This window comes from Xiphophorus maculatus, chromosome 8 (assembly GCF_002775205.1).
Source record: "Xiphophorus maculatus strain JP 163 A chromosome 8, X_maculatus-5.0-male, whole genome shotgun sequence".
Classification (NCBI taxonomy): Eukaryota; Metazoa; Chordata; class Actinopteri; order Cyprinodontiformes; family Poeciliidae; genus Xiphophorus; species Xiphophorus maculatus.
In genome coordinates, this window is record NC_036450.1 from 23,398,498 (window position 1) to 23,532,464 (window position 133,967).

Here is a 133,967-nt window from a genome sequence, read left to right on the forward strand (position 1 = left end):
CTCCCACACCAACAAGATGATTATAGTGACCCAGGAAGCAACGAGACGTCCACAACTCAAACTTTCTGATCTCCAGGAAAGATGAAACTCTGGAAGTTTCTCCCCCCCCCCCGTCACGTGACATCCAGAGGAAGAGGATAGCAATCATAAGACTGAGAATATAAATATCCACATCTGAAAATCATGAATCAACACTCACAGCATTGATTACAACCTTTTTATAAATGCAAAAAACCAAAAAAAGACTTTAAAAACAAAAACATAATTACTTCATGGCATCTGCCCACGGATGATTATCCTCCGTTTGATTGCTGCCAATCACAGACAAATTGCATTGTAATGAAGAGGAGGGGTTTTTTTTTGCAGGCGCCATCTGCTTGGATAAAAGCGCCACACTCACGCTTTAATTTCAATAGTTTTCTCCCACGTCACCGCGGAGAATGTCAGAGCAAATTAGCCGTCTGCTTTCGGTATTTTGGGAAGTGGACCTACAGAGGAAAACCCTTACAGCCCGAGTCACTTTTGTCCTCGCCGAGCCGGGAACATTAGGAGCTCTGCTCGAGGGGGGAAGACGTGTCAGCTCGTTTGGCTGACGAAGCAGGACCCAGGTGGTCCGTGAGGACTGCGACTGCCACGCTTCACTGGGCCACAAGCTGCCAAGTTATTTCCCGAAAAACACGAGGCGGCTTCTCGCCCCGAGAGACGTCCACGGAAGGACGGCGGGATAAAGCCTGAATAGTTAGCTCTGGTTAGAGATTTACGTTCACTACTCGTTAGCATGAATGTAGCATGAATGTTGAGCTAATGTTATTTTTTTTTTTTTTGATTTCATTTCAACAATACGGTTGTAGATTAAGAACAAAGTCCTCAATTTTTTTTTTTTTTTTGAGATATCAGAAATTTCTAGAAAAAAAAAACGTGGAAATTTCGGAGCTTGAAATTATAGAAATTTAGCTTAGAAACCCCTCCCCCCCCCTCAATTTTGAAACATTTTGTAGGGAAAAAGTTTCAAACGTCAAAAAAAATTTCAACTTGGAAATTTGCTGTTTAAAAAGTCTAAAATGTGAAACTTTTAGTTGCATTTTTTTTTTTGAAGAAATTTACTCTTTGTTGAAGCCACTAGAAATCCCTCGTAAAATTCTGTTTCTTAATAGGAGTGGAAAACGTTTTTGACGTTATTTAAGCAAGTTTAAATCAGTGTTTAGGATCGTGGTCCTTCTGAAATACATACAGTACAGACCAAAAGTTTGGACACACCTTTCTAATTCAATGGGTTTTCTTTATTTTCATGACTATTTATAAGGTAAGAAATCCCACTTATTAACCTGACAGGGCAGGTTGACCTATAAAGTGAAAACCATTTCAGGTGACGACCTCTTGAAGCTCATCAAGAAAATGCAGAGTGTGTGCAAAGCAGTAATCACAGCAAAAGGTTGCTACTTTGAAGAAACTAGAATATAAGGGCTATTTTCAGTTGTTTTACACTTTTTTGTTTAGTGCATATTTCCACATGTGTTATTCATAGTTTTGATGCCTTCAGTGTGAATCTACAATGTCAATAGTCATGAAAATAAAGGAAACTCATTGAATTAAAAGGTGTGTCCAAACCTTTGGTCTGTACTGTATGTGTTAAAGATTTAAATATTTAGCTTCAAGTGTCAACCAAAGTTGATAGGGATCAAACTGCTTGGGTTGCTCAGGAAATCTTGGATTAAAATTGTTACCTGTAGGCATACGTACCTGGATAAGCATGATGGCAGATTAGGGCCCTTATAGATGAAAAGTAAAAATTCTGCCGAAAAACTCAGACATTTTTTGAATTAATATAAAAAAAAAAAAATCATGTTTTGGTTTGAAAATTTCTGAGTTTCAAAAGTAAAAAATTTCCAGAAAGGATTGGAAATTTTAAAAATTTCCAAAAGTCATACATTGTTTTACTTTTTAAAGTTTGGCATTACTTTTTCCATGTCTTTTACCTTCAGGTCCTCAACAGACAGAACCAAACTTTGGTACCAGACACATAAAACTAAAATATAAAACAGAGTTTTTGTTTTGTTTTCAAAGCTCCAAATCATGCTCCATTCATAGTACATCATTCTTTGATCTGATCATTTCAGAATGAGACAAGATGGCCACCTTGACCAAAGTTTCATTAGATCAAGACTAAGAAATTTTTTTAAGCTTGCCTGTTCACTATTAACATTTTGTATGTCTTAAATTTTGCATAAAAAATGCTATTAATTCTTCATGTGGCTTCTTTTTAAATTCTTGTTTACTGCTTTATGACTAAATATGGCTAGCTTGACCTCTCATTTTCAACTTCATCTTATTAACCAATTTCTGTCTTTTATTCAGTTATTGTTTTTATAAACCTTCAGTGTATTAATGAATACTTATCATAGAAGAGGTTCTACACTGAAAAAAGAAAACAGCTGATCCAACTGTAAAAAAAAAGAGAGTTGATTTGTTACATGTAATCAATTTAAGTTTATCCAAGTAAATATATTGCATTTTTTATGTCGTCATGTTAAGCAAACGTAAATAAAATCAGTTTGACAAACTTAATTTGATCACATGTAACAACTTACAATTTTTTTGGGTGGGAGTTTCATTCTGTTTTTTCAGCGAATGGTAGAGATGATGCAGTAACTTTACTGACTAGACTTAACGGGAACACAGCAGGTTTCAAGAATAAATTGGAACTGAAGTCAAATCCATAGAGTTTTATTAGAAAAAAACCAAACAAATAGCATCTGGAAAGAAACGAGCATCTAAACAAGAGCCGGAACATACAGCAGAAGGGAGCATTGCTAAACACGTGCACTTTTTCCATGACTCTAGCTTCGCCGCACAGAGGGGTTGGAGAACATTTCTCCTGGGAGCTGAGAGCTAAACTGACAGGGGAGAAAAATGTTTCCTGCCTAATGAACCATCAGGGAAAATATCAGATATTATACATTTGACATTTAAAGTTGAGGAAGAAGGAGAGCGTGTCGACTGGGGCATCTGTTGGGACACAATCAGGGTATACAGACAGGGTTTCAGATGACGACAATGTTTTCCAAGGGAAATGTCACAGAGCTAATTAGCAATAGCAACTACTCTTATTTCAAGCAGATAAAGGAGTCTTCAAAGAGTGCAGGCTTAATCGTACATGCATCACATGAGACGCGAGTGATTAAACTGCAGATTTGAGGTTTACATTTGTTTCCAGATGTCTATTTGGCATTCTTGTTCTGCTCTTGGAAGAAGTCGTTACAGGCCACGGTCAGGGCCGCCACCAGCACGACGAACTCGTTGAAATCCACCTCGTTGTCTTTGTTGGTGTCCAGATCGTTCATGATTTTCTCCACCAGCATGGGATCTTTCTGAGACTGAACAAACACAAATAAGGACAAAAAAGTAAGGCAAAAAAAAAAAAAACCTGATTAAATTTGCTCATGCTACATAACGATTGGTACCGGAGAAAGAAAGCCATTAATATTGATCAGTCAGATTCCTTCTTTACCAATTAAAAAACCTTTAAGACCTTCAACGAGTTAGTCTTCATAAATTCAAGCCGAAATCATGTCAACACCACTAAAGTTTAGTATTTAATCTCAACAAGAGTTCATCTTTTTAACGGCTTGAGGCAGAAAGCTGTTTAGCAGTCTAGTGTAGGGATTCACCGATACCGATTCCAGCATCAAGTACCAGTCCAACGCCTGATACTAGGTGACTCATTTATCAGGGTATTGTCCCCATAATAGATAACATCAGTCCATGGACACATACTCTAACCCAGAAAGTAGCAGTAGCACAACATAACAATTTGGCAAAATGGGTAAAAAGAAGACCCTAAGTACTTTGAGCTCTTCTAGGCGTTCCCAAAGTACAGCGGGCACAGACATTATTCCAGCACCTCTAACACGGACAATTCCATCAAACGTTTAGGCTAGGTTTACGTAAGACGGCTGCCTGTGCTAATGCATCCACCTGTGCATCTGGACACACCAGAGATGTTCCTGGAATCATTGGGTGTTTTGGGTTTTTCAACATCATGATGTGTTTTTAAATATCATACATCATGTACCCCTGTCTGGGTGATCCATCCCCAGCTTGTGTCTAGATGACTGACTACTGTAGCTACATTGACTCTATGGTTCTCCTCGCTTAAGCCACAACCATCTTGAGCCCCTCTGTGCTACTTCAGTGGGGCTACGGATGTCTCTCCTCCTGCGTTCTCCCTCAATGCCAAGACTACTCAAGGCTCTGGCCAAAGACAGAGCCGCTAAACCTCCTCATCCAGAATCAACTGGGAAGCACTTCTCTGTAGTTGTCATGCCAGGCTATTATATGGCACTGTAATTTTAGCATGTCATCGTAATAATGAATGAATCAATGGTTGAATCATTATCAAAGATTGTATTAAATTGAGCAGTCTAAGCAGCACATCACAGCAAAGCTCTATCCGCCATTGTTTTTGTTATCTGCCAATGCGTGCTCAGAATAAACCCTACAGCCCTGCATCCTGCTCATGTATGTTTCACACCAGTGGAGTACTTCACACAGAGGCGGTGTTATGGAAAAGTTTCACTCCGAGATCTAGCTTCAAAAGATGCTGGGATGAGAGACTTTGGTCACTGGTGTCATGTAAACAAGCAGCTACCTGATCGCAACAAATAGGTTACTGAAGAGCAGCTTCACCTGAACGGAGACGTCAAGGAGTTTGGAGGAAACAGCAGCAGCTAGCTCTGTGGCCAACTCTGAAGCAGACAAAGAGGTCAATGGACAACCTGCGCACTGCGGAAATAATAAATGTGTTTACCCTGTACAATGCCGTCCATAAGAGTGAGTTTGATATCTTCTGAGTGTACTGAAGCTACAGTACAATAACATTAACCCATAAGGTATTGGCTACGCTACACGATGTCACTACGCCATAGTGGAATAAGCAGTGTTAGCCCGGTGTCCCTCGTCGATTTGACCTCAAGGTGGATAGTCGACAATTGTACTATGAAGAGTTTCCGGTATAAAAGGCAAGTCCAAGTGAATTTGAGAGCTGTGTTTCAGTGACGTGTGTTGCATGGTTGTTTAAGTAGGAATGTAGCAAATGTCATTATGGAACAATCATTGGTTGCATTGAAAACGCAATTCTTTATATGTAAAGTGTAGTTCCACTAAAATTTGATCGAAAATAAAACTGTTTCAAATTAAGTGGACGAAATGTAATGGGTTTAAATAGGAATAATATTGATATGTAGTATCAGTATGTAGTCAAACGCAGGTACTTTGTTTATTAAAAAAAAGTGGCATCAGTGCCTCGATGGTACGGCTGTTGCCGTTGCCATTTTTGGTTGCCTGATGGTTTGAAGAGTCTCACTATCTTCTGCAGGGTTCTCTTGTCTTGCCATCTTGCCGCTTTGGTTTAATTACTGGAATTAAGGACTTGGTACAAATTTGTAATTTATGTCCACCAGGGAGCAGAGTGAAAATGCTGCCGAATGACCCCAGACACACACATTTCCTTTTTTAGCCTCCTGACCTCGGAGGCAGTCTCAACATTTCACCAAAGGTCCAAACTGACACTAAAGGCAATTCTTTAACGTCGGGGAAATGTCAAATTGTGCCTTACTCTCCTTTTTTTTCATACAAAGTGTGTTAAAAAAAACACCAACCACGAGGGAAGAATGCCGCTGATGTAATAGCTTGTGGTAGAAGCGTGGAATGTGACTTTGCTGTAAGTCGCGTTTGATCGAGACAGTTTGAATTGTTAAAGTTAGTCGGCTCTAAACTAATTCATTTTGTAGTATGTCAGTTTGTAAATGTAATTTTAATTAGAAAGACAAATTCAAAGGACAGTAACTGTATTTTTATGAGCAGACATCAGCAATGATTTTCTCTAGAATTTAACTGGAGATGCCAGTTTACTGTGTTGGTAAGCAAAGAGCAGTAAGGCTAACACCAGAGGTGTAGCATATCACTAATTAATACGGTTTGGTCAAAGTTGTGAACTATACTGTCTTCCAAACTCAAAGACTCTCTGAGCTCGATCGGTAAAAATGCAAGAGGTTGATCGTCGACAGATTTTCTCGTCCGATTATAGAGAAAACTATGAATCATTTTGACATTCGTGTCTGTCTCATTTTCTACCAGATATCTTTAACATTTCTTAACTGTTGAAAATTATTTCTAAATATGTTAAGAGGTATGAAAATTTTTGACCAAGAAATTTTGTTGGCTCTTTTACTGGAGCCGGAAAACTAAGCCACCGCTTCGGACCCCAAAACCACCAGGGTCCTCTTATCATTGCTGGAATAAATCTATCATTTATAAATTTGTTTATTGGGAATGAGTGTACTACTACATTTGATTTCAAGGTTTCAGCAAGATTTTAAATAGTTTAATATTTCAATTAAACAATTCAAGTAAATTGGCAAGTTTGTTTTGAAAAACTGCTGTAAAGAATCGTCATTTTCTAATGGTTGTGCTAATATAGCTCCTGTCAGACGTTTCTAATTTAATTGTTCCTTTCTCAGTTTGTTCATAAACTGCATCTTAGCAAATAACAACCAATCATTTGTGATTGCTCTTAAGCTCAACCAATCAAATTTGGCCACGTCTCCCGGACTTCAACAAGTCTGTACCGAGCTCTGTCAGTGGTGGGGAAGTTGTAGGATAACCTAACACCAAACATAAAACTAAAAACCCTAGAAGCATTTTAATCAGCAGCTGTACTGAACACATGGTAATCTATCAAGTCCTGCGTCTCACGGGGGGGTCAAACGTCTCTCTCGGCATAAGCTGACGGTGGACGTCCTGTCCCGGTTGCGTCTTTTTTCTCAAGGGTGAGTGTGGCTCACAGGGCCGTGGTGACATCACGTCTATATTTGGAGTCGATATGGGGGCCACTCATGATGACGGTGACGCTGATTGTGATTTGTATGCACCTGAGGCTTCCCGTCCGCGTGGACGGAAGGAGAATGAGCGGCGGAGAGAAAGACGTCTGAAGGTGTCTGAGGTTTGAGGCGCTCGGTCGTTTCTGGCTTCAATCATTGGGAATTGCAGGCTTTCCGCGCCGCTATCGCACAAACCCAGAGTCTGGACTTATCTTAAATGACCCTATTTGTCTCCCCCTCCCTGCCCTTTCACTCTGTCAACATGCGATGATGTAAGAGCGGCGGGTCCACTCTGACTGCAGGATAGCAATCGGTGAAAATCAATTTCCTCTCGCAAGGTCAAAATGATAAATTATCTGAAAAACAGCGTTGCTTAATTTAACGTCGCTTTCTCTGAAGTGGCAAATATCCTTAAGCAAGTCACTGCACTTATCATACAGCTGGGTATGTCTGCAACCTGAAGCAAGAGATTTGACCATAAAAATCGGGGGGAAACCACACTTATGTCCGCAGCGTGGGTCTACTTTACCGTGAGGAAGTCTGAGAGCTCGCTGTGCAGCAGCTCCTTCAGCTCGCCCTTGTTGAGCTTGTGTTTATCGCCATCGTTCCCAGAGTAGTTGTAGAAAACCGTTATCAGCGCACCCATGGCACCCTCAAGCTGGCTCGGCATTCTGCTGGAAAATAACTCCTGTCGGCCCCTGGAAACAGAACAAACAGCAACAACAAAAAGGGACAAGCGATCAAAATAAGAAAGATAACTCGATCGCTCGCGAGTGAGAAAACGTTCCACCAACCTCGTCAGAATCCTGCTCAGATGTCGTGCTGCAGGTGGCTTGCTCGGAAATGAGAAGGAGCCTGGCGGGCGATCCCCTGTCTTTGCGTAGATAATTAATTCCACAGGTGAGGAGCGTATGGTAACTGTCTATCTTTCCAGATTTAATCAGTGCGCTTAAGTGAAAAACAAAACATGCACCAGGGCAACCCAGGAGACCCCGTGGGAGTTGATCAGGGCCTGAGCCACACAGGGGCCTTCATACACACACACACACACACACACACACACACACACACACACACACACACACACACACACACACACACACACACGTCTGCATCACTTGCTACATCCCAGACGTGACTCCTACACTTCTTCAATGGGAGGATAGGTTGAGACCTGTTTCTGCTGTCAATGATGAGGTTCATTATGAATTTTCCACTCTCCTCGATTCATGTTTCTTGTCTTTTTCTATTCTAACAGTCTGATTATGTTGCTAGTTGAATTTCTGTAGTATTTGTTATAGCCGCGCACAACTCCGTTTAAACCTGGACTTTGACTATGCCCCTGAGAAAAGATTGTGACGCTATATTTGTTATGTTTTTTCTACGGTGGCCCGACAGGTTCCAAACTTGCAACGAATGGCGAAACGTGTTGCCAACATGTGAATGATGCAAACACCAAATGACGCAAGCAAAAAAACAAAACATAAAGCAGAACTTGTCTGGTAACATAATGTACAGTGAGGAAAATAAGTATTTGAACACCCTGCGACTTTGCAGGTTCTCCCACATAGAACTCATGGAGGGGTCTGAAATTTCCATCTTAGGCGCCTGTAAACTGAGAGAGACATCATCTAAAAAATATATAGAAATCCAGAAACCACAATGTATGATTTTCTTTGTCAATTTTGTCTCTGGTGTCTTTGGGCAGCCATGTTTGTAGTTACTGATTGTGTGTCTTTTATGCAGCTAACAACATCAAACAGCTGCTTCTAATTTTGAATAATAAGTGAAGGTGGACATGTTGGAGGCGGACCAGAACTATTGCTGATTGGCTGGTGTTCAAATACTTGTTTGCAGCAGTAACACACAAATAAATTGTTTTTAAAAAATCATACATTGTGATTTCCGGATTTTTTTTTGTTTCGTTAGATTTTGTCTTTCACAGTGGACATGCACCTAAGATTAACATTTCACTGCAGACCAGAAGGAACACACACACACACACACACACACACACACACACACACACACACACACACCTGCACACCCACCCCTACCAACAGGGGACGCGTGTCCTATCCTGCCAAGACGGGACTTCTGTTTTTAATTTGTTGAAAAAGCAAAAATAAAATGTATATAGAAATAGGTCCCATATGAATATAAAAACCTTGTACACACACACACACACACACACACACACACACACACACACACCAACACATTTACTAAGGCAAATAAAAACACATCTTGACGATCCCCAAGACTAAAGGGAAAGTTTTCTACATAGACAATTAAGACAAAAGTGGAAGATGTGTTTTGTTACATTATAAAACAGTATTTCAGAAAAAGATCTTATAAATAAATATTTTGGTGACCCATGTGAGAGTAGGATTCATCTCCTGCTAATAGTTTCATGGATTGTAACTTTAGTACCTTTTCAAACTTCTCTACCCATTTGACCTGAGTCCATATTTATTATAGTTATCCCACTCAGTACACATAATTTGCTTATATGTTTTGATTTGTTTCTTAACTTCAGTTGACCCCAACATCTTCATCACAACATGTTCAATACTTATTTCTCCTCATTCATATCCAGTGCTTTTATGAATCCTGCCCAGCCTTTCCTCATGTATCCCATAAAAACCAGAAGGACGCGTCATCAGGACTACGGAAACCTGCCCTGCTGTAGTCCTCGTCGCCACTTTCTCAGTTTCACCTTGTGTTTCCGAGTTGTCATGCTCTCATTGTCGGGTTTATTTTTAGCGTTTCCAGCTCGCTTCCTTTTGTCATTTCATGTCCGACGGTCCTTCTCCGACACTCTGGCTCCTCCTCTGTCACAGTGTCACGGCTGACAGCGGAGAGTAACACCCTCTTCCGCCTTCAACCACCTCCGTCTGCACCGTAGGGATGGAAGTTGTCAGGTGCACCTTCAACTGTTTTTCTTTTATGTTTTTTTTTTTTGTATTTGTTGTTGTTGTTGTTGTCTTTTCCACTGCCATGAAGGCAATCATTTTCCATTTGTTAAAGGTGATGAAACTGTTTCCCCTTCAGAGCTGCAGACGGTAGATGAGCAGGAAAGCAACCTGTTAAACCTCAAATGCTGGCACTGAGATGCTTTCAAATGGATACAGCAAAGATTCAGTCAACTCGGAGCGAGTTCAGATTTCGGCATGCGATCGGCTATTTTTTTTTTGCATGCGTTGATGGGAATGTTAAACATGAATCAAATTCAGCAAAGAAGATATTGGTCAGTTTCTTCCTGCATGAAAAATAACAGCAACTAGTTTATCCCTGTTGAACCGAGAATAACTAGTAGACTTAGTAAAATACTTACCACTATATTCATTAAACTTTGAACTATTTGCTTGATGTTTAGAATGCACTGCAGTGTTGAGTGCATGATTCTTGCATGTGCAAGTATTAAATATAAGTGCATTTGAAGGATTAGACTTTAAAGCTTGTTAAGAAAATAAAACATACGCCACTCCAAATACTTTTCAACACCGCTGTCAATTTAAAATAAAGTTGAGTTTTGAATATACAGTCATATATATATACAGTTAAGTATTTCTTATTTTATTGTTTCAGTATCAACACCACCCACCAAGGCATGCAGGCTGCTCCACCCAGTCTCGGCCTCTTCTTCTTGCTAGCAGCTACCATAGATAGTTAGCTTGGTCACTATCTATGGTGGCATTTAAATGGTTTTTCCTGTAATTTTAAGTCGTTTTTTCCCGCCATTAACACATTGAGCAGGTGTAAATGAGCCCTAAGACCCTCCTCCAGGCTCTGATAGGCTGTTTTTGGTTGGGAGTGGTGCATTTACGGCAATAGTAGCTCAGGGATGAAGTGGAGGAGGTCGATATTTTCTCAGATTATCAATAACATACAGTTACGACATGGTGACAATTTTAACAAACATGTAAAAAAAAAAAAAAAGAAAAAAGGATACCTTTTAAATAAAAGTTACATACTTCACCTTTAGATCCATTAATAATAAACCACTGAACTACAGTATGATGAACTCTTCTGTATTTAATTTATTTCACAAATGGAAACTTTTCAGTGCCTATATTTGTTCAGGAGTGGATTTTTGCTGCCCTCTGCTGGTCGACATGAAAAATAAAATGCTGCTCAGAGTGTCAAATTACAATGTCACTGTTTGATGAAGAATTTATAAAATTCCTTACAAAAAGAAATAAGGATGTTAAACAGTTGTTGTTTATGGTGGGCTTTGACAACAACTTTAATCAACAACCATCATAAAATGCGAGTACATTTTTCAAAACTCCCGTGCAGAAAGAGTGGAGAATTAATCCGCAGACAAACATAACACATAGTCTACAGATCAGGCATCATTTTTGGTACAACAGAATACACACAGTCTTTCATTGTGTAAAAATGTGCTATGTCAACTTTTGTCTGAATAAGAAATAGTCCAAAGTGACAAGTATTGATTTTAACATGAACAGTGAAGCGCATTGGATCACATGATATTCACCAAAACGTCAAAATTCTGCAGGATTATTTTGTGACACCATAGAGACGAGAGCTGCAGTCGCTGCTCCCCTTCTGTCCGCTTCTTTTCAGTACATGACAACTTCCTCCATGATTAATGACTCTTTGGAGTTCATGATGTCTGTGAATGATTGGGTGTGTAGGCGTGTGTGCATGTATGTGTGTGTGTGGATTCTGTATTTCATCTGAGTCTATGGGTGATAGATCCATTGACAGGCTTAATATCTGAAGGGCTAGGGAAGTAAATACAATCTGATGAGTCGTGTTTAATCGTTAGTCATTGTTCATGTAAGCAGAAATCAAATTCCTGGCATCCATTGGTTTTGTTTGCGACAAAGTCAGATTCACGAGAAAAGCGGAAGCTCTCACTCCATGATTTGGGTCAAAAATGAGAGCTGTTGTGGCCCGGCTCCTGAGTCCTGGCTGCGGTCCTGGCGCCCATGAAAAAGGGCCTTCACAGACAGCCTTCTCTTAGAATGCAGAGGGTGGTGGTGATGGAGGGAGGTGGGGCTTGAACATACATAAGAGGCGAAGACAGTCCGCCAGTCCAATTTGGCACGGCATCACCAGACAATTTGCTATTGCTGAACCTTTTCAATTGGATCTTTTCAGTCGTTCAGGACCTCTTTTTACCCTCTTTCGGGGCTTCTAAGAAAATTAAAAACACCCCTTGGCTTGATCATTTCTGGATGAGAAACGGCACGTCAGTGATGAGCCCGAGCAGGTTGCTGAGAACTGAGGCTTTGTCTTGGCTGACGGCTGTAGGAAACTTGTCCGGGGGCGAGTCCCACGCCTTGGTCCTGCAGCCTCTCTGGGACTACCTCCACCAGAACCACCACGACCTGCTCAGGAGCCCGCTCTTCCCAGTGGTCCTCTCTGTCACCACCTACTTCGTCCTGGTTGGTATTTACACCGCGTTGGACCTGCTGGCTCCCACCTGGCCCTCCATCAACCGCTACCGGCTGCATCCGGACAAACCCATCACCTGGCCTAACATCTGGACCACCCTGGGTGTCACCGTCTACAACCACCTGTTCTTCATCTTCCCCGCGGCAGTTGCGCAGTGGCTGTGGAGGCCGCCGACCCCGTTGCCTCCGGAGGCCCCCTCTCTCTGGGGCTTCTTTCTCGGCATCCTGGGCTGCATGGTCGTCTTTGATTTCCAGTACTACCTGTGGCACCTACTGCACCACCGGGTTCCCTGGCTTTACCGCACCTTCCACGCCATCCACCACCAGTACAACCAGCCCTTCAGCCTGGTCACCCAGTACCTTTCTGGCTGGGAGCTGTTCAGCGTGGGATTCTGGGCGACAGTGGACCCCATCCTGCTGAGGTGCCACTGCCTCACAACTTGGGGCTTCATGGTCTTTAACGTTTACGTCTCCACCGAGGACCACTGTGGCTACGACTTCCCCTGGGCCATGCACAACCTGGTGCCCTTTGGCCTTTGGGGCGGGGCCCCCAAGCATGACGCTCATCACCAGCGACCGGGGACCAACTTTGCCCCATTTTTCTCCCATTGGGACTGGCTCGGGGGAACCAACACGGTGCCAACCGCCTCCGGCCAATCTGCCTCAGAAGAACCAGAAGACATGGAAGAGAAAAAGGACTAAAGGACGCTCATTGACTCAAACTCTTTTGTACCTTCTCACATTCCAACACTCTTGTTTTTTTCTATCTACACTCTTGCACCTTTTCCCAGTTTTTCTCATCTTTCTTTGATCTTCCATATTTTTTTACTAACTGAATTTGTTGGAAATCTCTCTGTTGTACCTGAACTGTTTGCTAAAAAAAATGTAAGAGATTGCTTCTTTCTGCATTAATGGAAAGTGATGACTTATATTATCCCTGCTCGTCTTATTGATTAGTAGTAAGTGGAACATTGATCAACATATTAGACGTGCATTAATGACTTTGACGATTTATTTGACAAAATGTAATGTCCGTTTCCTGTTTCACAGTTGGTGACTGTATGATGTTTCTATGACGGGAAGCACTTTGAACTGCCTTGTGTCTGAAATGTGCTTAAAGAAATAAACTTGACTCATTTTCAAGACTTCTCGCTCATCCGAATATCTTGTTGTATTACCGCTTCTCTTTGTCTCCTTCTCAGGCTGTTTTTTGTGCATCTGCAAAAAGAATGAAAGGAAAGATAAAGGCATTCGAATCAGATCTGTGTTGTCAAACCTTCCTCAGTGCCTCATCTTGAGCATTCGGTGGCACGGACGCTCGTCCTCTCTCTGCTCTAGCTTGCACACATGAATGGCCGTCTTTTAGCCGCGTCCCAGCATCAAGCGTGGCCGCAATGTTAATCCATCAATCTGCCCTCCAGACAAAATGCTCTAGCTGGAAGAGCATTAATGAGGCTCCTCAAAGGGAGGCGTCTTAGGAATGTGAAGTCTGCAAGTGGAAATAAAAATAGTTTGGAATGTTTTGGAAACTTAAAACTGCAGAAATCTCTAGGATGCATTGGAGTCACTTTTTTTTTTCATCATACAATTAAACCACTTGGCTGCATTTATTGGAATGTTCATTTCTCACTCAAAGACAGAGTTACAGAGTACATTTAGTTCTGTAACTATGGGAAAAAATCTTTAAGAGGATTTTTTTACAACATTGTACATCTTAGTTTTACTTGGGTAGTTTTACTATGAAGTATTGTTACTCTTACTTTAGCAATATTCCTGGATTAACCAAAAATTCACCAGACACAGGTGCAGTTTTTGTTAAAGTTTCGTATCAAAAACTGATATATATATATATATAAATGATTGGTTTGTTTTAATCAGTTACTCGAGAATCCTTTTTACCATTTGTTTTTTTTTTTTACTCTTCAATAATTTCTTGGACTGTAACTTTTTGCAATAACTTGACTAACAATATGATAAAGTACTGCTACTCTTACCTGAGTAAAAGTTTGGGGTATTCTATGGTGTTAAAGCAACAAATCTCTAGGAGGCAGATATCAGAATAAAGATGCAAGTTTATTAAAACAATTGCAATTGGAGAAAGGTCATTTAACACACAGCGGTCAACAGCACACATGAGTGTCAAAGAATCTCTCTGGCTGCGTCGCCTGGGCAGCCTCCTCTTATACAGACTCAAACACGTAGCCAATGGCGGGAGCATTAACCACACAAAGAAAGAAAAAAAAAACATAACTACAGACAGTTTCTTCTTGACGATAGGGCATAGGTGACACACAGGTCATCTGGTGGAAACATCTGCAGTTTCGAAACGTTGTGACACCTTAACCACAAACACTTCTGCATATGACACTTTTACTGACCTTTCGTTGTACGCGGTTTACTTGCAGAATCAACAGGTTATTCTTAGATAGTTAAGTGAGACAAGAAACCCTATCTGTTTGTCCTTCTGTTCAACTCACAAGTCTCGCATCCGTGCAACTCAGGGGCCCCAATTAACGGTGGCTGCTGAGTGAGCTAGATTGTCTCCATAGAACAGACAATTGTCACCCTTAACCTGCAGTCAGTGTCAGAAACTGTGACCTTTAACATATTTAACATATAAGAATAAATGAGTAATAAGATTAAATGAGTAAAACAATCAATAGTAAGGTAATAATCAATAAACACAAATAATAAAAGTAATCAAGTAAGTAAAAAGTAATTACTAATAATAATAAAAGTATTCAAAAGTATTCAAACCTTTATGAAATAATAGTCATTAATAATTTACTTCAACAATGGACTTCACGTTTACACTGATTAGTTTCTACACTTTCCCATAAACCTGCATTGTTTTCTGAAACCAGCAGAAGTCACCCTCTCTGCACACACACATACACACGCCCACATAAAAAGAAAAAAATGACTCCAGTCCCTAAATCAGACTATCAAATTAACCTGAATAACAAAAACACATCTCTAATTTTAGACCATATTTGGTTGCACAAAAACTAAGTGACTCATGGAACATGAAAATGACTCACCTGCAATCGAAACGCCTCCTGTTGTTTACCACCATGCAATGGTGACTGAGGTCAGAACTGGTTGAGCAGGTTTCTGGTGTTGTGGGGAAGCTGTTAGGACATGCCAGTGTGTCTGAAAGACTTACTCACAGCCATTGTCTATGTAGCTGAGTGAAGCTACATCTGAAGACTAAGGAAAAGGCTTCATCCCTGAGTCTGTGGCAGGGGAGCGTCCACTATATGATGTAATGTTAGCGGTAGTAGGTGTAGAAATATGCCTCTCTGTCAGAAGTCACGGAGGTGAAACAATGGATTGGAAGCACATGACAAATTATCAGGGGATCTGGTGAAAACTGTGTCAAAGGTGTGCCTCCCATTACGTTGTTAGTCTAGCAGCATTTCAGAAAAAGAACAGTCACACTTCATAATAGTAGTGTGATATACGGGGCTACCCTGTATGGGGCTAAAACGATGCCAAAATTGAAAAATGACACTGAACAGAAACATTGACCTTTTAAAATTTGATCTTAACTGAAGATATTAACATTAACCGGAAGCACTGAAAAGCGCTGAAAGTGAAACAAAAATTGATCATGAGACCCCAGATATGTACAACAAAGCAAATGACTCATGACCAGTTTTCAAAGACAGTTTTTTCCTCTCTGACAGTTTGTTCAGTGTTGCAGGTTTTCACTTTGAATTATTCGCACAGTTTTTTAGCTTGTGTGGGCACGTTTGAGGGGCGGGGTAGCGCTTCACGGCCGATATCATGTGGGTGTATTATACAAGCAGACACTATGCTGACTGTGCAAACATATTTTCTGCTAAAAGGTATGCATTGGCGGCTTCGCATTAAGGTGGAACAAGAGCCCTTCTTTTTTTATTGTTTCTTTGTTTTCAAAGATGTTTTGAATCACGTGTAATTTTCTTTCTACTTCTCAAATTGCACACCACTTTGTGTTGGTCTTTCACACAAAATTCCAGTGACATGTACTCACGTTTGTGGTTTCAATGTGATGAAATATGGAACAGTTCAATTCTGTAAACATGCACATGTGGGGTCAAAATCAAATCAAAAAGACAACTGACATATTAAGTCAGTAAAAAGCTTGTTTTGGAGGGTAAAATGGAAAAGTCAATCATAGCTTTTTGATTCCATTTCGCACTCTCCTACATTTACATAATCACAATCTCCTAGTGGAGCTCGTGAAAGAGTGACACAGTTAAGTTTTTCAATCAAGGAGAGCAGATAAGGCAATGTTGCATGGCAAAACAGTGCAGCCATTGTTTTGGACAAAGACTATTTAGTCAAAGGCTTATTTGCGATCCCAGTCCTTGGTTGAACATTTTAATTTACAACAAAGTAGAACTAATCAGTCTATACATAAACACATGTTGACCAAAACTGACAGAAGGTACATGGCGACGCATAGAAATAACTTATTATCCAGTCACAGCAAAGTATCTCAGTTTACATTGGTTTGTTTCACAGAAACTCTAAAGACGTGCTATGTGTAGAAAAGTGCTACTCTTATTTTTTAAATAACGTCCAGCACTTTTGTTTCATTATGCCACAACTGTGCTTGGAAAAGGAGCTGCGTCAGCGGCATAACGTGACCAGGGTGCGGCTCCGCTCTGAAAGGAAGGCCTTCTGCCCCGGAGCGTTGACAAAGGGTAAAATGACACTCTACAGCCAATGATTTACCCACAGCTCTGCCCCGACCGGTCGTTAAAACAGGAACCTGTTTTAATCGTCCAGAGATCCTACAATGAAACTAGACGCAAGTTTCCAAACGCAGGAGAAAGTGAACACTGAAACCAGCAAGATGACGACTTCCTAAGATCGTCTGCAAAACGTGTCTCATCATGCCTTCCGACATTCCTCAACCCCGAGCTCACTGTCCCTTCTCCGAATTGATCTTTGACCAGCTCTTCGGTGTGCCGCGGTGCTCTACATTTCAACACGGCACATTCCAGAAATTCCAAGGGTTTTGAAAGATTAAGTGAGCTAAGAAGAGGACGTCCGGTCTGCCGGATGACAACGAGGCCCGTGACTCACGCAGGACAGCACAATGACGCAACGGGACAATGGAGTTTCACAGAAACCGTGTTTTTGTTCCGTTTATTTAAGGAAATACGTATCAACGTCAAAAGCTCAACAACAAAAGGTTTAAAATTAATTCAAACAACGAGAGGAACATTTTTTATGAAAAATGTGTAAAAAAAAAAAAAATATATGAATATTTTTTTTTTTACATTTTCTTGCAATCAGACTGAACAATTGTAGCCATTTAATATATACAATTTACATTTATTTCCTATATAGTATAAATAAAAATATACACTAACCGGCTATAAAATAGATAAATACCGAATTCTTGTTTTTCTATATCCATCAGATCGTTTGAAAGTAGAAATGTCCACCTTTTATAAACTCATCAGGACTTTTGAGGACGTTTTTCTTTGTCTATGCAAAAGTTAGAAATATTGGCTTCAATTGGTAAGTGGTAATAATCTCGTAATCTTTTCATTTCATGTTTGACTCAAGACTGGCAGTTAAGAAAAAGCAGATCCGACCTTAAACACTGGAAATCTGCGCTGTCCAGGAAAATCCCACTTAATGCATCTCATGCCATAAATGTCAGTCTTTAACAGTTGACCCACACGCTTACATCTATTTACACATAACATAACATAACATAACATAACATAACATAACATAACATAACATAACATAAAACATATAATGATTCACAGTTTAACACTGAGCAGCTCCTGGTAACGTCACACATCACAAGCTGCAGTCCTATCGAGGTTCAGAGTTCATCTTTGGTCGGGTTCACGGTGGACGACAACATCAGTGCAGAAGAGTGGAAGCACCCACAGCGTGGAGCAGTCTGGGCTCCGTTGCTAACAGGTGCTGTTCTCCGTGTTGGTGCTCGCCGACACGAACAACCGGCTCTTCCTGGAGTACTTCATGGAGCTGTACGAGGCCTTCTCCTGTTCCACGGTTCTGTTGCTGCGGCACAGCAGCGTGTTCTTCACGTGCTCCCTGAACTCGTCCGACACAAAGTAGTAGATGAAAGGGTCCAGGCAGCTGTTGAGGCTCGCCAGACACAGCGACGTGATGTAAAAGCCGTAGCCTTTGTCTACCATTTCGGTTTTCACCAGGACATAGTGCACCACCAGCATTACGTTGCTGGGGACGAAGCAGACGAGGAAGGTCACCAGGACAACCAAGATCAACACGACGGCTTTGCGCCGTGTCTTTGTCGCACTGCTGTCCACCGTGTTGCTCCCCAGAGTTTTGAGCAGCAACACGTACGCCACAATGAGTACGATGCAAGGGATGAAGAATGAGACTGTGGCCATGAACATGAAGTAGAAGAATGGGTACTTGATAAAAGGGTAGGGGTCTTCGGCATTTGGATCTATGACGATCACGTCATGGCAGGTTGTCATGTTCGTGCCCTTGATCTTAGTTGTGTGATTGTACAGGTACAGAGGAATGGAGGTGATCCAAATGAAAACCCAGATAGCCACACAGACGCTGATAGCGACTTTGTTGTTCTTCCTTTGCGAACTCAGCGGGTTTGCCACGACCCAGTACCTCTGCACGCTGAGGCAGGTGATGAACAGCACCGAACAGTACATGTTCCCATAGAAGAAGCTCACCAGGACTTTGCACAGGGGCTCCCCGTAGAACCAGTTGTTTCCATTTACGTGGTAGGAAATTTTCAGAGGCATCCAGGCAACGAACAGCAGGTCGGCCAAGGCAAGGTTGGCCATGTAGATGGAGGAAGGGTGCTTCTTCTTGGTTCTGAAGAGGAACACCCATATGGCCATCCCATTTGCAATTAGGCCCACCACGAACACAATGGTGTAGATGATCGGGAAGAACACGGTGGTAAGCCCGCTCTGCAGTATATCTAATGCTACATCATCAATAGCTGTTCCATCCTTAGTCAGTATTCCAATAATACTTCGCCCTGAAATAGACAAAGATAAAAGAGATGTTAGAATAAAAGGCGATTCTTGTATGGTATACTTCTCTCCTCTGGTTAGTGGTTTGCTTATGGCTACATAGCTGTTCAGTTCTAATCTCTTGACTTCAATTGATAGTCATATTTTTTCATAGGCAGGTAAGAAGGTTTGGATGTTAATCTACTGTTTTGACAATAGGAAACATGACATTAAAGTAACTTTAGGAACAGAATTATTTCGACGTTGGTAGTGGAAGGCTGAATGTCTGGCACTCTTCCTTCAAACAGGACTTGTGTGAAGTTCTCAGCCAAAATGACAAGGATACTTCTAAAAGATTACACATAAATGACTTTCCATAAATGTTTAACGCATGACTGTAGTTGCAGCTTCAGTCATGTTTAAACATAATACACTTCCTTGTGTTTATTTAGGAAATATGAAACCCATAAAGAATTTGAGAGGGAAATCAAGCTCCGTCTCAGACAATAGAGTCTATTATAGTGTTAGGTCACAGTTTAAGACAGTAATTCATAAACGCATCAAACAAGTATGACTGGCTTCTACCGCACAAACACCTTGTACCATGGAAAAAGAATGGTGGTGATAGAGGCATGATATGGGCTGGCATTCCAGACACAGGACACTACGCACATTTCAGTGACTCTAAAAACAAGGAGGCCAGGTTTTCTGCAATCAGATGTAAGGCAATCAGACTCTCAGCTGAAGCTTGGGAGAAACTGGGTCATGCAGAGAGACGTCAGACCCCAAAACACCACAAAATCAGGAATAGAATTAGGGATGCACCAATTTATCGGTGCCGATTTCCTTAATTTTGGGAGAATTGGCCAACTTTGGAATCGGCAGGTTAGGCTTTTTAAAGATCGGTAATGTGTGAGTGATCAGAAAAAAGGCAATCAGTGCATCCTAAATAGAATCCAGTGAAAGGTCGTAGGAAAGTCTTTAGAGCAAACGCTGTACATTTCAACAAACTAGCAGTGATGTTGTTTAAATAAATCACCTAAAAGTCACTTATTAGGTCACACAGAGCAGCTGATGGCGGGGAGTGTATCATTTGCTTTTCTACATACATTTTTCTTATATAGTCACACACACACACACACATATATATATGTATGTATATATATTAGTACTTAGCTGTACGTTATTTTAATTAAAACGGTAAAACTCTAAAACGACAAAAAAATTCATTAATAAATAGTAGTTACTATGGTTACTTTCTTGCTTAGGCAGATTGCAGTTTCTTTGTAATTTACCAGATCAAAAATGTGAAAAATAAAATCCTAAGTGAATCTCCATGAGGTCTAAACCACCTGACATAAAACATTAACATTATTATCGCAGCCTCTTTGCTCTGCGATAGGTAAAAGCCGTGCCTCGCGACCCCTCCATATCCATAAAACGTCGACGTAACAGAAAGAGAACAGGCTTTGACTTACCTTGTGCATTAACAGCAAAAGCAAAGCCGATAACCAGCAGAAGCGACAATATCCACCCTGAATTCATGTCTGTGCGCTCAGGACTCGAAGTTCTGCTGCTGGTCGTCTCTCACTTGATCTTTCGTCTTTAAAACATGCCTAATAAGATCTCGCTCGCTGGAGGACACACCCCGAGACTACCTGTCCATAGTCCGTGCATGCGCACTGAAAGGATGTGTAATGCGCGCGGTAGTTCCCCCCCTTTGGTTTCCATGGCACTCAACTTGTACAATAATAAACAGATAATTTAGATAAAAGCTTATGAATGCGGGAATACTTAAATACTGCAGTATGAAACATTTATTTTTAAGCGTGGGAAAAAAATTTATATCTTGGTATCGATTAACCCTAGTTAAAAAGAAGTGTATATATATTTTCATAATAATAATAATAATAATAATAATAATACATTTATTTCACAGGAAATTTATCATGTAAATAATTGATAAATGCACATAAAGTGTACACAATTGTTGGTTGATTTACATTTCCAACCTCTTTCCATCTTTAATAAGTTGTCCATCCTGCCCAATACTATCCTGAGAAACACAGCATTATGTAAAGCAATTAAAAAGATGCAATAACCAGCGGGTTGCGAACGAAACAACTTTTAGCTTAGAACACCGGTATTACATTTTCTTTGGTAGGAGTCAACCAGGATGTTGACTCGGCAATATTTACCCTGTCTGTTTCAGATAATCAAAAAATAAATAAAAATGTGTTAATACACAGAAATAATCAGAATAAATGAATAAATGTTTGTTGTTCTTTTATTTGCCTTACTCTTATGTGCTTGTTTTGTCGTCTTCATGTCATGCTTCTGTTTATTTTTATTATTTTCCTATCCATGTTGCATTGTTTCATACATCTACCAGAGATTGTATTTTTGTTAAATAAAAAAAAAAAAAGAAGCAGTGTTGCTATCAAGTCAAGCCATATAAGTTGTAGTATGCCCCACGGATGAAGGACGGCACTTTACGGATGAATTTTAACTTAACTTTGAACAACGTTTACAACGTAAATTGGTACATTTCATTTATAGGCAACATTTTGTCCACACACTATATTGCAAAATGTTCTCGTATTCATTCTTGACCTGTTGTCAAGAATAAATACAAAACAATTCTTGTTTTGTGCTGCATAAATACGCAGATGTGCAATTAAAAAAGAGGAACACGAATGAATACACGTTACATGCTGACTTCCACTGTTCATTTATAAGACTCAAGTTGTTCAACTGACCAAATGACAGGTAACTCCATGAATGCAGCGATTTCATATTGTTTTATTGTTCAGTGAAGGATTTTTAGGCTAACCTACACATTCAGTCCACTATTGTTTGGCACTGCGGCGGCAGGGTTTTCTTTCTTGAGAATAAAATTCTCCAGTTCTTCATAGGCCTCCATCAGAAGATGTTGCTCCTTTGGCGTGAGATATGGCGCACAAATGTTATTCACGGTAACGTCAAGAGTTTCTGTTATTGATGCTGTGGCCTCTTCAAGAAATCTGTGGATGCAAGTTTACCTGAGTTATTCTTGGCCTTAGTTTTAAAGTCTCAAAAGCGTGGCTGCGTAGAAAATGTTTAATTATTTACCTTTCACTTACCATGAAAACAGCTATTAGCACTCCGCTGTGTTTTATTACAGCTATGCAGCTACTGTTTATGGAAATATACCCGAGAAATGTTCTGACTCCCCCAACAGTTCCGATTAGCTCCTTCGAAAAGAAAATTGTTGTGGTTGCAAAAGTTTGCAACAACAATTCAATAGATAGTGACACCTCCAGATCACCTGATAAAGAAGGTTTTCTAAGTGATGACATTCTGGGACATTTTTTGTTTTTAGGAAATCTAGGTGTGTCCTGATGCAGTTACACATTAGTCATTAAAATGTGGAAACAGTGAAACCGACAAGTTTTATGTTTCTGAAAAAAACGTCTATTAACTAAAAGCCACAAATAAACAAAAAAGACCAGCTCCTTCTTCATGAGAACACGACAGGCTCCCTGTGACGCTAGTTTGGACCAATGAACTATTGAAAGTGTCCCGACTGTGAAAACCCACATGGACAGGCTGCACAACAGGTTTGACCATATATTTTGACCATATATGGTCAAAATATGGCATTTTGACCATATTTTAAGTTTTGTTTGTGTAAAAATTGACTTTTTTGTTAGCTTTACATCATGTTATCATGTTATTCCCTCATCAAAAACATTCCTGGAGTGCTGCTTTGATTCTTTCATGTATGTTTGAGAAGTCCTTTAATCTCCCATGGCAACCTGTGCAAAACGCCTGTTTGGACCCAGCTCCGCCTTCGAGGACGGAGCTCCTCCTCAGAGTCGCAGTTTCCAAGTTTTTAATTTTGAGGAAACTGAGAAACATTTTCAGCAGCCCTCCCCCGTGACTGTCCCACTCAGCTCCTTCAGACAAGGCAGTAACAATTAGTAAACACTTGGTGGAACTGCATCTTCTGAGCACATTATAGGACATCAGCGTCTCAGTGAAACGCTGATGAAAACGTTGTTAAAGGGTCAATAGAAGCCATTTTGCGATGACTTCCTGAAGGCGGAGTTTCAGAAAGAGCAGAAGTTTTTAAAGAGACAGAGGCCCAACTTCAAGGCGTTAAAATACAAAGTCACATTTCTTTCTGTGGGCAGGAAAGATCCGTAGAATTTGAAGAAGACTCAAACTGAAGTAGCCAACTATTTTACAATGACTGCCTGTCCATCTATGGTAGGAAGACAAAATTATACAGAGTCACAGTTGGTCAGTAAGCTAATTAGTTTGGCCATAATTGTTTTTGGTGATTTAACACTCAAAGTTCACAGTATTGAAATGGTGCATGGCCAACCCTGAAAAGAGAACAAATGGTAAACATGTGTGTTATGAAAATAAGGAACAACTATAGTTTGACCTTTCCAACAGCTGCCATACAGTACACACTCAGCTACACGCGCCTCTTTAAAAGGTCATTTTTAGTTCCACCTGCAGCAGCTTAATATTTGATTAATCTCACTGCAATCGTCTAGTAACAGTTATAAAAACTTTTAAAAGACATTCTTTGGATGTGAGAAATGTTTGAACTTTATGTTACCCACAGGTTGAATATTAACTGGGTTGTATTACAAGACGAAAACCAGAAACCCTTAAAAGGAGTAAAATGTCCATTTGAACACATAGATCATTTTTGCTTGACAAAAATTGGCCTAAAAAAAGGGCTATGTTTAAAATGATTACTATGCAGAATGTGTGTTGTACGAGTGACTAACAAAGCTGGGGTAAATAAAGGTGTTGGAGGTATCAGAAGGAGTTGTGTTCAAAGTAGGTTAAAGAAGTGTCCAGCACATATAAACTGTTTTTTTTTTTATTGTTAAACACATAATTGAGCATAAAATGATCAAATTCAAACTCTGAGAGAAGCTTCTTGATAAAATTATTAGTAATTTTGAATTCAGCAGAAAAAACACAATGTTTTCCCCATTTATCCATAATATCCCTAATCTGAGTTTTACTAAACCGATGCGTTTACAGACCAAAAACAAAATGGGAGTTTCAGCTTTTGAATGCATTTGGTTTGCAAAGATGTCTCAGTGCTCGTCTTCAGTCCGAGCCAATTAAGATAAAACTGGCTGATTTTGATCACTGACTGGCAAATCCCCAATTTAAACCAACTACATATTCAGTGTGCATCCATGTTCTTCAATCCAAATTCAAATGAGTTGATTCAGGTAAAGATTTACAATGTAAATGAAACAGGTTTGTCCATGCAGGAAGCAGGAAGAGCTGGACTAATAGTTGGGCCAACGACTCCACTTTTGCTCCTTGCAACATGAAAGTTTGCAAATTAGCTTGGGAGGTTTAGCAGAGGTGTAGCTTTAATTATTGTGTTTATGATTTTCTTTCGACTAAATTCTGCAAATTGAAAAAGATTTGCTTGAACATTGTGATTCTAAATATTTTTTTTCCCCCTTTCGGTTTGACAAAGGCTAAAATGCATGGTTATACAAAAATATATATAAAAGAAGTCAATTATTAAGGTAGTTTTACATAATTTAATAGGTAAAAGGTGCCATTAACTAATTGATTTACAGTCTTGTCGCACACAAAAAAGGCTACATTCATTTACCTAAAACCACAACATTAGTATCTTCTATCATCAAGGTAACTGGTCAAAAATAGCAATAAAATGAGGCATGTAGCAGAATACATAAAATATATATAAAAAAAAACAGATAAAAAAAACTGTACAAATTATTTTTCAAAAACAAATATTCACCATGCAAAAAAAGCTCTAGAAAATCATAGACCTGTTCCCAACTGCTCTATCTCAAGATCTATTTTCTCTCAAACCTGAGTTTAACTCGCAAACTCTTCACCCTGTGAGCGGTCTGATGGGGGTCGCACTAAACTTCCCCGCTGGACATCCTCCACGCTCCTTCAGAGCGTCGCGCTAAGACCACGGGAGGGTTAATAACGACACCGCCATCAGCAATCGCTGCTCTGCGTGTTTCGCGTGCTACTGGTGGTATACGAGCCGCTCTTCTTGGAGAACTTCAGAGCGCTGAAGGAGACCTTTTTCCTCTCAACTGTCCTCTGACTCCTGCACAGGAACGTGTTCTTCACGTGCTCCCTGAAGTCCTCGGAGATGAAGTAATAAATAAAAGGGTCCACGCAACTGTTCAGGCTCGCTAGGCACAGGGTGGTGATGTAAAACCCGTACCCGTTGCTCACAACCTCTCCTAGCAGGAGGATGTAGTGCGCCAGCAGCATGATGTTACTGGGGGTGAAGCAGACGATAAACATGAGCAGGACGGTGATGATCAAGACCACGGCCTTGCGGCGCTTCTTGGCAATGGTAGGGTCCCCCATGCTGTCCTGGAGAGCCCTGAGCATGAGGACGTACGATATGATGCACACAACTGTCGGGACGACAAATCCCAGCGTTCCCATTGTCAAGAAGTATCCAGCCGCAGTCTTCCTTTGGCTCGGCCTGGTGACGTCATGGCAGGTCCGGATGCACATGTTTGGTATGTTTACTTCTTGATCGTAGCAGTAGAGAGGAATGGTGATGAGCCACACCAGCACCCAGATCGCTACAGAAACAGAGACTGCTAAACAAGTGCTCCTTTGATGCTGGGACATTGGGTAGACTACAGCCCAGTAACGTTGGACGCTAATGCAGGCGATGAAGGCCATGGAGCAGTACATGTTGCCATAGAAGAACCCCACCAGAACTTTGCACAGCCCGTCTCCATACTTCCAGTCGTTGCCATTGAGGTGGTAGTCTATTTTTAAAGGGATCCAAATAACAAAAAGCAGGTCAGCAAGAGCCAGGTTGGCCATGTAGATGGATGATGGGTGCCTTTTTTTGGTCCTGAAGAGGAAAACCCATAGAGCCAAGGCGTTGGTGGGAAGCCCAACGACAAACACGAAGGTGTAGACGGCTGGGAGGAAGACGGTTGTGAGAGGGCTTTTCAGGACCGCTTGGGCTTCAGAACCGACAAATACGCCATAATCGGTTTCCGTCCCAGTGAAGCCTTTTGTCGTTCCTGTGAATTCAAAGCATGAGATAAGCAAAGGAACAATAAGCTTTATTTTTCATAGCTTTCCAAAAGTACTTCTAAAACATTAACTTTTTCATATTCAGTGCATAATAACCATAGACGTCAGTGTACTTCAATGAGATTTTATGAAATATACCTAACATAAAGTAGTGCATAACTATGACCTGAAAAAGAAATATAGTGCTCTAATTTGTTCTCTCTTTTTATTTATTTATTTATTTTTTACACTATATTTTTTCAGATCATGACGCAATTTTTAAGATTGGATAAAGATAGCCTGAGTAAATAATGACCTCATTCATTAAGGGGGAAATTACATCCAAAACAACCTGGACCTCTGGGGAAAAGCAACTGTCTGACAAACCATAGCACACGCTTCCCAAATATTTCCATTTTTGTCTCATCAGTCCACAGAAAATTTTCTCAAAAGGGGTCATCAAGATGTTCTGTAGCAAATTAGAGTTGGACCTTCGTGGTCTGCTTGGCCAGCCTTTGCCTCTGGTTTAGAGCTTTCCCATTACTGCCACGTCTCTCTGTTAAACACTGACATTAAGGAATCGATGTCTGCTGAGCTGTAGCTGTTGTTCTGGGTTCTTGTGACCTCCTGGTTATGGTCTATGTGATCTCTGAGACGTTTTGGTCGATCAAGGTCTCCTGGAAAGGCTCACCAGTGATGTGTGTTTCTTCTAACTATGGTTCATTGGCGTCTTATAGCAGTAGTACCGTACAACATTGTTTTTCTGATTGTTTTTAGATCATGTGATGCTTTTTGAGATCTGACTAAAAGATTTGAACTGAACATCCTGATTGGCTTCCAAAAGCATTCCGTCTCTGAATGTGTGGAATGAGACTTGAGGTTTGGACAGAGGTTCACCTTCCAGCAGGACAGCCTAAGCTGCAGCAAAAATAGTTTGACTTTAAAACACATTCATATGCTAAAATACCCCAGTCAAATATCAGACCTTTAGTCCTTTGAAAAGTACAGGGAAATAAAATTCCTTTCGTCCAATTCGACTGCAATTGAGCCATTTTGGCCAGAAGAATGGGCCAAAATGTCTGTCTCTATGTGCAAACCTGGCCAAGAGACACCATAAATGTACACAACGTAATGGCTGAATACAAAAACAAACACCTATTATTAACCTTACACTTTACAACTATCCACTACTTTTGTGTTGGTCTAACTCTAAAACTCCACATGAAATACAATACAATAAATGTAGCGGTTGTGGAGACGGTCTGTTGGGTGTAAGGACGCACTATTTAACCTAACGGTATGAGACCTGTCGTTCAAAATCCCTGTTTATGTACTGGGTTCCCACACGGACAGGTTATTGAGGTAATAACAGTAAGAAAAAGCCAAAAAGAATATAAAACGTTACCTTCTGTCGTCGCACACGTCGACATGACCGTAAGCTCAGTTGACAAACGCGCAGGTTAAAAATGAGAGAGCGGGCGCGGTCTGCGTCGACACCGTTCGTTTCCTCTCTACAGGTTGCAAAAGCGAACTTCCTGACACCTGGATGATGTCACTGTACGTCACGTGACTACGCAAAGCCGCCAGCCTTGGCACCCACCCACTCCAAGACGGTAACTGAGCTGGATAATTAGGAGAAGATTTCATATAAAAACGTGTCGCCTGCTTTCCAGGAACGCGGGGTTGTGCTGTTCCTTGAACTGGTTTACTGTGTTCACACATAGAGGTTATCGGAGGATACAAGTCAGTACAATGACTCTTCTGGTCTGATTGATCGATGCAATCTGCGACTGTTATCAGCCATAATTTCTCTTTTTAAATGATTGGCCTGTATGCGAACATCTCATGTACAAACTTAGGATTTTAGGTATGTGCCACTTAGGGGAAAAAACTAGAAGAAAGCGACTAAATGAGAATAGTATATCAGCCTAATTAATTTTTTTCTCTCTCTCCTTTCGACTATTTCAGCCAGGTTATCTTTGACTCTGTGCTTGAAGGACGTTTTAGTAAGATTTCTGACAAAGGATTTTAGGAAGTAATTAATTATTATCTTGAGATACTTAAGCAATGACTACCTGTAGCCAAGGTGTCTCTTCTTAGGCATTGCTATAGAGTGGTGAGGATGACATTTTTCTTAATAAACGGTAAAATAGCACCACCTATCGGTGCAGATGAGTAAAAACAATTTTGATTTTATTAGTGTCATAAGCAGTTTAGAGGTACGCATGCGTCACCTTTAGCGAAATTTGCATTACATTGGCTTTTATTGGTAGCCAATTCTGTTGATGTTTCCCCTAATATTCAAATTTTATGTGAATGTCTTTTTGATGACACAATTAATGTGTACAGTATCATTGTAGAAATTCAACTCTTTTTAAAAGGACATTCTTACAATTCAACAGGCCGCCTTATGTTTTTACTTTACCAGTGTCATGTCAAATTTTCTCGCACACCGAATGTCACGTTTTCATTAGTAGTAATCCATATTCAATTAAAACGTACAGAAATAAGTGAAACAAATTACTTTGTGCAAATAATTCATGATTTTCATTTCATGAGCAAAGTTACTACAATAAATTCCCTTTTCAGTATCAACCTAACTTACTGAGTTACATTTGTTAAGTATGCGACCCATTGTATTAAAAGAAATAAAAATAAAGGATGGAAAGTTCTCTGCCAACTTAGTGATTTACATATTTGGCCAGCAGGGGGCAGCATTGAACTTTTAACTGGAACCTCTGGTTAATTCACACAGTTTGCTTAATAGAAGTCAAAACATCAAAATTGAGTCTCAAATATTTATTAAGAAACTAATATATATAAAAATATTGTACATTTCGAAAAGATATAGCTGAAAGCTAACAAAAAAACAAAGTAGTAAACGTAAGAGCGAATAATATTCAGTGTGCAAATGTAAATATACAGAGCAAAAGGTGAAGCATACTGCGGTTCTACACTCAGTTTTATGCCAGATTTAACTTCACATTTGTGCGTGTAGGTTTGTCCTCCTGACAAAAAAAGAAGAAGAGATTTCTAGTGTTTCTACTACTGCAAGATGTTTGGTTACCTTCCGTTTCAGTAAATCTCAAAAGAAACATCCCAACTAAGTGCTCAGTTTATGTAGTAGCCTTAACTTTACAGCTTTGTGTTTCTGTACTTAAAAACGCTGCCCAGTGCCACAGTGATCAGACCAACAGTTTCTTGTACTGGCTGTTCAGGTTTTGTTCCAATGAGTTTGTTTTGCTCACTGATGAAGTCATTGTGGAGCATTCGGTGCGGCTGGACTTCAGAATGGGTCTGGTGCTGGATCTGTACGAGTCAGACGACGAATTGGTGAGAGCACCCTTCGTCGACGATCTGCACAGCATGTTGGACAGCTGTCTCTGACACTGGGAAGAGCCGAAGTAGTAGAGAAGGGGATCCAGGAGGCAGTTCAGGCTGCCCAAACACAAAAACATCAAGTAGAGGCCATAGGAGCTGTCGGTGGCCTTCGAGGCATTGTTGGATCCCTCAAACAGCAAGTAGTGTGCCAGCAGGAAGCAGTTGGTGGGCATGAAGCACAGCACGAAAATCACTAGGACCGTCAAGATCATCACCACCGCTCTCGTTTTTTTGCGTGATCTTCCTTGAAGCCCGCGTGCCACGCTGCTCAGCGTCCAGATCACCTTGGTGTAGGACCCCACCGTGACAAGAAAAGGCAAAACGAACAGGCAGAAACAGATGGCAACGAAATAAATCTTCAACCACAAAATCGCCTCAACGGTTTGGACGTCGTGGCAGGTGGTGATGTTCAGCCCCTCAACGTGAGCCGTCTGGTCGGAGACAACGAGAGGAACGGAGGCGGCGAAGGACAGGACCCACATGGTCACGCAGGCCTTGATGGTGTTCTCCGTCTTCCTCCAAGCCAGGGAGTCGATGGGGTACACAACCGCCAGGAACCGGTCCACGCTGATGCAGGCTATTAGAAGGACGGAGCAATACATGTTCCAGTAGAAGCTGGCGGTGACCACTCGGCACAGGAACCAGCCGAATATCCAGTTGTTGCCCATGAAGTGGTAAGAGATCTTGAAGGGGAGCATGAGGCCGAAGAGCAGGTCCGCAGAGGCCAGGTTCAGCATGTAGATTGCCGCCGGCTTCTTTGGCTGGATGCCCTTAAAGAAGGCCACGATGGCGGCGAGGTTGATGGGAACGCTGATGCAGCACACCAAGGTGTAGAACGAAGGCATGAGTACCGTGGAAATGGGGCTCGTCAGGAACTGACGTGCCTCTTCAGAGAGGGATCCATTTAATGTTTTATTCCTTACCGTTTGGATTGTTGGAGCCAAACGGCTCCAACAATCCAATTGATGATCTTCATCAACACAATCTATTGGTTCATTGTCATTGGGGATTCCTGAACCAATGACAAAGGTCCGTGGATTAGTGCCTGACAAAAGAAAAAAGACAAACCAAATCAGGACCCAAATTACTATAAAGTGAAATATTTACTATTCAAATAATTAATTCGGAAAAATACAAAGTCGTTATGAAGGGCCCAAGGCAAATTAACTGACAACACCTCAGATAGGTCTGATCATGTCATACTTTTACATTTTCGGTTGCCTCTGACAACGTTTTCGGGTATAAAAAGGCTGGATGTTTCACATGAACTGTCAATTTATGCTTTGTACCTGCTTTGGCAATTGATGATTTAGAGCAGTGGTCCCCAACCAATTGGTACCGGGCCGCACAAGAAATAACGAACTACTTCCGGATCTTTTATTTTGAAAATCCTAAACCGGATTTTACAGGTTACGTCTTGCGCGTCAAACTTGAGCCAACTTGCAGCAGAATGAGTAACAAAACAACATCGGAGTAAACAAATGTCCCAAACAGAGACAAGAAACAGAATAAAGTAGAATATATTCTATATAATCTTCTGAAAACATTGAAACCTTAAAATTAAGCATTTCAGTATGACTATTTATCTTGATTTTTTCTTTAAACATTAACCTTAAACAGTAAATAATTTTTTTAACAACAAAAAAGGTATTTATATATTGTATATGTTACAACTAACATATACAAAAATGGTTAGTTGACATGACTAATGCAGAAGTAGGGAGGGACGTAAAGAAAATCTTGGGAACGAAATTACTGGATAAATAGTGCAAACAGATTGGTCTGATTGTCAAACCATGAGCTTGTGTTCATTCTAGGACTATAGAAAATGTGAAATTTCCAAATAAACCTAAATAAACACGGCGGTCCCTCCTGGGCAATGACGTACAAAATGGCTCACGACTGAGGCACGTGGCTCTTCGGCCCTTTCACAATGGCTTTTCATAAATTTGGTTAAAAATGACGAAGAACCAACTAATTTGTCCAACATATAATAAAAATCCAGTTTCTCGTGGAATGCCCACATTCAATTTTCATGACAGAATTAACCAAAAAGTGATGCATTGTTTTACATCTATTTGTCTTGTAATTCGTTTGAAAACTTTTTTTTTTACACTAATTTTTTGACAAATAACCTAACATAGAAGATAATCTATTCATGAGAATGGACAGGACCTTGGACCGTACAAGTTGCAGATGACTTAGGGCTACATTCAACCTTGGACCGGCCCTGTGCTAACTTTCTAACACACACACACACACAAAAATAAAATAAAATAAAATAAAAATGCCGAAAAAACATAATCACTCAAAAGTAGTCTTTAATTTACCATCCATGCTTCAATTTCGGGGAAAATAACGAATACTACAAACTTTAAGACTGTAACTTTAAAAATCATCCACCCCATTATTTAATGTCAACTCATATTTTCCCCCCTCAAACATGGTGATGGGGAAAAATGTTCCTACTTTCTTTTCTAAAACCAGCTCATTTGTGTGCGAAAAGTCACACCAGTTACGTTTTTGTTGTTGTTTTTTTTTTTTTTTTTTTTTTAAAAAGCTGGTTATTTTGACGTACGATTCATTTCAGACGGATAAAAACGGAAACGTTTTCTCACCGTTTATTTCGAAAGCACCAGCAGCAGAAAATAGGCAAACCAGCACCAAAACCAAAGACCTTGGATCCCCTGGAAACATCATGTCGGTGAAATCCTGGCTCCAAATCGAGAGGAAGATGGCTCCAGACGTTCTGCGTCTCTCTCCCACGTCCCTCTGCAGTTTATCAGACTCCCTGAGACTTTTTGTTTCCGCCCACATTTAGTCCCCAACGCGTCCCCCCTCCCCCCGGTGTCCGGTACTTCACTCCAATTCCTTTCTCCTGATGTCACCTTTCCCGTCACACAGTAACAGCCCGACCACGAGGAAATCATTACAAAAACCGACCATATACATAGATAAATAGATAAATAATACCACATTTCTCTCTGCTGGAGACGTTCCACATTGCGTCGCATTACAAGCAAACTTCAACGTGCCTTATTTTCATTTCAAGCGCACGCGGTCCGTCACGTTGCTACAATTCAAAGTAGAAAAGTGCCAAAACAAGTTCAGTACTTATTTTATTATTTTTTTAAATGATATGAAATCAACTTGCAATGAATGTTCATGGCTAACTAAAAAACAAAAACAAACAAACAAACAAACAAAAAAAACAACACTGCATATCCCCATAAGTTTCAGGAAAATCGTACACATTTGTAAGAGACAGAAATGTGCCCCTTCACTTCCGGTCACTTCCGTCGTATCAGGAACGTCAAAACTCTTGTCGACGTCCTAAGTCAGTCAGACGTAACTCTTGTTAGAAGGAGAGCGTTAAAGGAAAGCTTTAGTTCAATGGCGTATGATTAGAAGGTGTTAGCAGAAAGAAAGAAAGAAAGAAAGAAAGAAAGAAAGAAAGAAAGAAAGTAAGTTATGGACTTTACTGGACATACTGTGAAAAAAAGTGTGACCCATTGTCCGGAAAATATGTTAAATGTTCTTTTTTTATCTTTATCTTTGCATGTGGTGACTAAATTGGACCAGATTAGAGATTAGTCCAACAGAAGGACTTCTATTTAATATATAATCTGAGGCTCATGTTGGCCTTGGAGCGAAAAATGCCACTGTAGTCTGTCGAACGTGTACGTTTGTTTTCCTTTTGATAAAAGTAAAACCAACTGCAGTTTTTCAGAGACTGAAGGACGGGAGACTCTGTTCCATAAACAGAACTTCATGCTCAGTGTCGTTTACAAGATAAGTCTTAGTTCGTCCCTGTAGACGTTTCAGGGCTTCCTCTGTTTGTAGCAGGCAGCTGATCATATCAGGAGGAATCGGTAAATACGCAGCAAAAAAATGACCACTTTGAGATATATATATATATATTATGAGTCATCTAGTCTAGTTTTCTGTCTGAGTTATATCTAGGAACATATTGCTAATTTATGACGAGGATCAAAAACAAAATGTTCAGGACCCTTACTGTTTAAAGAAAAGTCTTTTCAAGGCATTTTCACAGGAACTGGCTTCCTGGACTTCTTCCTTTTCTGTCCATTGTAAAGTGTTTATTTGTGGCTTATGTAAACTAATTGTTCAGACTGTAAACACTTCTAATTTTAGTTAAATCTCATGGCATGAGAGCTGACTCCACCCCCAGATGGCAGTCAGCCTCAGAGTCATTAAAAAGCAGGAGATTTGTAGCTATGTAGCACTAGATAGAACCGACAAGCTAGAGAAAGTGTTTGCGTTGGCTCACGTGAATGCTGATCGTTTTCTCTCAGTGCGAGAGGAAAAGTTAGTTTCTGATGACAGGAGGAGGTTTTGGGAGTAGTCGGCCTCATTTACACAAACAGCCTGGACTCCCTCGGGGTTCGGTATCTGAGCTCGCTGACGTTCATGCAAACCCGTTTCCTCCCAGACACTTCTCTCAAAGTTGTCTGTTTTTCATTAACTCGTCTCCCTCTTGCTTGCTTTCAAATTCATTTGTATGTAAAAAAACAACAAACAAGCAAAAAAAAAAAAACCTGGCGCTCATTATTCATAGCTCCCATTAGTTTAGAGCCTGGCCCGCTGTTTTGAGAGCCCCCTCTCTCTCTCAGGCGTCGCTAGGCGTCGCTAGCTGAGGCTCCACTAATGTTCTGCACCTGTTACTCATCACGGCAGTCCATTTTCCAGTCATCGCAAGTTCATCCATTACGCACATGGTCCTCGACGGGTCTCTGCTTTGAGACAGAATTTATTGTTCTTGAACCCTTCTTTTGATTTGTGCTTTTCCTTGGGACTTCCCGAAAAATATCCAAACATCGCCTTCCTGTTGCCCGTGCAACAGAACAATGAAGAATCTAGATCAACCCAACCGCAAACTGATTTCAACCAGTTTGCCAATAAATTTTGTTTCCTCCCTTTTGGTTCATGCTGGTGTGTTGAAAACATGTTACGTAGGTATGAAAATGAGGAGACGAAGGGGATTTTGTTGGAACTTTAATGTTTGTGGCTAACATTGAACCTCCTCTTGTTGCGAATAGTGCCTGTGCACTGGGATCAGTTGTGAAATTGAAAGCATTGTGCATTAACGGGATGGGTTATGTTTCTTTTCCGGTGACGTTGCCATCTTATCTTATTTAATTTATTAATGTTCAAGAATTTGGTTGGTAAGTGTCCCCACGGGGGAACAAGAATTTATCGGTCAGATTCTTCAAAAAGATGGCCTTCACTTTTTGTTTCAAGCATCCAGCACTCCGATGTGAGTGAGGCTCCTGCACCGTGTAAAACTTAAACAAGGTCATCTGGTCATCATGCTATGTATGATAAAACATCAAATAAGTAGTGCCTCGTTGCTGGAATTAATGAATAGGAAAAGTCAAAACATTTCTGAAAGATTAATTCCACCATACGGTGAAAGATGCAGATACTGTGAACTGGCACTGTGGAAATAAATTGAATTGAATGAAATTGAGGAACTGAAAAGTCACCCCAAAAAATTCAGAAGGAGTTGGCCCATAAAGTTCACTCTAAAGGCAAGAAATGTTATTAGAGCTCCTTAATGTGGCAAAAGGAGTCATGGTAACATACAGTGACAAACGTAAATGTTACCATACTCAACAAACAAGCTTTTGGAAAAGTATTTTGTGCTACCACCGAAGTGCGTTCATTTTGAGGAGTTCAGTCACACAAAAAATAGAAACACGCTGCACTGCTGTAAGAAGCTGTCACTTACCAGAAACATCTAGAACGATAGCATCATTTCCAACTGAGCCTTGTTTAGTCTGCTTCCTGATTACTTTCTGGCAACCAGTGCAAATTATTTATGCAATAACATATTAAGAATTTTGTTTGCTAACTTCACTTTAACAAAAAGGACTTTAGTGTGATGTGTGCTACTGCTCCAAAAAAAAAAATCCAGTCAAATTTTGGGACAGAGTTTTTAGAAAGGGAGATAATTCTAACACAGTCCCACATCAGGTAGTTGATGGTTTGCTGTTTTAGTCACAGTCCTGAAAGGCGCCTTGACAGACAGAATCTGTGGCAAATGTGGGATTTGTTTGGGCAAGTCTGTGGTTGCGTAAGCATCTGAGGGCCAGAAATGTCCGATTTTTTAAAATTCAAATGAAAATTTATTGTGATTTTTGTTCGTTTTGCTTACAGTAAACTCTATTTCATTCATTTTCATAAAATGAACAAAATAGTCTGATTGCTGAAAAATGAGTATATATAAGTTCTTTGTGTCCATAAAAGAGAAAGAGTTGTGCTCACATGCTTTTTTGACACCAAGGTATATGTTCTCCTAGAAATTTTGGGGCTTGATTTTTTTTTTGCCTGGAAAATATATGCATATGCTGCGCATAAAAAGTTAGGACTCTTCAACTTTCGGGTGAAATTTCAGGATGAACCTAAGATGCACTGTAACCTTTACAGGTCAGCTGAAGGCGACCTTCTCTAAATTTTTGAATGTTCAGCTGTTCAATCTTTAAGTAGTTTTTGCACGACTTACAACAAGCTTTTGATCCACGAACTGACAAAATTGTCCCGGTCATCTAGAAAGTCGCCATCGAGCGATTCGCATTCTGACGTCATGAAACCAAGACGACGCCTCGCGCCTGATCGAAGGTGCCTCTCCGTTGCGAGGCCTCAAACAGGAATTGCATCTTATTTGATAGAGCTATAATATAACCAGCGGCCAACTGCTGTAAATCAGCATCGACACTCATAAGCTAATGTTTCATCCAATCGGGGAATTCCTTTGTTTTCCTCTGTTCTTCCTGTTTTGTTTCTACGGTGTTGAACCGAGGCCCGATCGGGCCGAACAACAACCAGGACAGAACAAAGATTTTCAGCAGAGACAGACAGAAAAGCAACAAACCCTTTATTGGTTTCGCTTCCAACTGGAACCGGGCCTGTGACTTTATCTCTTGCCGTCTGCATCCTGCCTCCTCCCTTGAGCTAATAGTGAGTTCGGGAACACTGCGGCGTGGAAGGAGCTGACCTCTGCTCCAGTGGCGCTCTCTCGTCTTTTGAAGATTGAACATTTTTATATCAGCGGAGGGGGGGGGGGGGGGAATCAACACGCAAAGGAAAGAGGTCACACATACGTCCAGGAAATGATCTCACTCCCTGAGCTCCCTGTCAGCTCATTGTGTCGGCTTGTCTTCACGGTATTAATCGCTTTTTTGGTACATTGCCTACAGAGAAACAGCATTTCCTGACAAAGCACAGAGCAACAGGGAGGTTAAAAATAAGCTGGTTTATACAGGACCCTACAAAAGAAAACTCTAAACCTTTACGCACTGACTTTCAGTTTACCGTGCACGTCCAATAGACTGGTTTAAAAAATAACCAGGTATTTCAAAGAGAGCATTATGTCATGCATTCTAAGATTATTGGAAGCGGGAAATCGGGACAAAAAGAAACCTGCTGTGTGAACAGAGTTGTAGTTTTCAATTAGAAAAAAAAATTCGAACACTGGCGAAGGTAAATGTGGATTATTGTCTACCCTAATAGCGAGCGGCTAAGACTAAAGGACGTCAGGGTAATGTTATTTTTTAACTCATGGAAGCAGGAAGTCATAGATTACCAAAAGAAAGAATGCTGATTACATTTTTAAAGCGACAGTTTTTTTTTTTTTAAACAATTGCTTCATCACAAGATGTTTGTTTTCCCTGCTGAACATGTTTCCTTAAAATTAAAAGTTGAGGTTTTCAAAACATTTCAAGCGTATAATAATACTTCTAACACAAAATGTGAATTTACTCCTTGTGGGAGGACTGGTTTAGTAAACAGTCTCAACATTGTTGGATTGTTTTCAGAAAGAGGAGAGAAACCATCTGTTTTTATTGAGCAATGCCGTCCATCACTCTGTCTGTAGCTTTAAATAAGGTAGAAGATTTTTATCACTGCGTCTCTGTTGCAATCCTGAGAGTTTCGACCTTTTATTCGACCGTAGAATGAAACTCTTTTCTTATTTCGCTCTGCTATGAGACTGTTCTTTGGTCTCATCCGTCAAAAATAAATACATAAACAAAACATAGATCCTCTAAGTCTCATTATTTGAAAAGAACTTTGAAAGTGAAACATTTCTGCGGCCATATTTTCTCCTGCTGAACCGTCCAAACTATTTTGAGACGTTTAAATATGTTTAAAATGGCAAATGTCTGGGCGTGCCGTGGTGGCGTAGCGGTTGGCACGACCCGTATTTGGAGGCCTTCAGTCCTCGACGCGGCCGTCGCGGGTTCGACTCCCGGACCCGACGACATTTGCCGCATGTCTTCCCCCCTCTCCTTCCCCATTTCCTGTCAGCCTACTGTCATATAAGGGACACTAGAGCCCACAAAAAGACCCCCTGGAGGGGTAAAAAAAGGCGAATGTCTAAAATGTCCAACAGTTTTTCGCAGTGTAAAGTGACGGATTTCAGACATCAGAAAAATGCATCAAGCAACAAACCTGACGCCACTTTGTACTCAGAGAGCAGCAGGAATGTTTTGCTAATTTGCACATGAGCATGTAATTTCACCCAAATACACATATATCTGCATATCTTCTTTATTTTTTGCTCATGATCTGTGAATCGAGAGCACAGCGTCACATACGGCTGCAACTAACAGTCGAATCAGTAATCAGTTATTCTTTCAAATGTTCCGATAATTAATTGATTAATTGGTTTAAAAGATTGGGACATTGCAGATTTTTTTTTTTAACCATCCAAGCTTTTTGTTTGCAATATAAAAAATGATTTAGAAAGTGTAGATAAACAAATAATCCAGTTGTTTCTTTTAAACATCTTTATTGAGTAAAATGCAATAACTTATGAAATATGTAATAAAAATATAAAGATGAATATAAAAAAATGTCACCTGTGGAGTTTTGGGTAGAACCTATTTACAGGATAAGGTGTGTTTATCTTAAATTCATTATATATGAATATATATATATATATATATATATATATATATATATATATATATATATCAGTAACGTGCGGTGAGGTTCATAGTTGGTGACTTAACCCTCCTGTTATGTTCATTTCAGGGGTACAGCAATAATGTTCGTGGGTCAATTTGACCCGGGGAGTGTTTAATCATGCCATAGTGTCAGAAACCAAAACATTCCTCCAAAACATTTTCGTATCTGATTATTAACTTCAATACTAACCATTTCAAATCAATATTTGTGCAATGATGTTTTTTTTAATTTCTCAGAAATTATGGATGTTGCAAATGTGTAAAATGAATAAATTTTCAATTTATATGTACGTAGAGTGCACCTATTAAGACAAATAGAAAAAGTTTCATGCAAAAAAAAATATTCCAAGCAAATATTCCTGCCATGATGCGAGAGAACTTCCTGCCTCACATCGAATCTGTTGTGTCGTTTCTGATCCTCAGCTCACGGAACACGTCACACACACAGTTGGTGACAAAAGACACTGTACATTATATACATAAGCTAAATTATGGAAAATCAGTACATATATGAAATGTTTTTTCGCCATTTTATTGGCGGCGTACAGACAGGAGGAGCATGCTCCCATAGCAACCAGTGCAGTTAGCGAGAGGCCGATCAATCCCAGGTGAGGCTCAACTCGCTGCTGCCTCACCGGCTTCGCTTCTGAGAACTTGAATGGGAAAACGCGAAAATTCAGTGATTTTGAAGAAAAAAATAATCAGAATTGGTTAAGCTAAATGAAAAATAAATACTTTGTAGTACAAACCAAATAGCAATACAAGTGATTTTATCATTATATATGATTTTTCCATGAAGGCAGGTGAGGCTTCAATAGTTTATTAAATGATACTGAAGAAATAAAACCTGGAAATAAAAACCTGAAAAGAAACAACAAATTCAGCTAATAATCCAAAGCTCATATGAACACCCAAGCGAACACTTAACACAACCCCAACCAAACCATGAAACACAAACCCACATGATGCAATTTGACTTCTTCTTTTTTTTTAAACCACTCTAGTGTGGTTTTCTTTCTGGTGTTTAAGTATTTCAAGCACTATACAAGGAGTCACTTATAACAAACACTGAATTCTTTTTTTCCAAATCTATATAATTAGGTGCTTTTAGTTAAGCAAACAGGCGTCTTAATTAAACACTGCCTTGTTTTTTTTCTTAAATCTTCTGTATGGAAACTCACAGATTATCCTTTAGTAGTTATGTAAATCAACAACCAGAAAAATAAATGTTCTGAAAACCAAAACAAGTGATGTATTCAGGCTGGATTACATTGTACAGAAATGGCTCAGATATACTTAGCATCATAATTAGTTGATATAGCAGCCTTTTTGTTACGCAGGCTTATAAAAACTTACAAAACTTTGTAAAAAATACTTCAAAATTTCTTAAATTTCCCCCTTTTCCCAATTTCTAACGTTTACACCGCCTCAGTTATAAAAGCCATACATCTTGAGCAATTTTTAATATAAGTACATTTTTAAATGCAGAACATCAACTTCAGCAGCAAGACACAGAAAAGGCGACACACACACACACACACACACACACACACACACACGCACACACACACACACACACACACACAAAAACAACTCTCGCTGATTCATTTTGCAAAGTCATTCAGTCTTTTTCACAATTCATTTCCTAGCTTAGGGTCAGTCTTGTTTACGCCATGAACTCGTGACAGAAAAGGAGGTCTGTATTTAATGAGAAGGAGTTCAGAAAAGTAACTTCTCTATTGTAAATACTTTTGGAAGTTCTCCTTTTATAAAAAAAAAAAAATTGCATCTTTAACCGTTGCTGGAAGAAACTCCACTGATCACAATGGCAAATCATCAAACCACGATGACACACGTTTGTGTGTCACTGCGCTACTCATGTTTTCCTTCCCTTTCTCGCAGTCGGTCACGCACATTACAGTGACCAAGCAAAATGCAGGGCGTACATATTAATGTGCAGCAACCACAACCATATGCTCTCTAGATTTTTTTGTGATGGAGTAACACATAACTCAAGTGGGAGAAAAACAATATAGTTTTGAAGTTTTTTATAAGAAATTGTCCTTTTTGTCCTTCCCTGATCCTGTTAAAGAAAAACATTCCCACAGCATGATGCTGAACACACAAGCACACCACACTTTTCAGAGTTTTATATGGAAAAATAATTTGAAAAACATATCTATCCCATTTATGCACATGTCTGCATAAAATCAGAATAAAACACATTGATTTTTGTGGCTAACATGACAACGAGCACTACAGCTGCTTCACCAGGAGAAGTCAGCCTTTGAGTCCTAAATTATTAGCTAAGTGTTTGGTTTTCATTTAGATTCAAAATGTGATTCATTGCTCTTTTGACCTGAGCATCTTAAGTGACTCTTAAAGCTAAATAAAGACATTCGTAACGCTCCGAATGTGCAGCAGCAGAGACACGAACATTAAAACGTGGATTTCAAGATAAGATCCGTTTAGGAAAAGAAAAACAAACAAGTCGTTTTCATGCAGGAACTTTCCCAGATTTGAGTCACGACTGAGACATAAATGGCAGCGACGGCTTCGCTTTGATGTGGAAAAGTACAGGAAGCAACAAGTTGGGCAAGTTTATCTGAGCTTCCAGTGGAAAACCTCTGGAATATGTAGAAAATGTCCATTAGAGTTATTTATAGTAGCATGTGGGTGGGCGCTGTTGGACACTTTCATCAAGCCACGATTATGGAAATAAAAAGACGGAGCAAACATGATTAAAAAAAAATATAGAAGTTTCTCATCATGAAAGGGAAATATTGCCATCTTCTGAGAGAATTAGGAACTTCCTGGTGATTTCAGTACAATTCAGAAAAGAGAAGCATGAACAAGTCTAATCATTTCAAAAATATAGACACAAAGTGAACACTGTTATTATTATTATTATTCAATACAGCAGCAGTAAATAATATATACAAATATATACAGAAACCTGAGCAGAGTATTAAACCAGTTTTGTTCCTGTTGCCATAAGTTTCCAAAATTCAACTCGGTTGAATAGTTTTATTTTTAATCTTGTCCTAATGAGGATGCCGTATTTAGGTCAGTGTTTGTATTTTGTTGTGTTTGTGGTGCTTAATATCTAAAACTTTTACTTTTAATTGTTATGTTTATATATATTGTGTGTCTGTGTCAAGCTTCCTGTCCGGCAAAAACGCTGACTCGCCTTACTGTAACCAAACCTACATAACGGTACGAATAAAGTTGATTGAGACCTCCTTTACAAGATGGCGGCGTGCTCCTTAGCAGAGTGTAGAGCAGCAACACATTTTATCACCATAAACAGAATCTTAGGATGATTCCTGCAGGAAATTTGAGCACATCTCTTATCGTGAAAAGATAGAAGTGTTTTTGAACGACGATTCTGCTTGTTGTCCTGAGATATCTCTGTTGTTATGATGGGATGCTCTCCGGCTGCTGGAGGACAAATTCATTTCACTTGAATTCAGAAATACTTTATTAATCCCAAAGGAAATGAAGCTCATATTGTTTCAACATCCTTCCCAGAGTTGTTGTAGGGGGAGGCGGCTGTGGGCAGCAAGGATTTCCTGTAGCGAACTGAAAGAATCCTCTGACTGAAGACTTTGTTTTTCTATTTCAGTTTCATGAAGAGGATGTTCAGGGTTCTCCGTCATTTTATACACAATCCCTCTTCGCATCATCGTCTCTAATCTTCGTCGTCAAGTTGTTGTTTTAAATCCCTGGTTATGATGCTGCCACCTCGACTGACCTACGGAAGATAAACTCACCACTTTGCCTCACACTGCTGACTTTCTTCTTCTACTAGTTTTATTTACAGTTAACTTTCTTCTCGTCTTCCTGCTAATGGGGAGTTTTTCCTCTCCGCTGTTGCTATCTGTCATAGCCATAGCGACAGATCTGTCCTATGTGCTCGTTATGACAGATTGATGTTCAACTGAACAACACAACGATTATCAATAACTCGATACAATCTGCTGGGTTTCTTCAGATACACAACTTCTTAAGCTAATTTGGAGAATAAACTGAACTTATTGCCCTGTTTTGTACCTCGGATCAGTTGTGTGACTGGATTGAATTAACTTGTTTATAAAGCGCCTTGAGACGACCTTTGTTGGGAATTAGCTCTATGTAAATTAACCTAATTGAACTTAATTAAAGGGGCGGTATTATGTAAAACTGACTTTTTTAAAGCTGTATATCATGTTATGTTATGCCAATGGTTAACCAAAGATTTTCTAGGCCCCCCTATGGTTTGCAATAAAATCCCCCCCCAAAAAGAAGATCAACTGGACACACACATCGTTCAACCAGACGTAAACCTGTACACATATTTTCTTTTCAAACTCCACTGATGTTTATTTCACACTTCAGGTTGCAACAAAAAAAAAACTACAAACCATCTTTACAGTGAAACACTTTTGTGTAACTGGTTTTTTTCTTCTTCATTCATCCATTACGCTTCCCGCGCCCCCCCCCTGCAATGGCACTTCTCAGTGACACACAACAAATGTTGTTAATGGGTTAATAGAGGAGCCATGTTGTGAGTTTCACAAAGAGCAGAAGCTTCTTAAACAGACAGAGACCCAATAAGGCATCAAATTACAAAGTCAAATTTCTTTTACATCAAATTTGACACATACAGCATTTTTATAACACCTGAAGGTAACATAGTTACTGGATTGTGTCATAAAATGGCACTATGTGCCTGGAAAAAAACATGATACTGTCTCTTTAAGAAGTGAAAACAAATTGCTGACTGAATCTAGAGCAGTGCAATTTCAGATTTTGCTTAATCCAAATGTGTGTTGGGATTGTTGGGGATGGCGGGTCAAACTTTTCTTGAAGTTGAAGAATTTGAATCTTCTCCACGGCGGTGGTATCATGCTGCCACTGCCATGCTCGACACTTGGTTCAGTGTTCTGTAGTGTAAAAGTTTCATCTCAACAGACGTCTTATCATCGTGGCCACACAGCTGAGCCTTATTGCCCTCTTAGCACAAAATATTTCCCCCAGAAGGCGTTTGGCTTGCACATGTCAGCACCTGCACACTTTAGCTGAAGACGCTGTTGCTGAGTTTGAGAAAAAGCTTTTTCATGGTAAGCACAGTTTTAACGCTTGGTGATAACAAACTCACTTAACTCTGGAGAACATCTTCAGCATTTGTGGTTCTTGAGTTTTCTCTAAACATGCTCACCAATCCACGTTTAGGAAGAGGGGCTAAACCTGGATTTTCCAACAGGAAAACGGTCATAAAAACATTTCGTAACCAGTTTTGGAACGGAATAACATGCCAACATTAAGTCTTTGGAACAGCCTCAACCCTACAGTAAATAAATTATGCACTAGTGTGTTGCATGTCTAAAATGATCCAAATGAGGCTGTTTACTATGATGAATAACCAACAATAAACTGTAACTCGTTCGCCCAATTCTGCTTTTTCAAATTAACTGGAGTTGTTTGCCGTATCGTCATTTTATCTGGGAAAATGAATGGATCAAAACCCCAAATTCTTCACGGGGAGACCCATCCCCGTGAAGTTATGCCTTTAAAGTTCTTATTTTGAAAAAAAACCCCAACTGATTTATTAATTCTGTTTGACTTTATGGAAAACGGAAGCAGACCAGAGATGTGGTCGTAAAGAAAGACACAGGAAACAGATGGCTGCCAACGGATGCAACGCTGCGTTTGGAGAGAAGGACCGCCGAAGCGACACTCTAAGATGAGTCGTTTATGGATTTTCATTGTTTCTGTGTCACTACTGCTCTTATGGGGCAACAATTAGTTTGTATTTTACAGCCAACCAGTTGGAAACCGCAGTGGTACAGATCAAATGACTTCCCTCTCGACTTTGCTTTGAACGTCTCTGTGGTCTTCATAGCTTGACGTCACTGACGCGAAGCGCTCCCGAGTCTTAAGAAAAAGAAAGAAAAAAAAGTCTGCGTAGGTTGAATGTGAACTGAACACACAAACATTTGAGAAACAGATTTAGTGAAAACACTGAGACATCTGTTAACAGCTGGATGCCAGAGCTCCGATAATAAACTGTCCCTTTGGTCGGAGAAAGTACTGAAATGCTGCGTCTTGCAAAAAAATATATATTCACAGAGCCAAAACCTTTTCATGTTTCATCATTACTAATGGGATTGCATGTGACGGACCAACAGAAACTAGAATGTAGCGAAAAAGCGCGAGAAAAAGCCACGGTGGCCATACATTTTTATTAATAAAACACTTTAATTTAAAAGAAAAAAAGTTACATAATCCAGAGACACGGGTGTGGTCTTTGAGCGACCACGTTAGCGATCAAACAGCATCGTGAACACCGAGGAAAGCAGCACACAGGTCAGGGTGTCATGCTGAGTGTGGGTGGTGGAGGACACAAACGTAGCGAGGCTGAGACATATTGATGATTTAGTGAAAAAAAATGATTTAAAAAAAAAACAATGGAGAACAAAAAACACACAGGACCCAGGAACAAAAAGCCAGCAGGGTGAAGCAGCAGGATTAACAAGGAGAATAAATAGTATATAATGTAGAGCCTTATTGGTGATCAAGGAGCAGGTGGCTGATTAGAAATGGGTTGCAGATGTGAGGAGAGAGAGAGAGAAAATGGCACAAGGGGTGAGGGAGGGTACACAAAGTGGTAACAAAAAGCTAGCGGTAAGGAATATAACAAAACAAGTAAAAACAAGCTGATCTAATCAAAGAAAGAGACAAGAGGCTGGAATCAAACCCCAGATTAACTCAAAACAGGTCCAGGTCCTGACACGGAGAAAGTTATGCTAAAGGTTAAAGGATGATTAGGTAGGTTATAAATCAGATCAATGTTCTGACATCATCCTGACGTGGAAAGCTAAGGCGCTAATAGCAGAGCTAATTTTTCATTTAGCGAGTCAGCTTTTTTCACCGATCCCTGAATCAGCGCTAATTTTCCTGGTTGTTTTCGTGAATGTTCAGTTGAGTAACGTTTGACATCAGTGTTAAAGTTTCGGTTGTTAAGAATAATTTAAGTAGTTAGCCGTTCGATACCTGCTCATATTTTGAAGTGGGTGAATATTGCTAACGCAGCAGTTGTGTTTCCTCTCCTCACATGGAGCCACGTAGCAAAATGGCAATTTTTATTCTCTACCCAGATTGCAGTTCTACAGTAAACAGTTTCAAATCAACTGATTTGCTTTCTGACTAACAACCAACTGTGGTAATTTTGGTAAAATTAGCAACAGAGTTAGCAGAACTTAATTGCTAAAAAAAACTAATAATGACATATGTGTTTCAAAGAATCTCTTTGGAAGCGCAAAAAAAGAGGAACAACAACTAATTTAAATTTGTTGACTGTGGTTCTGTGTTCAATGACTCATTGACACCTGGTGAGTCATTGACATCTGGTGAGTGTCAATATGGCTGAATGTAGCAGAATTAGTGTTTATGATAAGTGCTTTAGGGTTAGCGCAACTAATGTTTTAGCGAGAGCCAATAGAGTGTTTGTGTGTTTTTTTCCAAGGAGCAGCAGCCAGTGACACTGTAAGAGATAAAGTTTTTGCGAAAATGAAGTCCATCGTTTAAGTTCCAACACTGCGAGTTGAGACTAAACAAAGTTGCTCGCCTCCAGACAAGCTTATCGTCTCCGGACAGACATTTCCTCAATAATCGTCCGGCTGTCTTTGCTACGCTTCACCTCACGTCATGTTTCCTCTCACATGAACCATTGCTTCCCGTGTGACAGAGGAACATTTTAATATTTGCATTTCCCTCTGAGTTTAGCATAACAGTCTGCTATTCAAATATGCTGCTGGTCATTATGAAGGAACATTAGGAGTAAACAAAAAGTTGAGGCAGAGGTGTTTCATATGGGTTAAAGTGAAACCAAGAGCAAGCTGGGGTGCTGCAGAGTTCATGATGCTTTTTTTCCACCCTTCAGTCTGTGGGTTAGAGGTGGAACTTCTCACTTGAACACTCCCACAGGGCTGACAGCAAGCTGCGGCGCAGAGAGGGGAAACTTGGCAAACAAAAAGCTGCGAGGTTCACTTCTGAGAAGAGCGTCGTTTGACTGCGAGGCAAAACAACATGAGGAAACTTTTCATTCTCCTTCTCCTGTTTGCCCTTTTTGTACACGGGACACTTCAGAAACATGGTAAGAGATGCTTTTTTAAAAGACAGATTTAAGTGAGGTTTTATTAAGATCGTTTTATATGTAACATGGAACTTTATACGCTTTCAAAACATGGACCAAGACGCGCACACACAGATTGACTGACTCGTTGACAACAACAGAATAATTTCCCCACAGCCAATTCGTGCTCCTTTCAGATTTTGTTTTCTCTGGATTAAAAGACGGGTCTAAAATCCCAATGATCTTTAAATCTCTGTGAAATAGAGAGTTGTTTGACATTAAAGCTTATATATGTGTGTGTGTGTGTGTGTGTGTGTGTGCGCGTTTGTTTCTAATACCTTGTGGGGATCATTTTCCTGACATATACTACGTTGTGGGGACACTTCCCCTTGTGGGGACCGAAGCCTGGTCCCCATAAGGGGAAACGCTGTTTTTGGATCAGGGGTCAGATTTAGGACTAAGGTCTGAATTGAGTTTTGGTTAGGGTTAGGTATGTAATGAATAGGGTTAGGATAAGGGTAAGGTTTAGGCTGTAGAAATGAATGGAAGTCAATGGAAAGTCCCCGTAAAGATAGCTGCGCAAACGTGTGTATTTACAAAGGACTTCTCCTGTACAATCAGTGCAACGCAAAGTGCTTCATGTGAAATAAAAGACATGATGAAGGGAAAAGAAAAATGTAAGAACTACAGCAATCTCTGCATTAAAAAGAAACAATCGTAGTCTGAAGGGCTGAGGAAACTGAGGTGTGAAAGCAAAGATTTAAATGAGTAAAAAGAAAGAGTTAAGATTATGAAAAACTAAAAAACAAAACAATAAATACATTTAAATAATGACTGTAAAAATAAATTAACTCAAACAGCTGGTATGAAAATAACAGCAGTCAAGCAATATAGGTGTGGCAGATAGATTTACTTGAAATCAATAGTTTGTTAGATTGTTATGATTCCACTAAGTTAGAACTAGTTTCTGTTTTTGATCATTTCTTTACGTACTTTAGTCTTTCCTTTGTGTGCTTGTTTTTTGGTTATTTATTATTATTATTATTATTTATTGTGCCTGTAGACGTATTGTTTCTCTCTGTTAGTGCTGACGTTGTTTTCTATTTTTCCCTTCCTTCCATTGGCTTATGTTCCTCTTTTTGAACTTCCACTTTGCTGTCTGTATTTTGGTCCGATTCCTGTGCCAGACGTGACGCAGATGAGTTTATAGATATTTCTTAATTCACAGAAGTCAGCTAAAAGCCAATCCCAAAAGCTTGCTTTTGGAAAATAACAGTGTTCTCCACTGCGCTTTGTGCATTTAAAACGTCGGATCGTAAAGGAGATAGTTGCCATGCCGTCTGGTTTGTTCTAGACCAAAGATTAAGAACAAATGCATGTCAAAACAAGTTTTTAAAAAAATGACAGAATGTCTGAATTTCTTGCAGGAAAAAAGAAGAACTTGCCGGAGAAAGTGTTCCCTCAGCCCAGAGTGTTTTTAGGAATCCGTCCCACACTGTCTGACGCCCATGGCACCCAGCCTCCCAACGCCACTGATCCTCCGTCTCTGCAGGGCTTAAGCGACACTGCCGTAGGGTACCTCAAAGGACTCCTGAGCACCAGAGTCATCCCCGTCATCTACCTGCTGGCGGTAATCGTCGGGATCCCGACCAACATCACCATCCTGTGTTTGCTCGCCACCAAAATTAGGAAGGTGTCGTCCGCCATCCTCTACTGCAGCCTGGCCGCCTTCGACCTGTTACTCCTCGTCTCTCTCTTCTTCAAGGCTCACTACCATCTCCTCGGAAACAACTGGGTGCTCGGAGAAGCCGCCTGTAAGGCGGTCACCGCCTGTTTCTATGGTAACCTCTACGGCTCGGCTCTGACTCTGGCCTTCATCGCCGTCAAGCGCTACATGGCGGTGGTACACCCATTCATGTTCAAAACGCTGCCCAAGAAGAGGTGCATGGCCTTTGCCGTCCTGGTCCCATGGCTGGCCTTCGGCGCCTCCGTCGTCCCCCAGGTTTTGGTCCAACAGACATTTTGGGTCTCCCAGCTGAACCGCACCACCTGCCATGACGTGATGCCCCTGAAATCTGACTCTCACAAGTTCCTGCTCTTTTGCAACCTGACTCTGGCGGTTCTGTGCCTTCTGGTGCCCATGGTTGTCACCACAGTGTGCTTCATCAAAATCCTCACCGCCCTCAACCAGTCGCACTACGACTGGGCGATGTACATCAAGTCCAGCTCTCTGGTGTTTACCATCTTTCTGCTGTGCTTCCTTCCCACTGGTGTCCTGCACTTTCTCCATTATGTGCAGCTGTCTGCGGGAGGGGCAGAGAGTCTGTACAAATATTTCAACATGGCGGTGTGTCTCTGCTGCCTCCACGCTTGCCTGGACCCCTTCTTCTTTTTCCTCATGTCCAAGTCTGCAGGAAGCAAATTGTACTTTCTGACCTTCAAAGGCAAGAACGTCAGTGTGTCATTCTGAAAGACAATAAGGGTGTTTTCACACCTGATAGTCCTTTAGACTCGGTTCGATGGGGTAACGTGTTACATTTTCAACATTTGTTACATTTTCAACTGGTGCGGTTTGCTTTCACACTAAACTGTGTCAAACGATCCCAGCCCTTTGAAAAACCTGTTTGGGCGCTGCACCAAGAACCGCTGAGGGGAATTAACATCCTACTTCGCAAAGCGTAAACAAAAATGAAGTAGGGTCATAATTTAGCAATTGTAGGACGTCTGTTTTGTCTTTGGTAAAAGACCATGAGCCGTTTCTCTCGCTACCGCTTTGGAGCGATCTCATGTCTGCTTGCATTCACATATGCATTCGAACCGCGCCACAGTTCACTTCAACAGAACTGAGACTTAGGTTTTTTTAGGCCGAGCAGAGTTTGCTTCTTACATCCGCATCAGAGTTCGATTAGGCCATGAACACCTTCCCAAACGAGTCGGACTTTCGGGGCAAATGAACTAGAGTTCAATTAACGTGAACTAAACAGTCCTGGTGTGAATGCACCCTAAATGTTTTAAAGAAAACTGACAAATTTCATGCTTTCTGTGGCTGGAACCCAAAGAGAAAGTAATTCGGGTTAAGGGAGCGTTAGCCTTGATGCAAAGGCTGTTTTGAAAGTAGCACTTTTCTTTTCAATAAATGTTTATGACAGATTGGTTTAATGAAACCTGTACCTTTTTTACCAGTTTGATGTTAATGTTACAAAATAGTTGAAAGCATTCTTAAATGTAATTTCTTTCAAGCTGATAAGTACGGAGCCCCTCTGCTGACACGGGAGACGAAAAAAACCCCAAAAAACTACTCACACCTCTTGAAGCTCTTTTACATTTGGAAAAGCAGCATTTTGTTTGGATTTAAGAATAATGCATGAAGGTTTATGACTGAAAATGTTTTACAAGGGGCAGACATTGCAAATTAGCTTTGGCTACAAATGTTAGCATGTAAGGTGGTTGTTAATACCTGGGACTTGTTCATATCGAAATAGATAATTCAATTCAACGCCACTAAAACCAGATCTTATTTTAAAAAACCATTAAGGATCAAAGTGCTGTACAGATGAGTAAAACATAAAAAAAGATTAAAAAGGCATTAAACAGATGCAATCATAAACATAAAGGAGAATCAAATAAATGAGTAAATAATACTTGCAACATCTCAGATGGCGTCGAAACAAAGATGGGTTTTATGACGGGATTAAAAAATGTTCCATCATGCTGTAACTAGTTTAAATTCCTAAGAAAGCTGGACAATGTTCCAAAGAATAGAAGCGTTTAGCTGCCAGTGTTACGTAATAAATTCAGGAGACGTGTCTCAGTAAAGCAGGAAAGTTTCTCATTTTAATGACTCACAAAATTAAATACCTTAAAACGCCATAAGGGGGTTTCCTGTGACTCTCCATCTTCTCACTCTGTTTCATCTTCTACTGCAAGGTGTTGCTGTTTTACTGTTACGACTTTTCCTGTTGAAACGAGAACACAGTTTGGCTTTAGTGAGGTATAAACCTCTATGCGGCTGTTTTATATCTCTTTAAACAAAAACGTTTCTCATTATAACGAAGTACTTCTCTTGAATTTATTTTCATCCTATCTAAATGGCGTAAAACGTGGTTTCCTGCAGGTGGATTATCCTGTAAACAATGCCATCATTCACCAACTTCTTGGACAGCCAGTAGCTACTGTCCTTTTTGGAAAGTCATGACCTGGAAAATGACGAAGCACAACCTTGCTACTAAAAGTAAAGCTAGCATGCCAAGACTTAAGAGCTGTAAGCACAAAAGTGGCAGAATGCTAACTAGCTAGTAACTCAGATTACTGTTAGTTAGCTTGGCAGACGCTGCTCCATACACAGCAGAGCAGCAAAAGGAGATGCCACTCCATAAAATAAGCACATTTACTTGGAACTACTCTGACTTTAGATCTGGAACTTCTTGTGACAGAAGCCGAAATTAAATCTTGATTTTTCTAAATATCTTCAGCTCGGACAAATCTTTGTTTTGAGTACATGAAACGACTGACACTCACCCTTGTTGCCTCACTCTTCGTTATGCGGTCAGTATAACATGGATTGCACTGAGGAAATACAACTTCAGCAGTGCATATTGGCTGTTATGTGGCTGCAGTTTTAGATGACTAGAAAAAAAAACAAAAAACACTGGGTTGGTCAAAAGTTTCACTGACAAGTCCCAGCACGACACTGGTTTAATGTGAAGATCCATCTTGTGTACATTTTTCTTGAGCAAGAATGAAACGCAGAGTAAAAACCAGCACTTATTTTGCTTAAGCTTTGCTCTTTATAAATGTATTTATTTGTATTTTTTTTACTGTGAAGATCTCCTTTGTCCCTTTTATTAAATGTTATCCTGTATTTCACTTTACATATTGTATAGCTTACTGATGATGATTAAATAAATAAGTTGCAAAATATGTGTGGTTTTCATTGGAAGTTGTAGGTGGTTTATTAAGTATAATGGGTAACATTTCGCTCAGACAGCTGATGTTCACTGTCAGGTTGGGCCGAAGGGTGTATGTTCCAGGTAAGGCTGAAACGATTAATCAAATTAATCGTGATTAAACATTTATTGAAATAATCGTCAACTAATCGATTATTAATCGTTAACTGGACTATTCAGACTCTAAAAAATGTCCATTTGCTGAAAGAACAACACAGTCAGAGTAGCAAATAAGTCAAAACTACAAATAATCAACAGTTTTTTAAAGGAATGCTATGTTATTTGATTTCTTATTCACAAAAGTAATTGAATTATTTGCTTATTTGCATCTTTCATTGTACTTCAAATATTGTATAAAAAAGCCTTACGTGGTTAAATGAAAAAAATTGCAAAATTTGCCATTGTTTTCTTTTGTATCAGATCAATCAATTAATCAATAGAAATGTCAATTGTCAATTGCTAAAATAACCGTTAGTTGCAGCCCTGGTTTCAGAGTGTTAAAAAGTGAATTGACTGTGTGTGCTGATTTTTTAAAAAACTTTTGGGACATGTCCATTTGTGACCTTGATTTCATGGCGTGCCATTTGGTCTGTCACATAAAATCTCAAGAACATACACCGGAGTTTTAGGCTCGTAATGTGAAACACCTGAAAATGGTCAAGAGTTGCAAATGCTTGGTCAGCTTAGGCCTGTTTCCCGACACAGCAGGAGGAATTTTTGCAATCGCAGCAAAATACTTAATGCAACATCATTTTGAATTTCCTCAAAACTAACTTCTTCATTCCTCATCTCTCTGACTAAACATTTCTTTTCTCGCCCGTGGGCTGATATGTAATATTTGTAAACTTTTGCTATCAATCTCTCACATATCTTCCTCTGATTTTAATGGAAATACTGTCAGATATTGACCTTTCTTTGCATTTCACATGGTAGTATTCTCTGCATCATTTAATCTCAGACTAACAAAACATATTTCTTGGACTTCCTCATTCTTATGTGTTTCTGCATGTGCTGCACATCTATACCATTTACACAACTACTACTTAAAAATCATCATAGTAAATTATCTCATTCAACACTGTGCAAGCACTTTGTCTGCGCTGATGAAGACTCACTTACCTCAGGATCAAAGATGCTTGAAAGATTGAAATATTTGAAGCCAATAATTATCTGACCACCTGGAGCTCAGTGGTATTTTCTGACAATGACACTGAAAGTCCATTACCAGGTCATTCGATCCTTAGATATGTAAAGAAACCATCAAAATGCCCAGATCACAGTAATCCATGCAGTTTGGCTCTGAGAAATCCACATTCTGGATCCTGACACACATCCACTTTGCGCCTCTGTAACACGTTTTTTCCAAGTGTGAAACAGTAAAGTAAATCACATGAAAGTAGCTTTAGAACTGCAGAATCCCTTCAAATAGTCTAACCCTTTCGCCTAAATGTAGTTTCTTATCTTTACCATCAATTAATCTTTTTTTATTTCCTGAGGTTTGTACTGCACGCTAGTTTTACTAAATCATGATTTGCAGATAAATTGTTGTTGCTTAATGTTTTATAGTATTTTAAACGAAGCAGCCAAAAGTCTATATGTGAAACGGTTTGGTGCCGCAGAATATTGTCATGACAAAACACTGCAGTGCTGTTCAAACACAATACTTTGCATAACAAGTTTTTTTAATGTCCGTCTCCGGGGTAGTTTGGCTCTGTAGGAAAAGAATGAGCATCTTCCTCGTGCCTCCCCTTTTTCTGACCAATCACCAGTCCGAGGAGAATGGCTCTTATGTAAGTGGGACTGAAAGCACTGCTCAGAAGAGGAAAAAATTATGTGTTTTTGCACTGCTACATGTGCTTCAGCTTTAGGTTTGTGTAAGGTTCGTTAAAGGGCAAGGCTTAGTTAAGGACCTGCAGTCGGTCAGCAGAGCCAGGAATAAAACATTTCTCTATTTATGACTATTCTATTTTGTAGAACTGTCGAACGTGAAGTGAAAACTTGTTTATTTCTGTGTCATGTCTTAACCTCAAAACACAAAGTTCAGCTCATGAATATGTTTTGGTTTGGTGATTTCTAAATGTGTTGGAGCTATTCTGGTAAAAAGCAGAACCAAAACTCGGCCTAACCAGACAAAACAGACTTCCCTTTAAGTGTTCAAGTAAAACATTTAGAAACACCTGAATATCTCACACGAGGGAAAGAAAAAGTAGAGACTGTGGGAAAATGGCAGAAATTGCTTATATTAGAAGGCCACATTTTACACCAAATTTAGTAATTTGGCAAGAGGCAACTATATACGCATCCTTCTCCTACTCTTTTTCTAGACTCTGGATTCCCAAATGATGTACAAAATTTACATTAAATCTTTAAATTAAACTTTGGACCAACAACAGTTCAGCCATTTTTCTTCTAACCCATATAAGACACAATGTTCCATCTTGTTCATGAGGTGGCTTAACACAAGAAAATGGACAGTTGTTAGTTTTTCTTTCCATTCAGCTGTAGCTATCTTAGGACAGCCAACTAGCTTCCTTAGCAATCTCTCCCTGTGGCTTACCGTCCTTGTAGAGAGTACGAGCCCATAATAGTCAATAAAGAGCTTCGTGAAACGAAGAGGAAGCTATTTCTATTAATTATATTCAAATGGTGCCACCTGGTGGTTTATTAGGAGAATGTAATAAAAAGCCTCACAACTCTTCAAATGAAACTCTTTATTCAGTTTGTGGAATCCACCTTTAGCGCCTCATTCTCTTTTCTTATCAAAATAAATCATGTCAAGGACACGTAAATTGTTTTACACACAATCCCAAACTTTGTTCGGCAGCAAAGGTCCTCGAATCTGACGCTTGCCGTCCTTGTTGCTCAATTCCGGCAACAACATTTCCGGCTCCCAAATGTTATAATTCATCTAACTAAAAACTCTCTGGACGCAGATTCGAGCGCCTCTGCTGGGTGAACAGTTTGCGGGACGTACATTTTTGCGCCAGCGCGCGCTCTCGCGGCTCCGTGAGCATCCGTCCACAACACATCTGACGACACGCAGCAGCGGTACATTCATTAACCCGGGAAAACGCGTCTCCTAACCCGCACAAAGGAACAACGAAGATACAGAAAAATGGCTGGAGAGCGAGGGGGGGAGGTACACACACAACATGGAGACTTTAGTAACAAACATGCAGGATTTTTGTGAGACGTTTGTTCGGCACAAGTCGGAGCTGCAAGGGTAAAAAGCGCTAAACGCGGTAAAGAGAAGTTTTAAAATCTGGTAAAACACCTAAAGACAGAAAAACCGTCCGATTTACTAGGGCCATTATAGGCGAAGGAGTAAATTTACGCCAAAAAAATTCAGAGAAAACTTTGAAAAGTCAAAACTTTCTGAGTTTTTCCTTGCAATGTTCGACTTACTGGACCTCACAAATTTCTTCACTTTTCTATAAAATTTCCAACATTAATCTCAAAATTTCTGAGTGTTTTGATGGAAATGTGCTCCCTTTTTTTCTAACGACCATGCTGTAGTAGGATTTATTAATGACAAATAAATAAATAAACTATTAAGAATGAAAGCACTACCAAATTGGGAAATGCATTGTGTTACTGAACATTTCCAGATATGAGGGTTTATCCTTAAATCCCATTGCACAATCGAAGTACTGTTAGCATAGCAGCAAGCATGACGTTCAGACGATGCTGTTGATCATTTTAGTTTACTCAAATGCCCTCCATACAATAAAAATGGAGGTATCCCTCTAGAAAGAGGACATTAGCAGCGTTTCAAATTGAGCTGTTACGGTTATCTAGAGGAAACTCCTAAAACTTCAAAAAACCATTTCTAAAATTATTTACTTGCTTGAGACTCGCAGACCGTTGAAACATTTGCTCTCATTGTGCTGAGATCTAAAAAAAAAACACAAATTGCACAACAGACTAAAACAGTCGGCCGTTTAGCAAATATAATCTGCTAAAATTTTTGAGAGCTAACACCATAGACATGGCTTTTATTGTTGGTAGAGGATGTTAACTAAACCTTTTGTACAACACACTTGAATGGTTAAAAAAAAGAGGAAAAAATTTGAGTGTCAGAACCTTCACGCACACACACATCCATAAGGAACCAAAGGAGGGGAAAAAAAGCAAGAAAGAGCAGCAAAGCATCCAGCAGAGGTTTGGAAGAAGAGCTGGGCTAGACAGAGAGAGAGGCACAAGTTCAGAGAAAGGCTTTTGAGTTTCACAGGGAGCAGCAGCAAGGCAGAGGAGGTCAACACAGGACACAGAGGACCAAGAGACACCGTGAGCAAACCGACAGGAGAAACATAGAAAGAAAGAGAAGCACAAGTTTAGACACCGACAGAAATGTCCTGTGGCGTAGATTCTTTACAGAAGAGCGAAGCCCTTCGTGGCGAGCTTGACGCCGCGACACGTACAGAGACACGAAGAGAGGAAGAGACAGGAAGCATTCAGACAAAAAGGACTCTACTCCCAAAAGTCTCCACAGTAAAAAGCAGAAAATGTAAACTTTTTTTTAGTATTTAGAAATGTAGCTGCAGAAGTTGCCAGTTTTGACTAAACTACTTTATTATTATTTCATTTTATTACTTTTTTACCTTATGACTTTGTCAGTCTTGCAATTTGCGTCAAAATGCTTGATGATCATCAACCTTTCATTATATGTTCATCATGAAGAACATATTTCCAGTTTCTAACTGGTGACTAGACACAATGCAGCACAAGACGCCCAATGCTAAAACTATGAAAGGTTGTTAAGAGAGGTTTTGGAGCTTGCAGTTGGATTTGCATGAAACATGAAAGGATTGTTATAATTCTCAACAACATACGCCATGTTATCCAGCGTAGCAACACCCCAGTTTCAAAGATTTTAATACATAAATGACTCCACCAGTATTCATAAAACAAAACAAAAGCAAATGAAGTCAAAATGGGAACGATTGTGAAAAAAACACACCACAAATGTGTAAAACTAAGATGGCGTATTTGAGTCCTTGCAAATAGAAAAAGCAAAGAAAAATTCTGCCCAAAAACTGAGAAATTTTTAGATGAACAAGTTTTCTAGAAACACTTTCTAAGATCCAAAAGTCAAACATTTGCAACTTTTGAAACTCAGCAAATTTCCAAAGTTGCATATTTTTGACTTTTCAAACTCAGTAATTTCCTTTTTTGTTTAGTTTTGTTATTTTCTTGTAGAAAAATTTCCGAACTTAATCTACAATGACTCTAATACATCAACAGAGTAAAACCCTTGAATTTCAGTCGTGTACTTTCTTTTAATCATAACTTCAGGTTGAATTTTCCACGGTCTGGTTTGGATCTTTTACTTTTAGTTTATTTTTTTCAAATCTGATGGCATAATGTGCAATTCTAGAAAACAACCACTGGGTGTCACACTAGAGCAGCAGTGTACTATGCAAAAGCCCCAGCAACGTTTCACTCACGGAGCTCCAGCAGTCAGTAAACACTTTGCCAGGCTGTTGAACATAGAGACATGTGGAAAAGCCTCTCTTTTCACCAAACTGTAACTTTCACGTCTTTTCAAATGATGAGATGCTACATCAGTGCAAAACTATGAAAGCTCAATTTCTGCATATGGAATTTACTCTAGAGCAGCGTTTCCCAATTCCGGTCCTCAGGCCCCCCTGCTCTGCATGTTTTAGATGTGCCTCTATTCCAGAGCAGCTGATTCAAATGATTGCATGACCATCAAGTGCTGCAGAAACCTGTTGATCACCCATATATTCAATCCAGGTGTGTAGCAGAAGGGAAACACCTAAAACATGCAGGGCAGGGAGGCCTGAGGACCGGAATTGGGAAACGCCGCTCTAGAGGTTCCTTATAAAGAACCACTTTGGAGACGTTTTGTTATATTGTTTTTATTTTGACCATAACAGCTGCTTCTGCTATGACAAATAAATAATAAATGAATAATAAAACAGAGCAGCTGTTAATGTAAAGGTTTTGTAAGAAGACTGGCGCTATTAGTCATCTCTTGTAATTTTAATCTATCCAACTTCTAATAAATCTTCTTTGGCTTCTTGATGAACGTTTGCAATATTAATATAACGGTCACTACTGATGTCATTGTAGGATACCATATAAAAAATAAACTTAATATACTTCAACAATATGTGGAAAATTATTATTTGAAAAGTAACAAAATATATTAAACTAGTTTTAAAAAAAATGGTTCATCACAGCCATATTTATTTCTGCTGACTTTTCAAAATATAAATGCACAACAGAAGTAGGTTCTGCCTTCCAAGGGGCATATGCATGAATAATTTAAGAGACATAAAGGCCAATGTTTGATGATTATGTTGTTTTGTGATCGTTTGCAGCACTAATTGAAAAGCCGTGTTGTTTCTCAAAGTGCAAACTCATTGACAAGTCATAGAGCATGTAATTGTGTCTGTATATACTTTCTTTCTGAGCAGTACTGGGGAAGATATGAAAGGTTGCTGAAACACCAAGCCTTTTGCAGCTTTTGTACACACCTTTGTGTGTACCTTTGCATGTGTGAAAAAGCTTGTAGCTAATGAGCTGCTGTTTCATCTCCACTCATGAAGCCTTCTGCTTTAAACACCAACAGTTCTGGAAAAAAGTTAAACTGGCATCTGGTGCATCTGTAAGACAATTTTCAATACAAGCTTTCTCTGTAAAACTGCATTAGACTCTTAACCAGGTATTTTACTCAGAATCAACTGAACAATCATTACCTGTAATTTTGAGTTGTTGTGATGCTTAGCATTGTTTCTTTTAAATGAAATACATTTGGGAAATGGCAGCAATAACTGTTTCAGTGATGTTTAAATAAACAATAGCTGAAAACCAAGTGTTCAGTAGGCTGAGTAAAAACCTGGTAAACCTGTTATTTTGGCCGCCGTTCACATGAGGACGTTGGATCGTGTGTCTGGTAGTCGGAGGCCCACCAGTCCGCCACCAACCAAAACAGCTGACGCCAGGAGAATAGGAATAGCCTTGGTGATGCCAACCAGGGAGCCAAAAATCAGGTTGCCAAGAACTGCTGCCAACTTACAAATGGCGTTACAGAAGCCAAATCCTGTGCCCCTGAAGATCAAGAGACAAACAAAGCAGTCAGCCATGAACAGAATGTGTATCCTTAGCTACAATCAAAAAGATCAGATGTTCAGTCACTCACTTATACTTAGTACCAGCTACTTACTGAGGACTTAAGTAAGGGTAGCCAGTGTCTTTTGTTTTTCCGACATCACTTTAGTGTGACTGTATTTAATAATTATCCGATGAGTATTCAGTTTCACTGCGTTGCTAGGAACACCTGGCCATTCCTCCAGAAGAGCATTTGTGAGGTCAGTGAGTAACCCACGCTCACAGTTCCCTTTGTAGTTCATCCCAAAGATCCTCAACAGGTTGAGGGATTTGTCAAGTGTAGTTTCTTTACACCAAACCTCACATTTTCTTATAGACCTTACTTTGTGCACTGGTGTGCAGTTATGTTGGAGCTGCAGGGACCATCCCCAAACTTCCCACAAAGTTGGGAGCAACAGAACTGGACAATAAATCAATAGGAATATATGTCGCGATAGACACTTGACCAACAGCTAATACGTCTGATTGAATGTTCAGATATGTAATATATTCACTGAACTCCAATCCAAATCCGTACAGCATTCAGGGGGATGTAGGAAGGAGACAAACTTTAGCCGCTCAATCTCTGAAGTGGCAACAACAAATTGATTCACTCTGTGGTTACCTAGCAAAGTAACTCACTACTCACTTATTTAGTGAGTAGTGAGTAGTTCCTTTTAGGGGTCTACTCACCAAGACAAGATTTCAAGAATAACATTTCATTGCAATTCCTCCTTTCCCAAATTGTACACTTCACACAGTGTGGTAATGCAGCTACGAATTTCCCTTGTTTCCACTCTTCTTGGGTCATATGCTTTACAGTGCTAGATGTGCCACTTTACATTGTACTTGGTGATGCAAGGCTTAAATGAAGCAGTTTGGCTCTCTGCACGCTGTTTTTGAGCTAATCTGAAAGTCACATATAGTTCGGAGATCTGCAGGAACTGGCATGGCAACTTTTGATGTTGCTGATTTTTGCTCACTATGCCTTACACTTGGCTGTTCTCCACTCTGTGATATTAGCTAGCCTAACACTCTGTGGCTGAACTGATGAGTTTTCAACTGGTTACACTTTGTTTGAATACCATGAGATTTGATGGTGTATAGTGGAACCACCGTTATTCGCAGCGGCCAGCGACCACAACTACCTACGAAGAGAATCTGAAGTCTGAAAATATAAAAATTGGCTGTTTTGCAAACATCAGACATTAGCATGTCAAGTAGCATTGCATTGTGAAGCTGAATTTAATTTTTTTCAAATATTTTAGACTTCTACTAAAAAAAATCCATGACAGAATACAGGGTGGTGATGACAAAGTTTTACAAACCAGAACTGAAGCCATTAGTTGTTTCCAATTAATACCTATACCTTTGTTGGGGACAGAAAGTGTGTGTCTCAAAGACACATCAGTGCTTACACCACTCTCCATCTTTCACCGTAGTGGACCAGAACAGCCTTTTACTTTCCTACAATCACAGGTTATGAAACAAGTGCTTTGGTTATCTTGTGTTATAACTGAGACAATCTGTTCAATAATCAGCCATCAATCGGTCAACAACCCACTCTCCTCAGTTTTTCTGTCCTATCACAACATTGGCTGGTGAACTGATATGGCCCAATGCTGCCCCAGTTTAATGGTCAGTTTGCAGATTTGTTGAATTTTCTCACATTTTCTCTTTTTTTAATGTCTTTCATATTGTCATTTTTGATATCCTGCTGTCGCCAGGTGAGAAAACTAGGGTTACTGTCGTAGAATATCAGTGAGTGAACCACTTGTACTTAAAATATACAAAACAAGGCTTGGCACTCATTCATCAAGTCGTACTACTAAACTTAATTGAGTAGTGTAACTCACCTCCTGTCTGTAGGGTACAACTCAGTGGTAACTACATCCAGGGAGTTCCACGCAGAGATACTGAGACCGTTGTAGAGACAGAGCATGAAGATCATCATGGACTCGGAGGTGCCGAACCAAAGAAAAAAGCAGCTGATTCCTGATAGCACCATGGAGCCTCCTGGAGGACAGCGTATAGAACATCCTTTACAAATGGCCCACATTTGTGTCACTGGGGGTCATTACAGATGCCTAGGCTGGCGTCCAGAGACCAAGGGGTCATTTTTGCACAAAGGTCAGAGCAGATCCTGGACCTACCTAACATGCTGAGGCGCCCTATCTTGTCCATGAGGAGAGCGGAAACGATGTTCCCCGGCAACACGGCCAGCGTTCCCAGGAAGTTGACGAAGTAGACCCAGTAGGCGCTGTAATCGTCGTCAAACGTCATCTGACAACCGGTTTTGTTGTGGTGGAAGGAGCTGTTGATCACTCTTGAATTTGTCAGCTTGGCATCATCTACGTCTGTAGAAAGCAGCATTAATGATCAGTTGAAAGGTCCATGGATTAAAATCAACATGAATTTCTGGCATTGAGTCTGGAAAAAATGCATTTCCACCAAGCTTAACGGTTTATTAAAGGTGCACGTTTTTATACGTATGAGTTTCTGAGACAACTAAGGCCAACTAAGACCTTCCACTTCTATTTTTTTTATAAACCATATTTAAAAGTAAACTCAATGAAAAATACCCTAATTTCACAGAATATAGAGAACCTTATAGATCTTCCGTAATGTGCAGGTGTTTTCCCTCCCATCATTATAAGAAGTGAAACAAACCTGCCTGCTGCAAAATTCCGCATCATTATACTTCAGCAGCTGCTGCGGTGAGAAAACAGTCCGGCTTCTCTCCAAACACAAACACATATGTACACACACCATCCACCCGTCCGTTCTTATCCCGTCTCTCCTCATTTCGCCTTTTTCTCTTCACCATTTTTCCAGACATATTGCTGGGAGCAATGAGACTTCATTTCCCAGAGGGCTTTACCGGCAAACTTGACATGGCCTCACTGTTTCCATGTTCAGCGCTTTCACAGAGCGCTGGAGGGAACTGTTTTTCTCGCATGGTGCTCCCACAAGGTCTGATTCAGCTCCGCTTCTCTCAGATCATTTCATGCCTCTGCTGCTTTCGTTTTGCTTCAAGTCCAGAGTTTTTTTTTTGTGTGTGTGTGTGTTTTTCACAAGCTTCTAAATGACTAGGCAGAACCTCAAAAAACAGAGAAAAAATTCACTTTTGACTTTTATTTTGGTTACTTTCATTAAATTTAAGTGATGAATTAACAGGGATGTGTAATTTCTGTAGCCACTTTGAGACAAAAGTACTAGGTATGCAAACGATTTATCGACTTCTTATATTACAATGAATTCCAATTGATTAACTAATACCGCTAAGGCCAGTGTGTTTCAAACTTTGTAAACAACCATTTATATGCATTGGCTAAGTGCGACAGGATGCTGCACCCCACGCTGACTAACTGCATCTTAACACCCAAAATAAGGGAAAATTCCAAAATCTAGAACTATGACATCGTTTTAATTTCATTTATTTTGGTAGGGACAATGCACATTAATTAACGGCCAGAATTGGCCAGAAGGTTGTTTTTCATCCGTTGTCTGTGAACAATGAGTAATTTGTCTTGGTGAAAACAAACAAAGGTTATACAAACGAGGCTAAAATTAGTCTTTATTGTCTGGAATGTTATTTGGGATGGTCTGGTTTCTTTCTTGTTTTTCCATCTTTTGATGATGTTTTCACTCGGCAATGTTTCCGTTTAGGTTTAGGCTGCCTTCATGTCTCCCTGACGGAGAAGGTCACGATATTTTGCTAGACGATAAATTGTCCAAGGAGTTGTTGTGATGAACCATAATATCGCTGTTTTGAGACCTTTTGCAAGTAATATAATGGAAATGTCAAAAAATAATGCAAGAACACATTTGCAAAGATCAATAAACTTTAAATTAATAACAAACATTTCACACTGAAACTGGAAGACATTTTAAATATCCCAAATAAATAAACAAAACAATAGAAACAATAAGTGAAATGAAATACAAAATCTCTGGAAACACAATTGTCCTTCAAAAAAAAAAAAAAAGGGGGGCTCGTTGAGACTGAAGACGTTTGTCATCCAGCTTTGGTAGAAAAAGAGAAAAACGATGAATCGTGCAAATAGAAATGATTGCGTTCGCTTTAATTTATCATGCAATAAATTGATTTATTGATTTATTGCTTATTGCGACAGGCCTACATACTAAACCCCAATGGAACCTCCCTACCTATGTGAAGGGGAAAAAACCCTGAATCCAACATGTCAAATACAGCGTTCCCTAAGAGAAAGGTTAAACATCTCAGTTGAGTTACGGCACTTTTTAGAGGAACAGCCCAAGTTGGAGAAACCGACTCACCGGTGTTGTAAAAGAAAGAGTCCACGAAGGTGCAGTTTTTGAAGGAGGATCCCACTGAGGAAACATCCTCAAAATAGCAGTTGATAAAAGACGAGTCTATAAACGTCACCGCCTTGAACTTCATGTTGAGAAACCTGGGAGGAGGTAGAAAGAAAAACTGTAAAATCCATTATAGCAGGAATTAAAAAAAAAAGAAAGATATCTAACATTCTCCTGATGCCAGCCGGTGCTGATACGGAATTATTTCCCCTTGAAAAGAAACATGTTGGTGTCTCACTTGCATCACCGAAATGCAGAGTTGCTTTTTTCGCTAAATGTGCCGACCTCAAACACAGAGTTCTGAATAAATTGCTTCTGTGTAGTTGGAGTATTGAATTTCTAAAAGCTTACTTTTTAGACATCTAGACTGAAAGATATTATTTGATGTCCCTTTGGGATCAATAAAGTATTTTTGAATTTGAAATGGAAAGTTATGATGATACATTTTGCTGGATTATATATTGCCCCGGCAATTATAATATTATTTTGAGACCATTTTCAGGTAATATATTGATAATGGCATGATAATGTAAATTCACCCTCTCAAATTCTAATACTGGAAGATTAATCTTACTGGCCACTAGACGATGTTTTAAAATATCCAAAATTGAAGGGACATTTCATTTGCTGTATGTTTTTGTTGGACAAGGAACTGAAACTTAAAGGTGAGTTCATGTTTGTGAAGATGAAAAACATATTTTGCCTTTTGATGGACTGCATAAAAACAATCATTTCCAGAACACAAACTGCGTGGAGTGAAAGTTGGACTTTTAACTTCACCTTTAATCTATGTTTCACTCTCTGCTGTCTCATCTGCTGCGGGTGCAGAAAACCGCATCGTGACTTGTCAGTGGAACCAGAACAACAGAAAGCATTTCGTCAGTACAAGCGTTTCTTTAAAGGCTCCACATTGAACACGTTGCCTTCATGTTCTGCACTGCTCTGTCCTGATTCTGCCATTGCCCCACAGAAACACAGTTTTTCTCCCTACTCATCGATCGACCTTAGCCCGTGACTCTTGAGGTAGCATAGCTTTGTCGTGATGCTAACTGAGAACAGGAACTCTAGCAGAATGCACCGCAGGAGTTTTCCTACTCCTTTAACTTCCCCACGTTTTGTGAAGCGACAACCACAAAACATCAAGTGCACCAAGAGAAAACTTTACAGAAAAAAAAAGTAAATAAATTAAAGCTTGAAAAATGCGTACAGCTCCAAGAGATGTGAATCATTTTATAAAACACTGGAAATGCCCTCAATGTTGTCAACATCCTAAAATAAAATCGCCTTTTTTTTTTTTTTTTTTTGCCAAAACTGATTTTGACAACAAAAAAAAAAAATAAAAATTCCAAAAGAAGCTTTAGGCAAAACAAACCAACAAAGAGAACTCACTATTGTCAGAAAATGACCTATATGTCATTATTTTATTACATATAGGTAATATATGTCAGTTACATGTAGCTGACTACATGTAACTTTCATGTTTTCAGTGATTTAACTGTATATCTAATATTTCAGGCATTATTTATACTCAAACATAATTTATATCTTAATCACTTATTTAGTGCGTCTTTAAATCTTTTGAATTTGATGTACTAGGATTTAAAAAAAATCATTTTGGCAAAAGCTTCTTGAAGCAGATTTTTCAGTCTCTATGTAGCTTTTATTTGTTGCAGCTGTTTTCCTTATGAAATCACATTCATGTCTGTATCTTACGGGTTTTTTTTTTTAAACTAATAACGGAGGTAAATTAGCATTTTGCTAAGTCTGGTATATTTACAACATTCTACATCCATTAATATGCATTAACCCTTTTAAATAAGTCAATATTTAAAAGCAACTTTTTATTATTTAATAATACAATCTGTCGCATGTAGCGTTCCCCACCACGGTTGTGTTGGTGTGCATTTACCCTGCCGTATCACCTTCTCTCTGCCCTTTGTATAAATGAACTTTGTCGTCAGGTGTGTGTGTGTGTGTGTGAGAGAGAGATAGAGAGAAAGGGAAGAGGGCAGAGAAATGGACCGGGTATGTTATAAGGCTTTTAATTTCCTGGTGTTTGGGGAAGATAAAGGAGGCAGGATTAATATTACCTGTTGTGGACGTTCGAGGGAATGACAAATAGCGCCGCTGTCCCACTTCAGGACGAGCACCTTTAGCGACGGCGCAGTGCGCTACGCTGCGGCTGCATTTATTTTTCTGTCTGGAAAACCAGGAATTTAAGGAAGTTGGACTGTAAACTCAGGACTTCAGTCAATGCCATGGATATCTCACATGGGAATACGTCAAGAAACAGAAGATTTTATCCGGCGCTTTCAATCGCAAACCTCTAGTAAAGAGAGATCTGAAGGGAAAACGTGCTATTTCAGCACCAGAAATCATTAAATACTTGGAAAGTATCTAAGAGATAAATAACAATCAGCCTTTTTGCGCTTTTAAAAACAAATGTGGAATTTTAAAACTGGTTTTCTGGCAAAAACAAATGAGACAAAAAATGATGTCCAAAAGTGAATAACATGATGTCTACATGCACTTTGCTTTTGTGAGCTCAGACAGTGTTGTTGGATGAGAAGCTCTGGCTCAGAGTTTCCGACCAAAATTTTCCAAAGTGGTTCTATCGGGTTCATCTATAGATCTACAGACTCTATAGTAAAGTAGCAGCATGCTTTACACTAATGCATCCAAAGCGGTGCATTGTACTCGGTTAGGTAAGACTGGAGCTGTTTAGTGATCGACACTTCGTTCCATGAAGCTTTAGGAATTAACATTACCCACATTTTCTATAGCAAATTAATTTTAATCAATTTTAATGCTCTTTGCTTTAAAATGACAAATTTATATCTTGAATAGAACATTTCAGGTACAGAAGAGGTGTTTTTGTTTTATGAGCCAAGTTTTTTTTTTTTTTTTTTGCTTTGCCTTTTTATGCAGAAACAGATTAATCACACCTAATAACTAAAATGAACTACATACTGTTAAGGGTTTTCATTGTTGTTGCAGGGAATAAACTAAAAATTGATCATTTTGACCAACAAGTTAGGAAACTGTACAACTCACATTCTTTTTCTGGCCGTTTTAGTTAAAAAATACTTGTTAATTTGTTGCTGAGCAGGTTGAAAAAACAAAGAAAGTTACAGCAGAAAATAATTAGCATTTTTAAATGAACATAAATAAATAAATGTTGGCCCCTGAGTGCTTTAAATTTGGCGATTTTCTCCCATGGTGCAGAAGGTTTGGGCACCACTGAGGTAATTCCACCAAAGGGCAAACACTGTGGGCAGTCCAGTGTCTGTGGATGAGGCTGTGTCTCAGTTGTACCTGTCGTTCATAAAGACTCCATTTCTGTGGATCTGGTTCTCCAGTGTGAAGTTGAAGGTGAAGTCTTCAATGCGCTCGTTGTGATGGATCTTCACTCTGGAGGCGTACTCGTCAGCCTGAAGGTGTTTGATGACGTCCGGGAACCACACCGACAGCCCGTAAAACCTGCAATGGCCACACTGCTCTAAATGAACAACACCTACATCCCCAGGTTTCATTTTGTTAACAGAATTGTTTTACTGCAGCAGCAAGTAACAGAATCATCTTTTTGCCCCCCTGTGTTGTGCTCATGCACAAAATTTTGTTTAGAGACCTTTGGAGGGGCCGGGGCTCAAAGTTAAACAAGGGCACATTGAACAAGATCTTAAAACTCTGTACAACAACGTAGCAACAACCCATATTAATCAAGAATCTAATTGGATCCTATTATATCGTTGCCATCATGAAGGACAATGCAAAGCAAATCTAGTCTATATTTTCCCCAACAGGTAAAAAGTTTCTGTTTCTGCTGCTGACAGTCCTGGAGATCTGAGCTGATCTGAGACTGTAGCTGTTAAACAGACCAGAGGAGAGAAGGTCAAAGGTTATAAAGTTATGAAATAAGCTAATTTGCTGCCATTTTACTAATGAAGCCCTAATAATATCTATTTAACCTCTAGAACAACCTGGCTGCAGACTGATTTATAGATCAAAAAACTCAAAGGGGTTAACTCTATATAATAGTTTGATGTTAAACCTCTGAGATCTAGAATTATAAAATTAAGATATCAAGGCAAAGAAAACTCAGTAGCTGCTGGTAGGGGCCATTCAGGGGCCTCCAGACATTCAGGGGCCTCCAGACATTCAGGGGCCCCTAGAAATGTTTTAATTGTAACACAGACCATAGATCTAAACCTGTAGCATCATTTATAGAGAATAACAATGTTATTACATTTTATTTAATGCATTCAGCTGAGAAAAAAAAATGGTACATTTAGGATTTAATTAGGACGTTTACTTTGTAAAAGTTTAAAGAATCATCTTGAAAGTTTGATTGTTGTGTTACCATGGCTACAATATGGTGTACGTTTTGTGTTAACCTGCCTGGTAGGAACGTTAAGGAGAAGCAGAGCGAACAGTCAGCAGGTGGTACCAACTGGTACCACCTGGTACCACCTGGTACCACCTGGTACCACCTGGTACCACCTGCACATGCCTGGTGTAGACGACGACATGCAATGTGTCTATAGGCTCCAGATTTTTAAAGTTGATTTTATGGTTTTGTTGATTGTCTTAAGGAATAGGAACACAACTTCCTTTAGTGTTGGGAATAACACCATGTGGGTAAACAGACCAAAAAAAAAAAAAAAGAGGCAAATTCTGTATAAAATCACTTATCAGCATCCATGGTCAGCGTATGAGTGATGCACTCACTACCTTAGAGCGAAGTTCTTCACACAAACTGTTAATAGCTGGGAAGTAGTGATGGCTACAGTTAAGTATCAACCCCAGAGCCATAGATAGCACCATTAAACATGATCAAAGCAATAAAAACACAGAGACTGTAAAAGGAAGACAGGAGGAGATCGTTTCTTACCCAAATGACAAAGTGAACCAGACTGCTGCCAGCTTCATTGTGTTTTCTTTCACTGGGTGGCTGAAGCATCTCATAAAAGTCAACCAGATCTTCCAGGGCAAAACAAAAATAAAAAAGTTGACATCATTCACATCCTAAAGGTTCAAAAATGAACCAGATCAAGTAAAAAAATTAAAAAAAAGCTTCATACCCCTCTGAGCTCAGCCTTGATCTTGCAGAGGACCTTAACCACTGGGTTGGCCGACTCGTTCGGCATCTCCACCAGCTCGTCCAGCTGTTTGGGGACTTTTATCCTGTTCACCTGCAGGGGGCGACACCCATCTGTCAGCCGCTGAGCGCTGCAGCGGACGCTAAGCGCTTGGGGACGGTGAGCATGCTTACGGTGAAGACTCTCTCAGGCTCTCCTCGGGCCCGCATGTTGGTGTCGTGGATGTGTTTGAGAACCATCCAGGCCTCGTCGTGTTTCCCCGTCTGGGAGACGGACACATTTAGCAGGTAAAGCACACATACTCTGAATGCTAAGGCTAGTTAGCGTGGCCACTGATGTCGGTGGTTAAATAGCTTTTGTAAAATGATAAGTTGTTTCTCTGCTGTTAGCAACAGGTCCGTAGCAACAGTTGATTGGCAGCGCTAAGACCCTCCTCCTGGCTCTGATTGGTTGTTTTCGGCCGGGAGCGTTGACTTTTTGCAGACTGCAATAGTAGCACTGGAAGGATGTGGAGGAGTTAGATTTTTTGGTAACACTTTATTTGACAGGTTGTGAATAAGACTGTCACGACACCGTCATAAACATGACATAATACCTGTCATGAACATGAGTAAGTCTTCCTGAATATTTATGACTGTTGTCATAAAGTGTCATACGGTAAATCATGACACTTTTAACACAAAGTTGACATTACTCAAAATGTCTTACTGATTAAACTTTAAAAATGATGTGGCTTTATGTTATTAAAGCTAAAGTTTAATCAGTAATACTTTTATAACAAATTTAAGTCAGATCATGATTTCTTGGTTAATGTCAAGTTGTTATAACAAAGACATTTTGAATAATGTCAACTTTGTATTAAAAGTGTCATGATTTTCCGAATGACACTTTATGTCAACAGTCATAAATATTCATGAAGACTTACTAAATTTTCTTAATGGAACAATGGAAATTTCGGAAACAACTCTGGTTTTCAATGAAAGGTTTTAGCGCTTGGATAATAAGGTGATTTTTCAGCCGCATCGAAATTTGTATATTTTGCAAAACTGCAAAGGAAACGCGCTTTTCACGTCACATAAGTCATGTGATCAACAACTGGATGTTACTACTGGCGGAAATGAAGAAGAAGACGACAGGAAGTAGTACTTGGATGACGATTGCAGCAGTTGTTTTGTTTTTTACCAACTTATAGCGTGAACAAATTTATTCGTGTGTGATTTTAATTATGTTTCTCACTTAATGGAAGCATTGCAGTTGTAAAATTGTGGGGGTTTTCCACATTAGCGTAATATCGACCCAGTTTTGCGTGAATTTGTAATGGAAGCGCAGCTAATAACTGTCAGTAGTATTGGTTCATTGTATTTAGCCTTTTCGCAAAAGTTGTTGATGCTAAAAAAAAAAAAAGAAAATTCCATAGAAACTCGTTGATGTTAAAACAAAACGTCGGTGCTGCTAGTAGAACAACATTGGGTGAGTTTTACCTCCAGGAAGAAGCGGGGGCTCTCGGGCATAAAAGTGAGAGCAACCACTGCGGAGACGCACGGCAGCGCACAGACCACCACGAACACTCTCCAGCTGTGGAACTGGTAGGCTGACCCCATGCTGAAACTCCACCCTGCACACAGAGCCGGGCATGTGCAGAATGCCATTTGAGAGCAAAATTGATAATGCCAGAAAACACCAGCGTTAAAACATTTATTTCCTTTAAATGCTGCAAATTTTAACGTGAATCCTAAACAGACAGATGTTTTCTGAAGCATCCTCGGATGAATTAACCTTTAAGTCAGCAACTTTCTTTGTGTCCATGCAGACAACCAGCACATTTAGTGTTTTTATTTCTCCTTAGATTCACAGTGTCAGGCCTGATGCAGATGTTTTATTACTGTTATCAATCTGTTGTTGTTGGTTTTGAAAGTGATTATTCCAGCTGTTTGCACAAACTAACAAACCGGTGATTTTGATGCTGCGGAGCTGTACGCCACTCCTCAACATAAATAATGTGTAAACAGTGAAAAAAAATATTAATAATTTTTTCTGTTTTCATGCAAATATACATCAATGAAAGTAGCTCATAAAAATATCCATTTGACGTAAATTACACATGAACATGAACGTGTTATTTACCTTTATCAAGGTTATTTTTGTAAGAACAGAGATGCTTTGCTACCGTGACACCATGTTGTACCGAGCAAATCAATAAATGAACTTTAAGCAAGCATGTAGAAAACATTTCAAAACACAATTTAAGGAAAACAGGCAGTGAACTTTAGAGAATTTGAAACTTTTTCAGCAAGTCGGGACAGGCGCCTTCATGTCCCGCAAGTCCTGTACATAAGACGCATGTTAGCGCTCAACAAAACCCATTCTGAAATCATGCAAAGGATGCACACATTGCTTAAAAAAATACTAAAATAAGAAGCCTAAGTCGTATTAAGAGCAGTGTAATAAAGTCAAATTTTCTATCTCGATCATGTGTGCCATGTAGATTTTTGTAAGACGTGATCAGAACAAAATGTCTCTAAGGCCAGTTTGCCTATTTTCCCAAACACATTCTGCACCCAGGAGATGAAGGCCATCATCTAATAATCCACAATTCATAACAAAGTTTGATAAATTAATATAATTTCTATTGGTATTAGCGAGTAATTTATTGTTTTATCATGTATACATGAAAGACATTGGTAAACAATAGAATGAATTAGTGTTTTTCTTCTCTAGAGAACACGGACGAAGTTACGTTTTGGAGAGAAGCAGCACATGTCGAACTCACCAAGGAAATCAGTTTAACTCTCTGGTCAGCAACGTCTGCCCTGTCCGGTCTCGACAGAACTGAACCTGCGTGGGCGGCACTGACTCAAGGGTTGCAGTTGCTTCTGCTACGTCCCCTTCCTGCTTTATTTTTACCTCAGGTGTTCTCTAAGGCCTGTGGATATTGGTTTCAAAGCAGACCCACCACATTGTCATGTGGGACAAAAAAACAAAGTGATTCAGTATGTCCAGTACTCCAAGCAGGAATCGCAAAGAGAAATAAATGCAGAAATGAATAATCTGTTTCAGTCAATTTCATCACAATCACAAATCGGTCCAATTAATTCTAACATGGATCAGTGGCCATAACTCAGCTTGTAAAATTGATGTTAAAAACAAAATCAGTTCACTGTAATATTTATCCTTAAATGACGGCGGGTAACTCGATGTGAACGCGTATGAATGTTTAAACTGCTCATTGAGCAAGAAAAGACCAGGAGGACCAAGTACACTGTAAATCAAAACATTGAATTTAATTGAGAAAGATGAGTGAATATAACTTGACTTTTGTCAAAGTCCAGTGAATTTCTGGGTCACATTGAATTTCAATGTTGGCTTTAATCAAATAAATTCACTGGATTGAACTTCTTTCATCTTTTTTTTTTTTAAACGTAGTTGTAAAAATCACTTGATTTAAATAAGTTGAGAAGTTTTGGGGGTAAAAATGTTTTTAAAATGTATTTATTTTAGTTTATGTGACAGTATTGGACAGGAAGGTATCCCACAAGGCATTGTGCCAACAACAGCAGCAAATAATTCAACCACTTCTTTATAAGTCACAATAATGTGTTTTAAGATGTTTAAGGCAATAAGGTGAACTCTTTTTTGCCTTAAAAAAAGCCACTACTTTCAGAGCAGTGCAGCTCCTATTAGCTAGTTTTTCTTAGCATTTACATTTGCATAAAACTGCACCATCAGTGAGTTGTATTTTAATTTTTAATGACCGTTCTGCCTCAGGGTGTAGCCTTGCTCACTGAAAAGTAAGCAAAATATCACACGTTTCATATTCTGTTAAAGTTTAAATAGAGACATAAATAAAAAGCAGTAGCAAAAAACTGTTTCAATCAATAATTTTATTTTTATACATACAGTTTCCAGTAACTAATAATAATTTAAAAAGTGCTTTCAGAAAGCTTCAGAGTTTATTTTCATAAAAAGGTGCCTTTTAAGTAATAACATACTCACATTTATTAAGTCATGCTCACTAAAATTTCACAAGTTAATTTAACAAAAAAATTACAAATTGAAAGGCAACAAGTTTGAATATATATTTCGAGTAAGGAGAACCGATTAAGTTTTAGAGTGCCTCATTTAAAGTGACCTCTGATGATGGAACCCGACTCGGGGTCCACCTCTGACGGCTTGGACGCCACATCGAGTTTTTTCGTTTTCAAATAACTCTGTCTGGATTTAATCCACCTGCACGTCACCAAAATAGCCGCAGCGCAGAAACATGCAGGCAATATAAGTGAAACGTATCGGTGTGCACGCTGCAGCTTGTAAGAGTACAAACCTCATTAGGGGAATTATAGCTATAATGGACTGGAGGGAACGGCTGACTGATTCCGAAACTCAGCAAGATTTATGTCCCCGACTCTACAGGAAGTGAGCGTAGTTAAAGCACAGACACACACACACACACACCCACACACGCACACACACCCACACACACACACACACTGTCCTTGGCCATTGTTCACGGTATGAGATTAATTTCTAATCATTGCGGTGTTCATCAGAGAAATGGCAGAAAAAAAACGACCTTAAACGCAGAACATTTGATGTTTTGCTTCTTGAAATGACTCTGTCCTTTTGTTTCCTGTGAGTTTCAACATAATAAAAGAAAAAACAAAAAAGACAAAACGGTTCTCACTCTCGAACTTACTCGCATACTATTTGGCCTTTGTCCGCTAGTCAATGCAGCGAGCACTGCGGCGGAACCTACTACCCACACGTCACTGCATCTTGGAGAAAAAAAAAAAAAAGAAAAAAGAATGTGTTAAAACACCGGCGTCGGATCAATTGACCTCCATCAGCAGCTGCTCTCGGCATTCCCGCCGTCACTCACGCAAACAAAGTTAGCGCGCTTTTAAACGATGCCTGTACGTTTGGTTAAATGGCGCAGAGCTGCAGCTAAAATAAACATTTCATCTTTGCGTGCGTCTGTGCCTTTTTTATATTTACTCAGCTAAAAACACCAGGGAACATGGCTCACATTTTTTGGGGTTCTAGTTCTCGTTTGAAGATTGACAAAAATGAGGATTGTAGAGGATGTTGGTATGTGTGTGTGTATATTGACACAGACAAGAAAAAGTAAACATCTTACAAAGACCCTGGAGATGCATTAGATGTCACTTGCGCTAAAAATGATGCTACTGTGTATAGCCTCACAAGTGTATACACTTCTCATGTGACATTACACTTCCGGGAACTTTGTAACTGACAGTCATCTTGATAGGCGGTTGCTATGGAGTTTCTATGACAATAGTAAGCCACAAGCTTTAACTAGCTCTTACAATTTTTGAATACTTTACTCAATATCAGTGCTATGTACTGCAGCACTCACTGCCAAACTAGCAAAATTAGCGTAGCTAATGTAGCTTTTATCTGTAAGCTAAGACAGACATGGAGCCTTCATGTTTGTTAGTACATGTACTCACCAGAACCTTTTTATTCACCAAAACAGTTCCTACGTCCTTTACAAAGCTGATGAAACGCGCATAATATCTACAGTCTTTCTTATCACTCTTGGGAGTAAAAGCTAATCAGCACCGAGGAAAATAAATAGCGCTCCTATATTGGCTACTTCGCAACCACCAGCCGATAAGCGTCTCAATCAACCAGATTTATTTGTATATCACATTTCAGCAACAAGGGAGTTGAAAGTGCTTTACATCATAAAAACACAAAAGTAAAATTTTGTAAAAACAACCTGCGATCAGAAACCAGTAGCAAACGTTACATTTTGCTACTTTATCAAGTGTCTTCGTTAAAAACATCTATGCACATTATATATGTTGGTCAATGTTCCATTTTTTATGGTACAGTAACAAATGGACCATTAGCTTTGGTATTCCAGTTTCCCAAGCTGCATTTTTTTTAAATATATATATATATTGCCCACTGTACAAAAAGAACTGAGAATATGTGGATTTTCTGCAAATGAATGCAGAAATCAATGTTAATTTCATGAAAACTGAACCACAAATAGTTCAGGCGGTGAACTGTAACCATTGCACAACACTTTATTCCTCTTGTTAATTAGCAAATATTTTTTTTAAATAAAATTTAAAAATAAAATATTTAAAAATAAAAAATCTCAATTGACTCAGTTTAGTTTTATATTCTATAACCAGTGTAATAAACTCTTATTCCAGTTGCAGTTCTGATCCCCGTTTGAGTTAGCTAGTGTGTTCAAATGGGGATCAAAACTGCTGAAAATGATCAGTGATTAAACAAAATGACCAAGATTATTTGAAATCGTACTCCTTTCAGAGGAAACTGAGTAGATGTGAGAAAATTAATTCTTTGAATTTGTTGGCACAAAACTTTCCCAACCTGGGTTATGCATGCGAGAGTTGGGTAAAACTGTATTCACTCTTTTTTTTCTTCCATTGATCATGTATTGTTGATGTTAGAGTTAATTGGCTTTATGGTAGAAAACAGAACACCTAGTAGCAAAAAGTACCTGCCACCGACACTTTGAGCTATTTTTATGTAACATTGTCTTCAGGCATTGTTTCAGCCCCCGGAAAACTTCCTCAGACATTTTTTTACTTAACACTTCCCACTAAAGGTGCTTTATCACGGCGATGTCAACACATCTATACAGTCACGCGTCCATATAATAGTCCCAGCGGAGTCAGCGTGCTGCTGGCGAGAATCCAGGAACCGAGTTCATTATATCCTATCAACGCAGCCCTGAAAACAGAAAAGACTCCTCCTCATGCATCACTTTCCCCTCCTCTCCTTTTACAGGTTCTCTCTCTTTTGTTTTCTCTTTACGTCCCTTCAGTCCTCTGCAGTATACCCTCACCTTTCGATTATCTCTGACACAGGCCACATAAATCAGGAACACGCTCTAGCTCTCATCCTCCTAATCTTTTTTCCTTTGCTCCTTTTGCTTGATTTTCAGTCCTCCGCACCAGATTGATTTTATTTTGCTCGTTTGGCTCTGATCAGCTGACGCACACCTCATCCGTGACCCTGCAGCAACAAACACCTAAGGTATAAATTTATATATATATATACTTTTTGGTTATGCTCCATAAACCATGGTGAAATCAACATAACAAATATTGATTAGGAATAAATGACATTAAACATTTTTCTCTAAGTGAAGATTTCACAGTACCTGAATGACGCTTATGTGTTCCACATGTTTTCTTTTCTTAACTTAATTTACAGTAACAAATGTCGAAGCCCTTGGAGAAAATGTCTTTTTCACATTTTCCTGTCATCAAACCTCACAGTAATCTTCAGATTCAGCTCATTAAAATCCAAACTTTAAAAAAAAAAAATCATGGTCATACTTCCTTTTTTTAAAACACAGAAAGTTTGTTAACTTCAGTTGTCATGAAATGCTACATATGTAAAATATGACTTAAAAGAAATGTGACTTTGTAATTTGACACCTTGAAATTGGGTCTCTGTCTCTTTAAGAAACTCCTGCTCTTTCTGAAACTCGCTTTCAGGAAGTCATCACAACATGGCTCCTCTATTAACCCTTTAACAACATTTTTACCAGCGTTTCACTGAGAAGTAGCTCGTATAATGAGCTCAGCAGTTCTACCAGGTGTTTGCTAATTGCTGCTGGCTAGTCTGAAGGAGCTGAGTGGGGGAGGGTTACTTTGAAGTTTAGAAACTGCAGCTTCGAGGAGGAGCGTCATCCTCGAAGGCGGAGCTGGGTCCACCCAGGTCCACCCGGAATGGTCGCCATGGGAGATGAAAGGATTTCTCTCAGATGCATGAAAGAATCAGAGCACCACTCAAAGTATGTTTCTGATGACGGAACAACATTATAACATGATGTAAAGCTCAGATAAGTTGGATTTTACCTAATTTAATTTAATTTTAAAAGTTCAAGGTCTGAATATTTTTGTTTCATGTCTGCTGCGTTGCCTTTTGCTGCTGCTCCACCTGCAGAGCCACCTGCTATCTGCTTGCTCCCTGAAGGCTGCCTGCTTTGTAAATAATCCCTGCAAATGGGAAATGATATGCAATGCCCTCCACATATTATGTGTCATATAATAATGTATGGACTTCTGCCTGACATTAAAACCCATTCAGCTGTTTTTTTTGTTTTTTCTTGTTTGTATCCTAGTCATTAGAAATGCCATTAACATTTCATTATGTCCTAAATTATTCCTGCAGGCTCGAGCCACGCTGGCTCTCTTATCCAACGGTCCAGCTTCTCTCTCTGTCTCTTGATTCTTAACTAATGCAGTCTTATTTTGCTCAAGGTATTTCACCCATTTGCAGATCTATAAAAAGTCATCCACAGTTTTACCTCCACCCCTCACACTTGGTTAGTGTAATGGCTTTTTATTATGGCGTAAAAGATCTCTACAGTGTAGGACGGAGACCCCAGGGGATGCTACACAATAGACAGAGAGTGATGCCGCTCACTGCAGAAGAAAAGACTTGTGTGTTAGTCTTACTCGAACTTTCACACTCTGCTTCTTCGCTTCGGTTGAAGTCGAGGAAGGAACCGTGAGCAATTTGATAAACAGCGGCTCTCAAAAATCTACACATCCTAATAAAAAAAAACATGTTTAAGTCTGACAACATGTTGAAAATATCAGAAACGTTTACCAGTTTTAATCCAGGCGATATGCTGTATAATTTAGAGTTTTCAAATGACCAAACAGTCGTTGTCCTGTCACGGGCCTACTTGCTACAAGGCAACCAAGTGGGAAGCCGATAGCTTAGCGGAAACATTAGCCGGAATAACCTCTAAGTAACACCAGGTATGTTTTAACTTAGTCTTAGCATCCTATTTTTGTTAATCCACGCTTCATTGTGACCATATTGACCTCAGTTAAAATCTGAATTTTGAACAGAGTTACTAAACATCTCTAAATCTTCTCTTAGCATTCTGGTACGAAGCAAATAGAAATAATCTAAGTAATCTTATCAGATGTAAACCAGGTAAAGTTTAGTCTAATTTCAGCTGTAATTTCTGAGCACTTCATTATGAATTCAACTCAAACCTCTGTTCAGTTCCACAGTTTAACATATTCAAGTCAAACATCAACATTTGAGGAAATAATTACTATAACAGCAGAGATACATTCAGTTAGGGCTGGAAGATGAATAAATAAATAAATAAATAAATATATATATATATATATATATTCATTTTCCAGCCCTAACTGAATAGACACATGATCAATATCAACGGATAATATGTCTGATAGGATATTCAACACATCGTTCTCATGTGATGTCACACTCCCAGGAACTTTGTAGCTGACAGACATCTTGGTAGGTATCTGCAGCTAACTGTCATGACAGTTGCTATGGAGTTGCTATGACAATAATAAACAAGCCACATTTCTGTGTCTCATGCGTTTTTCTCTTGCACATTTTTCAGGAGTGTCAATATACTTTCTTCTTATTGGTCTCGAAGTCTTGGTTCCACTGTGCTTTGCGCTGCTCTTGCCTACCAAAATGGCGGTTCAGTGGGGCAGATCACTTCTGCTTCAGACATGTGGGAACTATGTATAATTTCACTGAACTCCAAGCCAGAACCGCACAGCATTCTGGGAGATTTATAGGCAGAGAAAAGACTTTCACCGGTCAACCTCTCACGGCTAGCTAAGCCAGGTTGGTGACAACGACTAACTTACTTGCTCTATGGTTACCTAGCAACAAAGTGTTGAATAACTTGCGCAGCAGAGATTTGTGGTTTTGTCACCAGGCCTCAAAACTGCTTAAACATAAAAAAGGTCACACCACCAGATATTTCAGATATTTAAAACTAAAATCTAATCACTAATTGTCTATACTGACCGATCTGAAACATTTATATGGTGATACGTTTTTCAGCTATATAGTCCAGCTCTACATTCAATGTACGCATAAAAGCGACTCTTCAATAGTCCTGGTACATCAAGTGAGAGAGCGCTCACACTCACCGTAGTGTGGGATGATGGCCCAGGCCATGGCTGAGGCGTAAATCCCTCCGATCATCCAGAACATGCAGAGCCAGCTCAGGTGCTCGCCCCGCTTCTCCCTGGCCAAGACCTCCGCAAAGTACGAGAACACGATGGGCACCGCGCCGCCAATCCTGCAAAGTCATTGTATCGCCATCAGCTGCACATGTTTATGTTATTTCATCTTAGACAAGATGTATGATGATCACTGTGCATCATGAGGAGCTTTCACTCAGCATTCGTCTCCAACACTAGCTGCGTTTCTGTTACAAATGTGCGCGAAACTTTGTCATTCCGCTATATTGCCAAAAAACAATAATTTTGAGATCGCTGCGTTTCCATTAAATTAGAAACAGGAAAAGGTTTGTTCACGTGATAAGTCATTAAAACGTGCTGCACCATCTTCCTCCTCCTACTTTCTCTCGTCTTTTCCACGGAGTAGTAAAATGCAGCTGTCGATCATGTGGCTCATGTGATGTGAAAAAAACGTCTCCGTTGCAGTTTTGCAAAATAGCCCAAATTCAATACTGCAGAGAAACGTCCTAATCCTAGTGCAAAAAACGTTTTGCAGCGTTTTTACGAAATTGCCGTGTTTCCATTACGAAAATTTATTTTCGCAATGCCAATTTGCACAATTATGTCGTCAATGGAAACGCAGCTAGAATCAATTTAATGGAAACCTGGGGTCAGTTCAGCTGGTCTTCATCTGCATGTGAGCTTACAGTGGAGTATTAAGGGCACACTAAGAAAAAAAAAGTTAAAAAGTTAAAAAGTACAGGAATAAAGTCGTAATATTATAAGAACAAAGTCGTAATATTAAGAGAATAAAGTTGAATAAAGTTAAGATAACGGGCGGCTGACATGACAGGTTACAAATGTAACTTGTTCTATCCATTCTCAGATAACAAACTGAGCAGTGCTCTGTTAGTTGTCCAATACTAGATGATGTTTTATTGTTTAACTCTCCCGGTCTTATCTGCTGTTCTTTGGTCTTCATGATCCTTTTTGTTCTCCAACAAACCTCTGAGACTTTTATTTAATTAAATTGGATTAAATTACACGCAGCTGGACTGTGTTTACTAACTAGGTGGCTTCTGCTGGGCAATTGGTTGCACTGGATTTTATGTCGGGACAAAAGAGCGAATGGAGGTGAATAAACACGTATTCCAGACCTTCGTACACATTGTTTTGTCATCCTTCTTTCACTTCACGATTATGCACTACTAAGTGTCATAATTGTCAATAATGACCCTTAATCATAAAAAAGTACATGTACTTTTCCACATGTACTTTCTAACATGTAAAAAAGAACAAGGACGTTTGTAGCTGTAACATGATGAAATAAGGAAGAAGGTCCTACTGGTGCTGGTGTTGTTTCGTTTTTGTTTTTTTTGAAAGGGTTGTGAATCTGTACCCAGGTACATTTCTCTCCCTTGTCGGCTTCTATCCACTCAGGCGTGTTCCATTTATTTTTTTGACAAAAACCTGTCAAATTTTAAAATACTTAAATTTTTCCAACAGCCTGAACCTTTCTCAGTGCACTGTGCTGTGGCCGGTTTGCATTTGTATGGCCTGATCTGGGCTTTGCAACCAGCTGTTGTATTTCAGCTCGCTTGAGCAACCAACTGTGTCGCTGTCATTTCTACTGTAACTACATCCTTGCAGTGGAAGTTAATTCGCGAGAGCGTGAGGGAAGTGAAAACAGTCACTTTTTTTTCACGTTCTTCCAGACATAGATGTGAATATTACACATGCCGGAACATCTGAACGTGCCAGGCCTGGTCTGGAGGGATGGATGTCAAAGCAGGTTTCGGCGAACGTGGACTTTTCCGACTATTACTCAGATCTGTTGGTTAATTCTTTAGAGACAATTTGTTCCCTCATTTCAGCCTAATTGCAAAAGATTTCGCAGACATAATCTGTGCTTTCTTTTACTCCATCTGGCCCTTTAAGTCTTCCCTCCTGTTTTGCTGAGGCGGTTTATGGAATCGAAGTTAATGAGGTAAAGAAAAGCTTAATGAAACAAGCTGCATCCAGTTAAACTGGAGACACCACCCTCCAAAACTCCACACCTCAGCATTTCCATCCATGTCCCCGGCTCCGGAAAAAGGCCACCACAGATCCAAACGATGCAAAACGCATCCAACGTCACATATTAGCTTCGCTACTTATTAGGATTTCATTACCCTGGCGATGGCTTGTAATAATGAGATACTGTCTCATGACAAGATAATCTAAAGTCTTATTTTGCACTTTTTTGACATTCTTCCAAAACTCACAGGATTTGTAAAACCACTTCTGAAGTGTTGCTCATTGAAGTTAGCAAAAAAAAAATTTCTTTCGTTCAAGCCAAACTTATTTTTCCCAATTTGTTAGAATAAGACAATAGCAAAGCAGTCAGCAGGTTTCCTTGACATTTTTACCGCTTAGCATTTTGTAAATAGTTGAATTTGTCTTCAATGTGCTGTCATTATGACAGATTTGGATTTCATCTAACTTGATCTTAATGCACCAATAATTAAAGGCTTATGTTGTGGTGTGTTAATTGCATTTGGATTTAGCTTGTTGTTATATTATTCAATCGTTAGCTTCATAGCATATTTGCTTCAGTCATAATTTGGCCTCAATGAGATATTTGCGTAATGCTGATTTCCTTACACAGCTGCATTCCCCTGCCTAACTGCCTATGTCAACCTATCAGGATACTTCTTAACAATCCAAAATCCCTATCATGTTTTATAAAATATGATTTTTTTTCCTCCATATTTTATGCATGTTTTTTGAAAACTTTAAAGGGGCAGTATTGCTTTTTTCCAGCCCCATGGTGCCATTTTATGGAACAAGCAAGTAAATATGTTACATTCAGTCATAAAAACATGACTTAAAAGAAATTTAACTTTGCAATTTAACGCCTTGAAATTGAGCCTCTGTCTCTTTAAAAACTCCTGCTCTTTCTGAAACTCCGCCTTCAGGAAGTCACAACATGGCTCCTCTATTAAACCTTTAGCAACGTTTTTACCAGTGTTTCACTGAACATTAGCTCATATGATAAGCTCAGAAGTTCCACCAGGTGTTTGCTAATTGCTGCTGGCTAGTCTGAAGGAGTTGAGTTTGGGGAGGGGTGCTCAGCAACTTGGAAACTGGAGCTTAGAGGAGGAGCTTCGTACTCAAAGGCGGTTCTGGGTCCACCCAGGCATTTTGCACAGCTGAATGGTTGAGATGGGAGATTAAAGGATTTCTCAAACAGGCATGAAAGAATCAAAGCAACACTCCATGTATGTTTTTGATCAGGGAATAACATTATGTGCTGTAAATCTCAAAAAAGTTGATTTTACATAATACTGACCCTTTAAAATATGACTTCGGCAATTATGCTAAGAAGCTAATGCTATGCGAACATGGCCTGTTTAACTTTTGAAGTGCCTTAAGATGACATTTGTTGTCCACATATAAATAATCTGAACAGAACATTTTCAAACCAATCTGACAAACCCATTCAAGTCTGCTAAAACCAAATCTATTAGTTTTTTCGGCAGCTTATCAGCTCACGTCAACGCCACCAAAGGCTCATTCACCGTATGAACATGCTGTTGGTTAACTGCGAAGGGACGGCAAACCATTTATCAAGGAAGCTGGCAGATGAGCTGACAACAGCTTGCAGGTGTTCACTTATTGTCTTTGACTTGTTTCTGCAAACGTGTCGGTTTTGTGCAGTTTCTTTAAAGAAGAAGAGACGACAGAGCAACGAGCAGCGGAAGGAAGGATCAGGCTGCATAGAGGGGGAAAATCCTCACAGGGGCCTTCAGAATCTCATTCACACTGAGGATGAAGGGAAGAAGAGCGGGGAAAGTAATGAAAAGTAAAGGTTAAGTGCACTCACCCAAAGCCAGACACCATGCGGCAGAGGAGGAACATACTGTAGCCTTGAACAAAGGAAGAGAGGAAGGCAAAGAAGCCGTTGACGGACATGGATATGAGCAGGCACTGTTTGCGGCCCACCTTGTCTGACAGGCCGCCCCAGAAAAACGCTCCGAACATCATGCCCAGATACACAATGCTGCCTGCAGAGAGAGGAGGAGGCAGAAAGAGAGCAAAAAGACATGTTTTTAATTACTAAAACCTCGACATATTCAGCTTTTAGAAACATTAACACTGCAAAAACACAAAATCTTGCCAAGAATGTATGTTCTTGTTTCTAATATCTCAGTACAATTGAAAACTAAAACTGAATTACCTTTCCAGGAAGATATAGGAGCTTGTTTTAAGTAATATTTCAAAAGTACTAGTTCTACTGGCAAGTGAAATAATCTGCCAGTGGAACTATGTGTTGCTGAAAACTTATTTGTAAGTTGGTTTTCCTTTTATTTGAAATGTGCTAAGATATTTGCATTAGATATTAGATATAAAAGAATAAAAGAATGCTTGGTGAGATTTTGTGTTTTTGCAGTGAAGCTGGTAGCTAATCAGAACAATCAAACCGAACAGTAGCAGTACAACCGGGAATGCTGAAGCAAAGACTCAAAGAAGCAAAGCAGGTGGGAATCGTATCATATATCGCGATAAATTTCTTATCAAAATAGGACTTCTGATTTATTGCCGTCAATATAAATTCCGATTAAATATGTTTAAAGCCACCTAAAACTGTCCGTATTGGTAGCTTTGCTGTTTGTGTCCACTGTTTGTTCAATGAAAGTCTTGATAAGCAGCAATAAATTTGAAAACATGATTAAATGTAGTTACTGTGTGCAGTGTAGTGACACAAATCAGTCATCCTTTAAGTGACTTGGTGTCAGGATCTGTGTTTTTCTGTGTTTATTTTGAGTTTTCTGTGTCTCGGTGTCTCCGTGTTGTCCTGTCTCCCTTTGATTAGTTCCCAGGTGTGTCTCGTTCCCTGATTACCTCCTGTGTATTTAGTGTCACCTGTGTCTCTGTGTCTTTGTCAGGTCGTCGTCTCATTTTGGCGTCTGTCCTGTGTGTGCATTTTTGTTTCCGTCTTCCATGTACCAGTTGCTACCGATGTTGAGCCCTGGCTTCCGCTCTGTCGTGCTGCCTGGTTTTGTGGACTAATTTTGGAATGTTCATCATTAAAAACCATCATTCACACCTCTACCTGGATTCTCAGTGTCTGCCTCACCACTTCACTCCACCACCTCATGACACTTGGTGACTTAAAGTTACAAATGGATATGATTTTCAAGAGCTATCATTGCTGTGGCACCGCCATACAGTTACCTAAAAAAAGCAGTAGTAAATAGTTCTTATCGTCACTTTTATCGCTGCCACAATAGAACTACAGAATATCGAGATAAAATTTTAAGTCCACATCGCCCACTTATCGTGGGAAGTCATCTCTGCAACATTTGAGATGTTGGTATCTTTTTTAAAAACTAAACTGAGTTGCTCCCAGCCACACACAGAGCAGACTAAGCCTATCGAGGTCTACACTGATGGCACACGGAGGATCGATTAGTTGAGCTCGGCTCATAGCACTAAAATAAACCACATTGTGACTCCAGTCCACGACGCTGTAGATCACCCCGACAGTGTTTTAACTACGCTGGGGGTTTTGCGGTTACACTGCCAGAGTCTAATGACAGTCGATGTGTCTGGGTTTGGATTGACTCTGCAGTGTGAGGACGGTACGATCAGGTTTCAGATAACCAGCCTTTACAGCCACAATATAAATACAAAGGAATGTGTTACAATGACTTCTGTACGACACAGTGACGACGCGTTAGGTCAGGTGTTCGATTTTTATTGGCCAGGTTTTACTTATTCTGGGATTTTATTAGATTGCAATAAAGACTGTGAGAAAAACTTGAACCCCCCTTGAGATTCTTTATCTTCTTTGCTTTTCTGTCACACTCAATTGTTTTGGAGCATAGAAATTTAAAAAAAGATAGGCAATCCTTTTTTAAAACATTTTTTGCTCTTTTTCCATCAGTTTATTATATTTTTATTACACTTTGAAAGGTTCAAGGAGTATTTTCATTAAGGACTTTCCAAACCACTCCGGTCTTCTGGTTCTGGTCTTCTCTACAACACCAGAACCAAACATGGAGAAGCAGCTTTCAGCTTCTATGCACCAAAACCTAGTACAAACTTCCAGAAAACTGCAAATCAGCTGAAACACTGAGTTCCTATAAATCTAGACTAAGAACCCACCTGTTTCCATTTGGCTCTGAGTCGTAAAAACTGGAACATTGATCAACATATTTGATGTATATTTGCTTGATTATTTAGATGACATTTGACAAAACGTGATGCTTATTGCTTTGTTTCATAACGGGCTTTTATGGAGTAAATCACTTTGAAGTGCCTTGTTGCTGAAATGTGCTGATGTGTAACTTGACTTGACTAATGTTCCTAATTTCTATCCTTCCTTTCATATATTTGTAATTGAAACGCTTAAAGTTGAGCTAAAGAACTGCAATGGAGACACTTTTTTTGGATCCTACGAGTCATGTGATCAACAACTGGACGTTGCTACTGGTGGAAAAGACGAAGAAGACGACAGAAAGTGAATGGAGGATGATGGCATGGAATGTTTTCTAATAACTTAATGCGTGAACAAACTTATTAAAGTGTGATTTTAATAGCGTTTCTTATTTAACGGAAACACCGCAATTGTCTTTTGACATTAGCAGAGTACTGACAACGTTTTGAGCACATTTGTAAAGGAAACAGAGCTGTTGTAGTGTTCATAAATTAGCAATTTCTCTGTACAGCAACTCCTCCACAGGAGTTTGGAGCCTTTTTCCCCCCCCACACAGGGTGGTCGTGGACAGGGGCGAGAGCTGCCTGGCCTGTAAATGGTCCACTTTATTCTGTTGTGTGCTAATAAAAATGCTAATGCTAGTGGAAGTGGAGATGCGATTGTTTGATGAGGCAGCAAAGAAAATAAGCTGGCAAGGGAGAGGAGGTCTTCTGTTCTTTTTGCGCTCGCTGCTTCTCTGGTGATGGGACCGATTCACCGGGAGCAGGGGGGTCTTATCAGGCTGCGCAGGCACGCCGAGAGCGAGCGATTCATTACAGGTGACAGTCACAAAATCTATGCACTGCGGCAGCGGAGGAGCCTCCTTCAGGATATGAGGAGGAGGCCGTGTGATACGGTATCAAACGGAGTGTCTGAAAATGCTGCATTCTGCACAAAAACCAACAAACAAACAAAAAATAAACCCGCTGGCGCCTTCTGATTTGTGTAGATACACTCGGGTGCATGTTTGGGAAGAGATGGTATCTGCGGAGCACCACCTCGTTTGTTTTATGGCCGCTCTCGTGCTCCGTTTGTACGTGTAATGAAGGGGGGAGGATGGGTGTGTGGGGAGGGGGAGGTGTGAGACGCAGCATAAAAGGCTTCTGAGATTGGATTTGTGATTTCCTGTTAGGGTTCAAACTGGGGTCAGACCTCAACAGCTTTTATGTAGATTTGCGAGGGTCAGTTTAAAGCAGCAGAGCGTGGCGGTGGCAGTAGCACGAGTTTGACGCAGTTAAGCAAACACTTTTACCATGTCTGTTTTATAAAGTCCATCACATCTATAAAGCAGATAACCTTTCCAGATAATCTGGATAACCAATAGTCCGTTCATAAATGTAGAATTTAAGTAAATCACGTAGATTAAAACAGGTGACCTCAGCAGTTTTAAGTAAAATCAACTTTTTGAGCTTTACATCTTGCTATAATATTACTTCCTCATCAAAAACACACATGGAGTGTTGCTTTTATTCTTTCATGCATGTTTGAGACATCTTTTAATCTCCCATGGCAACCATTCAGCTGTGCAAGACGCCTGGTTGGACCTAGCCTCGCCTTCGAGGATGAAGTTCCTCCACAGAGCTGCAGATTACAAGCTTCTTCCTCACAGAGCAGCCTTTCCCTTCCACTCCTTCACTCGGCTCCTTCAGACTAGCCAGTAGCAATTAGCAGACACCTGGCGAAACTGCGCATCTGCTGAGCTCATTATAGGAGCTACTTCTCAGTGAAATGTTGGTAAAAATGCAGTTAAAGGGTCAATAGAGGATTGTGATGACTTCCTGAAGGCGGAGTTTCAGAAAGAGATAGAGGCTCAATTTCAAGGCGTTAAATTACAAAGTGAAATTTCTTTTAAATCATATTTAATATACAACAAGTGAAGTTATCATAGTTACTTCATTGTGCATGGAAAACTCATAGTACTGCCCCTTTAAAAATCTAACTGAGGCCAGTGAGGTGGAGCAGAGTAAGAACAGCAGAAATAAAACAAAGAAATGCCGTTTTGTTTCCACATAGCTAGGACTTTATGAAAGCGTTACTATGCAAGTAAAAAGAGTAGAGATGGAGTTAATATTTTCATAAAGCAAGAGGAGGGGTGCATTTGTTAACTTTATTAACACTAAACAGCTCCGTTTTTTGGGGGTGTGTTTGCCGGCTCTTAAGCTGACTTCAGTGGTCTCCCTGTGTGCTGCTTTTTTCCACTTTAATTAGCTCTTATGTGTAAGCGCGAGTCTCTCCCGACGCCTCAGTTTCTGCTCTGTTTTTCTCTCCTCGCAGCCACGCAGCATCCTGGCATGGATGAGAGGAGAGCACGGGCAGACAGACAGACAGAAAAACAGACGGCCTGCATCACAGGCGAGTCGAGCGCTTACTTCCTGAGCTGGAACGCTGGAGACATTAAGCGAGCGCTGAGGGGAACCCCAGAGGACCACGTGTGACTGATGAGTGAGCTGATGCAGGCGGTGAGACAGACGAGGAGTGGCGGTAAGAGAGAGAGAGGAGGAACCCCTCAGGAGCAAATCACAGTCCTCAGATATTAATTACTTCAACACCTGCTGATTTGTTTTTCCCCTCATTGGGGTTTAGTTACTGTTTTCTCTCCCTCTCAGTTCTATCAATGCACTGTTTGACCATTGATAGCATGTGCAGCTAATCCACACATATGCAATACATTGAATATGATTTCAGATTGTTGTGTAACTTTTATCCAGGTTTACTTAAAAAGTGAGCGATTGTGGCTACAGATGAATTTCCTAAGCAGAGACGCCACCGGAGGGCGCTGGAGGGCGGTCTCGGAAAACCTGAAGAAAAGATGCAAAAATATAAAGAGTTAATCCAACACATTAACTTCTTTTAAAATCTAATCTCTTTTTCAGTCACTATTGAAAAAATTCAGATTTTATCAAACATTATTGTTTTATCTTTCTGACTGGCTGCCAAGTCAAATTTATCGAGCCGCTTTGCTTCTCAAGCTAGCGTAGCGTGGCCAACTAAAATCAAAAGGCGTGAGGAAGTAGGGATTCATGCTTAACAAATGTAATGATTATTGAGAATAAAAGTGGGGAAAGTAATTCCAGCGGACGTAAACATGCAACATATTTTTACAGATGTCAATAAATATCGTTTATCTAAATATATATGTTGATACTGGCCGGATTGTTCATATTGGTGCACCCCTGATTAATGTTTTTGTTGTGTGCAGGCAGAGATAAATTATTATATCCCATTATGGTTAAGAGCACACTTAAATCAATGCCATATTACATGTACAGTTCTGTAAAAAGAAAAAGTTGGCTCTTCCTCTTGGTTCAGACTATAGCGATGCAGGAAAACACCCACATCCGAGCCATATGTCGTGGAGCACCAAATAAAAGGGGGGAAGAGAAGGAGGAGTGAAAGCAGCGCTCTCCCTCTCCCTCCCCTTTTTCTCCAGGGAGGTACGTGAGCCAGTCTACCATGGCTAAACTGCAGTAAAGCACAATGCTGCAGAGATTAACCCGAGCCCGTATCGTCAGATCACCAGCATGGCTATGAGAGACGGAGAAGCTCTGAGAGAGCATTAAATGGATTATACTGTGGGGGTGATGGAGGGGAAAAACAAGAGAAGAAGAAGAAGACAACAATCTGATATCTGATGGTTTCTCAATTTAGATTATAATGTGAGGAAGAGGCATTTTATTCATATCTTAAAACGATTAGGAATGAATGCTAATAATCCCTTACAATAATTCAAGATGAATGTTTACACGGGACAAAAAGAATGTTTTAGATCATTTTTTTTCTCTTTGATTTATTTACTCTGCAAAGCAACTAGATTTCATGAATAATTATAAAATCATGAGCACACATAAAAAAAACACATTTAATATGCTATGTTAGAGTTTAAACATTGAAAATTAGAAATGTTTCGATTAATTTTGTTTGCTTTGTTTATAGTCACCTCTGTCCCATAACCTGGAGGATTTGCAGTGTAACAAAGGCCTATGACAAGACAAATGAACACTTTTTTTTCTCTCTTGCCAATTCATCAAACAAAGGTTTTATCCTCCTTTATAGTTCTTTAAAAAGAGAGAAAGAAAAAACCCCAGAATTGGACAAGATGGCTACGCCAAGCTTAGGCCACAAAAGTAATCTAATATTCTAATAGATCTAATATTTTTGCCTTATTAAAGAGCTCACATAAAAGAGTGTGCTCGCGGTTGTCTAAACACAAACCTCTGAAGAGGAATACAGTGGCGTTTAAGCAGCATTTGTGGCGCACTAAACAACAGTAAAGCTCAGTTAAAATTATGTAAATCACGTTTGAATCCATAGATGGAAAAATTGTTGGAGGAAATAGTTAGATCTGAACTATTAGACCAGACGCTATCGTCTTTATAGTGGGAAAAAAAAGAAACAACTGTCAAGTTTACAGAACAAATAACAAAAATCCTCAGATCTGACGAAACAAAGATTGACTAATTCGGCGTCGATTCCTCAGGATGTGTGAAAGGACTGAGATATAACAAGAACAACTTATTGTTTAAAAATGCTTCCTGTGATGAACTGTAGGCTAATATTAGACGCTAGCTAAACATTGACTCTAAGCCAACATTCCTGCAGGATGAACTCTGACTTTCCCTGTAATCTATCAGTTCTACTGTTTACTCCTTTCCGACAGAAGATGCTCTTATCAACCGCTTCTCGAGTCGCTGACCTTCTCAGAGGATCGGTGATAAAAGCGCCAATTGAGTCCATTGTGTACGGTTTACCCTTCACAAGTGAGCGTGTTACGCACATCCATTATTTATGCTGTGTGTAAGCCAGCTGGTAAAATGACTCATCCCTTCTATTCTTTCCCTCCTGGCTCCCACTGAGAGATGAGTCACAACACAGGATCAGTCTGGGTGAACTGCCAACCGTCCCGCTCTTGAAAGGGGAGCGTTCGCCTCCGTCTCAGGTCGGAACAACCTCAAAATCGCAACAGTGCGCCGGCAGAAATGGTCCCGTTTGTCTTGTTGTCTGTCTAAAGACTCTAATATTAGTGTAAACTGAAGGAAAAAAAAATCGTGCTTGAAGCTATTTTTGATCTCGGTGAGAAAATAGGAAGACAAGCGGCACACATTCAGAGTGATCACACCTCCTACTCGTGCATCCAAATACCTGGTGCCATGACAACTCCATGGCTGCTTCTACATTATTCAAATTATAGACTCAAGTGTCAATTTTTTATGTTATCTGTATAAAACAAAACATTATTCCTGAAGCTGTGATCTTTGTTTTTGTTCTTTCTGACAAACTTCAGTCTAATGTTTTCCGTGTTTTACTTGGAGGGCTAAACCATATCAGCAACACTGACTTTTGAAAATGCTTGGTTGAAAAAAAAAAGACGGTTTTGAGCAGGTTGTTAAAATTTGGGCTGCTTTTCACAACATTTGTCAAGTTTTAGAAAAGTTTCAAAGGAAAATCATTTAGAAATAAGTGTCTGTGCGGCAGAAAAGCACAAATTGTTAATAAAATGCCTTGTTATTGCACTTATGTTATCTCTAGAACATGTTGAATGTGACATCACCAATGATTAGCGATTAGTTATCCATGTGTCACTATGTAATAGTATTGTAAAACAGAAATCCAAGAGCAACATCATGATTTAAAGGGATATCGTCACAAAAGAATTTAAGACTCGTGTTGAAAGTGTCAAGTCTTTCTGGAGTCGTGCGGATTTTGCCCAAGTGCTTTGCACAACTGAATGGTTGCCATGGGAGATTAAAGGATTTCGCTCCAGGTATGCATAATATTATAACATTATGTAAAAGTCAATTTTACAAAACACTGGAGGTTTAAAAACCCACTGAGTAACATAAAGCAGAATGTCTTGCGGTGTTTTCACACATTCATTCAGTAAGACCACTTACCGAGCCATCCCGCGCCAGAGTTGGGGACGCACATGTCCGTCTCAGCGCTGGGCAGGACGAACCCCACCACAAACACTTCCACGCCGTCAGACATGAGCGCCAGTCCGAGCACGAAGAAAAGCTGCCACTGGAACCTCCCGTGGCCACACTCCTGCATGATCAGCTCGTACTGCTGAGCCAGCTCCTCCTCGTCGGCCTGCCTCTCGTTTTCCTGTTCCTTTTGGCTCTTGAGGCTCTTTAGGCCCAGAGACACCTGGCCATCCCGGGGCTTTTCGTTGTTGGAGGCCGGCACGCCTTGGTACTCTCCTTCGTAGATCTCATCTTCGTCGTCGTGGCCCTCGGTTGCGTCGCTGGACGCCCCCTCCTCATCGTTGGCTGCGTTGTCACCGTATTGGCCGTCCGGCTGATTGTATGCATTGTAGTTGTCCTCATCCTCGTTTTGGAAGCGGTTGTAGCTGCGTTGGGCAGAGTATTCGTCAGAGGCACGATCAACGGCTTTGTTGAAATTTTTGGAAGCATGCCTCTTGGCTTCCTTTGCGATGTCCTTGGCACCTTTGGCCAAGGAAGTCCTGTTGTTAGGTGCTTCATCCATCTTGGCACAAGGAGAGTTGGCACTAAATGTAAATTTAAAGTACCTCTTTTCTTATTACTGATGATTTATCTCAAGATAGGGTGAGATGCTGTATAAGCTTTGAGAAAGTAACCAGCAGCCAGGTAACTAATGGTTAAACAATCATGTCTACTTCCATTGGATGGGAGTTACCAGACAGAGTTCAGACGGAGACCCTATCCGAATTCAGTACTCAGCAGAGGGAATCTGTGGGGAGAGAAAGAAAGATTTTATGTTGACTAAAGTGCTTCCATAATCAGTAACTGCAGCTTTTCTTTCTTATAATAGCTGCAGGGGCATTTTTACACTCAGAAAGCCAAACCTTAAATTGAAATCTATAGAAAGAGCCGTCTAGCAGCAATTCATATTGTATGAAATGAGTCATTGAGAACACAATGTGTGGAGTCATTGACTTTTTGGTGAAAATAAAAAAATAGATTGACAATCTTTTTTTTAGGTCGTGTGAGAACAACTTTATGTATTTTAAATGAATATTTCACACTCTTGTTCATAAGAGCAGAAGAGCCCATTTAAATGGGTGGATTTAATTTCCTTTAATGAACTTTTAAGCAAAGTCCATGCATTTTCAATGGGTAGAGTTAGGAATTACGGTAATGATACAATATGATATGATTATTGGTCTGGTATGGGATGGTAATAATAATGGTATGGTAATTGTGTGGTAATGGTATGAAATACCCAGATCTTATCGTTTAACATTTGGAGTGCTGATCCAAAGTTGAAGAATTTGGACATACTCCTCCATGTTTATTATTTCACCTATTTTGTGCAATGAACCAGCAAAAACAGATCCTTATATGAAGCAGCCTTCACCATGATTGGCAGTACAGGGTTACAAATCATAAACAAAATGAGCTTAGGTGGATCCAAGGTTGTTTCTCTCTGTACTCTTGGTTCTTCCTTCACTCTAAGAGCTGCATATTTTTAGCTTAATTGGTCTTTCTCATTTGTCCTTGTGTCTTAGTATGTGAAAATATGGTCGTCTGCTTGTGTGTATCTTTGTGTTCTTCTGTGAGCACCTTATATTATCAAGTGGGGGATGAATGGATGGATGGTATTTTAGTAATTCACCTAGACAAAGTTCAAATTAGACTAATAAAAAATGCAGTTCAACATGACCACGGCTCAAAAAAGTTTAATATCACATTCATTGGCAGCATTGTAAGGTCTTACATTGACATTTTTATAATTCAGTATACAAATGCATGGTGGTTAAATAATGTGAATCCAGGCAGGTTTTGAATTACAGAGTCAAAACAAATTACACAAGTTGTAACAAAGTCATATTAGAATTAGAATCAAATCAAAAGGAGAAGCAATTTCAAACCAAATTGTGACTGACAGCCAATAAGCGAGGCACCTCTGTGATTAATGATAAGTTTCTTTCATGTCGGTAAAACTCGCGGTCCAAGAACTGAATTCGATCTAATTACACCTCGTGTGTTGGAGGTACGTCTGGAACGTCTCCAGGACCGCAGCACTCAGAAAATTACTCATAAGCGGCACTTTGTGCTCAGCTCGCTGATTAGCTCCGTTCACACATTATTAGTTTGCTGCTGGCGTGACGGGAGAGGGTCTAATCACAGACTGCAATGAACTATCACTTTGGGATTAGACGCCTTAAAGTGTGGGACGAGCGTCAGCAGAGAAATTCAGCTCTGTCCAACCAGATCCAAAAATTGTCCAAAGTTGGCATTCCTCACATGATGATGCAGACAAAGATCCGCATCAAAGTCACTCTCTAAATGAAGAGTCTACATTTGGATGGGATGAGAACATTCAAAGAGGCACCTTTCTTACTTTTTTATTTTTCAAGTTTCAGTTTCATGTTCAGGGCGTCCCCTTAAAAAGTTGCTAAACCCAGTGGGAGGAGCGACTGGGGAGCCGACCGGAGGCCCAATGTGTTCTTGTGTTTTAAAAAAAATGCTAAAAGTTGGCAGGAAATTTGAAAATATGAACAAGGTAATTATTGACAATACTTAAACACCAACTATAGTCTTAAAAGGGTAAACACAAAACGCACAATTAAAACAAATATCCATTATTTGTACTTCAGTTGAATTCTAATTAAGTGGATTTTAAAACACGCTATGTAATTCTGGTCACAAATTTAAAGTAAAATAAATTAAGAAATATGAAATAAAATTGACAATAATAAGTATGCTTCTTTGTTTGCTAAATTAAATATTCTTAAAATGTAATTTATTGAGTAAAGCTTTCTTGTGTTCTAAATCCGTTTTACATAAAAGCGCATCACCTTTATAGTCAAAATGGACTATATATAATGGACTACATATATATACATAAGAAGTGCTTATAAATGCTTTTGTTGTTGCAAAAATGAGCTTCCTGAGCCCCTTTCCAAATGGTCTATTCAAAGATGGCATCCACAACTTGGCATTCATGCCAAGTTACAAAAATTTGAGGATGCATGACCAGGCTGCGAGACAACGGGCCGTCCCAGGGAACAGACGTTGTGATTGCTCTTGCCTAGTTTAGTGCATCAACTTTAATGAGCTTGATACATGACATGACAGGTTACGGTTTTAGCCACCCAGGGTGAAACCCAATAGACGATTGCGGCGGCGGCAGCACAAGTTGAACGTTTTTCAATGTTTTTGCGTCACGTCGCTGTACAAGTCTACGTGTGAAAGCCCAAAACTTCACATGCTGGCTGGAGGATGATTGTCACCTCATTGAGCAAGTTACATAGAAAAGTACATTCGAAAGAGTGACGTCGCCTCCTGTAGTTCAAACTTCAGCCTGGTAGCCCGCCAGACTCATATTGCACTGAAGGAAACCCTTCAAGTTGTTTGGATAGAATCTTTTCTACATCTGTTCAAGAAAATATTTGCCTGGGGAACAACAGTAGTAAAGAAACTTTTATCTTTTATTACTAACATTTTTGTGCCTTTTGTAGAAAAATGCAAAGGTATCACAAAAACTAAGACAGAGCCATTAAAGCATCAAGCTATAAATGAAGACTTAAACTATGGTTTATGACTAATTTCTCATCAGACCAATTACAATTAAGAAAAGTCTTAACATGGTCTAAAGTGAAGACCTGAAAAAAATATGTATGTTCTGTCTTGCAGGTTGCCAAGTTAGCATATATGAGAACCTATTCTAAGCCATACCTAATATAATTATGAAATTATTAGAAGTATGCCAATCTGTAAAATTCTGTTCTGGGTTATGTCGCAGCTGGAAATGCATGTCAGTCTGTAAGAGTGGTTTCCCTCAGGGATTTCTGAACCATGACAGTGGCATGGCCTCTTAGAAAACCTGCCAAGTCGATACATCAGTGTGTCTCCTAGTTCCCACGGTGGAACACTGCTGTTGGAAGAAAATAATCAAGCATTAGGCCCTGGTAATGCAATCTGGAACATCAGCATTACTTTATTACTGATGGAAGGCAGGCAAAACAATCAAGTAATTCCCCTTCTTAGGAATAGGTCTAGTGCAAAAAAAAAAAAAGGATTAGTATTTTACCAAATGCTGAATCCTTCAGAATTAATTCAATGTTTCCAGAAGAATCTTAAGTCTTTAACAGGAGCTAAGCGTGGGTTTAGCTTCCAGTTGGGGCTTGGCAGGTTGATAAATGGCGTTTCTGGTCACCTCTGTTGCTCGGCAGGATTAGATAAGACATCGGCTGGGATCTGTCATTGAACATCCAAGCACCAGGGGCTGGGCATAAAGCTGCCCCGAGACGGCGTGGCGCAATGCAGCAGCCAAATGAAAAGTGTCCTAACTAACTTTGTGTGTCGCCAGATGATGGGACACAAACCGCTTGAGGCTACGAATGCATCAGTGCGTGAAGCCAAAGAGAGAATTCTCAGTGCTCAGCAGGTTTTAGACAACAGCGGCTTTAAATGTACTTTTTTTTGTACGCGTGTATCAAGGTAAGCAAATGAATTTGAGTGGAAAGTGAGACGGGAGACGTTTAGCAAGGTTTTTGTTGGTGTGCTTGAGTAATTAGGCCTACGTTGTTTGTTAGTTTTTCATTCGTATCAGTAATGCTGTCCAAGGATGAGAACATAACGTGTGTTTTCTGTTTGTGGAAAAGACTGTTTGGAGTTGACACTTTTTTTTCTGGCCAAGTCATTGTGCCAAGATGTTTTCACTCTACGGCAACATCCATAAATTGCCTTTTAGCGGGTATTAAGCAAACTTCTCAACAACCCCACATTTCTGTATTCATAAAGGTCTTTCTATTGGTTTTTGTTGTGACCTTTCATGTCGTGTTTTCATTAGCTTTAATTGTGATGAAAAATCGTCACAATTAACAGAAATAAGCGCTTCAAAACAGCAAAATGAGTTTGTAATTTATTTTTATGTTTCTTAGTGAGGTGACTTGCTAAAAGGAATTAATTTTTAATAAGAATATTCTAATTTCCTGAATAAGTGTGTAGTAAGATTGGAAATATTCACTGCTCTTCTATCTGAGTTACAGTCCTTTATCGTCAGCTGCTGGGTAAACGTGCTTTTCTTTTTATTTGTCATGGGACCGGCACTAAACTCAAGTTCGACATCAACTCTGTCGCTGTTGGAAACCGATGATTCATCTTCAGTATAAAGCGACACTCCATTTACCCAGAAGTCTGAACTTGTACCACGCCTGGAAACTTTATCACACCCGACTACATGAAGTTCTGCACCGCTCAGGAATCCAATCGGATTTGCTATCTGTTGTGCTAACTTGTGTTAGCAATAACAATAACTGTATTTTCCTCTAATATATGCACATCCAAACACTGTATTACATGTAGGCCAAATCAAAATCTTAAGACCAGGAACAAAGTTACATGTGATCACATTTTGCGCTGCTGAATCACAAGCAGTATGTAAGAGCAAGAGCCAGAAAACTATAGAAGCCCACAGTTGACGTTTTACACAGTTTTCTTGATGGTTTTCTCGAGATGACAAGCAAATCTTGCGAAAATAAACGCTGTTTTGTGCACAACGGTATGCATTTGAAGGATGGACTCAGGTTTAACACACACCAACCGGCAAAAAGGTGACAAAAAATCAGAGGAGTTTCTGTAGTTTTATCACGTGTGATTTAAGAATTGTATCTGCAAATGGAGGTGAACAGTCTATCAACTAACGTTTTATTTCAATGCCGATTATATGATCAAATTTGGTCATTTTCTCTCGGTTCTGTTTATTTTTCTGTACTTTTTTTTTCTTCAAAAAAAGGTAAAGTAGAATAAACATTCTGTAAGAAGGATGATTGAATTTTTTTTTTATTATTTTGTCCAGAAGTCACATAAATATTCTCCTTTCTGCAATCTTATGCAATCTCACATCGACCAGCGCAGTTCTTTTACCTGAGTGCTTCACATCTCTAACCAAAGGGTTGTCTCCGAGATGTGCATCGCGATATGCTTTGCAAGTTTCTGCGGCATATGGCCACGAAGAAAATACGAAATCAACTTGCTGCTCTGCAGTTCTAAGAAAACTTTTAATGATGTAGAGAAAATGCATAATGGTGCATAACAGGCAGCCAGGTCTGCATAAATCCCTCCCATCCTATCCCTTCTCTGCGACTGTCAGTCTCGCAGTCTCTCTTCTTTTTCACGCAGTCTTTTTTTCTCCCCTTTGCTCGTCTTTTGACATTCTTATCCAACTGTCCCAAGAGTTTCAAAGTGTGAGTCTTGATGGAGGCTCAGAATATGAAAGACTCGCCTCTTCTCTTGACATTTCACTATTCACGATCGGCTAGACGTTCTTCTTCTTCTTATGGAAATGCCTGCTAATGATGACATTTTCAAGTCTTTCACTGCATTTTGAGATACAGCTGCAAGTGCAGGCCAAGTGTCCAGTCTTTTTTTTTTTTATTTATTCTTTTTTTTTTGTATACCAAGTTAGGCAGCACTTTCCCGTAAGAAGCAACCCCGTTCCGTCCCAACTCCTTGGTCTTTTCCCATAAAAAGTCAAGCTAATATTGTTTATGGCCACTTCACTTCATTGTGATGGCAATTCCCTTTACAACCCGTCGTGTTGTTGTGATTGAGGTCATTAAAAGCGAATGCTAACCTTATAATAACCCTCTTCTGATAGGATTTTAGCAATCAGCAGAACTCTCTTGAATCAGCAGTTTATACGCTGCGGAGAAACGATTTTCCAGTAGTCGTGCAGTCGTGGCCTGCTGACACTATCTGGATATGCGTTCATAAATCACTTCCATAACACAGAGAAATGCAGCAGACGCAGCCATTTATACACTCACAGAGTCGCCTGGTACATGTTCCAGGACTGGAGACGCATCGATTTGGGTTTGTCATTCTGAAATCTAGATTATCGAGCAGCCAATGTTTGATTTGTGAATCCACTTTTTTTTCTTTTTACTTTGGCCCATGAGTATATATGTTTTATAGTCATATATAAAAATCTATTTTGTGCTTAAAAAGCTTAATTGCCAATTATTCAACACTTAAAACTGCAGTATGTGACTTTTGCTAAAATATATTTTTTTACCAATTTGTTCAAACTGCCACTATGTCATGACAGTATAATATAAGAGATGATCTGTGAAAAAAAAATTGACTTCTCCTCCTCCTATTGCCATCTTAAGAAATGCAACACTCCACTCCATTTTGATGATATTAGTGTATTTCTGTGTTTCTGATGCCAATTATTGAGCAAAGATCAACCAGTTAATTGGACAACCGATTACTCTTTTCTCCTCCTGAAATCCGTACTACATTCTTCCTTTTTTCTGGTTTAAGCAAGCAAACGATCTCAGTCAAAAGAAACCAGTGGTTTTAAATATGTAATTTTAACCCAGATGAAATCCTCCATATGCTTGGGCTACACTAGATGACAATATGTACGTGCAGTTGCATGTACAGAGACCCGCAGGCTTTCTCGGGTCGGGTCCTCCCAGATGGCTGCGGTGAACATCTACTCATGCACATCGTGTGAATAAAGCTACACAACCGGCTCTCCAGATGCCACACAGCTTAAAGTTTGCTCTAAAATCACACAATAGTAAGACTTTTTTTTAACATGCAGAATGAGTTTATGACTGTCTGTAAGAGCAAATCCTTATATTAGATTCAAGAGTGAAAGAGATAAGAACCATAATTCTCACTTTCTTGACATTAACAGGTGAAGATGATTTTGAAAATAAGCGTACAAACAGCAGAGTGAAAAATCTACATGTAGAGTCCAGCTTGGTGGACATGTAGCAGGCATTTGCATTGTTTTTATTTATTAATTTGACTAATCTCATACAATTTTGTCAATCTTCTTCATGCACTGTAAAATACAGTGGATGAAAAAAACTGCCACAGCAAAAGATCCAAACAACACAAAAGGACAAAAACAAACATAACTCCTGGGTAGAGAGATCCCTACAGCTGCCCATTAGTTAGAGAAGAAAATAATAAAATTACGGTTGATGAAGGTAAACAAAAAAATCCTAATGCGGAGTTTTAAAAACACTTCTGCACACGAAAAAGCAAAACATATTGAAAAAATAAAGACACGAAGTACGTGGAACCAACATTACAACTAAATTATCTCATACAACATCCTCGTTTTGCTACACTCTTTGCAAAATGAGTTGTTCTCTCTGGATATTGGAGAACAAACAACTGATTAACATACACCTCGGGACATCTGATGCGAACGCAGGTTGATTCCTTCGATGGAATCAAAACTCCAAACAACGGGAGTTGAGCGTTTTCAGGTTTCGAAGCACTCTGCAGGTTTATCGTGTTGGAAAGCATCTGACACTCAACCATCCTTAAGAGAAGCAGAGTGCCGGCGGCGCGGCGGTTTAGATTAAAAGCGATGGATGCACACTACGTTAACCACGGGCTTCATGCCTTCCAGGTCCAGAGATCCACTGAGTACAAATGAAGGGCAGCAGCGCACGATTTCATATATTAACAGCTGCTCTGACGCAGAGGGAGCTGCTGAACAACCCAGTGCTTAGTGGGGGTCTCCCCTGTTTATGCTGACACACACACACACGCACACCCCCCACACACACACACACAGTGACCTGCTTGATTGCATGTATGTCTTTATGGCTGTGAGGGTTTACACACTGCAGGAGATTGTTCAGCTGCTCTGGGGTTTCTGTGTGAATGTTTCACTTATTTATTTATTTTTTTCTTGACTCAAACTTCACAGGTTTTGCATGTACTTCTGTTGCTCTGAGTTAAAATAATTGTTTCATTTAACCATGATTTAGAAAATCGAGATTTTCTTTGGTCTCCTAGAGATGAAAAGAATAGAAGAAAACTTAGTTTATAACCAAAATTTCTTCCTGTGTCTTATACGCTACAAAAAAAATAACCTTCTCAAAACAAGTTTAGAAAACCTAGAAAACAAGATGGTTTTCCCATGTAAAAAAAACAAATGAAAAATCTGCCTACTAATATTTGATAATTATTGCCTTAAAACAAAATCCTACATTTTGCTGAAAAGTAACATGCAAGTTAGTTTTGCCTTATTTCAAGCGAACTATGATATTTGTACTGTTGTACTGTTGTGATGTAAGTCAGGATGAATGCAAATAAAAGTAACACACTAAACCATGTTGCTTAAATTGCACATCCATTCAATGAAAAGGCAAAAACGGAACAACAGGAGTGATTTCAGGCCAACATGAAGCAGTGCGTAATTCTGACGTGGAAGTGACACGTAGTGTTTAAAATGGTTTACAAAATAACAACCAGAAGAGTCGTGTGCATTTGTAGTCACCCGGATACCGTGGTGCTCCTGATTAAAATCCAGAGCAACCATTTTACCTTTAGAAGTCATGCAATTAGTAAAAAGAGTCCACTTATGTATAATTTACTCTCAGTGTAAAACTGTTTTGTTTCTGGCTTCAGAGGTTTGTTAGAGAAGATTGAGAACAAACGGCATCGTTAAGATCAATTTTTTTTTTTTTTTTAGAATGACCCAGTCAAAGTGCAGACCTAAATCCAGTTGGTAATCTGTGGGAGTACGTAAAAAAGTATTTAAAAATGCATCCTATCTGAGTGAGAAAGAAGTATATTTCAAATATCTTGGAGTTCCTGTAATGGTTCCACAAAGGACTGACTATGTCAAATTTATTTGTGTAGCACATTTCAGCAACAAGGCAATTCAAAGTGCCTAACATCATAGAAACGAAATACATGAACCAATTAAGAAAGAGGGAATATACAAGATTTCCTCCAGAAAACTAGCTAAGCCCGGTGGTGCTAGGGAAGTCACTCCACCGAGTTTTTTGTCTTAAAAGAACAGGCTGAAAACTGACAGGAAATCTGAAAAATAAAACATCAACAATAAAGAAAATATTGCAGTGCACTAAATAAAACTAGTCTTCCTGTTGGTTTTGTATGTATAATCAAATGCCATTATGTTTTTAAGAGATATGATGTGTTATTGCATATAAACCTAGCTAAACCCGTCTTTACCATCACTGTTACTGATGTATTTAAATAAATAAATAAATAAATAAACAAAGTTTAACCTGGTGGGGGGTCAAGTAAATCCTGGTGGCCCGCCAGGCTTACCATTCACTGGGGATTTAGCCTTGATTTAAGGGAATGCAGTGTTTCGAGAATTTTGCAGTTTTCTGGAAGTTTGTTCAAGATTTGTGGTGCATAGATGCTGGAAGCTGCTTCTCCATGTTTGGTTCTGGGGTTGGACAGAAGACTAGTACCAAAAAACTTGAGAGGTCTGGAAGACTGATACAACAGCAGGTTTTTAATGTATTACTGTGCTAAGTCACTTAGTGATTTATTAAGGTATTTATTATGATAGAAGTATTTTTAAAGTCTCCTCTGAGCTACAGGAAGCCAGTGGAAGTACTTATAACTGGGATAAGATACTCTATACTCTATCTTCCTGGTTTTAGTTAGGATGGATCACTTGCAGCTGTCTGGTTGATGTGGAGACACTAGCTGCTTTTCCATTGACTATATACATTGAAAATACATTTGCTTAACGGAAAACACAGCAATTTGGAAAAACTTTTTTTTGTGGAAAAAAATGTTTTTGCTGAAAGGATAAGGTGTATTGAATTTGGTTTACTTTGCAAAACTACAAGGGAAAGACGTTTTCCGCGCCACACAAGTCACATGATCAACAACCGGATGTTGCCGCTGGCGCAAAACCACGAAAAACAAGGCAACAGGAAGCAGTTGGAGGACAATGTTTTTTAATGACTTATTGCGTGAACAAACGTATTCACACGTGTTTGTAATTGCGTTTCTTATTTAATGAAAACGCCGCAATTGCAAACTCGTGCTTTTTTTAATCAACATTAATGGAAAATTTACAACGTTTTGCGCATATTTGTAATGAAAACGCAGCCGCTGTTGCAGTAACTAAAGATAAACGTATGGATGAGTTTATCTCATCACATACGGACGCCCCTCCATATTGGAAAAGTCTAGAATTGTCCCACCCAAAAAAAATCATTGAAGAAACGTTTGCATTTAAATAATATCAATATCAAAAGGCAAAAAAACATCAACAAAGAACGAACAAAATATGCCATTTATCTAATGAAAAATAAGAATTAATTTTTAAGCCCCCTCTACCATTATTAGAACAATGGTTCAGTCCAACTTGAAGGAGGAGCAACAGCAGCGCTGAATGATACAGGCTTGGTTTATATGCTAAGCTAGCTGTTAGCTGTGGCTCTGCTGCACAAACATAAAACCCTCCAGTAAGTAAATACTTAAAACAAAAGACATATAATACTTTTTATTTACTTTCACTGCTCAATAAGAAGAAACACATTAACAATAAAGATCAGACTGCAGTTTGTTGTTTCATTACTGTTGGATAAATTGTATTATTAGTAATTATCAAATATTTGTTGTATCATGTAGCCTTGTAGTTACATTTTAGATAATGTTTCTGTGTGTTAAATAACTTTGATTCTATCCTGAGACTTCCCTGGGAAATAGGGGTGACAGCTACTCTCAGCAGCTGTTGTCCTGCAGGACTTCCTACAAGACGGAGGTGTTAATTGCTCCCAGCAGAGTTTTACAGGCCTGACAATAAACTCTGCTCTGTGCTGCTTTGTGATACAAAGCCGTTGCTTTGAAGCTATGCAATGTGTCTTGTTCCACACCGGGCCTGGAGCAAGAAAGATTTAGAGTATAGATAACGTGTGTCTAGACTAGTGAATGTTATTTAGCGCTGCGACCATATGATGAATGCTTTGACCCCACCCCATAGGGTTGCAGCGCCCCGTGTGGCAGGGTTTCCTGAAATCAATAAAATAGAGGAGCGGGAGATGTGTTTTTCAGAGCGGTTGGAGATTTGTAACTGGAAGCACATCTCTGTCTGCTCTCCTCGCGAGAAACAAAGAATCTAACTCTCTTGTCTTCCTGTGTTTTGTTTAATTAGGTATTTAGACCTGACAATTACTTTGGCTGAATCATGATAAACTGCCTAATTAGCAAAACTGCTGCACTGCTTTCATAGACTTTAGCTTTTTTGTCAAAGGTAGCAAACATCTCCTTCACATTTAACTCTTTAACTTTTAGTTAATTAGAAGAGTTTGAAACGGGAGGGAGAGGCTGAGCAAGTGGATCCAGCTCAGAGTCTGGGAGCAGAAGAGAGAAAAAAAGAAAAGCTATGCCTTTATTTCTCACTGTCTTCAAAAGCACAAAATAAAATCTGAATATTTTTCTATATAAACCGTTGTGCTTTAATAGGTGAGAGTCCAGTTAGCTTTAAGTCTGAGGGGAGGGATAATCCATTATGGCGGATTGATAAACATTGCTTTCTCTTATTTTATTTTTTTTAGTGAAGTTTGGGGGCAGTAAAATCGACCAGGAGCTGGTGGATAAAGAAGGTTTGTGGACAGAAGCCCCATCGCTTCCTACGAAGAGGAGTTTTCTTCTCACACAGGTGTTTGTTCTTCCAATTAATAACTGACATATTAATCATATTAATACAAAAATTTTCACATTATAACTATGAACTTCAGTATGCTCTATTTTAGTGCATCATTTAGCATAATTTTTCACATCTTTTGGAAATAAAAATGATTTCCGATTGTTTCCAGCTCCCTCACTGCAAAAACACAAAATCTCACCAAGTCGTTTTGGTTTAGTTTATTATGCAAACATCTTAGTACACTTAAGATAAGACACAACTAACTTATGAGTAACTTTTCAGGTATAGGAGCTTGTTTTAAGTCAGTGATTCCTTAATATTGATGAAAAAATACTACTTCTATTGGCAGATTATTTCACTTATAACTGGGGAAAATTTTTTTGTTTTAAGTATCATATTCTGTGAATGGAACTAATAATTCTTCAGCAATTTTAAGGAACTATTTACTTAAACAAACTTCTACATCTTGCTTAAAAGTTGCTTATTAGTCAGTTTTGTCTTATTTTAAGTGTACTAAGATATTTTCACTAGAAACTGGACAAAAAAAATACTTGGTAAAATTTTGCCTCCAAAATTCAACTTTACTGATCCCAGAGGGAAATTAAATGTTGTTGTAACTCATATAGATTTGGTTAATGATAACCATGAATTTCAGTAATTACATTCAAACTAATCAAACTCAATTTCTCAGAAAATAATCCTAAATAATAACTAACTAAAATGGATTTTAAACACAGAAATAGTCGAATTATGGTAAGGATGGAAAAATATTACAATATCATGAAATAAGTGTCTTATACTTGTATCAATAATTTGTTATTAGTTTTTCTATCTTAAATATTTGGAATACTTTCTTGTTTTATTCATAGTTTTCACATCCCAATGTTTTTTTATTTCTTTTTTTTTATTATTTCTACACAATTATGAGGGATGGAGGTGAAACCAGAAACTCCTGCTGCGGAAGTGACTCAACAGGCCGTTGCTAGGTAACCAAAGAATGAGTGAGTTGCTAGGTAACCAAAGAGTGAGAACATTATTTTATTCCACCAACCTTGCTTAGCTAGAGAGAGGTTGAGCCATAGACATAATAAAAGAATAAGCAAATCCACTTTCTTATCCAGTGAGCGGACATTGGTCAGAAAGAGAGTCGGAACCGGTGGCTTCCTAGGCATCAGCTGGGTCAACAGGCCCGCCTGTTTCCCCTTTTTCTGTTTTCGGGCACAATGTTTCCTTTTGACCGTTGGTCCTCCCACCCTGCTGTGCCAGTCCATTGTCTCCCAAGCGCGGATTTCGGCCTTGGTGACATATTACCAGCTGAACTGTCTCCAATAGCCATCAGCTAAGCCGAGCTGCATTCAGCCATAAAGTTTGTTTTTATTCCAACTTCGGCAGTTTTCTAGTGGTTCTGCTGAGGTAGTGACATCAGTTTGTGACATCACGCAAAATGATGTCACAAAGAGTGATGCACACTTTGAGCTAGAATGCATCACAAAGCTGCACTCTTGAATTCTACGGTCATAACCACTACAGAAGAGAGAGCGAGAGAGCGAGAGAGCGAGAGAGCCAGAGCACGTAGAAGGATTGTTCTTTTAACAAGAAATTGACAACGAAAGCTTTTAAAAAGGCAAATCCTAACAAACAAATAAAGAAAACCATTGAGCAACATTGAGCAACTTTTGGACTTTTGGAGCAACTTTTGACAAAAAAGATCAACAATGAATCAGAGCAGCAAAGCGTCGTCTTCCGATTCCAACCAGCAGACCTTAGTTAGAGAGACTCAAAAGCTCCAAGGCATCTTGAAAGAGGTCAACTTGATGTCCATTGAGAGACATTCTCTGATTAAAACAAACGAGGAGCTAAAGATCCGAGCTATAAAGACAGAACAAGCTACTCATGAAAAAGACAAGCAGCTTCTGGAAAAGGATGAGGAATTAAAAAAACTGTTCGACCTAATCAAAACTTTAAAGGAAGATATCAACACACTGGAGCAGAAAACCACAGACTTGGATCTGAAAAACACTGCGCTGGAGAAGGAAAAGACGACCTTAGAAAAGGAGAAAAATACCCTGAAGCAGGAAAAGACCGTCCTGGAGAAGAAAATGACAGCTCTGGAGCAGAAAAACACTGCCTTAGAGATGGAAAAGACTGCTCTGGAGCCGAATACCACTGCCTTGGAGCAAAAGATTGCTGCCTTGCATCTGAAAAACACTGCCCTGGAGAAGGAAAAGAATAACCTGAAGCAGGAAAACACCACCCTGGTGACAGAAAAGACTGCTCTGGAGCAAACAATCACCACCCTGGTGACAGAAAAGACTGCTCTGGAGCAAAAAATCACCACCCTGGAGGAGGACAACACCACCCTGGGGCAGAAAAACACTGCCATGGCAACGGAAAAATTTACCCTGAAGCAGGAAAACTGCACTTTGAAACAGATAAACTCCATCTTGGAGGAGGAAAGCAACTTCTTCGAGAAGGAAAAAATCTCCCATGAACAGAAAAGCTCCTACTTGGAGAAGGTAAACACTGCCCTGAAGCAGAAAACCACCGCTCTGGAGCAGAAAAGCATCGCGTTGGAGAATATAATCATCGCCTTGGAGCAGGAACACGCTGCCCTGGAGCAGAAAAGCGCTGCCTTGGAGAATATGACCATTGACCTGGAGCTCGAAGTGGAACAGCTGAACCACAGCCTGAGGAACAGAATGGAACAGCTGAGCCAGCAGGGATCTGAAGAAGAAATCCACGAAGACATTCAGGTTCAGTCAGATTCAGACCAGCCACAGGAGCAGCGGTCTATATTGAGTCGTGTGATCGGAGGATTCTCCAATAAACTACTGAAAATGTGTATTGACACTATCAGGTATTGGTTTGAAAGATTGAACTTTTAAATAAAGAAGAGTCATGAGGGCTTCAAGCTTCCTGCTTGATTATTGGTGTCAGAAAAGCTAGAGGAAAACAGGATTGCGGTGTCAGGGACACATGGGGGCTGATGGCGGAAGAGCTTAATGCTTGAAAGATGTTGGCAGGAGAGTTTGAGGCCCACAGGACTGCAGTGCCATGGGAACTTGAGGCCATCAAACTCAGGTCTCCTTCGTCACCAGACGATTCCTTTGTCGCCAGGATCATAGAGTTATATTATAAACTCTAGTTTTGTTTTTATTTTAGTTAGGCGTCGGATGAAGAGCTTGGGGCCAGGGCTTCGTAGCGAGTCCTGTCAGACTCCCGGCCTCCCTCCAGGGCTTTGTAGCAAGTCCCGTTGGTCTCCAGGCTGACCTCCAGGGCTTCATAGTGAGCCTTGTTGGTCTCCCGGCTGACCTCCAGGGATTAGTAGTGAGTCCCGTTGGTCTCTGGGCTGACCTTCAGGGCTTCGTAACAAGTCCTGTCGGTCTCGCAGCCTGCCTCCAGGACTTCGTGGCGAGCCCTGTTGGTCTCCCGGCTGACCTCCAGGGCTTCGTATCGGGTCCCGTTGGTCTCCAGGCTGACCTCCAGGGCTTCGTAACGAGTCCTGTCGGTTTCGCAGCCTGCCTCCAGGACTTCGTGGCGAGCCCTGTTGGTCTCCCGGCTGACCTCCAGGGCTTCGTAGCGGGTTCCGTTGGTCTCCAGGCTGACCTCCAGGGCTTCATGGCGAGTCCTGTTGGTCTCCCGGCTGACCTCCAGGGCTTCGTGGCGAGTCCTGTTGGTCTGCCGGCCTTCTTCCAGGGCTTCGTGGCGAGTTCTGTTGGTCTCCCGGCCTGCTTCCAGGGCTTCGTGGCGAGTTCTGTTGGTCTGCCGGCCTGCTTCCAGGGCTTCATGGCGAGTCCTGTTGGTCTCCCGGCCTCCTTCCAGGGCTTCGTGGCGATGTTGATCTCCCGGCCTGCTTCCAGGGCTTCTTGGCGAGTTCTGTTGGTCTCCAGGCTGACCTCCAGGGCTTCATAGTGAGTCTTGTTGGTCTCTGGGCTGACCTCCAGGGCTTCGTAGCGAGTCCTGTCGGTCTCGCAGCCTGCCACCAGGGCTTCATAGTGAGTCCTGTCGGTCTTACGGCCTGCTTCCAGGGCTTCATGGCGATGTTGGTCTCCCGGCCTGCTTCCAGGGCTTTGTGGCGATGTTGGTCTCCCAGCCTGCTTCCAGGGCTTCGTGGCGAGTTCTGTTGGTCTCCAGGCTGACCCCCAGGGCTTCATAGTGAGTCCTGTTGGTCTTACGGCCTGCCACCAGGGCTTTATAGTGAGTCCAGTTGGTCTCTGGGCTGACCTCCAGGGCTTCGTGGCGAGTCCTGTTGGTCTCGCGGCCTGCGTCCAGGGCTTAGTAGCGAGTCCTATTGTTCTCCAGGCTGACCTCCAGGGCTTCGTCGTGAGTCCCATCGGCCTCCAGGTTCCTGCTCTGCCGCCGGCATCTTCCAAGACTGCTGTTCCACCAGCGTCCTTCTCAGATTCTTTTGTGGTTCCTTTGTTGTTTCCATTTAATTCTGCCTTATTTTTCACATCTGTTCTTCATTGGTGAGTCTAATTATTTTTATTTCGAGTTTCTTGTTATTTTTGTTTGTTCTATTTAGGTTGATTTAGTCTACTTACTCCTTTGTGTTTGTATTTTGGTTATTTCCCCTCGTGATCCTCCAGCAGTTGGAAAACAAGGGAATCTAAAATTATTGATTGTATATTGTAATTGTAAAGACATTTTTCTAAAAAAATGTTTTTAATTTTTGGTTTCTTTCCTAGATCCAGTGTGACATGTGCCTGAGGTGGTTCCATCAGGCATGTGTCGGAAGCCCACCAATTGAAAAAACTTATCAGTGCTTTGTGTGTTTGCCTTAGGTACCAGAGTTTGCTGTGGTGTGCTAGTTTATGTATGTTGTATTATGTTAATAAATTACATTTTGAAAACTATGTTTGATATTTATCCTTACAGGACTTTAATATAAGGTAACAATGGAAAGATAGTTTAAATCCCGAGGCCCCTTACCTTTGTGAAATGAAGAGCAAATGTTTCCAAAGCACAGTTAAACACTTCCTGGTAAATTCATTTATTCCCATGTTATAGAGTGGGAACGGATTATATCAGGTGGCTAAAATATTTGGTTCCCCTCCTTTAACTTTGGCAAATAATTTCAGGCAGCTGAAATATCGATTCTCTCCTCTCCTCCCCCCATAACACCCCTAGCTGCTAACAAAAGCACTTCTCTGGTCTAGGACAGAGGCGACCTTATGCTGGGCCTTTGGTGAAAATTCCAAAGTTTGAAGTAAGAGCAGACAGTTGGGTTTTCTGTTTTCACACTAGGATGAATGTTGCTACATGCATCCCCACAGATAATACGACAAAATTAAAAGGAAAATTAAGCCCAACTTATGAGTGGAAACACTATTTAGGAGCAACAATCCGCATGCTGGCCTTGGTAGCCTGGAGCAGAAATCCATCCGCAACAACAGTGTCCAAAACCAGGTGGAATAAATGTCTAAATGTGCAACGACCCAACCAATAAATAAATAAATAAATAAATAAATAATGAACAGACGTCAACAAAATGAACAAATCAGAATTAACATAAAGCAATTCTAGAACAAGCATAGAATAAATATTTCCCAAAGTTATGGGGGGAGGAGAGTAGAGAATGGATGTTTCAGCTGCCTGAAATAATCCGTTCCCCCTCCATAACATGGGAACTAATTAATTCTCCAAAAAGTCTTTAACTTTGTTTATTCCTCTCTTCATCAACAACGAATCCTGTGGATTTGGTGACATTTCCTCATTATTTGCCAAAGTCATGAGGGGGGAACCAAATATTTTAGCCACCTGAAATAATACGTTCCTCCTCCATAACATGGGAACAAATTAATTTACCAACAAGTTTTTAACTTTGTTTATTCCTCTCTTCATCAACAATAAATCATGTAAGTTTGAAAACATTTGCTCATTATTTGCCAAAGTTGTGAGGGGGAACCACATATTTTAGCTGCCTGAAATAACCTGTTCCCCATACATAACATGGGAGATAATTGTTTTTCTCACAATCTCCTTTAACTGTTCTTAGTCTCATCTTCATCAGCAACAAATCCTGTGAATTTGGTCATATTTACTCTTTATTCACCAAACTTACTTGGGGGGGGGGGGCATATATTTTAGCCACTTGAAAAAATTCCTTCCCCCTCCATGACATTTGACCTTATTATTTTTTCACAAACTCTTTAACTATGTCGATTCCTCTCTTCATCAACAACAAATCCTGTGGATTTGGTGACATTTGATTATTATTTGCCAAAGTTAAAGGAGGGGAACCAAATATTTTAGCCACCTGATATAATCCGTTCCCACTCTATAACATGGGAATAAATGAATTTACCAGGAAGTGTTTAACTGTGCTTTGGAAACATTTGCTCTTCATTTCACAAAGGTAAGGGGCCTCGGGATTTAAACTATCTTTCCATAGCTACCTTATATTAAAGTCCTGTAAGGATAAATATCAAACATAGTTTTCAAAATGTAATTTATTAACCATAATACAACATACATAAACTAGCACACCACAGCAAACTCAGGTACCTAAAGCAAACACACACAAAGCACTGATAAGTTTTTTCAATTGGTTTTATTTTTTGCCTAATTGATGATATTGTTGTTGTTTTTTTCTTGTCCCTGTTTTATTTATTCTTCTGCAGGCTGAGGTTGATGCTGCTGTCCAGCTGCTACTGAAGCTGAAAATGGACTACAAACAGATGACTGGTCAGGACTACAAAGCAAGATGTCCACCGTCAGCGAACGATGCTGCGCCGAACAACGGCCCGGCAGCAGATGGCGCCGGTGAGGACGACACGGTGGATCCATGGACCGTTTCAACCACCAACGCCAAGGGAGTCCATTATGACAAATTAAATGTTACATTTTAGTTATAATACCCCCAGATATTAATTTCTATCTACTTGTTGGTTCTCAGTCATCCAGGACATGGCAAAAGTAAAAAAGGCTTAAAAATAAAGCAACTTAAGTTTTAATTTAAATAGCCCATGACTTCTATTGGGAGCCATTTCAATAAATCAATGTTTATGAGGAATTGTATTAAGAGCAGTTACTCCGTAAAGCTTTTTTATTTAGAACCTTAAATGTTTGTAAAGGTGTAGCAGAGATTAGATCAGTCAGACTGAACAAAACTCATATCTAAGCAACATTTGAATTTTAGTTTTATTTCTCAACAGTTTGCTTACTTAGAAAAACACATGTGATGTGCATTGCTAGTCCTTTTTGGTGCTGCAGCTTGAATGTGATTTAAAAACTTTTTAAAGTTTTTAAACCAAAATTGGTCTTAAGAAATTTTCCTGTTTATGGTTTCCCCCCCCCCCCCCAAATAATGAGATGGGATTTACGCACCTTGTGGAAAGGTTCAAACGTTCTACACGCTTTTTCTCTTTGCCACTGCACCCTGTTGTTTCCCTTCCGATATTAAACTGCCACAACACAGAGGCTGGACTGGAAACTAATACTGCTCTCGCAGAGCAAACATGAAATTCATTACTGGACAAACACCTGTTCAAATGGTTAACAACAACAACAAAAACCTACCTGGAAACACAGCTGACAGAGAAGTTTGGTGGAGGCTGAACTCATCTGTCACACACACACACACACACACACACACACACACACACACACACACACACACACACACACACACCCACTCCCACTCCCACTCCAACCCAGCTTCTTTTGTTCCACTTCCAGTGTTTCCACTGCGGGCTTCGCAGAGCGGCGCCACGGGGCGCGAGCGGAACACGTCACTTACACGTAGTGAACATCAATCACCGCGGCGGGAGTCGCGCGCCTCCCATAATTACATTTCCGGGGGTTTGCTGTCCTGCTTCCCTGGGAATCAATCCGCCGAGGACGCCACACTACGACCATACGGAACTGACGGAACTGATTTCCTGCAGTGATTACTGTACAGGACGGAGAAGCTCGTGCGTGGACCGGTTCGGTATTATTTCTTTATTTATTTCCCCCGATTCGACACCGAAAATGAATCCCCTCGACCAGCATATTCGTCGAAACTTTGACGGGTTCGATAACCGACAGATGAAATGCGTGGCACATAATAATAATAATAATAATAATAATAATAATAATAATAATAATAATAATAATAATAATAATAATAATAATAATAATAAACACTGTGTGGGAAAAAAACAGGAAAGCACGAGCAAACATTCGCGAGAAAAGTTCTAACCAACTTTCCCGTCAATCATACCAAACCACTATACCTCCTAATTTTAAAGCCGCGTTCAAATCCCAAGTTAGCTCTCAAATTATGAGATCCGATATCCAGGTGGATATGTTTATGGATAAGAGATATGTAATTAAAAAAAATACAGCTTTGAGGGGAAAAAAACTATGCAGCGGACGGACGGAGATGAGTTCACAGATGCGGATATGATTTTAAAAAGATGAAGCGTTTTTACTTACAATTTCCGGTGGGACCAGAAAGCATCGCAGCGAGCCCGATGAGTCCGGCGGCTCCGTTCCCCGATTTCCTTCTCGCTCACACGGACACAGAGGGAGCAGACATCGCAGCCAGATCTCTGCTTTCTGTTCCTGTGCGATGCAGCGGATTTTTCTGCTGCAGTCCAAGAAAGCGGAGAGAGGCTGCGGGGGAAGCGTGAGTGCGATGGGAGGGAGAGGAGAGGAGAGGAGAGAGGGAGGAAGGGAGCTAGCTATAGTTTGTAGTGGACAGACTGAGATCAGTATCAGCAGGTCTCCATCCCTTTAATGCACTTTAATACCCGCTGACAAGAGTCACGAGATGAGTTGGGTGACAAGCTGGCGGAGGAGAGAAACCTGCGGGACTGGATGCGGATCTTGGCAAGAAGTTTCCTGTTTCTTCACCTGAAAATCTATGGACCAAGCTGATAAAAAAAAAAAAAAAAAAAAAAAGAGAGAAAAGAATCTGCTTTGCTAGTTCTACTTTTTATTTATTTCTTCTTTGGGCTTAGGGTCAGCAAAATTAGCTGAACAGCTATTGGTAGGTTCAGTTGTACCTTCTGTAACATTTAAAGATGATGGTTTGACCGGTGCTTGGTGAGATGTTCAAAACAAAAATGTTTTCATAACCTGCGGCCCTAATTTAAATGGGCAGCATTATATTTTCCTCACACACTGTACAATTTTATAACACAAACAACCAACTGTTACCTTCAGTTATTATAAAAATGCTATAAATAGAAAATTTGCGCTAAAAGAAATTCGATTTTGTTATTTAATGCCTGGAATTTGGACCTCTGTCTCTTTAAGAAACTCTTGCACTTTCCGAAACTCCGCCTTCAGAAGGTCATGACTGCGTCGCTCCTCTATTAACCCTTTAGCCGCACTTTCACCAGCGTTTCACTGAGGGGTAGTTTGCGTAAAGAGCTCAGCGGGTTCCAGGAGGCGTTTGCTAAATAGCTGCTCTGTGAGGTGGGAGCTTGGAAATCTCAGCTCAGAGGAGAAGAGATGAAAGGATTTCCCAAACACGCATAAAAGAATCACAGCGACACTCCAGGTATGTTTTTGATGAGGGAATAACATTATAAAGTGACGTTAATCTCCAAAGTGTTGGGTTTTGTGGTCAAAACATGACAAAACAACAAAAAAACTTCAATGGAAATGAACGAATGCTTCATAGAGAAAAGCTATAAACCTGGACTTTAAACTATTCTGGTGAGTTCCTCTTAATCATCTATGCCACCCAATGTTTCCTGAAGCAGAACACGTATTTCCTTCACACACAAAAAAATGTATGTGTTTGAAACACAGCAGTCCAATCACCGGACGATGCTGGATTATTTCGCTTTCAGCTCGTCACGAGTCGACGTCTGTGCACCGTACATCCAGTACGTTACGGAGACGCTTCCTCCTGCTGCCGCTGTTTGGCCGTTGCCAGCGGCAGCAGTGTTCTGGCCTAATGTTTGCGTTGCTTGCAGATGCTTCCCTCTCTAACAACCTCCTAAATCCAAACATAAGTAGGAAAATCGAACCAGCTTTTGTTAGCGTGTTGTTAGGATGAGTAAACTAGAGCTGCTGGTGGTGGGGAAAGACTGTGAAAAATGCAGAAACTTTTCTTTCAATAATTGTTGTAGGACGACGCAATATTCTGCAAAAACTTCTAATTAGACGAGTTATTCTGGAATAAAAAAAACCCTGGTTCCGAGTTGTTTAGTTGGATGGGTTATATAGAGTTTAATTGATTTCTATTTATGTGCTCCAGAGAGCACATAATTCAGTGGATTAAAACAAAGAGGGGTTGTTGGAGAGGTCTGCTTGTAAATGCATCAGGACGGGCTGCTTTGTTTTTTCTTCTAATTATGAACCCGTCCTCCAGCTCATACCTCCCACACTAACGCAAGTTTGAAACATACATTGTCGCTTGTTTTTTTTGTTTTTTTACCACAGTTTTGAAATCGGACAGACGCTATACTTACCTTGGTACCTCTGTGTGTGCAGCGTACCTGGGCAAAATGCTGAACTCCTACTCACTGACATATTTGTCTTTTTTGAGAAAGGAAAAAAAAAGCTCTTGCTAGGTTAGGTTCCTGACACAGTTTCCTACTTTAGGATAAATGCTGTTGCATGGGGAAAACCACGTGTTACGCCGTTCCCGACGAGACAAAATGAAACAGATCATTTTCTCTCATGCATTCAAAGAATTTGTGTCTTCTGTTTTGTCTTTTTGTTTTTCTTCGTTTGAATAGTGCGCGTCTGTTGGGAGCAAAGTTGTGCTACCATGCATCAGGATGGGATGTGTAAAGTGTATATCCAAGCATCTGCTCATCCCTTGGGGAATAGATTTCCAATAAGCCTGCGACAGACTGGCGACTGCGACAGACTGGCGACCTGTCCAGGGTGTACCCCGCCTCTCGCCCGGAACGTAGCTGGAGATGGGCACCAGCAACCCTCCCGACCCCATTAGGGACAAAGGGTGACCAGAAAATGGATGGATGGATGGATGGATAATCAGAAAGTTGGTCATACCTCCAGTCTCACTTTCAGTTTCAATAATCTGGCATCTTTATTTCTGTGCATAGGGCAGAACATTGACTAAGATCAAGTAATGTTATTATTTGTGTTGTTATTGCTGCCATATTCAATAAATTATCCTTTGAAAATCAACAACCTTTAATTAGATATTAAGCATACTTTTCATTAAGGCTGCATTTCTGTATTTTTTTTGGTGTGATGTAATATTCTATATTTAAATGTCATGTTTTTATTATCTATCAGAGGAAAATCTGACAGATAATCATTCAAAGAAATAAAGTCCTTCAAACATCCATCTGTGTGTACAGTACTTATACAATTTGCTTCACTAAGTGATGAAGTTCCTGAAACAAAATGGGGATTTCAATAATAAATTGCTGAGTGGGTGTGTATTATCAGCCTTCTTGTCCAACATCAGTGCCTGACTCCATGCATGTTCTGCTGGATGAGGGTCAAATACTCCCATGAACCCCCTCGCAACGTCGTATACAGACAATTGCCACGATTTGCTTGTAAGAAAAATCTTACTGCACTAACAAATTGGTGTTGGAATAGTAGTTGTTGCTATTTTTATACTTCCAATGAGGTGCAGACAGGGATGTGTGGGTATCTTTAAATAAAAGAGACATAATGGATACATGTCCCCAAGTACAAAAGAACACTGTGAAATTCCAGTTGTGTAACTCGGATGCAGTCATAAAAACAAAGCTGTTTAGCCTCAGTTTGATGCTATTGCGTTGCCACGTTCTCGGCTCCTACAGTATATCCAGCCTTTCAGAAAAGAGTGTGATAATGCGGGCAGGCATTGAGATAACCTGGGTGTCGTTAAGGAGCAAGATAAATGGCCTCCGGATGAGCCTATCTGCTTACTGCAAGGTTAATTACCTTTCTTAGCACAAGAGGAAAGGAAGCGGCACCAAAGGGTGTTAGCATTGGAGGAGAACTTCAGAAGCAAAAAGTTTGTATCATGAGTTTTGTTGGACAGCACTTCAGAGATTTTTAATTCACTAATATGAACTTTTGTTCTCTTTATCTACTTGTCAAACCTGGCATGAATACAGTCAATAAACGTGCCAGGATTCGAAGAAGTCTGACTCGAGATAAAATAGGTGAAAAGTGAAACTTTGGAGGAACACAATTTCTCATGTTTCCTGCAGGAATGTATTAAGCCAACACATTATTTACAATGCAAACAAAAATAGCTTTACATTTCATATTATGCGTTTCACAGTTTTTATGTTTACCTTTGCTAGAAATATCCAGCCTCATGGGATATCAATGTTGCACTTTTTTTGACACTGAAAATTAGCAAGCACATCCTTTATCTTAAAAACAGTAAATGAATAATAAAAAATCCTACTGCTACTTTCCTAGCATTTTATTTTTTAGAGCTACATGATATTTGTGTTGAAATTTGGGGTTTTTATTCTTCATTCTGCTTATAGATAATTTTATAGTCAATATTTGTGACTACTTGGTTTGATTGTCACGTTGTTGCTGTTGCTCAGAAATTTCCATCATTTGGGACAATAAAATATATTTCTATTGACTGAAAAATATCAATAGAGGCCTCCTCAGATTCCAAAAGTCCACACAACGCTAAAAATGTACAATTTTTGTGTTTGCATATTCAATACATATCATATTCTGTCCTTAGGAAATTCACTCAACCCTTTTGCTGTTTGAGTCAACTTTCAGAAAAATCAACACATGACTGGGTTCAGTTTTTAGTTAGACGCTTTCTTTAAAATCAGCAGGTTTACGTTATTTATTAAAGTGCTGCCATCGTTTTCAGGTTAAGCACGGTTACGGAAAAATCCTCCAGATTCTTGTCAATTGGTGATTAGGTGACATTTTGGAGGTGGATTCAATTGGATATACCTTAACCTCACAGGAATGTCACGGCAGCGTCACTCATATGTCATTTATGACATTTTTTCTCATTCAGCTTCATGTCAAGTTTGGAGAATGCTGATGGTTCTGTATGTCAGGTGGTGTTGCCCTCCACGCCTTGTAATTCCCTCTGATATCTTCAACAACAGTCGCACAAATTGCACAGGCCCGCTTTTTTATGGAACAGTATCTGAGTCGTAGTCGGAAACAACTCTGCTCCATCCTCCCACACACACACACGCAGGCACACACACGCACGCATGCAGGAGGTGGGCATAGCGTCCCATATTGCATGCTATAATTTGTCATCTTCTATTAGGACGGTGGATAATAGATGGATAGTGACAGTGATGCTAATTGCTTTTTCCAGCTTTGTCAGCCAGAGGTTGGAGGAAAAGACGGCAGAAGAAGTAGGAGGCAGGGAAACAAGTAAAGGAGAGAGAAAGTTTAACCACACCTGAGCTTTTCCACGGCGATTCAAAATTACGCCGCTAAGAGAAATGCCTTCTTTACATCGTCTTTTGCCCATACGTTCTGTTTTTAAATGAGTGTTTCACGCTACGCTGCAGGTCCCAGTAATGACTCCCCTCGTCTCTGGATGGGTGTAAAGTATCTCATTAATTAAACTAATGTTAGCAGAATTACTACTAAGATGCAGTGCCTATAAAAGGCAATCAGACCCTTGGATGTTTTATCATTTTTTTATTGCTGTTACAAATCAATCATGATCAACATAATTTGGCTTTTTTTGGACAAAACAAAAATGTATAAAAAAAAGAGAAAAAACTCCCTTTAATGTCAAAGTGAAAATCAATTTCTACAAAATAATGACAATTCAATAAAAAATATTTAATAAAAAAGTGAGTAATTGGGAAAGATCTCCCCACATACCCACAGCAGAAGTAGTTTGTACAATGTTTGCTCTTTTCTGCTGGATACTCTGAAGAAGAAGAGTGGGGGAGGGACTTTGTCCTTGAAGGCGGGGCTAGGTCCACCCAGGCGTTTTGTACAGCTGAATGGCTCCCACATGATATTAAAGGACTTCTCAAACATGCCTGAAACAATCAAAGCAACCCTTTGATTGTTGCTTTGATTCTGATGATGTAATAATATTATAAAGCTCAAAAAAGTTGATTTTACATAATACTGCCTGCCCCTTTAAATATTGATAGGTAGTTTGTACTTAATATACTTGCCTTTCCAGGTGGACTGAGTCAAAGGAATGGCTAGAGAATTAGTGGAGACTACAGCAGACTGAGATAGGTTAATGTTGAGATTTGTTGTGCTTCTCCTTTTACTGTGCTGCAGAAAGTAGCAGTAAAACCAGCAGACCCATAGAGGAAGGCATTGGAGTCCACCGGGTGTTGAATGTGCTGCTGAGAGAGTCAAGCGAGAATCTGTGAAAAGCTCAGGGAAATTCTTAAGTTAGTATATCTGGGAGGCAGGAGACACAAAATTAGCACATTAAAAAACTCTGAGAATCAGGCTTTATTTTATTTTATTTATTTATTTTTTTGCTATGTAGGTACAAAATGATGCCATGAATTAGTGCCTGGAGCTGTTCACTGTGCATTCAGCATCTAAAAAAGATGCAGTGGGCCTACCTGTCGATTTTTACCCTTTGCTTTTCTGGAGAGCTGAAGCAGGGGCAAATGAACTACTGTATGTGTCAAGCTTTAGCTCTGAGCTGAATTGCTTAAAACATGTAGGATCAGGCATTATCTTCAGCTACCTTTAGTTTGGACGAAAAACTCACCCAAAAAAGCTGTTCATTATTCGTTGAAAGTAGTCAAGTTGGACATATTGCTAACACTTACAAAGCATCAGCTATACTAGCTTATCAATAAGCTTGTGAGAATAAGTAAACCTTTGGAGTAAAGTACGTTAAACTTGTACAAATGTCACCAATTAAAACACTGAAAGAGTCTTTTTAATTACTGTTGAAAATTTTCCTACTAAATAATTTTTATACTTTACAATTATATGAAAGCTCAAAAATAATGTCTTACAGGTAAGCTAACTTACCAATAAACTAGTTAACCAATAGGCTTACTAGTAAAATAACTTATTGGTAAGCTAACAAAACAATAAATTAGTAAGGCCCAAGTTAGTAAAATTATTGGTAAGCTTGCAAGCTAGTTTACCAATAAGCTAGTTAACCAATAGGCTTATTAGTAAACTAGCTTATGAGTAAGATAGCATATAAACTTGGCAAGCTATCCTACCAATAAGTTAGCAAAATTACTGGTAAGCAAGCTTATCAATAAGTAAGCTAACTTACCAATAGAGCATTATTTTGAGCTTTCGTATGATTACAAAGCATAAAAATGATTTAACAGGAACATTTTTCAACAGTAATTAAAAAGTATTGCTAATTGTTTTAACTGGAGACATTTGTAAAATGCTTTGCATCAAGCTTAACTTCTTTTTCTCCAAAGATTTACTTCTTCTCACATTTATCACTCCTAAGTCTGTAAATTTTAAAATCCAATAGGTTTAACCACTGTGATGGTGAAATGTCATTTTAATAGAATCACCTGCCAACAACTGAATAAAACCAATTTCACAGTTAGGCAATATTCAGCAAAACCTACTCATCAGGTCTGCACACCTAAGGGTGAATTATTCAGCACAGAGAGACAGCAGGACTATGAAATATTGACTTCCCATCGGAGGAATTTACCTTTGATTTAATGTCCAAGGCAATCCCGAGGTGATATGAAAGAAACATAAAAGAGAGTTGAAGAAACTCTACAAGCATTGCTCATTGGCAAACAAACCGAAGAAGGTCAGCGCAAATGGAAGGCATTTGTCAATCTAATACAGATTTTCTTGTCTGGTGCTGCCCTGTTATAGGGAACATGGTGGTGGTGTGTGATCGTGTTGGAGTTGCGGGAGTGTGAATTTGTGAATACATTAAATTCAGTCAGCATGACCAGTTTTACAGAGAAGATCCCTTTTAGAAACAGGGGATAATCCTATTATAACAATATTCGTGACATTCTTCAACAACGTCGCAGTGATGCAGCAGCAGCTTAGAGGAACAGGAGACAGTCAGTGTCAGTGACTCATTCCTTGGAGAGTGTGAATGACGTTCTGCTTTATCTGACTTTCTGAACAGTGATAGAGCAAAAACCAGAAGTACACAAAAAGGTGTGGTATCAGCATTGTATTTGTTATCAAAGATACGCTTTATGGAAGTGAGCATTCGAGTCACATTGAAATTTATCACTTTACTTTTCAGAGTTTAGCGGTTTCTTTCCAGCAAATGCCATTAAATATACGGTGGACCCCTGCCGATTCGCGGTTAATAACGGGCTCACCTATTCGCTGATCTTCTGTGGACCTCCAAATTATTTGCGGAACAACCAAATGGTCATGGATTTATATATATATTATATATATATATACAGTATATATACAGTACAGACCAAAGGTTTGGACACACCTTTTAATTCAATGACTTTCCTTTATTTTCATGACTATTGACATTGTAGATTCACACTGAAGGCATCAAAACTATGAATAGCACATGTGGAAATATGCACTAAACAAAAAAGTGTAAAACAACTGAAAATACCCCTTATATTCTAGTTTCTTCAAAGTAGCAACCTTTTGCTGTGATTACTGCTTTGCACACACTCTGCATTTTCTTGATGAGCTTCAAGAGGTCGTCACCTGAAATGGTTTTCACTTCATAGGTCAACCTGCCCTGTCAGGTTAATAAGTGGGATTTCTTACCTTATAAATAGTCATGAAAATAAAGAAAACCCATTTTAATTAGAAGGTGTGTCCAAACTTTTGGTCTGCACTGTATATATATATATATATATATATATATATATATATATATATATATATATATATATATATATATATATAGTACGCGATAAGGCCACACAAGGTATTATAAAATAAATCCAGAAAAACTGACTAAAATGTTTATTGTGTTTTTTTAACTTAACATCTGTTGTATTTAATTGCATTTTGAGTTTTACAATTAAAGATTAGAAATTAGGACTAAGTCATAGTTTATAAAATATATAAGTAATCATTTTCAGATTAAAAACAGGCTAAAAATTCAAATGAGTCTCAATAGTTTTTGCAATAAATCATACCAAAGGGTTAATGAGATTCCACCATTCATTACATTTTGCTGCACAGAAAGGCCATCTTGAGCTTTCCACAAAAACACATTAGCATTAGTCCTCCTGCTATCGACATCGAAAGAGATGCGTCTTGTTTTTCATAATTACTGTACATCAGCAGAGCGCTTCAGTGCTCACCCTTAGGCTTTTTATATGTAAATCTCCAAATAGAACTATAAAAAGCCACAAATGTGTTTTGAATCTTAGTATTTACGGTTTACCATATGGCCCATGTGCAATCTCGCTGTTGACAATCTGCTACGTTTCACAATGCTGCTCAAACTGAACTCGTGTTGGCGGCGGCGGTGGCCAAGACTCCTGAGGCTATTCTGCAAGTTCTCCCCAAAGTTAATGAGCCGGGGGGCTTTGTAAAAAGCTGAAGGGTGTGATCATGCCAGAAATTGAAAAGATACGTGATCCATGTACACAAGTAGTAGCTAGACCAGAGGTGCTTTCAGCGTGCTCACCGCACCTTGGCGGGATTGTATTTACAGCCTTCCTGAAAGCAGAGGCGTTATCACTCCAAGCTTTACATCCTGCTATTTATTTTTGTTCAAATGGATTCAATTTAAGTAATAGTCTGACTTTCTAGCGAAGACGGCTTAGATATATGGCAGATGCTGTTAAGTGCTGCAGAGAGACTATAGGAGAAGGAAAAAAACGGTCATAATGTCGGAGGGAACCTTTTCACAAAAAAAGGAGAATAATGCATAAGAGGGAAATATTGTCACTTTTTTGTTTTATCCTCTCTTCCCTGACAGATCAGAGCTTATTTGCATCACACCGGGAACCTCTCTCTCTCTCTTTTTCCTTTTAAATGAATGATGAGGGAAATCAAAGGTTCCCCCAAGACGGCTTCCCCTCCCACTCGCTCATGCTTCAGACACATTAATAAACCATGTGTGACTCATAGCTGAGAAATCCTCGGGTGGGCAGTCTGGCGCAAGCTAACCTCAGCACTTTAATCTAGTTTGAGTTGACAGGTTTAGCCTGCACATAAAACTAGTTGTATTCGTGGCTTCCAGGACAGGCAGCAATTATACGCCGCAACATGAGACTCTTCGTTTCTATTAGCAGTCGCATGAATATGGACCTTCACATTCATTAGACCCGGTTTACAATCATTATTGGGCTCCTAATGAGCTCCGGAAACCCTCTGCAGCCATTACTATCTCAGCAGAATCACACACACCTTTAGCCATTGTACTTAGGTTTACATCGGCAATGTTGGGAAGCCATACATCCCTTGCAATTGTTTGTTCATGTCTAAGCTATTCATATGTACAAACCGCACCCACAAAGTTTTTTTTTAAAAACCCCTGAAACCTACATATATAAGCCGCACCAGGCTATAAGCCGCTGGTATCTCCGCCTCTCTTGGTTTTCCATAAATCTGCTATTAAGGACACAGCCCTGCGTCTCCAACGCCGAACCATGGTTTCGTTCACGCCGAGCTTAATACGTGAAGCGGCTCTATTTTCCTCCTGGACTCCCAGGTCGAAACTCCTCAACTTAAAAGCGACATCATATGAACTTCTTCATGTTCATATGAACATTGTGTCTGCTGCTAGCATCTGCTTGTTCTAAATGACAATTAACTCTTTCTTCTTTGATTTCCAATTTTGACTTTCAACGATTCACTTCCTGCTAAAGAGCCCCCCCTGGTGGTTGAAGAAAAATCCACAGAAAAGCCGCACTGGGCGATAAGCCGCGCGGTTCAAAGCGTGGGGGGAAAAAAATAGCGGCTTATAGTCCGAAAAAATGTGGTATATTTGATTTATCAGATTGTGGAGAAATTGTACATTACATTCGACCAAACCATAAAAGCAAAGCAGGATCAACTTTACCAAAAAGAAAAAGAAAAAAAAATCTTATTTTCTGATCAAATTTTTTTTTGTTTTTTACTAAGAACTGAAAAAATAGAATAGAGCTCCAACTTGGAAAAAAAAAATCTGCTAATTTGTTCCATGTAATTGAATTAAGTTTGTAAAACTTATTTTATTTACAGCATAAGAAGCTTGGGTAGTAACTAGTTACATTTACTCAATTACATTTTACAATTTACTTGAGTAACATTGTTGACCATTTTTAACCAAGGTTCCCTGAAGACGGCTTCCCCACTCCCATGCACGAGTGGGATGCACGTGGGAGGGCTGTTTTAGGGGTAAAAATGCAACTAAAACACTTTGGAGTATTTTTACTACTCTGTAGCCTACTTTTTTTTTTTTTTTACTTTTACTTGAGTCAAATTATTATGAAGTACAGTATCTTACCTGAGTAAAGTTTCTGGATTTTCTCTACCCACTGAATGAAAAACAACAATGTTCTAACCAAAAAAAATCACCAGACACACGCCTGCAGTTTTTGTTCAAATTTAGTAAGTTTTATATTGAAAGAAACGGATTTGGAAAAAAAATATTTTGCCTGATTTTGTTATTTTTCATATCTTACATGAGTTATTGTCATTTTGGTCCATCTGATGATGTAATTTTTAAATATTAAATGACAGATAATTTGACCAGTTACTCAGTACTTGAGTACTTATACCAAATACAAATCTCTTGGACAGCTACTTTTTACTTGAGTAAAAATATGTTGTAGTAGTAATATATTACTTGAGTACAATTTTGGGGTTCTCTCCCTGCCTCTGTTTACTTGGATAAAGGGTTTGTCCTTAGCTTCGGTCTCCAGCACCATGTAATTCCCATCTTACCACTCTCTTCTGCTGGAGATTCTTTAGAGACAGGTTCATTTCCAGCACCTCTTCTGGGGCGAAGCATTTCCTGCTTTTGTTTCTGTAAAAGATCCTTGTGAATCGGCGTAAAAAGGTGCATTAAAAGCAAGCAGGCGCAAATAGGACATGAAAACACTTTGACAGCTTTGCGACGCCTCTCGTTTTCTTAATCATTCATTGCTTTTCACAAGCGCTCTCATTATCAGTGTGCTGTCGCTTGACGCAAACATGCAGGAAAGGCCAGTCGTGACTGTTCTGGGTGCTGTTCACACAGCCTGTCACTGAGGAAGCGAGAGCTGAGAGCAACGTTCTCCCAAGATCTGAAGGTAGTCTTCAAGCAGCATCCCTAATGCGTAAGCGGCACCTACTTCAAGCTTACAGCAGGGCTTCCTCTTATGTAAGCAGGATACCTCTGCTGTGGCACAGGAAGCCGAACTCATAAATAAACCCAGACTCGTGAATTTTTTACCCTCTGTGTTATGTAAAGCTGTTCGGGGTTCTTCACTTTAAGATAATGAGCTTTGATGTAAAATTTAGAGCAATTAGCTCCCTTAAAATTAATTTTCCCTGACATTTTAGCGCATAATAGGAGCAAATAAGATTAGCTTTGTTTTGATTAGAAAGTGGTTTAACTCAAAATCTGACAGTTCCCCTCATTCTAGCACCAACGCCATTTTACTGCTGGACTACAGGCTGTAGATGGGGCTTAGGTTTAATTAAAAAATGAATAACAAGGGCTTATTTAAAGCAGCAGTAGGTAACGTTTATAAAAATTTGCTTTTTTACATATTTGGTGAAACATATTTGTCCTGACGGTAGAATGAGACAGACAATCTGTGAAAAAATCTAACTCCTCTGGCTCGACTTGTTGGTCCTACTGCCATCTGCAGAAATACACCACCCAGTCAGAAACAACCAATCAGCACCAGGAGGAGGCTCTAAGAGCTGTCAATCATTCTTGTGTATGTGTGTTCAAGCTCATCACAGAAATCCAACCCTGAGTGATGGTTTAAACGTGCCAAACCCATAGGGGGCAGTGTAGCACAAAACTAAAATCTATCAGATCGCTTCAAAACAACCACGACTTCCTGTTAGAAATTAACCCTTTCATGCATAGCGGTCACTACAGTGGACAGCTATCTAAAAGCCATTTTCTTGTGCTTCCTGTGGATTTTTATGTTATAAATGCAGAAAGACCACTGAAGTGGACACTAATGCGTCACATAATATACCATCAACTACTGGCCATCAGCTGCAAATGCAAGAAATTATTTTTGTTAAATACAATATGGCCGACAGACAAAAAGCATGAGAACCGACCCGGTCCCTCCTTCTACTGTAGACGACTCTTGCAAGTAAAAAAAATATTGTGACATCAGATAACCCCTAAGGAACAATACTACTGATGTATTTTTCAAATAACAACTTTGTATTTGGACAAAATTACAATTGATCACATAAAAATAAAAAATAAAAATAAAAATTATTTTTACAAAAAAATTTTCCTACCTTTTTTATGCCTTAAGAAAAGAATTTTAAAAAATGGAAAGAAAATTCTGACACAAAGGATCATAATTCATGCATCAGAGGGTTAAACATTATGCCAGGAGGCTCATTTGGGTGGAAAGACATATTGGTTGAAGTACTTTTAAATATCGTATTAGAATATAAAGTTATTAAAATGCAATACAACAATTTGGAATCATGTAAAAGCAAGTATCTGGACATATTAGCACATTAATTGTCACAGACTGTAATGCCGGGAACCATACGAACAAACACAAAAACTGAGTTTTCTCAACTCTATTTTGGTCAGAGTTTTTATAAACAATCGTTTTTAGCAATAACAAACAGTTTTTACGTGTGAATGAAAGGCCAAAACACATAAAAATGCATTAGTCTCCCCAGATATCTGGATACTTGTAGCCTTAATCTTTGCCAAGCAGGTCAGTTTAGGTGGTCAACTATACGCAGGTTAACAGGATCTAGTTTTATAACCTAACATAACCGTGCACACTGCTGATCGCATCAATACTTTTGGATTCTCGGTGAAAGCTGTAATTTGCATCACTCAGTTTGGTAGATTTAGAATCGTCTGTGTCTTGCTGACCTGACTGATCCCTCTGCAGGATCATAACACATTTAATGCGCAGTCATTTTTCAAAGACTTCTCCTCTGATATGAAAATCTATCATAACAATAAAAAGCCAAGAGACAGCAGTCGAAGTCTGCCATGACAAACTGTAATTGGTCTGAAAGTAAGACAGGTTTCCTTTTTATCTTGTCATCTAAAGGAGGTTACCGGTACTTGCCTTTAGATGACCACTTGTTCAGTGCATTGTCGGCTACTTATTCTCTCAATTTCTACGAACGCATCAGTGGACTGGAGCTTCTCACAAACTCATCCTGCTTTGTGTTTTTTCTGATTCTGGTCGCAGCAGAAACGAGTCTGACGTCTCGAAAGGCGTAGCGGTTCAGGATGTGGGGGACCTGTGCTCAGTTGTGCGGGTGATGACTGTAATTTGGCCATAGAAAGAGAAAGTGCTGAGCTGGCAAAGCCTGCCTGTCTCAGGAAGGTCGAAGCATTCCCGCGTCACTGACAAATGAGCTATATATCAGGCTGCTGCTCTCTGCCGTTCTGCTCTGCTGCCGTTAAACCCAGGATCCAGGGAGGAGAGTTGTGAGGCCTAAAACGTACGGTGCCTCACAAAAAATATCATTATTGGTTTAACTTTTTAACATTTTGTCGCCTTACAGCACAGGTGTCAAACTCCAGTCCTCGAGGGCCGGTGTCCTGCAGTTTTTAAATGTGCCACAGGTACAAAACACTGGAATGAAATGGCTTAATTTCCTCCTCCTTGTGTAGATCAGTTCTCCAGAGTCTTGCTAATGACCTAATTATTCTATTCAGCTGTGGTGCAGCAGAGGCACATCTAAACGTTGCAGGACAGTGGCCCTTGAGGACTGGAGTTTGACACCCCTGCCTTACAGCCACAAACTTCAACGTTTTTTATTAGATTTTATGCGACAGACCGTCGCAAACACATGCTTTTGTGTTCCCACTTCATTGACTAATCTAGTTTTGTTTTTGTTTGTTTTTTTAGCTCTGCAAGTTATTTTATTGTAAACAGTACCTGGTTTTATTCATCAAATAAAAGAAACTAAATGTATACTCAACACAAATATAAACCCCCCATGTCAAATATTGTTGTCACGTGGAGTTAACAACTGAAAATGAGCATTTTCTGACATTTTATTGTACAAAAGTAATATTTCTCTTGATCTGTGTATAATTTTTAATCCAACTTGCCGTCAGTGAGCATTGCTCAGTGAGTTGTTTTTTTACTCCGTGCATGGGTGAGGCATGTCCACTGGGTGATCAGACAAAATGAGCAACAACTGGACAATCCTTGGACTGGGACAATAAAAGGCCGTCCTAAAATGTCAAATTTTGTCACAAGTCCTAATAATGCCTCAGATGTCGCAAGTTATGCGGAAGCGTTCAACTGGAGTGTTGGATGCAGGGATGTCCACCAGAGCAGTAGCTGCACGGCTCAATGTCCACAATCGGACCATCGGCCGTGTAAGAGTTTGTTTCCAACAGACTGGCACTACTGCAAGTCGACCTCATCCTCGTCGGTCACGTGTGACCACTCCACCACAAGATCGCCACATCCGGCTCGTCCATCTGCAACAGGGGTCCCCAAAGTCGGTCCTCGAGGGCCGGCATCCTGCATGTTTTAGTTCTCTCCCTGGTGGTACCGACAACCTTTTCAGCAGGTCAATGTTCTTCTTACGCCTCTAACTAGCCGTCATTTGATCCAGGTGCGTTAAACCAGGGAGAGAACGAAAACATGCAGGATGAACCGACTTTGGAGACCCCTGATCTGCGGGACCGGCTAAGACCAGTGACACACACAGCTGATAAGACTATTTGTCTCGCTTCACACCTCAGACTGTCTGTAGCCGCCTATGAGAAGCCAACCTGGTCAAAATCAAATTCCTCAACCTGATCCCTATCATGTTCACAAAGTTATCAATGCTGATATGAAGATAAGTATTTACTAAAAATGTATTTTGAGTTTCTTTATATATTGCACAACCCAAATGTTCGTAAAATTCTTATATTTGCATGCGGCGTTTATATTTTTGTTAAGTATATACTGACAAGAAAACATTAGGACACCTCACCCTCTGATATCTGGTCTTCCTCCTTCCAGCCCTTCAGAGGGTTACTTCTTGTAGGCATCTGCCAGTTTCTGACATGAGTTTGAGGAAAGTTTGCCCCATTCCTCACTTTCAGTGGTGAGATGTTTAAAGAGTTTCTTGCACGTAAAGTAATGAAATGAGTTTTGGTTGAGTAATTAAACATTTTTCACATATTTTTTGCATTTTGTGGTGTACTAAAAGCAAATGTCTTAAAATATTTGACAAAGTTCTAAACATTTGGCCTTGGTCTTGGTCTCGAAAGGTCTGGTTTTAGTTTTGGTCTCTGAAAGTCTGGTCTTGGCCTTGTTCTTGAAAGAACCGCTCTTGACTCCATCCAAGACCGGTTCTTGTATTCATACAAGACAGATAGTCTCATTCTTCATTTACTCATACTCCATTTCCTCTGAAACCTACCGTAGTTTGTCGCCTACTACAATGCCTACTAATAGACTAATACAGTTTCCATTCAGAACGGCTACTTAGTACCAGCTCCTTCTTTGGAACCTGCTTGGCTGGGGTCTCAAGTGAGCTTTTTCTGGCTGAGATAGTCAGTCACCGATTGGCGAGGTGGTGGAGCCACGGGTTGCGTAAGAGTGACTCTGTTGATGGCTACCCAAAGACAGCAGAAAACAGCAGAGCACTGTTGCGAGAAGTTTGAAAAAGTGAAAAGCAGCCCATAAAGGACAACAAGGGCAGGTGTGAAAATTAGAAGTGATTGAACCAAATGGAGGTCTTTTAAGGGCACCAACCAGCGAACAATTGAGAGGGAGAGAGGCCTTGACTTGGCCAGGACGTTATTGGATTGTGTGATGGATGATGATGTTTATCACTTTTAACGTCTTTAATGTGGTGATCAGGTTTCATTGCTGCACAGAATCGCCAAACCATGACATGTCCAGCTCCATGCTTGACAGCTGGAATGAGGTTTTTCCCCCCCTGGTATTCTGTATCGTTCCATTCCAGATGTATCCTGATTGTGTGTCCAAAGAGTTGAAATGTAATTCTTGTTTACATTTTGCGAAGAAGGAAGTTGCGCTCACTGTCTGACATGGTAAGCCAGTGTGTAATCTTAGCTATCTTAAGTAATAAGAATGGTTTTCTTATGGTTCCCTCACCGAAAATTGCTTTTTTTTTTAAAATTGCACTTTACATGTCCAAATATGTTGGAAGACTACACAAGCTTACATACGGGTCCTAACTTTTTCACAAGTTTAGAGCTTCATATGTTCAATTTATGGTGATGTCAAATACTTAACATGAGAAGAACCTCAAGGAAGCAGATAACCTACAATAACTGATTGGATGAAGATAAGAGGCTCCATTTTACTTTGAGCTCCTCTTTGAGGAACACAGACGTTCTCTTTATGACATCTATCACCGGTTCTCTTCATTATGACGCTTCCCTCAGCTCAACGGCTCGATGCATCCTCTTCCAGGAGACAAGCCCAGAATCTTTACATCAATCATGGCTCAGTAAGTGTAGCATGACAAAGTCTTTTAGTACAGGACTCAAGACACTGCCAGTGTGAGTGACTCAGTGCTCTGTGTGATATTGATCAGCGGGTTATGATACAGCGGGCCTCTGAGTCCAAGGCTTATATGGATTAATACACAACTGGCCTAATCCATTATGATAGGAAGCTGAAGAGACTTAAGCATGAAGTTACTATTTGTCATCACATGTAACAAATAATATGGAGGTATGATTTAGCAGGTTTGCTGTTTTTCTGTAAGGTTCAGGCAAATTGTTTTGTAAGGACACAGATACAGCATAGAGTACCCCTCAGGCTTTACACAAAGATGTGCAGCTTTAATAAAATTGTTAGGTTTGTTATTAAACGGAGTGCTGTGCTACTTAAGGCTACTCAACCAAAAATACCACACTGCCTCCTACTGGTCTTAACGTATACGGTTCCCTTTCAGCAGCATGGCCGACATTTGCCTGCAAATGTCTTTTTTACCACCCTTGAACTTTTTCATGTTTCGTCACGTCGGTGTGTTTTAATGGGATAGTACGCGATAAGGCCACACAAGACATTTTCTGGATAAACATCTACAAAATGTTCAGACAGTGTCTAGTTTCGACCCATTTCACTCTGATACTCTGATGTAAAATTAAAATTTCCTTTCTTCTCAGTATAAATCCGGCTGTTTTTGCCTCGGATGTTTGTTAATCGGTGAGTATTTTGCAAACCAGAATTGGGTAGTAACTAGTTACATTTACTCAGTTACTTGAGTGACGTTTTGGAAACAAAATGCACTTTTTGGAGTGTTTTTCTTTTTTTGTTTTATTATGAAGTCTCACTACTCTGGCTTGAGTAAACTATCCCTAACTAACTTCACTGAATGAAGAGCAATAATGTTTTAACCAAAAATTCACTAGACAGACGTGTAGCTTTTGTTTAGTTTTATATTGAAAGAATCTAATTTGGAAACATTTTTCTATTGCCTGATTTTGTTATTATTGTAATGATATTAATTATTTTCATTTTGTACTTTAAAATACTGACATCTCCACATAACTTTAGATTTCAATCCGTCTATGTTATGTTTTTTTTATTATTATTAAATGATTGATGTTTTGATATCTTAGTACATGTGTATCCTATTTATTTATTTATTTATTTTTTTTACCAAATACTCTTTTACTCATACGTCATTTGTCTACAATCTCTGTGAAATGCAGATTTGTTGGTCTTACATCTCATAATTTGGACAAAAAAAAAATTACACAGCATTTATTTGGATCAGAGACACGTCATATTGATACTGGTAGGATCTTTTTGTTGTTGTTGTTGTTGTTGTTGTTGTTGCCAGATAAAATCTGAAGATGTTTTATTTTACTTGTTACTTTTGGTTTCCCTTCTGCTTGGTAGAGCAGCCAAAGACACAGACGTTGAACTCTTAGAGAAATACAGAATGTCTTTGTTACAAAACTGCTAATAATTTGCATAGTGACTGCATACTCGGAGCATATTTTGACGAGCATACTGTCTGATACGATGATGATGATGATGATGATGATGATGATGATGATGATGATGATGATGATGATGATGATGATGATGATGATGATATGAATCTGGGCACCGTTTGTTGAAATTAACAACTGATTTTTCATTAAATAAAACATGCTGCCGGATAAAAAAAAAACAACGGCTGCTGCATGATTTATATCCTACAAGCTGACAGGAACATGCTAGATAATTAAATCCCGCCAGCTATGAATTTATGACTGTAAACTGCAAATGGACTATCAGATGATGACTCTCCCAGACTGATCTTCTTTTTTTTTTTTTTTTTTTTTAGGAAGGACACAAAATATGTCACATTTTATGTAGAATTTTTTTTTTAAATGGTTTGTCTTGGTCTCAGTTTTTTTACATTACGAAAACCTGACAATTTAACAGGGGCGTGTACGCTTTTGAGTTGCAGAAGCAACTTTGCGTAACTCAAAGTTGCTCAGACCGTCGGAGCAAAACGTGCCAACAGTACCACAACTTCCACAGTTTATCCACAGCTTCCCGTTTTTGTTTACGAATGAAGCTCTGGATCTTCGCGCCGTGGCTCTCAATAACTTTGGCTAAAAAATAAAAAGAACCGGCTAAATCTTTTAAACATAGATGTAATAATAACAATAATAATAAAAAGCTCAGGTTCTTGTCAATTTTAATTTATTTTCCTGCAATATTTGCTTTGAATAATAAGAATGACACTAAAAGTAACAGTGATATGATTTTCAATTTGTTTTTCTTGTCATTAAGTTGGAATCTGTGGACTTTGTCCAATTATTTTACATCCTTTTCCATCTCACAGAAAAAAAAATCATTCTCTTTCTGCTAAACTTTATGTTCACCTTTATTTTAGAAACCATCTCTTCTAAGAACAGAAATGATTGTTCTTTAAAAACAAAAAATAAGTCTAGTTTCTAGTGCAAATATCTTAGTACACTTGCAATCAGACAAAACTAACTAACAAGTAACTTTCCAGCAAGCACTTGTTCACCATTAACAATTCCTAAATATTGATGAAAAATTACTTGCTAAATTCGCAGGTTATTTTTCTTATAACAAGTTTCTTCCCTATGTTATAATTGAAATAATCTGCCAACAGAACAAGTACTTTTTAACCAATATTAAGGAATTATTGGCTCTAAACAAGCTCCTTATCTTTCTGAAAAGTTACTTATGAGTTAGTTTTCTCTTTATTTCAAGCGTACTAAAATATTTTCACCAGAAACTGGACATAGAATTACTTGGTAAGGTTTTGTATTCATTTATTTATTTATTTTGCAGTTAACCTTGGACCGGCCAAAACAAAACAAGAGTTTAGGGAGCAGAAAATATTTCTTTGTGTGCAATAACCCAAATCCACCAGCAGTGGGAGTAAAAATCTCCTTCCAGCTCTGTTTAGCCAGGATTCCTTATATAAGACACCTAAATGGATACTGGCTTCCCTGAAATCATTTCTCAGCAGTCACTTTACACAGCTGGTTCAACGTAAACTAGCTTTTTGTGTGGCAAAAAAAAAAAAGTGTCTAGTTATACCTAGATTGATATGAGGAAAGATAATCGCTCCGTTTGTTTGCTTCCTTCCTTCCTTCCTTCCTATCTTCCTTCCTTCCTTCCTTTTTGGCCACTCGGAGCTGCTGACCCAAGGGGAACACGGGGCTGGAAAGAGGATGTGATTTAATCAGTTTACTCCTCGATCAGCCCAGCCTGAGTCATGGTCCTTGACTCTCCCGCTCTGTAAATGAATCACAGACTCACTGAGTCAGGAACCATTTCTATGTCATTACATCAACTGCCTAAATCCTCTCCAGTCAAACAGCGAGCCCTGTTTGTTTGTTTTTCCCCAGCCGGAGCCAGAAAACACAGTTAGGGCACGTTGCCGGGGCGACCGGCAGGATTTACAGGCTGGCAATGTGAAACAAAAAGGTTTGGCTGAGGGAAAACCAGAGCTGATTTTTTTTTTTTTTTTTTTAACCTGTGAGATTTGGAGGATAGAGTCGGAACATGCCAGGCCATCTGGTTCCCTGATTGTCTAGAACAAACAGAACGCTCTAATCTCCTTCTGATTCCTGTTAGTTTGTTCAAGTTCAAATGACTGAGTCTGAACGGCTGACAACAAGCACTTTAAAGCTGAAGTGGATCCGGCGGTGGGATGTTAGGGCCACTGTGCAAAGTAAAAGGAAGAGGAAGAGGAAATTCCTGCCGAAAAACTCTGAAAAATTATAGAGTAAACAAGAACATTTCTGAGTTTCAAAAGTCAAAAGTTTGCCTGAAAAAAAGGAAATTTGTGGAAAAAAAATCAGAAATTTTAATATTAATCTCAAAAAATGTTTTGACTTTTCAAACTTCAAAAATGTCCAAAAGTTGAAACTGCTCAACTTTTCAAACTCAGAAATGTGCTTTTTTGTTTTCTAGAAAATTTCTGAGATTTACCTCAGAATTTCCTAGTTCTTTGTTTTTTGTTGGGGTTTTGGTTGTTGTTTTTTTTTTTTTTTGCAGAAATTCCTCCTTTTTTCTTTTCTATTGACAACAGCTCTAATGTGCCGTCGTAGAATCCGGCAAAGTGATTTAAAACTCACAACACTGATGTGGGTGAAACCTCAGCTTTCTCCCACTCTAACTTCCTTTTATTGCCAGTGCAGGGAGTCGACTTGTGCTGCTAATTGAAATCTTATGGCTTCCTTGAAAACAGGCAATCCCGCAAACCTCGTGATCTGCCTGAACACTCTCTCTTTTCTCTCCTTTAATTTGTTGAAATTCACCAAACACAGTGTATGTGTGTGTATGCGTATGCATGTGTGTGTGCTTGTGTGCATGTGCTTCCTGGGAAGCATGAGTTGGTCTACGTGCTGCAGAGTAAATCGCCTCAGGCTTATGACATGACCAGCGGTTAGCATAAGGACAAGAAAGAAATGAACATTTGTCGTCGATGAAACTTTTACATCACTGACTTATAGCGTTAAACATGGTTTACACACTCAGTGTGTATTTCAGTCCTCAATAAGCTGCTTTGTGTGGATGTTGCCAGAAATATTTCAAGAAATTACATAAGAGTTTTCTCCATCAAATGGTCCATTACAAATCCTAAATGGGATCAATATATGTTTGCTCGCACCACCCAGTAGCCGGGAAGTCCAATGAATTGTGAATATGACTTTAAGTGTCCAGAAGACACGTTTCAATGATTAGTATTTGTTGATTTAACTATCTTGTTGAACTTTTTACAGTTTTTTCTTTCTTTTTTTTTTCATTTTTTGTACTGTAGCTTAGAAAAACAGCATGCCAGGTTTGGTTTCCTTGCAGTGATAGGACAGATCCAGGAAAAAATGCAACATTATCCTTGTTGCACTGTTAATTTTATGTGATGAATGGTGCAATAGATTGAACCGGCAACGACCGACATAAAAAAAAAAAAATGACATGGTAGAGAAAACGAAAAGGATCAGCGGGATAAATAATGTTGAAAAACATCATGGTCTTTCCACCATGACAGGTTCTGGTTTTGTTAGTTAAGAAGCGAGTCAGATTTTAAGGTTGGTTTGCTCCAACTGATCTTCTCAGCTCTGACCAGAAATTTTCTATGGGACTAAAAACTGTAGTTTGGTTACAACCACAGTTTTGTGGTTGTACAGTATAAAATCCATGAAAAAAAATATTTAAGCCATTTTGCAAGTAATTTCTTGGTATGATTAGGGTGACTGTCCATTTTGAACACCTTTAGATAATTGTCGACGTTTTATCTGCTTTAGAGAGCCGTGTGATTTATATATGTATATATTTTCCTAATGATCTCTAAATCAACACCAAGTACAAGTTCTTTCATTCATTTCTTTCATGTGATATCCGTGCCAAGTTTTCTCATTGGTCTTGTGGAATGTTGAACTTACTTGCATAAAGTCCAGTCATGTGTTTTTATGAACCAGAGGTCAGCAGTGCTTAACTCAGAAAAGTCATGATAGTTGTAGTTCCTGCCTATGTGCCACAAGGTTCAGCCCATGTGATCAGAGCACAGACTGTTTTTTTCCCCTCCTCTTAACCAATTTTAAAATTGATTAAGTAAATTA

The 133,967-nt window shown here is 39.6% G+C and overlaps 7 protein-coding genes across 8 annotated transcripts; 2 read left to right on the plus strand and 5 right to left on the minus strand.

The window, feature by feature from the left end:
* Nucleotides 1-2,727: 2,727 nt before the first annotated feature.
* Nucleotides 2,728-9,663, minus strand: s100z (S100 calcium binding protein Z). The gene is made up of 4 exons (XM_023338601.1): nt 9,598-9,663; nt 7,673-7,752; nt 7,408-7,576; nt 2,728-3,374 (listed from the first exon to the last, which is right to left on the minus strand). The coding sequence occupies exons 1-4, from the start codon at nt 9,616-9,618 to the stop codon at nt 3,219-3,221; spliced, it is 426 nt and encodes a 141-aa protein (XP_023194369.1). The 5' UTR covers nt 9,619-9,663; the 3' UTR covers nt 2,728-3,218.
* A 1,534-nt stretch (nt 9,664-11,197) lies between these two features.
* LOC102228291 (cholesterol 25-hydroxylase-like protein 2) lies at nt 11,198-13,771 on the plus strand. Its single transcript, XM_014470035.2, has one exon. The coding sequence runs from the start codon at nt 12,089-12,091 to the stop codon at nt 13,007-13,009; it is 921 nt and encodes a 306-aa protein (XP_014325521.1). The 5' UTR covers nt 11,198-12,088; the 3' UTR covers nt 13,010-13,771.
* Nucleotides 13,772-17,416: 3,645 nt separating this feature from the next.
* Nucleotides 17,417-20,953, minus strand: LOC102220423 (proteinase-activated receptor 2). The gene is made up of 2 exons (XM_005802448.2): nt 20,769-20,953; nt 17,417-19,316 (listed from the first exon to the last, which is right to left on the minus strand). Exons 1-2 carry the CDS (start codon nt 20,833-20,835, stop codon nt 18,238-18,240), a joined length of 1,146 nt encoding a protein of 381 aa, XP_005802505.1. The 5' UTR covers nt 20,836-20,953; the 3' UTR covers nt 17,417-18,237.
* A 3,231-nt stretch (nt 20,954-24,184) lies between these two features.
* On the minus strand, nt 24,185-27,840 carry LOC102228546 (proteinase-activated receptor 2-like). The gene is made up of 2 exons (XM_005802479.2): nt 27,755-27,840; nt 24,185-26,357 (listed from the first exon to the last, which is right to left on the minus strand). The coding sequence occupies exons 1-2, from the start codon at nt 27,777-27,779 to the stop codon at nt 25,294-25,296; spliced, it is 1,089 nt and encodes a 362-aa protein (XP_005802536.1). The 5' UTR covers nt 27,780-27,840; the 3' UTR covers nt 24,185-25,293.
* LOC102228816 (proteinase-activated receptor 1-like) lies at nt 27,749-32,513 on the minus strand. 2 transcript variants are annotated; one of them, XM_023338567.1, is made up of 3 exons: nt 32,349-32,438; nt 30,654-30,775; nt 27,749-30,540 (listed from the first exon to the last, which is right to left on the minus strand). In XM_023338567.1, exons 2-3 carry the CDS (start codon nt 30,704-30,706, stop codon nt 29,535-29,537), a joined length of 1,059 nt encoding a protein of 352 aa, XP_023194335.1. In that variant the 5' UTR covers nt 30,707-30,775; nt 32,349-32,438; the 3' UTR covers nt 27,749-29,534. The 2 variants fall into 2 exon arrangements, with proteins under 2 accessions (XP_023194335.1, XP_005802537.2); XM_005802480.3 differs by having other exon boundaries at nt 27,749-30,775; nt 32,349-32,513.
* Nucleotides 32,514-43,427: 10,914 nt separating this feature from the next.
* LOC102229077 (proteinase-activated receptor 3-like) lies at nt 43,428-51,756 on the plus strand. The gene is made up of 2 exons (XM_005802481.3): nt 43,428-46,857; nt 48,264-51,756. The coding sequence occupies exons 1-2, from the start codon at nt 46,791-46,793 to the stop codon at nt 49,304-49,306; spliced, it is 1,110 nt and encodes a 369-aa protein (XP_005802538.2). The 5' UTR covers nt 43,428-46,790; the 3' UTR covers nt 49,307-51,756.
* A 6,195-nt stretch (nt 51,757-57,951) lies between these two features.
* LOC102220687 (synaptic vesicle glycoprotein 2C-like) lies at nt 57,952-111,804 on the minus strand. The gene is made up of 13 exons (XM_005802449.2): nt 111,362-111,804; nt 90,448-91,264; nt 82,181-82,361; nt 78,283-78,434; nt 69,817-69,950; nt 68,509-68,598; nt 68,318-68,428; nt 68,128-68,216; nt 66,552-66,716; nt 63,198-63,331; nt 61,052-61,255; nt 60,755-60,914; nt 57,952-58,859 (listed from the first exon to the last, which is right to left on the minus strand). Exons 2-13 carry the CDS (start codon nt 91,037-91,039, stop codon nt 58,676-58,678), a joined length of 2,196 nt encoding a protein of 731 aa, XP_005802506.1. The 5' UTR covers nt 91,040-91,264; nt 111,362-111,804; the 3' UTR covers nt 57,952-58,675.
* Nucleotides 111,805-133,967: the final 22,163 nt, after the last annotated feature.

Excerpts from the sequence above, each read along its gene's own strand:
- LOC102229077 (XM_005802481.3), top strand. The coding sequence starts at position 46,791 with ATGAGGAAACTTTTCATTCTCCTTCTCCTGTTTGCCCTTTTTGTACAC. Across the intron at positions 46,858-48,263 it reads CGGGACACTTCAGAAACATG|GAAAAAAGAAGAACTTGCCG; the intron begins GTAAGAGATGCT and ends AATTTCTTGCAG.
- LOC102228291 (XM_014470035.2), top strand. The coding sequence starts at position 12,089 with ATGAGAAACGGCACGTCAGTGATGAGCCCGAGCAGGTTGCTGAGAACT.
- LOC102228546 (XM_005802479.2), bottom strand. The coding sequence starts at position 27,779 with ATGTCGACGTGTGCGACGACAGAAG. Across the intron at positions 26,358-27,754 it reads GACGTGTGCGACGACAGAAG|GAACGACAAAAGGCTTCACT; the intron begins GTAACGTTTTAT and ends TTGAATTCACAG.
- LOC102220687 (XM_005802449.2), bottom strand. The coding sequence starts at position 91,039 with ATGGATGAAGCACCTAACAACAGGACTTCCTTGGCCAAAGGTGCCAAG. Across the intron at positions 61,256-63,197 it reads CTCTTTCTTTTACAACACCG|ACGTAGATGATGCCAAGCTG; the intron begins GTGAGTCGGTTT and ends TGCTTTCTACAG. Across the intron at positions 60,915-61,051 it reads AGGGCGCCTCAGCATGTTAG|GAGGCTCCATGGTGCTATCA; the intron begins GTAGGTCCAGGA and ends GCTGTCCTCCAG.
- LOC102228816 (XM_005802480.3), bottom strand. The coding sequence starts at position 32,430 with ATGATGTTTCCAGGGGATCCAAGGTCTTTGGTTTTGGTGCTGGTTTGC. Across the intron at positions 30,776-32,348 it reads TGGTGCTTTCGAAATAAACG|GCACTAATCCACGGACCTTT; the intron begins GTGAGAAAACGT and ends TTCTTTTGTCAG.
- LOC102220423 (XM_005802448.2), bottom strand. The coding sequence starts at position 20,835 with ATGAATTCAGGGTGGATATTGTCGCTTCTGCTGGTTATCGGCTTTGCT. Across the intron at positions 19,317-20,768 it reads TTTTGCTGTTAATGCACAAG|GGCGAAGTATTATTGGAATA; the intron begins GTAAGTCAAAGC and ends TGTCTATTTCAG.
- s100z (XM_023338601.1), bottom strand. The coding sequence starts at position 9,618 with ATGACAACTCGGAAACACAAG. Across the intron at positions 7,577-7,672 it reads CTGAGCAGGATTCTGACGAG|GGGCCGACAGGAGTTATTTT; the intron begins GTTGGTGGAACG and ends TTCTGTTTCCAG. Across the intron at positions 3,375-7,407 it reads AGCTCTCAGACTTCCTCACG|TCTCAGAAAGATCCCATGCT; the intron begins GTAAAGTAGACC and ends GTGTTTGTTCAG.